Genomic DNA, 144,179 nt, shown 5'->3' on the forward strand with positions numbered 1-144,179 from the left:
CTGTCTGGGGTAGCAGTCAGGAGCAGCTCACAGGCTGGTTTCATAGGGAGCACCCATTCTGGCTGCTCTTCAGAACAGCCTTCCTCAGATTCATCTCGTTACACACAGATCTCAGGATTAGAGATCTGTTCGGATGTTCACAGAGCTCAAATATGAGTTCCCTTCCCTGACTCCTCTGTAGGATCAGCCTCTCTCCTGTGCACACATAGTTTTTGTGGTATTGTATGGATAACTAGCTAGTACCTCAGCCCCTTGACAGAACTTTGTTGAAATGACCTGAGAACACAAAGGAAGACGGCTGTGGTCTCGCTCTATTAAAGTAACCTGATGAATGACTATGAATATGTATGGATAGACAGGTGAAAGTGAATACATTAATACAAAGTTCTGGTGTATTGAGTTCTTTCTTTTTACCCAACCTGATTCCATTGTGCTTAGTAAATTCTCTTTCTTTGTTGACTGATACACACGTAAATCTCCTTTTCAAGAATGTGGCTGAATCCAGTCCTGGACCCATCTCAGTGGGATTCATGATAGGTTACTACTAGTTCCTTGTTCTTCTTATAAGGAGGTGTGCGATTTCTCTTCATTCCAAATCCGACTCCCACGAGGCAGCCATCACAGGAGACAGTGTGGATAACTCTGAAAACTGTCGCCCCTCCCTTTCCTTTCATTCTGTTTCTCCCCTCTCCCCCTAACCACTCCTGCTCCTGAGATGCATGATAGCACATTCTTAATTAATCTAAGATATATCTGTGTCCCAGATACCTTCATTTTACACACACATGCGCGCGCCCCCGAGTTCTATCACCCTGTAGTCCTTCACTGTGACCCTGGACCAGCTAGAAATTAATCTGAATCCTCTTCTGCCTCCCTCCCTCCTTGCCCTCTCTTCTCAGGGTTCACTCCTACTCCTGCCTCCAACCATTTCCCAGGCCTTTCCTCCCCCCACCTCCTTCCCTGGATCAGCCTTTTTCTGCCACTTGAGTAACTGCCTCCCGTCCTAGGGGCATCCCTTCTCTGAGTCACCAAATTTGTTCTGCTGTCAGCATACAATGTTCAGTCTTGGGTGGGGCCCTTTCAGGTCACCTCCTTATTGCTTCAGAGATGAAGTCAGAAACTGTCCGCTTTTTTTTTTTTTTTTACTTTAAAAAATGTAGAAAATGGCATACAAAATGCTGAAGAGTTTTCTACGGATCCGAGGGTCTACATTGTACCTCCCCTGAAGTCAGACAGTGAAGCCCTCGCCCTGAAGGTAAAGGTCTTCAGAAACGAGTGCTTTGAGAAATTATATTAAGATGGCATGAGATTCTGAAAGTGTGGGTCCATGAGAATAACTCTTCTGTGAGAATGAATCACTAGCATTCAAAGACAGCAATCCACGTTCCTTGAGCTCTTGCTGTGCTAGGCACCCAGCAGTTCTCCTGAGCTCCGTGTCTCAGTGCACACTACCCTGTAGCCTGGCACTGGTCTACATAGGTGAGCATTCTGAGCCACATATGAAAATCAGAGCTTCGTTGGGGTGGTTGTGAGTAGAGTAAAGGGAACTTTGGTCTCCTATCCTTACTAAAGGATCTCTACTGAGTTCCATGGTTACAAAGAACAGGGTTGATAACTGCTGGGTAAACGGCTGTGGTGAGTGCTGGTAAAATGGCCACCTTGTTGGCTCACTTCACCTCCTTCATCCCCGCAACCTCGGCAGGAAGTGTGTGCCCTACACGTTCCTGTTTTCTGCCTACGTCAACATGCTTACCTTGAGGAAGCATACTCTCTCACATGGATAGTGCCACACTGGATTGCATACGTGTGTACCTATGCACATATACATATGCTCATATATGCACAAACACATTTTTGAACTAAAGGCTAAAGCGTTTATCGCAACCATCAACTTCAAAGGCTTGGAGTCCAGAACGAGAGCTCTTAGGGAGCCATCAACCTCAGGGAAGTTCAACTTGTTTTCTTGGAGGCAATTATCTTTGGTAGTAGAGGCTTACATCAATGGGTAACTCTTACTTATCCTAATTATCAAATGCATCAGAAGCTGGGCGTAACGCCATTGGGAGAGCACTTGCCCGGCATACAGAAAATCCTGGGTTAATCCCTAACACCTGGATGTGTTATTACCTATAATCTGAGAAATCCAAAGGCTAAAAGAAGGAGGGTTAGGAGGTCAAGATCATCTTCAGCTATATTGAGAATTCAAGGCTTGCCCGGGTTACATGGGACCCTGTTTCAAAAGAAAAATTACACTTTGGTAAAAAGAGATTTGTAGTAGCTCCAAGGCCCAATAAAATCAATCTACTTAATACTTTCTGTTTCCTGCTCTTCCCTTTTTTAACATCAGTTTTGAAAGGCCAGTAGTTCATACACATAAAACGCTGCCAAGGCCTGCCGTTTCACTGCTTCCTCTGACGTCACCTCCTGTCTGTTCATACTTCCTTCACCAGCTTTCGCTTGTTACCTCAGCACAGGGGAGATAGCAAGTAAGCTCGTGTCTACTTACCTAGGCAAGTTCCAACCCTGGCAAATATCACAAAATGAACAGCATTTTCCATGAAAAGTAAGAGGTCTAAGACCAGATTTTTCCTTCATTGGCATTTTTACTTTTACGTGAAGCCTACTACTAATTTGCTTGTGTTTGGGGAGGAAAGAGTAGGACTTGCCATGTGGGCCTCAATCTAAGAAGACCTGGATTCTTTGAATGAAACCCAGTTGTTTAACCCTTGAACACTTAGGGAGCTTTACCTTACAACCAGTCAGAAGCTTTCAAGCTAAGGCATTCTCCTTCGAATCCTAAAGGATGCTCTACCTGGCTACTCATCAAACTTCAGTTACACCAATTACAACTGATTCCATACAGTGATTTCACTGGGCTTCGTGAAAGACTGACCAAAAGGCACCCAATGATATGGGTTATGGAAGAAATCTGAAATAAGTTTTCATAAGATAGTGGAAAATTAAGATCCAGGGCTAGGGATTCTCAAAGAATTCTCATCCCATTCTAACACATCTATTGAGAAGACCCTAGCATAGCAACAAGGAAGACTGAGAAAAATATCATTTTGCTCCAGGTCAATGTTGGTTAGATTATAGAGCAAGGCCTATTTATTATTGAAACAAGCCTGGTCCTACAAAGCAACAGAAATAGCAGGTGATTACTAAGGTCACCGCATGATACGGGTTATCCCTGCCCAACTTTGATCAACGTCTTTACTATCTTGCAATTACATTCTCCATGTATTTGTCTATAACATTGTTCTTGCATATTTGCTCACAAAATGCTAAGGTCCCAGACCAACAACAAAAAACATGCTTTCCTTACAATTTCTACCTTGCCTGATTAGTAAATACTCATAGAATTGTTCTGACGGATACTCACTGATAGAAATTTGGAGGACTGATGCTGAAAAGCTCAAACTCTCTCCACGCCATGCACCAGGTAAGAAGACAGTCCTGTATACGAGGTAACCACAGAACTTACTCTGTGATATATGGCTGAGAATCAGAGGGAATCAGAGAAGTTCTTTCTTCATTCTACTTGCATAAAAAAGTAGAATTCAGGAAGTGCCTAACTCACTGTGTGAAATCTGAAGTCCGGTGCTGTGCAGGCCTCCCCAGGCCCTCTCCTCGCTCAGTTCTTTTGTAGTTTTGTGCTTTGTTTATTTTGTTTGAGACAGGGTTTCATGTGTCCCAAGTTGACCTCAACCTCACAATCATTCTAAGGACAATCTTGAGCTTTCAATCCCCCTGCCTCCACCTTTGAAATGCTGGTGTTGCAGGCATGCACCACCATGCCCAGTTTTATTGTCTAGGAATTAAACCCAAGGATTTCAGCATGGGAGGAAAGACACACACACACACACACACACACACACACACACACACACACACACAATATACACTAGGCTACCTATCTTCTCAATTCTTTCTCTCGGTTCTGATTGCCCCACACCATCTCTCCACCCAGGCACTCTATATCAACTCTGGTTGGCCCATCAGTCTAACTTTCAAATTCTTCTTTGTCTGGAGCCTATTTCCATATCATTGCTATGACTGCTCTATTAAAGAGGAAACTCCCACTACAAACATGAGGCTGTCGGTACTTATCATTTCAATAGTCTCTGATCTGCCCATAGAGAATCCATGCTACATTACCTGGGTAGGAACTAGTATAAACAGCTAGGCCAATAAAGCTACCACATGACCGGAGTGCTTACAGGAAGCCGAGAGAAGAAATCTAAGTCTTGGACTTGAGCTGCAAATCTGAGGTACGCTGTGGAGGAAGGGTTTGCTCCCATCACCGTAGAAATCTGCAACAGGAAAAGCCTTCGGCAGATGTGTACAGGTGTGGAGCATAAGCAGCTGTTCCCAAGGACTGACACAGAGGTCACTCGTTACCGCGGAGCCATACACAAACATACAAACAAAAGATGACAAAGCATCAGACTTCATAGGATGAATATAATTGACATTTTGGAAAGAATTTGAGGCACACCACGGAGGTTTTTGAACCGTAACATGGATGGAAGATAAGGCTGGAGAAGTCCTTCTCAGGTGGTTGAAAACAAAGTTGCTATTTATGATGTAGCCTTCTTGTGTAAGTCAGCAAACTCTGGCTGACTCATTGCGAGGCAGAGGGCCTGTCCTACGTCACAGGGCAGCATGAAAAGAACGATCAGAAACAGACTTATCTGTCGGAAGAAAAAAAAAAAAACAAAGCAAACAAAACAATGACCAATATAAAGCAAGAAGGGATAAATATGAAGGGGAAAAAGAACAGGAGGAAGGGATGAGGAGAGGAGAGGCTCACCGGGAAGTGGCATCCCATTTTCTACAGAGAAGCAGAGGAGGAGACCGCTGCCTAGGGGCTGGGGACAGATGGGGCAGATTGTATGATGACGTTGATGTAGGAAGCAAGGGAAAAGTGTTAAAGGCACAGAAAGTGGGCCAACATCTGGAACACAGTGATGGAGGCCAGTGATGCAGAGACAACCAAGAGGGCAGGAAATGGTCATAGAGGACAAAGGTAGCCACCCACTGTCAGGAGTTCAGATTTTATTGCAAAACCAAAGATGCGTCCTTATAAGGGTATGCGAACGACATGGCGGTCGCTGAATGGTCAAACAGAAGGGAGATTGGCTTTAAGAGCATTGGTCAGTCCTATTTCAAGATGGTGATGAGTTTAATGAGGTGGGTGCATTGGGACATGTCCTGGAGGCAGAGCAGAGGACTGGAGATGGCACGAGGGAAAGGAAAGAATTAAATACATACAGCCTGTAGGCATTGCTCTGACGAGTTGAGCAAACTGTCTTTGGGAGAGACTGGTGACTGGGCAGCTTTGCTGGGTAGTGAAGCCCAACTCCTCCCTTAGTCACGGTCACTTTTAGGTGCTGCTTACGCACAGTAATGGATGTGTAAAGTTGGCGATTGCTGCTTGGTGGATAAGTAGGCTAAAGACGCACGACAATGATGTCATTTCCCTGCACCTAAGACAGCGATGCTTATCAGTGCCTTCTGTAGCTCCCCAGGCAAAGACGTTTGCAGTCAGAAGTTGGTGATGAGTCCAAAGACCATGGGCTAGGATGCTGACTAAGTGGGTAGGCATGGGTGAGAAGGTCTAGACGCAAGCCCAAGACTTCCTCGAGCTCTTTCGCTAACTCTAAGTCATATTGAGTTATATAGAGACACCGCAATGAGCAGACACAAGTAATCACTCAGCGGATAGTGAGCGGGTTCATAAGCATTTCACGATAGAGGTGTTTGCTTACACTGCTGGAAAAGGATGGCCGTGAGCAAACACTAGGCAGGTGGGTAGTTTTATCAAGAAAAGAGAGAGGGAGAGCCTCATGGTCACTCGTACATGATCTTTCTTGCACCATGTCAGGAAATTGGAGTACAGGATCCAAATCTTGTTCTGCGGCATGCTGGGAGACAGCTATATCGATGAAAGCATTTAACACATATTTTTTTCTTTTTAAGAAAAAACAAAAGTCATTTCTAATCCTAATTGAGCCCACAAAAGCAGAGTGTCTCTAGACACTGTACCTGTTCCTAGACACTACTCTTCAAAAGGAGTAATTACAACAGGTGAGTCCCTCTGCTAGAGTATCCATGGAGTCTTCATCAACACTATACTCACATATCAACATATCAACATACTCATATATCAACTCTATATCACGACTGCAGAATTCTCGGTATTTATCTGACACCACAGCTCAGAGGACTTGACACCCAGTTCACCCCTCTACACCTCAGCGTTCTATAGCAGTGGCTCTTCAGGGGTCTTTAAAAGACAGAAGATAACCTCAAGGGCCTTTGAGAAGTTGAGAGAGAGAGAGAGAGAGAGAGAGAGAGAGAGAGAGAGAGAGAGAGAGACAGAGAGAGAGAGAGAGAGATGGAGAGAGAGACAGAGAGAGAGACAGAGAGAGAGACAGACAGAGACAGAGACAGAGAGACAGAGAGAGAGAGAGCAAGAGAGACAGAGAATGATTTTCCTAACAATTCTAGTGTCTTTGTTTATAATGTCTTGACACTTACACAGACAAAAGCAACCATGAAGAAAGTGCTAGTCTCTTTGCATGAATCAAATGACTACATTTTGAACCACTAAATGTCTCATTAAAGAAGATCCAGGTTCATTGGAAGAAACTGATTTTGTACATTTGTACAAATGTGTTCTCGTGTATACCTTCTTTGGGTTTTGTTTGTTTGTTTGGTTTGGTTGTTGTTGTTGTTGTTGTTTTCTTTTCTTTTTTCTTTTCTTTTTTTCGGAGCTGAGGACCCAGGGCCTTGCACTTGCTAGGCAAGCTCTCTACCACTGAGCTAAATACCCAACCCCTTGTTTTTGTTTTCTTAAAACAGAGTCTCTCTATGTAGCTATGGCTATACTGGGACACACAGAAATCCTGCCTCTGCCTCTGGAGTGCCAGAATTAAAGGCATGGGTCACCAAATTCAGGTTTGCATACACATTTTTAGTGTCTGTCGAACATATAATTGCAACAGTTGCCATGAAGAAAACATTTGCATTGCTGAGTGTAATATTCCCCTTGAGGTGTCTTCACCCATAGAATCACTTTTATTGGAAAATCAGCTGGCAAGCTATGGTTATCAGATGCAACACTTGTCAGACATTAGGTGTGACTCGTTGACAATAAATTTTGAGCTTCCAAATAAAAAATTAATAACTTGGATTGTTGATGTTTAACATTGTGAACTAGACATTCATCAATGCTTTAAGTTTTTTTCATTCATATCGAAATATTTATTATTCTGTAATAATAATTTATTATTATAATAAATATTTATTATTCTGAGATTTTTATGTTATGTATGAAAGGGTGATGCAGTGATAGAATATCTTGGTCATTGAGAGCCAGGGAATACTACAAAAATCACATCACAAAACTTACCTCACGCAAGTGATTTATTGGGGGAGGGGCACAAAATGTCTGCCTCTGAGTAGAGATGGAGAAAGTGACAGGCCAGCCTGTGATGGCCAGCTTTATAGGGGCTATGGAGCACAAACATGGGGGGAGTATGGCAACCATGGAAATGTGTCACATTAGTTGCTAACGGGTGATGGTGGGCCATTGGCCCTGAGTCATTGAAGGTGGAGTTGAGGGGTAGGGGGTTGGCAGATGGGGGTAAGGGGAATAGGTGTAGAGGTAGAGAATAGAGATAGGGGGACGTCTTGTTCCAGAATGTGATCAAAGGAATGTTGGCCGGCCTCATTATGCCCAATAACAAACTTAGTGGGTTCGCATTCAAAAGTTCCATGAAGGAACAAATCAGAAATTTCCAAGCAGCCAATGCATGGCATTATGAAATCACATGTGCATACCACAGTGCAAGCAAGGCCAACAGATTTATATGTGAGACTACGGTGACACTTTGCTGATGTGTTCTCCGATTCCATGTTACTGCAAATGATGTTTAAGAAACAGCCAGATGTCAGGTTTTGATGTAGCTTCAAAGACGACTAACTCAACTTTATGAAATGAGAACCAAAAGCCACTCAAGTGTCCCATCCCTCCCTATCTGCCTGTCTATGGGAAGCTGAGTGGTCACTTGCTTCAAGATAACATTTGCCACACACTTAGCCAGATGCAAATGGCTGTGGAAAAGCCAGGCTTTAAAGAGACCCACAGGACTGCCACCCCTTACCCTAGGGATTGTGTGTGTGTGTGAAGTTATTAATAATTATTTTATAAAAACATGTTACTTGCGTGCACAAATCATGAGACTTTTTTATTATAATTTTTAAGATTCCGTGTCATATATTTATGTATTTTAACTTGAAATACAGTAAATATTGATACATGTATCTCTCATAGACACAAATTCTTTGGTGTTTTAATAACTTTTAAAATATACTTTATTTAAAAAAAAAACTCTTTGTTGGAGCTGGAGAAATGTCTCAGCAGTTAAAAGCACTGGCTGCCCTTCCAGAGGACAGGTGTTAATTCCCAGTACACATATGTGGCTCACAACCATCTCCAGTTCCAGGAGACTGATGATTTCTTCTGGTCCCTGTGGGCACTGTACAAATGTAGTACACAGACATGCATGCAGGTAACACACACATACACATAAAAACTTTTTAAAGTGTTCGTTCCTGTTGTGATTATACACACACATTGCCACACCATACATGAAGAAGTGAAAGATATCGCGTGTTGGTCCTCTCCATACACCATGTTTGAGACAGGGCCTTCCTCGTTGTTTGTGGCAGCATATGCCACCTGTCTAGCTGGCCCTTGAGCTCCTGTCTGTCTCCCATCTTGCTAAAGGAGCACAGGGATTATAACTTTGCATTGCAGTATCTAGCTTTACATGGGTTCTGAATCCAAGCTTCCAACCTTACACTTACATGTCAAGTTCTTCAGCCTCCCAAACTCCCTTTTTAATGTCTTACATATATTAATCACACACAACAATCGGTTGCAATATAGTATCTTTATTGCATATATAAAGCATTCTCAGTAACTTTTAAATGTCTAGAGCAGCGGTTCCCCACCTGTGGGTTGCGACCCCCACTGAGTATTGAACAATTTTTTCCATCCCTGTGAAAGAATCTCATTGGAGACCGCAGATATTCATATTACGATTCATAAGAGCAGCAAAATTCAAGTTATGAAGCAGCGACAAAAATAATTTTATGGTTACCACACGTGAGGAACTGTATTAAAGGGTCACAGCCTCAGGAGGCCTGGGAGCCAATGGTCTACAGAGTCACACATAATTTTTTCTCTTCTGGAAAGAAAGGAGCCAGTGTGGAGGGTGAGAGCTGAGGGGGAAGGGGGAGATTAAGCCGTGAAGTGAGAGCTGTCCCCTCTGCCATAGTTTCCCAATTTTTGGGTTGCAGCAGTGTGGCCACCACAAGGCAGTGCTTCATGAGTCATGGTCGTAGCAATTCTACTGAATGTCTTTCCTGGGTTCTCTTTCAATGTGCCTTTTTCTGTAAATGCAAGTGGACAAAGGCTGGATGTTTGACCCACAAAAACATGCTCCAGGAACCAGGAACCAGAAACCCAAAGCTACCTGTGTCCTCTTGAAGGACAGGATTGTGTCATCCAGCCCTCAGCCCTCATCTTCCATGGGACTGTCTGCTGTGGGTTAATTGTTTTCTAGAGATGCAAACCCTGATTCTTCAGAGGCAGATGGCAACATGGCCAGGTACAGTTTTGCCCCCGGAAGCTGCCAGGTAGTGATAGAGGGGGAGGGGAGTGGTTAACGTGGTCTTCCAGTAGGCTCTTGCTCAGGCCATCAACTGAGAGGATGGGGGTTACGGTTAATCTTTTTTTTTTTTTCTGCTTTTTCTACTTTAGAACAACTGCTCGCCATGTTCTCACATTCTCCAAAAATGGGAAGTTGCTCAAATTACCTGGTTCACCAAATCCTAATTATCTTCAGAAAGAGAAGAGAGTATTCAGAGTTCAACAAAGCATAGGACCAGTAAGATGACTCAGTGACTAAAGTAGATTGCAATGCAAGACTAGGGGCCTGGATTTGATCCCTGGAATCCTGAATGAAAGTGAAAGAAGAGAACAAATGTGTTGTCCTCTGATCTCTATACAGGTATGTGCCTGGGCACGGGCGCACACACACACACACACACACACACACACACACACACACACACACACACACAGGGCTAAACAGTTAAGGGCTCTTGAGTTCAGCTCCCAGCATCCACATGATGGCTCACGACATCCTTGACTCCAGATCCCAAGGAGTGCAGGTCATGGATTCACAGTAAAAAAATAAATCTCCAAAAAAAAAAAACCCTAAAAATAAAATATATATTTTTATCAGCAGGAGCTTTTAAATCTTATTTATTTCCCTTGATAACAGAAACATATGGTTTAATGAAAAAATTAAATGTGGGAATACATATATACCAATTTTATTACATTTTTATGGGCAGAGGTGTATATATACGTGTGTGTACACATGTGTATACACATGTGTGTGTATGTGTGTCCATGTGTGCACGTGGACCTTCATGCACCATAGCACACATGTAGAGACCAGAGAAAATCTTATGGGGCTGTTTTCTCCTTCCACCTTGTAGGTCCTGGGGATCTGAACTCAGTTCATCAAGCATTCCAGGAAGTGCCTGCCACTGATCTGTCTGCCCCAAAGTGCCTGTCAGCTATTTCAATGTAGCCACAGGATGCTTAACTAACACAGAAAGCCAGTATCAGTAAGGGGGGCTGTGAGGAGAGAAGACGAGTCTCAGCCTAGAAACAGAGATGGTAGCTCCTTATCATCTGCAATCCAACCAATTTTATCTTATTCTATTTCCTGTTCATCCCTTTGCTGGCGAAACAGAAAGAAAAAAAAATGTACCCTAGGGGTTCCTAGCCTGAACACCTTACCCACACCACCAAACATTTAGGAACGTGGAGGAGAGGGGCTTCTGGCCACTCATGGAGTGGCTGTTCACTGTGTGCTTTCTGAGACACCTTACTTCCTCCATCCAACCCCTGGGTCCCCATAGCAACCCATGTCCACACCCTACTCCACCAGGGTTCATTTCACGGTGAGTGGAAGAAGTATGTTGTCTCCCTTGCCTCTCCCACAGCGAACTCTTTCCTTCTCTCTTCTTCCCACACACTCAAGGCCTCGGCTTTGGGGGACCCCTTCGAGCAGGAAGTAACTCATCTGGCAGATAGGCAGCTCCTAGTCTCTCCTGAACCGGAACTCCCTCTAGACAACAAAAACAGGCTGTCATCTACTTGAATGAAGAAGGCACTTGTATACTAATATTGTAAAGAGGAACATGAAGGGAGGTGAGTCTGGGGGTGAACAACCCACCTCCAGGGTAGTCTGGGATCTTCTCTCTTCGTAGCTATAGGTCTTTATAAGTATAATACATTCCCTAGGCACAGTCCTGGCCCCATCCCTACCTATCCAGCAATAGACGTAAGACCCAACTCTGTTTCTCTCCCAAATGGGACTGGGTTGGAGCCCTCTTCCCTAGGTCGTTTCCCTAGCCTCCACTCCCACCCAAAGGGAAGGAGCTGGGGTCCTTCTTGATTATGTTACCTCCTGGAGATTCTCCCACCTTTTGCTCTGACTCGACGCTATGCATGGCTCAGGCAAAGGCTTGCTGAACGCTTCCAACAGTACTGTGATCAAAGGAGAGTGGAGCGATTCCTTGCTGAGTCCGGTAAGGTCTCTCCTGTCTGTTTTTCCTGTCTGTATTCCCTATTCACTAGACAGCAATCATATTGACCGTCTTTCTTCCTCTTAGCCCCACCATGCCCCCCCCTTCCCTAGGTCACTCCCCAGGGTCTTTCTGCAGAAGGGTTGTCCTTGACCATGAACCACCACTACGGCCCATGCCTTTCATTTCCTTTGTGGCGTGCATTAAAAATATCCAGTGACCTTGATTGGGCTTCTCTGTTAGTCTTCTTGATAATTCAGTCACAATTTGAACATGAACTTGAGGGAGGCCAGGACTCCGTGCTGTGTCTATTCTGGATTCTTCTCAGCCTCCGGCAACACCGGCACTCACCAGGTGCTTGGTAAATAGCTGTGAGTGAACGAGTGATAAACAAACACTTTGGCAGAACTTCTCCACTCACACCATTCATTTCCGAGGACAAGACAACCCTGTTTTTTATCTGGAGGAAAACCCCTCATTCCCATCTGAAAACTCGGGGAAATGGCCAGGTTTAGAAATCACAGACAAGGAGCACACAGGCCACATCTCCTTCTCACCTACAGAAAACTCCACGGAAGAAAGGGGTATGGTTATTTTATTGAGAGTAGAATAGAAGGCTGGTTTGGGAGTAGGTACAGAATGGAGAAATCGAAAGGGAAAATGGCAAACTCAGAGCCAGAAGAGCAGGTTGGGGGTTTTGCTGTTGTTCTTTGATTGTTTTGTTTTTTTATTAAAAGGTTTTCACGTACACCTGGATAAAAAGTGTTGCCCTGACCGCTGCCGGCCCTGCTGGTGTTTGGCGAGGAAAGTTGCCTTTCACACACAAGAGCTGGCGTCAGCTCAATTAGCAGGCCAGCCTGGTTGCTGCTCTTGGACTCTTGTCTAAACAGGACCTGGCCTTCAGGCAACCACAGGGGCGGGGGCGTCTACGGATGGCAGCCCAATCCTACCAGACCAGCCATGGGGGAGGACTCTGCTCCTTCTTAAGATCCAGCCTGTCAAGCCAGGGCTAGAAAGCCAGTCAGCCAGCCGCCCCTTGCAGTCTCCACCTGTCTTTACAGAGCTGGGGAGAGGAGCCCAGCCCACAGTTAGTGCTTGGAAGCATAGACCAGACTGACCACATCTGCCACATCACCCGAGATCTGCTAGCATGGCCAACCAGCTGACTGAGGAGCAAATCGCCGAGTTCAAGGAGGCTTTCTCTCTGTTTGACAAGGATGGGGATGGCTGCATCACCACCCAAGAACTGGGCACTGTCATGAGGTCCCTGGGTCAGAACCCCACAGAGGCTGAGCTCCAAGACATGGTGAACGAAATCGACAAGGATGGAAACGGCACCGTGGACTTCCCCGAGTTCCTGACCATGATGTCCAGGAAGATGAAAGACACCGACAGCGAGGAGGAGATCCGGGAGGCCTTCCGGGTGTTTGACAAGGACGGCAACGGCTTCGTCAGCGCAGCTGAGCTGAGGCACGTGATGACCAGGCTTGGGGAGAAGCTGAGCGACGAGGAGGTAGATGAAATGATACAGGCGGCGGATACAGACGGCGATGGGCAAGTGAACTATGAGGAATTTGTTCACATGCTAGTGTCCAAGTGAGGCTGCGCCAGAAACTGGTACAGCCAGGTGCCCACGAGGCTCCTGGGCTCCAAGCTTAGCTGGGTAATAGCTACCCTCACTGTGGCGGGAATCTTACCCAGGCCTTAGATGTCTTTCCCTGTTTCCCAGCTTCCCCTGGGCTCTATGGACTGCACCCACAAGTCTGCCTTTCACTTTCTGCATCTTATTCTGCCAACTTCCTACCAGCTCGTTCCCCTTGACTGAGAAGGCCTCCGGCTGAGACAGGCATCAACTCCTAGCCGGCAAGAGCTGAAGCAGAAAGTCCCATCTCTGTATGGATAATGAGCCGAAGGACCCACACTCCTATTTGTTTGCTTGCTTGTTTGTTTTTTCCTTTTCTTCTTTTTCCCCGTTTCCAACAGAAATGATCTGTCACCACCACCCAACGCATCAAGGTGGCCTGTGGCCATCAGTTCACACGTCATAGTTCTTGTACATCTTTGGCTGAAGACTGCATCTGTTGAATTTGGAAAGGATCTGAGGATTGGGACGAAGGGCAATGGTGGAGGTTTTAATGACTGAGGTTAGACTGTGTGGAAAATATCCCTTCCCTTCTGTGCAGACTTGCTTGCTCCTTCCTGTCTCAATCAAATCCTGGTTTGTTTGTTTTTTGTTTTTTGTTTTTTTTTGTATGTTTGTTTTTGGGTTGGTTTTTGTTTGCTTGCTCTTGTTTTTGTTTTTCTTTGTTTGGCTTTTGAGCTGAGAGTAAAGCTGGGGGGGTCATTGTAGCATGTTTGTATCCATCTAGAAGGAAAGAAATTTAAATACAAGAGAGAGGGAAGCTTCAGGGGAATAAATGAGTAAATGACACCCATGCTCCTACTCCTTCTGCTTCTAACTAAAACACTGTTTCTTGTCTAGGAGATAAACCAGTCAGCAACTTCCGTTTCGTTTTGTTTTGTTTTAATGTGTGTGTGGTTTTTTTTTTTTTTTTTTTTTTTTTGTAAATGCAATAAATTCCTAGATTGGTGTGTATAGAAAATCTGGATACAATATATCTTTCATGTAATGACTAAGTCAGTAGCAAAGAACAATTAGACATCTCAGTAAATTAGGGCGGGATGTAGAAAGGTCACTGATAGCCTAGCAAGCATAAAGCGCTGGGTTCTTAATAATCAACCCACAAACTGTGTGTGGGGTTGCATATCTGTGATATCAGCATTCATGGGATAGAGGGGGCAGGATCAGAACTTCAAGGTTGTCCTTAGGAGTTAGTGGCCAACCGGTGCTGCAAACCCCAGTTTTAGAAAAGGGAAGAAAGAGAAAGAAATATCAGCTGCTACAATGCCGGAGTCAACTACAGTAGACAGGATCTCAGGGGTTTCATCCTGCTACAGTACAGTCTCTCCGGCCTTGTCAAGTACCCAGTACTTAGAAGGTTGTGGAGAGTTAGAAAGTCTAACTTTGAGATGGTACCACACAGGTACAATAGCAATTCAGAGTAGTTCTGTCTACACTAGCCATACACAGAGGTTGGTCCAGAGACTGGGGGGCCCCTTCACTCATTCTTTGAGTGGCAAGAGGGGTGGAAGCAAAATGCTTTGTAATACGAACCCTAGAGTGGGGCTCATCAAAAAGAAACGCTGACCTTCCTTAGCTCCACCTTCCTGCTATCTCCGTATTTCCTCCTTTGTAAAGTGGCGAGGGTGGGCTGGCTCTGCAGTGACTGGAACAGCCTGTGGTTGCAACCCTGCCCTTCTACTATCTCTATGGTTGTGTCCCTTCGTGATATCAGGACCTGCACACCGTCCTTGCTAAGTGAGAGGTACTCGGTGTACATTGGCACTCGCTACCATCCTATAGGGCATTCTTTGTTTCCTATCTGACAACTGAGGAGTCTGAGTGCCTGTCCTAGGCTTGATCTTCCTATTGGCTGAGCCCAACCCCTTTGCCTTCCCTATGACGGTAATAGTGGCCTTGCTCCACATTGGCGAGGATTATAACAATGGTATTTTTTCTTTCTTCTTTCAATACTGGTGATTGAACCCAGGGCCTTATACACACCAAGGAAGCACTCTACCACTGAGCCACATTCTCAGGCAATAATTAATATTTTTAATTTTTATTTAGTATTCTGCATGCGTGGTGTGTATAGGAGAATGCATGTGTCATGGTGCATGCATATGTGGAGGTCAGATGACAACCTTGTGGGGTCGTTTCTCTCATTCACCCTATGTGGCTTCTAGGAATGGAACTCAAGTTGTCAGGGTTACACAGCAAGCACGTTACTTATTGAGCCCTCTCATTGGCCCAAGAATAATATTCTCAATACACTTATCATAGAGTAGGCCCTTAAGTAGGCATGGATGTTCCTTGGTAAATGAAACATAGCTAAGAATTCCTTGTGGCACCAATAGTCAACAAGGCTTGCCACCCTCAAAGGAGCCCAAGGATCAAGGGCAGAAAGGAGGCAACAAAAGGCTCTCTGTGCCGTCTTGCAGAATCTCAGGTAAGACCTGGCTCTGATACAAGGTCACCGTCAAGCCTCCCATCAGAAGAGCAGGAGCAAATTTCAGACTGAGCTAACTAACCTCCGGCTTTGCTAAGAGTCAGAGTTGGCTGGGCATTTCCACGTAGGGATTTGGGGTTGAGTGTCAGAAGCCTTAGGGACATAGCATGCACAGATGACTGGATAGCAGCTCCCTGGAGTCACTGGAACAGAAGAGCCGAGACTGTGGTATGGACATGGGTCACAGAGCCATCTGCCAGAAGAGAGCAACATCCCCTTGTGTGCAAACATAACCCAGTTCTCCACCTACATTGTCAGTTATCTCCTAAGTTTTGCAGGCAAGTGCAAAAGAAGTGGAAGTCCCCAGAGTCCCTCTGGTCCTGGAGATAACATGGCTGGAGTGATGATATTGACTCTTAAAGTCCTAAGTTGTAAGTTATGTGACAGACTTACAAACACTAGGACCTACTCACACTGCTAAGAGTTTAGCGGGGTGGGGGGACTCGGGGGTTGGGAGGTTAGGGGATTGGTGTACTTTTTTTTATTTCCCTGCCTGTTCCTGGCAATGTGTCAAAAGCAGCCCTGATGTTCTATTTGTGATCCACACATCGCCTTACATTCTACTCATACTTATATTTTTCAAACTTCAGAGCCTTTTGTGCTGAACTCTTCTGCCAGGGCAGGAACTGGCAGGTAAGATGGAAAAACCCCCTGCTTGCTCTCAGCCAAGAACTGACAGGCCCTGAGCTTCCCTCGGCAGGCAGATCTGTGAGAAGCAGAGTGGTAATTAAAACTGGTATGGGGGAGGGGGGCGCGCTCGGAGGTGCTTCCTCCTCTCCTGGAAGCTCTGAGGCATCAAGACCAAAGCCAGCTAGCCCAGTGACAAGCTGATTGTACCTGGTCCTGCTCCACTGGTCTTCACTTCCCCAAACACTATTTATTAAAACTGTTAGTGCAGCCTCCTGTCCTGAAGACTCGGGGGTATCTAGCAATAAGCACCTGCTGCTTCGGCCCATGGCTGGCCCTTCTTTCCAGCCTGTTGGGTTTTTCAGTGAGGGATATTGTTGCATCCCTATGTTTCCTAGGGGAAATATAACCAAAGTCTATTCACCCCAGGCAAAGCACCAAGGACAGACCAATTCACAACTTCACCCAAGTCTGGCTTGGTGACCTAATGAGGTTACTGAGCTTAGAGGTTAGAGGTTAGAAGTCACTGGTGTGGGAGCATGAGGATAGAGAACTTTTTAGGCACATCTCTGAGAAGTCCCATCCCAACATAGAGAACCATGTCCCCATAGCCTCACAGATGGAGACCCTCCTTCTTCTATATAACCTAGTACCTCCTAGGACTATACATGGGGGGTGAGTGTAGGGGGGAGGCAAAATTACATACAGCTAGGAAGAGATGTGGGAAGTAGTTGCTAAGACTTCAGATAAGGGTCTATACACACACACACACACACACACACACACACACACACACCACACGAACACATGAACACATGAACACATGTAACTACACACTTTAATGAGAGAACACCCCCAGATCCAGTCTTGAAAGGTTCTTGTAGGTAGCAACAGCTACTGTGTTCACGATAGCGATGCTGTTATCCTCGGCGGACAGAATTCCACCACAGAGATAACTCCCAGGCTGCTCCTCTGATCTGCCCCTCACTGAGAGAGATTTGATATCTCGAGACTCCCTTGAACTGGCGGATGAGTGCCAAGCCTCTTTCCAGGGCTGGTAATGCCAGTCTCTATAGATAGGCATCAGCTAGTCAGACTCAGTTTACCCAGGACAATGTACCCCATTACACAGAAACGGTAACACCTAAAGTACTCAAGGCACATCATTGTCCCCCTCAACTTCATTTCCTCTCCCATCCCCTTTCTCTTTACTATGGCTAGAATCTCCAAGGAGTCAGCCCTATCCAATCGAATATAGTAATGGAGGAAATACTGTTTGTTGGTTTGTCTAAGGAAAGAAGACAACACCAATAGTTTTATTTATTTTGCTAAAATGTAATCACCATAATTGAGAGTGGGATTTTGCCCACTGAGTAAAGGCAAAAGGGACTGTGTCTGGATAGCAGGAAGGATCCACCAAATAGTCTATAGTGTGTGGGGAGCAAGAGAGGACTCTGTTCTGTTTTCTTCTTTGACAGACTCTGGAGCAGGTATCCTATCTCTATCATATCCCCCTTCCTTTCAGACACCTAATAAACAGATTTAAACAAGCTCCCCTCCACCCCCTCCCAAAAAGGTGCTATCTGACTCCAGCTCGGCAGAACATTCCATCTATCTTTGGAGGAAAGAATTTATAAATATTACCTCGACTTTCATGTGCTTTCACTGAGCTCTGTCATAAATCAGGACTCAAAGGCTCCCACACTCCCAGATATATAAAGCTCGCCTCTGACTCCTGGGTTTCCAATTTTAAATCAAACACAGGCCAGCCTCACTGGCTCCTGTTTATCCTTACAGATTCCAGAGGCCAGTTCAAAGACTCTAAGAGCCAACTGGCTAAAAATGGCCCATCGTTCCTGTTGGAGAAATGTAATATGAAAAGTCACATACTGAATTAAAGTGTCTTATGTAGAATGAAGAAATGGGTGAAAACAATGGTTGGTTAGTTGATTGGTTGGTTGGTTGGTTGGTTGGTTGGTTGGTTGGTTGGCTCGTTGGTTGGTTTTAAGGAAAGGAGGGAGAGGTGAAAAGTGGAGAGAGAGAAGTAGATGGGGGAAGGAGGTGGAAGAGGGAAGGAAACATGGAGGAAGAAAAGGAGGGAAGGAAGATAGAAAGGAGATGGAAAGGGCAAAATAAAATAATACAAAATCTAAGCCGATCTCTGAGAAGGTCAACCTCTCTATCATCCTGCTTCCACAATCACCGGTTCTTAGCTAGAACTCTGAACTAGACCAGGGAATGGAAGGTGGTTGATCACGGAGTCACTCCAGAAAGACTCTCCTAACACTCCCATGATGAAGTACAAGTGTGGTTGACCGGTGCTGGGTGTGGGATAGGCTAGCTCAGCTTCCTGCTTGGAAGGAAGGGCATTGAAGTGGTCCTAGGAGATATAATATGGAAACAGTGTCACCTACACACCTTCTCTGGGTCCTTTACTTCTTCCTAGAGCACTTAGCACTACCCAGGAGGGCAAAGGAGCCAAGTGTTATGCACATGTGACTGAAAACTCAAAATCAGATAGGCCCAGGCTATCTTACATCCTACGAGGGCTGCCAGGCTACACCAGAGGGGAGGACTGTCTAACAATGGACCCCAGAAGTCCAACCACAGGAGACACTCACCTCCTGTAGTTACCAACCTAGCTGGTTTCATTTACAACCCACAAAAAGCCCGAAAGACTCTAGTCTACAGTCTCCCATGATAGAAGTAGAGCTTTCACTGGACCACATTGACCCAAAGCATCATTACCAAGTCCTCAAAATAAGTTGATATGGTAGCGATTTCAACTCACTCATTTTAAAGAAGACTGAGACTTCAAGACTTTAAATAAGTTTCATCAATGTCTCATAGATTAGGTTGGAGTTTGATCCCGCGTCAGACTGACTCCTATGGTCATATCCTAGGCATTGTGCCAAAAAGAAGCCATGAGAACAATCAGCCTGCGAGCAAGTGTATTGGATCTAAGCAAGGCTATGAGCTCAAATAAGAGGACTACAGAGGAGATCTCCACGGTAAGAGGAGATCAGGGAGCTAGAGAAAAATATAAGCCACCACAGTCATGTTGTCAAGTAACTGCGAGGTGCCTTGACCTCTCGGCTTCCAGAGAAGGAATTGGATTCCCACAAACATACACATCCTGAGGGTTCAGATGATCAGCCTGTTCCCATTTCAAGGGAGCTGTTTCCAAAACATTGCATGTTGGAGTTCTAATAACAACACTCAACTCTATACAAAGTGAGTACATTTAGAGGTAGGGCCTGTGCAGAAGTAACCAAGTAGAAATGAAGTCAACAGAACTAAGTCCTAATCCAGTGTTTACAGTGTCCTTATAAGCCAGAGAAATTTAGACAAATAGGTGCATTCAGAGAAGACATTGTAAAGATGCGAGAAGTTGGCCATCTCTAAGCCTAAGAGAAAAGCTTAGAATAGATTCTCCCATGTAGACCTCAGAAGAAAGCCACCCACCCCACCCAAGAAATCCTGGACATCCAGGCCCTAGAACTGTAAAAAATACATTTCCTTTTCCTTTCTTTCCTTTTTTTTTTTTAAAAGAAGAAGCCCAACCTGTAGCACTTTGATACAGCAGCCTCAGAAAAGTAACATATTTCTCTGAAAAGAGTTGGGAGGAATTCACAGTCTATTTTTCTTTATTCTCAGGCCCACAAGGGTGGCTGGAGACTTGTTTTAAAGCTCTCTTCTTTGTCTCTTCTTCTGTGTCAGGCTCTGACTTCATATGAATAATGCAGAGATTCACAACTTCTAGGATCTAAAGATTATTCAAAGTGAAGGGAAGAAAGACTTATCCTATTATGCAGGAAAAAAAAAAAACTTGGGATAAGCTCTAATGAAATTGCCCAGGCTGTAGATTTCAGACACTATCCAAAGAATAACACTGCTGAGGACCCATTTAGTAACTATGAGAAAACTTGAGCTCCCTCTTCGCCTGCCCTTCTGAGGAAGTGCCAGGGTATTCGTGTCTGCTTAGCACAGAGTGCTTGGCGGTTTGGAATGTTCTCCTTCCTTCCCCACATAAACAGGCAACTTGGCATTAGGATCACGGGGCCTGAAAAGCAGGTTGAGCTTTAAAATTCAGGTTTATAGAGTCTTAGATTTGTACATTATAAAGGTCATCTGGTTCAGTGTCTCACTGTAGACAAAAAGCTTAAGAGACACAATATCCTTGAGAGATGATTCATCTAACCATGGTAGAGAGTTCGATGAGGTCATATCCAGCCCAGTGATGAATAATTCTTATCCTTTAAAAGCTTTTTCTTTGATTGTCCTGAAATATGCCTTTATGTGCCTTTACTTTAGTGAGTTTAGCCAACTTTTCTTGCGTGCCATAGACTAGATAGAACTTAGAGCATACGAAGAGAGGAGAACCCCTTAGCCCTGGGTTAGTATCTCTATGTTATAGATGATGCTATACTTCCTACTTTATTTTCTCCAGGCTGGAGAGCATTCACTCAGTTCAAGATTGTCTTATACAATGCATTCTCTGCACCCCTTGCTAAACTAGTTGCAGCAAAACTTAACCAATATCCATGGTGAAAGAACTTCTCCCCCTTGTTCTGAACATGGCGCTTTAAGGAATAAAGCTACTCGTCCAACACAGGTTTGTGCTCTAATGATATAACATTTACTCAGCAAATGTTGTTGAGCACCGTATGTACACGTGCAAGGTTTTGGAAAGTGTGAAGATAGTGTTCTAATAGCAGTTTTCTCTCTGATATCTCGGAGTACGCAGCAAAGTAATGCAAAGAACGATGTTGGCTCACGGTTCCAGGGGATCTCAGTCCATCATGGTGGGAAAGGCCTGGTGAGAAGGCTTAGTAGCAGCAAAGCATGGGACAGAGATTGTTCACTTCTCAGCTGTAGACCTGGATACAGAAAATGTGATTAGCAGCACAGCCCAGCCATTACCCTCAAAGACTTGCTCCCAGTGATCCACCTCTGACAGCCAGCCCTACCTAAAGATTCTGCAGAGCAGTGCCACTCCAGGTATTGACCAGGTATTCAAACACAAAGGCCTGTGGTGGGGTAGTTCATATTCAAGCAATAAGAAATATACAGGCTGCAATGCTAAGAAAGAGGGGTGTACATTGGAAGCAGAGAGGAAGATGTGTCAGCCCACAAAATGAGAAGGAAGGTGCCTGGAAAACTCCAGATGATTCGTAAACTATTTTTAAGGCAGACAAGCAGATGAGGTAGGCAGGGATGCCCTAAACAAGGCAAAACATGAAAATTCAGAGGCACAGAGCTGCCTACTTGGCTGGTTACTTCCTCCAAATCCTTTTGCATTTAATTCTGATGTTGGGAGCACTAAGAAACTTCCCTTGACTTTCCAATGGCTCCAACTTCAGCCCTGGGCTGAAGTAGAGCCTCTCACTCTGCATATTCATCCTTTTTATAGACTCAACACTCTATCCCATTACTGTGATGTGTGTTTGACATCTTCCTCTCCATGATTCCTTTGCTTCTCTGGTCATCTTCACAGCCAAATAAGGAGCAAAGAACTCAACTTAGAGTTGTTATTAGAAATAAGCCAGTTGATTGGGACAAATAGAGCAGTTGAGTATGGTCTGTTTAGAGATGTTAGTGGCGACGATGGTAAGGTGGCCATGTGCAAGGTTAGCAAGAGATTGCCCTCCCTTTTGTGGGACTTTGAGGTCCATACTGGGGACAATGGAGAGTCTTGGATTGATTGATTGATTTAGGAGAATGGTAGCTACCGGGAGATTAAGGGTAGAGGTTGGGGAAGACAGGAGTCTAGATAGAATGCCTGGGAAGTAACCCAAGTAAAAGGCAGAGCCCAGTAGGTTTGGAGCAAGGATGTAGCAATAGGTGAGTAATGACAGAAAGAGAGACAGAATCCAAACATATCAAAAGCTAGGATGTCATCAAGAATTCAGGGAGAGAAGAGGCAAGAAAGATTCAAGCAAATGTCTTGATAGTGTCAATTTCTCGGAGCAAAAACTGAGAAAGGGACGAGTGTCTTAATGGTTGGAGACTTGGAAGGAAGGACAAGATGACAAATCTCTTTTTTCGTCTTCTTGGTTTTCAGGTGCTAGCACTTATAGGTAGAAGTACAAGGTGAAGACCAATGATCTGGGGAGACATCGATGTATGCAAAACTGCATGAACATATGAGGCTTGCCAGGGATGGTGTCAAGGGAGCAAAAGTTGAACTGTAATGAGTTCTGCCTTGTTTACATGCAGCTGCACAGAGTGCATTTGCAGAAAAAGCCCATGGTTTGCTAAGCTCTCCTGCTATTACTCAAACCATGAATGGTACCTGCAGTTACTCTTTGCACTGGACTGAATGTGATATGAAACCATGCCTGCTCACTGTTGTGGCCATAGCTCTAGAAAGAACTTCCGTGAAGATGTCATGCAACACTAAATGTCTCCATTACAGTTCTCCATTCTCCATGACCTTAGCCGGTGGGCCAGTTTTTATATCCACCCATCATGTGGATACAACTTCAGCCTTTTCCTTTCTTTACCCAGAAAGCATTGACACACCACACTCAGAATAAGGAGGACAGGCGACTATTCACATCACCTGGGAACGTAAGAGAATCCAAATAGCAGGCCATACTCCCCAATACCTACAGGACTGGTTGAACAGATTAGACTCAGCTGGTCTTCAGGGTGTCCCCATCCATATCAGGCTGGGAATCACGTACTTTGCCCTAGACTACTATAGACAAGAAGATGGCTATGGCTGGGAACAAAGTTCTAAGAACCCAGACTGTGAAATCATCCTGGCCAGAGACTGTAAAGCCTCCCCTAGAGGGATATGGACTGCACTTTCTATATCCACCACCACCACCAAGAAAGGGAGAAGCAGACAGGAGCTCAGATTAAAGGATAGCGGTTAAGTTACTTAAGAAATATGGTGTTACTAGAGTTGTTAGTGTCAGCATCTAAGTCCGGGTAGCATTGACAGCCTAGTCTGGGCCACCTGTCCTTCATAAGCCAATTAGAGAGACGAGTGGTACTGAAATGCAGAAAAGGAGTTATTGTCGGTGCAGCCATATTGGAAAGAGGAACATAGAGGTCCATTGACCCTTACTCCAAGTCCAAGTCCTTTAGGATACTGGCATAAGGTTGATATTTAAATAGACAGCAAGACTGTCCTGGAGACGTGGTTCAGAGATTACATGAGTAACTTCCACACCAAGTGGCAACCCCTTGTAACTCCAGTTCTAGGGAACAGAACACTCTGTGGCTTCTTGTGGCATATGCACTTATAAACACACACACACACACACACACACACACACACACACACACACACAGAGAGAGAGAGAGAGAGAGAGAGAGACAGAGACAGAGAGACAGAGACAGAGACAGAGACAGAGATCAGAGACAGAGACTGAGGGAGAGAAGAGAGAGAGCGAGAGCGAGAGCGAGAGCGAGAGAGAGAGAGAGAGAGAGAGAGAGAGAGAGAGAGAGACCTAATACATTGGCACATGCCTTTAAACCCAGAACTCAGGAGACAGAGTCAGGCAGATCTCCACTTGAGGTCAGTCTGATCTACATAGCAAGTTTCAGGCCATCCAGAGCTACCCAGTGAGACCATTTCTCAATTAAAAAAAAAAAAACAAAACAAAAACCTAATACATAACTCCTTAAGTAAAGAGCAAGAGGTATGCATAACTAAGCAGTCCTGGCTAGGGTGTGGTCTTGCCCTGCTTTGATCCATTGTTGTCTGAGTCTAGTCTGCCTGCCAAGTGGCCTGACAAGCTGTCAATCACCTTCTGAGAGGGAAGTGTCCTTCCTGATGGGTACCAGGTGCCCTCACACCTTTTTCTTTCTCCCAGCATGAGAGAATTACTGGATAATTCCAGTTTCTTGGAGCCATTGTTTCCACAGTCAGATAGACAGATGAAAGGAGACAGCACAACTGTCTCTCCTTAAACCCTCTTCATCCTTATCGCTTCTCAGCCTTTTGGCCAAGGTCGAGTACAAGACGCCTTGACTTCTTCCCGGACAGTTACAAAAAAAATACTTCATAGTAATTAGATTAAGGTCTTTGAATTCAGAAAGAGAGATTGGGTTGAAGGTGAGGAATATTCTTCTTTCTCAAAAAGTACTAAATGGTCTTAAACAAACAAACAAACAAACAAAAACCAGTTGTCTGAAACAGGCGAAATTTAGATTAGACACACAGAGAGGAATTTCACAATAGCTCGGATTTGGAGACAGCTATTGGGGAAACCAAACCGGAGCAAATTTCCCAGCACAGGGGCCTTGGCTGGATGGAATAAAAGCACCTTTGTGCTTCCTGAAGTCCCGCCGTAGCACTTTGCATGGAGAGCCCTTTCCAGCCAGGCTTCCAGGAGAGTTATACAAGCAAGCTGTTTTAGAGTGGAAATGGTCCCAAGAGATACCAGCTGCATTTCCAAGAACTAGACTATCCAAATAAAAATCCTGGGTCAAGCTCCTTTACCTAAATCTAAAAGGAAATCGTTGGGTTTTTCAGTAGGGCGTCTCGGTAGCCTTGTGCAAGTCCCAATTCAGCACAGCGACAACATTTAAAAGACAAAATGAGGCAAGGATTCCCAAAGGAGTCTCGAGGGAACAGAGTAAGCCTTTATGTGTAATCTGAAGCCTGTGAGGAAACCTCAGCTCTGCCGACGCAGTGAAGTTTCCACTCAAAAGGAACAAAAACATGCAGAGAGATTTGGCAATGACCAGGCCACAAATTTTTAAAAAAAAAGAAAAAAGAAAAAAGAAAAACAGCTTTGGGACAGATTTCTCCAAACTAGAACATAGGGATCTACAAGGTTGATAGAATGTGACGTTCGTACCTTTCACATTGCGTAGGGGGAAAAATGTGTGTCTCCGGAGCAACGCTGTCTTTGCTGTTACAGATTAGGTGAAGACAATTCTCTACACTGGTGGCGTCTAGAAAATGAGCAATGGGCTATTTGTTTCAATGTGTATTTCATTCATTCCCTCACTCAGTCATTCATTCAGACCTCACAGTTATTTGTTGAATACCTGATACGTATCAGGCAGCAAAGACAGAGAGTCCTGCTTTCAGGTAGCTAAAGTCCCAATGTTTACTCCATATAAACACGCACACAGACGGATCCGCACACATCCCAGAACTCAAATATCTCCAGCACAGGGCTGGAGTGGTAGCGCAGTCAGCAAAGTGCTTACCTCAGACTGAGTTAGAACCCCTAGAGCTCATGTCCAAAAAGTCAGGCATAACGATGCGTGCTTATAATCCCAGGAATGGGGAGGTAGACAGGGGTGGATCACTGTGTTACCGGTAGTCATGGCCTATTTGGCAAGCTCCAGCCCATTGGAAGACCTTATCTCAACCAAAACGAAACAAACAAACCCCTTGGGCTGGTGAGTTAAACCAAGCCTGACCACCTGAGTGCCTCCATTCTCAACTCCCCATGATGGACGTACAGAACTGGCTCCCATAAATTTTCATCTGACCTCCACACATGTTCATGAGACAAGTACATACACATGCACACACACACACACACACACACACACACACACACGTGCCATTAAAAATAGGGATAAAAATAAATAGATAAATAGATAAATAGATAAATAGATAAATAAATAAATAAATAAATAAATAAATAAATAAATAAATAAATAAAAGATGTAAAACACACTTGAAGAATGATAGCTAGAGTTGCCCCTTGGCCTCCACATGTGCAGTCAAATCCACGTCCATGTACTAACACACACACACACACATACACACACACACACACACACACACATCTGTACATGCATGAACACATGCACACATGCATGAAAGAGAAAAGAAGGGAAGGAAGAGAGGAAAGGAAGGAAGGGGAGGGAGGAAATCACTAGTACTGACTGTAAAATTCAAAAGAGGATGAAAATGACATATGACACATTTGTAATTCATTGTATAAGCCTCGGTATCATATACGTTACTGTTAGGCAAGAGCCACATTTGTCACCGGGCCTTCTCAGGAAGGAAATTCTCCATGATGTTATACATCTGATGATTGTCTTTCCTACAGGCCAGCTTCTGGCTCTGTACACTGCAAACATCTATTTTGTTCTTTCATCCCTCTGAAGCCAGAACCATGGGAAACATCCACAGGACAACAAGACACAGAACTCTGAATTCTCAAGTAACAAGCCAGACCATAGTTAATGCAATTCAGGAGGAAGCCATGTCTACCTTAGGACAACTGAAGTAAGCGACTAAAACCACCTCAGAGAGAGAAGGGAACAGCAGTCCTTCAGGATGATAGCAGCTAAGTGGATCAGTTTGCCAGAATAATTTTAAAAATACAGGAGTGAACATACACACCTTGAAGCCCTCCCGTGGCCTTGGGAGACTCCATTCTGCCTCAGCCTCCCTGGATGAGCTCTTACCCTGCTCAACACAGACCTGAGAAAGGCAGAATGCTGTGACCCCCTCAACCTTTGCATAGCCTTGACCCACATTTGTCCCTTCCTGTTGCCTAATCCCAAGCTCTCGAGGCTGGAGTAGGTTTATGTCCAAAACTCATAAATGCAAACTTAAGTCTGGGTTCTTCAGAAGTTCCAGTAAAATATGCTAAGATGATAAATCCTCTCTTCTGTTTTCAGACCCGCCCTCCTTTGTCTGATTCTCGTATCTTAAATTAAATCTTCCTAGTGCTTTCTGTCCACGCTTTTCTTTCTTTGTGGTTCCCTTCTCCCATCACCCTCTCCTTCCTCTCCCTCATCCTCCTCATCCATAGTCTTTCTCACCATCCTTTCCCTCATCTCTCTTCTCTTTCCTCTCTCTCATCAGAATCTCTGCCTCCCTCTCTCACTTTCTCTCCTCTCCCCTTCCCTCTTCCTCCCCTCCCCTTCCCTTTACCCTCCCCTCCTCTCTGTCTCTCTGTCTCTGTCTCTGTCTCTGTCTGTCTGTCTGTCTGTCTCTGTGTGTGTGTGTGTGTGTGTGTGTACTTGTTTACCTTTCCTCTGATTCTCCCTCTGATTATCTGTCTATTCCCAGTACCTTCCATATAAAAAGCTTTTGTGGACCCTTTCCCTTCATGCTGCTGACCAGGGCACAAGGCCAGAGCCATGGGAACTTGTCCAAGACTACCAGGTCACACACAGGTAGTGCTCTTAAGTGGTGGGTCCTTTGGTTCAGTCTGTGCCTTAGACACAAGGGATGCACAGGTCAGATGTCTGGGAGGGCCCTCCTAAATGGGATTTTTTTTTCTTTAGTTGTTTCTGTCTTTCTGCATAAATGTATAACTGTATATTTATTACGATGTTAATGACTTCCACATAACTTGGATTTACTCTTGACGAATAAAACAAAGAACTCGTCCTCAAATAAACTCTTTCTCAAGGGTTTATGGACATAAAGCCATCATTGCAGATAAAAAGATCACATGCAAGTAATAAAACAGCTGGTGTTTACTATGATGAATATATCAGATCAGAGGAAGGAGAGCCTAGGGCCGTTGAATTCTTTGTCAATGGAGGGAGAGTGGACTTTACAGAACCAGAAGAGAAAGAAGACATCAAGAATAACAAGTGGAGGGGTTGGGGATTTAGCTCAGTGGTAGAGCGCTTGCCTAGGAAGCGCAAGGCCCTGGGTTCGGTCCCCAGCTCTGGAAAAAAAAAAAGAACCAAAAAAAAAAGAATAACAAGTGGAGCAAAGACGGAATCCTGAGGACAAAAGAACCTGAGGACAGTGAGGAGAACACTTGATCCAGACAGTGGTATTCAGCTAGGACAGGAAGGTAGTGGGGGAATTCACATGAAGTGAAAGGCATCAGGTCTGTTTCATTATGCACAAGTTGCCATATGGAATACCACAAAGCAAACAGTTTAAACAGTAGACAAGCATTCTCACAATTCCGGCACTTGACACATCCAAGGTTAAGGTACCAGGGGAGTTGGGCTCTAGTCAAAACTATCTTGCTGGCTTGCAGGCCACTGTTGTTTGACCTTGCTTTTGCGGGGCAGAGAGAAAGCAGAGTCTCCTTTGTATCCTCTAATAGCTTCATTAACCTTTTTAGATTGGAGTCCCATTCTTATAATCCTCCATGAACTTTAATTACCTCAATAAAGGCATTATATACAATTAAGATAGAGTTAGGACTAAAATATGTAAATTTGGGGGAACATACACAGTCAATTCATAGCAGAGACCCATCCATTCGCAAAGATAAGGAGTCGACTGGGACGGGGGGGGGGGGGGGGACAGTTCAGACTATAAGGTGCTTGCTAAGGAAGTACAAGAGCTTCAGTTTGACTTCAAGAGACTGTATGAAAAAGGCACGTACGTGGCTGTACACTGGTAATCCCTGCTCTAACCATCACTGATCATTTAGCCTAGTCAAAGTGCTGAATTCCAAACCAAGCGTGAGACCCCTAATTCAGAAATCAAGATAGATGAATTCCAAACCAAGCATGAGACCCCTAATTCAGAAATCAAGATAGATGCCTCAGGCTGACCTCTGCCCTCTGCCCTCTGGCCTCCTCCTCGCAAGTGTATCCACACCTGGATGAGCAAACCACTGAGCAAACCACATCTACGCACTCATGGACGCCATCCCCCACACCTGCTGGGGACACTCAGATCTCACCTCTGGCCAATACCCAAGAGGAAGGGAAGCTGACAAAGCTTTCCCACTGCTTGGGATTTCCTTGAGTCTCTTTAAGTTAACAACGCAGGTACTCCACACCCTACATGGCTGAAGTCCCCTGGTCTAGTTGAAGAAACCCTGAAGTGTGCAACCCAGCCTCTGCTAAGGCCCTTAGAAGCCATCTCTCTGGAGATACAGGACTCAGCCGATTGTGAATTTCTGCCCTTCAGAGGAGTGAAGTGAATTACATCCAAACTTTCAGACTTACACTCAGAAAACCCAAAGTGTAGTCACACAGAATTGTAAATGAAATCACACCGGCCAAAAGAATTCCTTCTCAGGTTTTCATGTTTGTTCTAAGTTTTAGAACTTTATTTGCCTGGAGAGATTTCAGCCTACAATTAATTGCTGACTTCGGGTCTTCTCAAGGGTAGCTACCAGAGAAAACATGGGAAAAAAAGTCCATGTTTTATGGATCTTGGATATACATGAGATATATAGGAGATTGGAGGTGATAAGAAAAAGGAGAAATTAAGCCAGAAGGACACTGGAAATCTAGTGTCTATTTTCCACTTCCATAGTAAGATAATTTATTTGACTCATGATTCTGGTGATCAGAAAGAATGAGAACATGGTGTCTGGTGAGGCCCTTTGTGCTATGTCATGGACAGGTCAACAAAGAAGGTAGTATGCACCAAGATAAAGGGAATCAAAACAGAGTCATCCTTTTAATGAGGATTTTATCAGGAGCTTGCCACTTGTGCAGTGACTAACTTTGTTTCACTTTAATGACTTTAGTCCTCTCAGGAATGCGGTAACTCCAAGACCTACCTGCCTTCCAACACTGGGCCTCTTACTCTTTACATGTAGTTAAATTTCAACATGTGCTTTAGAGAACGCATTGCAAGCATGGCACTAAGAAAACTGTCTTTTAAGAAGCAATAACCTTTGACAACTCTTACAAACTAAAGACGGAGACTAAGCCACTGGACTTGGACTCATGACAGCTGTTGATGTCCTTGACCAGGGAGGATCCAATGGATTAGGAAGCTAAGGTATGTGATAGACAGCTTCCACAGTGCTCTCCTGTGAGCTCAGCCTGGTTTCAAACCCTTCTGTAGCCCTTTCCCAGAGTTTATCTATGTGGCCAACAGAATGTGGCAGTACTGATATGTAACTTCTGAGATTAGGTTATAAAGAATATGGCTTCTCTTTTGTGCTCTTTCTCTTGGATTATTTGCTTTGGGGAAAGCCACACTAATGAGAATTTCCATCGAACTCTAAAGAGGTCATTTAGTCAGCAGCAGAGGTCACTGACCAACAGCCAGTAGTAGCACACACCTGTGAGCAATCGCGTAAGGGAGCCTGAAGTGCCTGTCATGTGACATTAGCTCTTGATAATAACTTTAATGAAAACTAGTAAGAGACCTCGAGTTACCTAAGCCTCTCTCAAGATTCTAACTCATACATGATTACTTCCAAGTGGAAGGCATCCATGATGGAAGATAGCCCCTACTCTTGGTATTCAGTGCCCTGACTTGACTGTTCTAAGATAGATATTAAATGTTTAGGGTCCTGTGCCTCATCTGTCGGAATAAGCTTTCTGGACTCGCTTTTTTTTTTAAATTTATTTAATACTTAATAATAATTCTTTGGTTTCCGGGCAAACATCCCCCTCCCCCCTCCCCTTCCTTATGGGTGTTCCCCTCCCAACCCTCCCCCCATTGCCGCCCTCCCCCCACCAGTCTAGTTCACTGGGGGTTCAGTCTTAGCAGGACCCAGGGCTTCCCCTTCCACTGGTGCTCTTACTAGGGTATTCATTGCTACCTATGGGGTCAGAGTCCAGGGTCAGTCCATGTATAGTCTTTAGGTAGTGGCTTAGTCCCTGGAAGCTCTGGTTGCTTGGCATTGTTGTTCATATGGGGTCTCGAGCCCCTTCAAGCTCTTCCAGTTCTTTCTCTGATTCCTTCAACGGGGGTCCTATTCTCAGTTCAGTGGTTTGCTGCTGGCATTCGCCTCTGTATTTGCTGTATTCTGGCTGTGTCTCTCAGGAGCGATCTACATCCGGCTCCTGTTGGTCTGCACTTCTTTGCTTCATCCATCTTGTCTAATTGGGTGGCTGTATATGTATGGGCCACATGTGGGGCAGGCTCTGAATGGGTGTTCCTTCTGTCTCTGTTTTAATCTTTGCCTCTCTATTCCGTGCCAAGGGTATTCTTGTTCCCCTTTTAGAGAAGGAGTGAAGCATTCACATTTTGATCATCCGTCTTGAGTTTCATTTGTTCTAGGCATCTAGGGTAATTCAAGCATTTGGGCTAATAGCCACTTATCAATGAGTGCATACCATGTATGTCTTTCTGTGATTGGGTTAGCTCACTCAGGATGATATTTTCCAGTTCCAACCATTTGCCTACGAATTTCATAAAGCCGTTGTTTTTGATAGCTGAGTAATATTCCATTGTGTAGATGTACCACATTTTCTGTATCCATTCCTCTGTTGAAGGGCATCTGGGTTCTTTCCAGCTTCTGGCTATTATAAATAAGGCTGCGATGAACATAGTGGAGCACGTGTCTTTTTTATATGTTGGGGCATCTTTTGGGTATATGCCCAAGAGAGGTATAGCTGGATCCTCAGGCAGTTCAATGTCCAATTTTCTGAGGAACCTCCAGACTGATTTCCAGAATGGTTGTACCAGTCTGCAACCCCACCAACAATGGAGGAGTGTTCCTCTTTCTCTGCATCCTCGCCAGCATCTGCTGTCACCTGAGTTTTTGATCTTAGCCATTCTCACTGGTGTGAGGTGAAATCTCAGGGTTGTTTTGATTTGCATTTCCCTTATGACTAAAGATGTTGAACATTTCTTTAGGTGTTTCTCAGCCATTCAGCATTCCTCAGCTGTGAATTCTTTGTTTAGCTCTGAACCCCATTTTTTAATAGGGTTATTTGTCTCCCTTCGGTCTAACTTCTTGAGTTCTTTGTATATTTTGGATATAAGGCCTCTATCTGTTGTAGGATTGGTAAAGATCTTTTCCCAATCTGTTGGTTGCCGATTTGTCCTAACCACAGTTGGACTCGCTTTTGAGAAGATCCGAGCATCGCATTTCGTTGCTCTATTCACCATAATTGAAACCATGACTTCAAAGAGCTTCAAAAATGTTTTATATAAGAAGGTCATTCCTATCACCCTTTGCTAAGTTGTGGGCACTCTCATGGAAAAGAACCCACTACCTTAGCTTATATTTCATTCACGCGACTATACATATTACCAGAATGAAATTGATTTAATCAGAATTGATGTCATAGATTGTAGAATTTTGTAGTCCAGGAAAAAGAGATCACCTCAGAATGAAAATTGAGGTATTTCTTTAAAAAAAAACTAACATTTTCTGAGATATAGTTATACATCTTTATGATGATTTGACATATGCAAGTCGTATGTGACAATCAGATCAAGATAATAAGCATTTTTAATGCATTTAAACATTGTTTTTAGGCAGGGGGAAATTAATATCTTCCTAGACATTCTGAAATATATTCAAGAATGTTTTAATTAGCTGTAAACCTACTGTGATATACAAAAAAACATAATTTCTCCTTTCTTTCTTCCTCTTAATTGAATTTTCTCTTCGTTTTCCCTTCAATCCCATGCCCTTCCCAGTCTCCGATGACCACTGTTCCAGCCCATTCTTCGAGATCAGCATACTAAGATGCACAAATGACTAGGAGTATGTGATACTTACCATTGTCTCCACTTACTGTGTTTTACTAATGACCTCTAGTTCTCACAGTGTTCATGCAAAAGACAGAATTTCATTCTCAAGCATAGTTTAACCCAAGAACTTTAAAGTAAACTTTAACATCTAATCCCCTGGTTGTTTTAGTTGTAAAAGTGTTTGTGTTTCTTCAAAATGTCAAGAAAGTTGATAGGAACAAGACCAATGCCTTGCATAACTCCAAGGGCATCTTAACACTGTGTCCTCCCTAGGTTTAGGCAAGGCAATGGTTCTCAAATACAAGGAAGTTATATAGGCCAACACGACTGTCATTTACTGTGTAGAGTTTTCCTGTGTAGGGAGGACGGGAAACTTCAGAAATGAATGCTTGATGATGTGATGGTTACACAAATGGAGGACATACTTAAACCCCCAGATACCCCCTACTCCTACAGAGAAAGGAGCAACCAGGTTATACCCAGTGCTAATTTGTTAGCAAATGCTGCATATGGAATAAATAGGAAACCCTGAGGAAAATGGAATTACAGAGTCCTTAGCTGTGACCAAGAGTTCATTGAGAGACCCTGGGATCTCTGGAATTACCTCAGGACCTTGCCTTTCCTGGCCAAGATGACACTATCCACAGAGGAGAGGATAGTTTTTGGAAGAGAATATCACACAGAGGGAGAGCAGGCCACTCCCCAAAACCGTGGGTGTTACTGGTGAAAGAAGAGCAGACCAACCATGATGGACTGGGGAGGCTGCCCAGCTCCTGGAAGCAATAGATAAGAGTCACAAGCCAGGAAAGAAAACGACTCTCATGTAATACGGGTGGAGACACAGTCACTTGGAAACCCCTTACCCTGACAACACTTCACAGACTCAGGCGCAACTCAATTCTTACAATGGAGAACTTGGGATTATAAAATGGATGGCCTACTTCTTAGGAAAACAATTATAATTACTTGCTTTGAGCATAACCATGGGCCTAACAGGAAGGGGAGAGTTTCTGTTGGGGCACCAGGCTTGGGATATAGCTTTTTGGTATGGCATTTCCTTAGCATGTATGAGGTGTTAGGTCTAATCTCCAACATAAGTGTGGTGGTAACACATTCCTATAGTCTCAGTGCACAGGAAGTAGAGGCAGGGGGATTAGAAACACATGGTCATCGTTGGCTACCTACAGAGATAAAGGCCACCAAAGGGAAGGTGGAGCTCATCCTGCTGCCCCTGTTTAGTTATCCTTGCATGTCAGCATAGCATTGTCCTCTCTAGAGACTGTTATAATGTAAACACAGACCAGACAGACATAGGTCTTGTCCAAAGAACTCCCTTTTGGAGAAGCACTGCTGATTTATCTATCGAGCATCACCATTTGGGGTGACCTCATTCTGCCACCAGGGGTTGATTCGGATTTAATTACAGTCATAGAACTTAAGACCAAATATGAATAAATGAATGAATGAATAAATAAATAATAACCCTACATTTTTCTAATATGAGTTTGACTGTACTGCATGATTTTGGTGTTATTACCAAACAACCACCCCGTCTGTCTGTCTGTCTTTTTCTGTCTTTCTCTCTTCTCCATCAGTGGCCAAATAGCAGGGTGTCAGGGGGTCGGGGAGAGGGCACCGCAAGTGCACACTTCAGTGAAGGTTTTGCTCCTGACAATGGGGGAGGTTCTCCATCTCATGGGAATGGAACAGACCTTTCTAGATTCAGTTGCCTGCCCTGCAGTCAGGCAGACAGCCCCATAAAAAGATGAGTTTTCTTTCTCTGTTCTTGGGGGAGGGTTCCTGGCTCCATAGCCAAAGTAGGCAGAGAAGTTGTAACTCTTTTGCCTTAGAAGTTGGGACTACAGGCTTGTGCCACCACGGTGGGTCCAAGATTCCTACTTGAAGATTCTTTTTCATAAGCCAAAGATTGTCTTTTGTGGCCCAGGGGACAGTGGGTACTGCTCCTCTGCCTGGCCAGGAGAGCCTTCATGCTATGCCTGAGAGGAACAATATCTGCTCCTGGCACAGCATACCAGTATCTAGAAAATTACCCAGTTATTTGTGGGTGAACGTGACTAGCTTTAGGATGGCGTGAACAAACAGATTTACTGGGACGATAAATAAACTGGGGCCTTGAATTGGGGGCATGGGCTTGCTTTAGTCAAGTGAGTATCTGGCCCTTGGCCTGGAAAGGAAGGAGGCTCCATCAGAGGAAGATGGCTTATGGAACAAGGTCGTGAGGCTGCTAGACATATGTGGCTAGCCACATGTTCTCTGTGTCCTCAGTAAGATATGGTGTTCACAGAAGAAGCCTAGATTCTACTCCCCTTCTTTCACCAGACCCAGAAGGCTCCTTTGAAAGATGGTGATATTAAACTAAGTTGGACTGGCCATCAGGTGAAGAGACTTCCTATATTTCCAAACTGAATATTTATCGTAAATCTCATGGCAACCTTCCCGGTACACTTTGTAACCATGCTACAGATAAAGAACTGAGGGAGCTGGAGAGACGGCTCAGTGGTTAGGAGTGTTCACTGATAATCAAGAGGGCTGGCTGGACCTTGGTTCACAGTGTCCATATAACAAGCTGGGTGTGTTGGGTGCATCCCTATAACTCCAGTTCTGGGTGTAGAGACAGAATGGCTGCTGGGGCTTGCTGGCAGCCAAGCTAGTCAAGAAAACACAATAACCAGGTTCAGGGAGAAATCCTGTTCCAAACGAGTAAGTGGACAGTGAGAAAGAAAGGCATCTTCTTTTCTCTGTGCACATGCATCTAGAGACATGTTTGCATATGTTATACACAGAAACACACACACACATACGTATTTTTAAAAGAAAGGGGAAAAAGGAGATTCAGCCATGTTAAGAAAGTTGCCTGAGCCATAAAACCAAAACTCAAATTGAATATATTACGTATCCATCACTGAATAAGTAAAGTATGACCTACCCATAGGTAGCATATCATGTGATGATGAAAAGAAACAGTTATTAATAGATGCTACAGCATGAATAGTGCTTTAAGAAACTAGGCTAAGAGAAAGAAACCAGTCATAAAGACTACATATCAGGTGGATCCGTGTGTTTAAAATACACAGATAAGGCAAAGTAATGAGATCTGGCCAGTACTGAAGGCTACAGTTGTCTTCATGATGACATCAGTGGCCTGGAATCTTACACTGAAGTCCATGTAAGTACTAAGGCAAGGAAGAGGAGGAGGAGGAGGAGAAGGAGGGGGAGAAGGAGGAGGAGGAAGAGGAGGAGGAGAAGGAGGAGGGGGAGGGGGAGGGGGGAGAAGGAGGAGGAAAGGGAGGGGGAGGAGGGGGAGGGGGAGGAGACAGAAGAAGAGAAGAGGAGGAGGAGGAAGAAGTAAAAGAGGAAGAAGGGGAAGAAGAGGAACTAAAGGGAGGAGGAAGAAAGGAAGGAAGAAAAGAAAAGAGAAAAGAAAGAAAAGTATGCTTCTGGACCAAGAGAGCGCCCTGCTAAGCTCTGTGCCCAAGGCACGAGCTCTAATGGCCACAATAGGAAAGAGGCAAGTACTGCTTCATGAGCCAATGACCTAGGAAAAGTCCCTCCCCCAGGTCATTTGGATCATTCTGTGCTTATTCTGGCCCCTCTCCTCCACAGTTGCACTACAAAGGCCTTTGTGTGAGAGGGTTTTCCCTCCTAGTTCAACTTCAAGAACGATGTCAGTGGTGAGGGCCTGTGGGGATCTCTCTGGGTATTTGTTTTTGTTGACGGGAAGAAATAGTTATGAGTCATTCCCCACAAAGTATCGCCAGGGGTCCACTCTGCAGATCTGGTGGCTTTGAAGGTCATCCCAGGCAAGTATGGCAACTCTGGGGTCACCAGCCAGAACCTTGACAGGAAGATCTAGCCCGTGTGGGCTGAATTACTCTTTTTGTGTGGGACTGGAAGGTTAGTTCCCAGAGAAGGAGGCTCAAGTTAGAGCAGAAGCTGAACAAAAATGTGTGATACAGGCCTGGAACAGGTCACCGAAGTCTCATTCCTTGAAGGCAAATGTAGCATAGCCAAAAGACCCTGCCTAATGGCCAGTGCAGGAGAATAGCCAGAGCCCAGGGCAAGAGACAGACGACCAGCAAAGCTACTCATGGGCTGAGCCTCAGGGCCTTTCTTCAAGGCTGGAAAAGTCAAGCAACTTTACCTCTGAGCATTCTTGGAGTATACTTGGAGGCCTATCCAAAACTTAGGATGACAGAGCTGTGTATATCCCCATTGAGTGTTCTTTGTCCACGGCGTACATCATTTCAACCCCTCTCTCATGCAATGCACCATGCACCAAGTTACCATGAGGAACAAAGAAAATCCATCCTCAAAGGGCTTATGGGAGTCCCTGACACCAAATTACACAGCAGAACTATGTGATGCCTCGGTGGGCCCCAGCTCCTGACTTCTTCCCCTAGATCTCCTTTCAAGCCAGGGACCGGCTGGAGTCCCAGACATGTCTCCAAAAGGCTCTGGATCCTGATCTTGCCTCTCACTTTAATTCAGAGGCCCAGGTCAGCTCTTTGAATGACTAGGCAAGTCTGTGAACTCACTGTACCTGGTTATCAAAGATTGAGGTGGTCACATGAGCTGGGACTGTGGAACCCACAAAACTTGAACTTCAACCTGAGATTGGCCATGACCAGTGTTGGGGTAGAAATCTTGGCTTGCGTCCGGAAAAAACCACACTAACCCAACATGATTCCATGTGGAAAGGTTTAATGAGAGAAGAAGAGTAGAAGAGGTTGTTGCCAGGTAACTTGGGGGTGGAGCTTAGCTAGAATGCTAACAACCAGTAGTTTTCTTCAGGCTATGCCATCTTCCTGTCCGGGACAGACTCCTAGTGCCTAGACACGGGCTACATCGGCTCACAATAAGCATTGAGAGGCTTCTTAGACCTGCCTTTTTTATTTCTCATATTTAAAAATATCTAGGCTGGTGCTCGAGAGAGGGCTCAGCAGTAAGGAGCACTCACTGCTCTTGCAGAAGACCTGGGCTCAGTTCCTAGCCCTGACACGGTGCCTCATACTTTTCCGTAACTCAAGTTTCAAAGGTTAACCTGACTTCTTCTGGCCTGTTCAGGCATGCATACTGTGAATGTGCGTGCATACAGGCAGACATTCATATACGCAGAATAGAAATAAATAATTTTAAAAGATGTCTAGGCTAGGGGTATAACCTACTTGGTAGACTAACATGCATGAAGCCCCTGAACCCTAAACTCATCACCATATCAAACCAGGTATGGTAGGACATGGCTATAATTGAACATTCCAGGTCATCCTCAGTTACACAGTAAGTTTGAATCTAACTTGGCCTGCGTGAGACTCTGTACCAAAACAAAGAGACAAGAGCAACATCTCAGACCTCACAATCTGAAGACTGGAACTATCTTTATTTACTTTTATTTTTCTATATTGGAGGGAGGCAGTTGGGTGTTGCTGCTGTTGCTGCTGCTGTCTGAGGCAGGGTCTTGCTGTATAGCATGATCTAGTCTCCTCTTCCCTGCGCGGCGTGTCCTCCCGCCTCCAGAGTTACCTTTTCTGATTTCTGAAATGATCTTAGTACACAGCTCAAACTGGCCAGAAACATGTGGTCCTTAAGTTTCCATCACCCTAGAGCTTGAAGAAAAAAAAAATCTTCAAGGTAACATCAGCCCATGGTTGACTGGGTACGGGAGTTGGAGAAGGAGGAAGAAAGGGAGCAAAGAGAGTGAGGGATCTCGGGGTGGTGGTGCCGTTCATTGTCACATGCCCTGTGATGGTTTCCAGTGTGCTTTCGAGTGTGGAAACTTACCAGACTATCCACTTTTATGAGACTGACTCATTGCCTTCTTGGCTGAAGAGGTACCTGAGTTGTCAACTCTTAATTCAAACTATTTAAAGGTAAATGTTGTCAACTGGACAGGATCTATAGCCACTTAGGAGAAAAGCCTCTATGAGAACATGTGATAAGAAGACTTACCCTAAATGTGGGTGATGTCATCCTACAGACTGAGGTTCTAATCTGAATAAAGAAGGAAAACAAACGCTCATCTCTCTCTGATTCCTAACTACAGATACAGTGTCGCCAGCTTCCTCAGACTTCTGTGAGAACCAGAATAAACCCTTCGTTCCTTCCTTAGGGGGTTTGTTGGGCATTTTGCCATAGCATTGAGAAAAATAACTGGTATAGGTCATTTATTATAAGCTAATTCAACAGAGTGATTTACAAGAGGGAGGGAGGGAGGGTAGGAGAAAGGGAGGGATGAAGGGAGGAAGGAAGAAAAGGTTTTAGCTCTGGGATTTCTAATCCCAAAGGAAAAGTCATGATCAATCATAATCAATAACATAGCTTCAAAAGAATGCTATGTGTAGAGTGCCCAGGGTGGTAACATGCCTTTGGTGGTGGAGGCCAGAGCGAGCCTCTTTCTTCATTTTGTCTCACTTCAACTGTGCTTACCAAAGAGTCTGGGCATCGTGCCACGGTTCGGTCTTGACATCACACAATGCCCACAGAGATATTTCACAATCATTCTGTTCCTTTTTGTTCTATCTGTCCTTATAAGCAGGTACAGGCTGGGCCTGCTTGGCCTGTTTTTTTTTTTTTTTAACAGTTAAGGAAATAGAACCAGAGAGAAAGGCTGGTGAGCTTTCACTACGCCACCGCTGAGTCAAGGCAGAAACATGTAACTGACGTTTCTCCTCCTCTAGCAGCCTAAGGTCTAGGCCTGGCCTGTTGGGTAATGTTGCATCCATGGAGCCTCCCCATGGCTTGTGTGAGGACCTTGTCCCCTGCTCATGGGCCCACAGGCATCAGCCCATCTCCACAACAACACACCCCCATGACAACACATGCCAGTACCATGTCTAGCTCTTTGGTTTTGCTCTCTGCTTTGTTTGGTTTGGTCCCTGCTCTCTGGATTCAGTTAGACACGATTATTGGCACCAATTTTGGGGTCAGTTCTCTCCTTCTGTTCCAGAGATCAAACTCAGATCATTAGTTTTGACAGCAAGTGTCTTTATCCTTGGAGCTTTCTTACCAGCCCAGGACCACCAAGTTTGGAAGTAGAGACATAATTCCTCCCTTGGGGCCACCATTTCATCATTCTTCCTGGAGGAATGAATCAATGAGACTAGGTTAACCCTGAAAACAAGGTTGTCATGCTCCGTGTCACAAATTTCACGGTCCCAGTCCCACAGAGATCTCTGCTTAAAGAGTCACTGTGACCTTAATGATTTCATAGGAGAAACAGGCCTTCACAGAAGTCTTTCTACATTATAGATGACTCGAAAGAAACAAACAGACTTATCTGCAGCCAGTGCCAGAGATGACAGTGTGTGACAACCAGTCCAAACTTGACCTGAGAAGCAAGTGACCTAGTTCTAGGTCTAGTTCAGCCAATAACTAGCTCTTTGGCCTTTGACCAGATCCTGAGTTATACCTTCCCAACATCATATATCAAGCACATAGCTAGAAGTACTTCTGAGAATTAAGTAATATGAATCAATATTTTACTGTATTTGGAGTGTGTGCGTGTGTATGTTCACATAGACACACATGTAGACATGTGTGAATGTGCCCCAATTCCAGAAGACAGCCCTGTTAGTCAAACCCCAAGTACCATTCACTTTGTTTTTGAGTCAGGGTCTCTCACTGGCCTGAAACTCAATAGCTCACTGGGCTAGGCTGGCTGAGCAGGCAACCCCAGAGACCGTTCCATCTTCTCCTTCCCAGCACAAGGATCCCAAGACCACGGGACCACACCCAAGTTCTTGGGTGAGCACTGGAGATTCAAACTGGGTCCTTGGGCCTCCATAGCAAGAGCTTCATGGACTGACTCATCTCCCTGACCTAATACATCACTGTTTTAGAAACTGAGAATTGCTAGAGTCAAGGGCCACAGAAGAAGTCCCCTAGCTGGGCATTCCCCGGGTCTCTGGTTTAAAGGTTAGGACTGTGCCTGGCAGCTGATGTAGTGCTGGGGGTGGGAAAGCAACTGCAGGTTGAGCAATCCTCACTCAGACACTTTCAGAACAGGGAAGCCCTCTGCTGCTTCTGGGTTTTGCTTTTGGGTTTGTTTGTTTGCTTGCTTGCTTGCTTTTTGTTTTTTGTTTTTGTTTTTGTTTTGTTTTTGTTTTTGTTTTTGTTTTTGTTTTTGTTTTACTTTTCATTCTGTATCAGGCCAGAAGAAAAAGCTTTTGCGAGTTTACTGGGATGTGACTTACTGAACTTAGTCCATTTTTCTGTGTCCTTCTATATAAGAAGAAAGATGTGTGTGTGTGTGTGTGTGTGTGTGTGTGTGTGTGTGTGTGTGTGTGTGTGTGAGAGAGAGAGAGAGAGAGAGAGAGAGAGAGAGAGAGGTGGGGGAGAAGGAGAGACAGACAGACAGAGACAGAGACAGAGAGAGTTTTCTGTCCAGGGTTGTCATGTTGCATTTTAAGGGTCATAGCCTTGGTTTGATCAAATAAGAACCTGGCTGGCACCACCCTGGTAAATTAGCTTTCTAAAGACACTCCCCCATGTCTGTCCTATATGCAGGAAGAGGAGGAGCAGGAAGAGGAGAGACATGTAGAACAGGAAAGGAAGGAGAACAGGTGTGCCAAGGCCACACCCAGCACTCACGTGGCATTTGCTGTAGTTGATCATCCTAGGTGTCAGGGAGGCTCCAGTCCCTGTTAGAGCCCTTTACTCTCTTGGCTTATTAAGTTCACTCACAATCCTCTGCCCAAGGGGAAAAAGACTCTGCCCCTTTCCAGGATGAGAAAACAGAGAGTGCCTGAGATAGAGGACCATGTCTGAGCACACAGACAGGGGAGTGACTGCAAGCCATTGCCCTTCTAGCTTCCTCTACCACCTCCCAACCTCCATGTTTCCTTTCCCTGTCCCCCAGAATCAAGACCTGTCAAGTAGGCAGTTGAATAGCCAGGTCTGAGTCCCCACCCAATTCAACCACCCTAGGCAGACTGACGTTTCCAACTAACACATCAGATCTATGACCTCAAGTCATGCCTCCTCTCCAAGCTCTAGGATTCACTCCAAGAGGCTGAAAGGAGACCACAACCTCTTCCTCTTTTTCCTTAGTCTACACAGGAATGTACATGCATACATTACTACACAGACACACTCATGCGGACACACATGCTTGCCTCATTGTGTGAGGGAGCTAAAGCCAACACGATCACCTCCCAGGAGCCAACGAGTTCTATCTTAGGGTGACATCTGGCCAGTACACAACTCCCAGTTCATTCAGGGTGACTAATGATGGTTGTAAACTCTGAGGGTGAATGGGGGTGTTAGGGCGGAGGCATGAAGTCAGTTTTAATTTGATTTCCTATCAGTGGGTTACCTAGAAGTAAGGAGGAGGAAGGAAAGTATTTTAAATAAGAAGGAGGGAAAAACTAATTTTTTCTAGGTTTATTGATATTGTTTTATGAGCATAAGTGTATTACTGACATGTGTGTATATATCATATAATCATATACTTGACTGGTGCCCACAAAGATCAGAAGACCTGGAACTGTAGTTATAGTCTGTTATGAGCCTCCAAGTGGGTGCTGGAAGCTGAACCCAGGTCCTCTGAAAGAGCAGCAAGTGTTCCTAACCACTGAGCCATCTCTCCATCCCAGGAAAGATGGCCTTCATTACCATGTTTGATGCAGTGTTTTGTGACTTTTCCTTGGCTTTTGCTGTTAGCTGAACCAACTTCCATCAGACCCACCAATTTCATAGCCACACCACACCATAGTCACACATCCTGAAGAGACAGACCACGGGGACACCACCATCATGGCAACCAGAGCACCTAATGTCACACTAACATCTTTCCCCTGCAAAACAGAAATTTCTACTTAACTTTCACAACCCAATAAGGTAGTGCCTGCTAACAATAAAAACTGTAGAATTCAGTTTAACAGAGTTCAAGTTGAGCAAAGACAGATGGTTGATTCAGACAGCACAGAACCAGAAAAGGCTCTGCTGGACCAATATGGGCAGGAGATAGGAAGTGGGAGAGGAGCTGAAGCAGAAGGAAGACACAGGAGCAGCTTGATTGGTTCTAACTCCATATTTGCCCTATTTGGACATAGCTGGGTCAGTTGCCTGTTGTGTGTGGTTGACGCTCTGCGGTGATTGGCTGCGACTCAGCTACTCATTACCAAAGGAAACTCCACAAAGCTAGGCTTCGATTGCCTTACTACCAAGTTTGGTTGCAGCTCCTTATGGGGGGGCTCAGAGTACACACACATGGGTCTTTGAGTTCAATTATGTTTAGGGTAGAGTACCATCACCCCCATTTTCCAGTCGAGAAAAGCAAAGCTCAGATTGCCATGTTTCCAAAGCAAACTGGGATCCAAACCCCAGCAGCTCTCTCCTTTGCCATAACGCCAAGCAAGCCCTTTGACCATGTCCACTGTGCCTCCCCTTATGCTTAGAAGTTAATGCTTTCAACTTGTATGGGCTCAAGCTGGGACCCACTCCTGCCCCTTTCCCATCTCCCTCTCCTCCTGCACAGGTTAATGTTGGCAGTACGCCAGTTGAGTTGGGAAGGAATGAGGCCAGGGTAGGAAGCAGAAGCCATCCTTATCTCTTACCTGGCCTCTCATTCCCCAAGCAGTGTGTAGGGATCTGCAAGGTATGTGCATCAGTGGGTAGAGAGGGAGTGTGGTTGACGTCATCCCCCAGATCTGGAAGAATGTGTCTTTCCAGGACTAAAGAAACCAAGGATGTAATTACAGGAAGGCTCTTAAGATATGAACATGACCCTGGATTACTGTGGATCCTCATAAGTTGTGGGTACAGGGATCTGAGTTGTAAGGCAGGGATGAGTGGAGAGAGGAGAAACTTGAAGGAAAGATTGTAGCCAAGGAAGTAAGTAGTTTATAGAGTTGGACAAGAATGGTCACCTCTGAAGCCACCAAAGACTGTATCTCCACATACAGCCCTGCCCATACCTTGATATGAGCCTTCTTATATTAAACTGATTATTGCTGTTATTAAACTGATTATATTGTTATTGTATTATCATCATCATCATCGTCATTGTATGTGTGTGTGAGTGATGTTTGAGTGTTGGGGGTACACATGCCACAGTGCACATGTGCATATCAGAGAACAGCATGGACTCAGTTCTCTCCTTCCTCCTTTACACAGGTTCCGGGAATTAAACCCGTATAGCCAGGCTTGCTTGACAAGTAGCTTTAACCACTAACATCCTGCTACTCCCCTTGATTTGGTACTTCTGACCTGCAGACTACAGAAGGATACATTTGTTAAGGCAATAATTATAGAGTCGAGCGAATCAGAAGAACAGGATTCAAATCAGGCAGAGAAGGCATTAGGGGCAGTGTTCATCATCTAGGTCAGCCGTAGCAAATTAGCCTAGACTGGGCGCCTTAAACAGCAAAAGTTTCTTGTTTCAGAGTTGTGGACGTTGGCTGTCCTAGATCCAGAGCTGACAGGGTGATGGCCCTGTATCATTTCCCTGCTTGGTTTGCAGACAGGCTATCTTGATTCCCCCCACCCCCCACATGGCTATTGCTCTACACAGCTGCAATGTGGGCTGTCCTAACCCCTGAAGAAGACACTGGTCAGAGTGCACTAGGGTCCATTCATCTGCCCTCACTTTAACTTAATTACCTCTATAAGGAACCTGTGCCCTATACAGTCATGTTCCAAGGTTCGGTGGATTAGGACTTCCGACTTCTCATCAACTGAGGAAGGGAGTGTGCTTCCTTGGTGAGCCTGGCTGCAGCCCAACATGCAATCCTAAGCTTCTTAAAACATCAAAAATGAATGGACATGAGTGTGTGTGAGGGGGTAATTTTTGTAACTCAATTGCTAGGTTCTCCAGAGTGAACTTCACAGATGATAACATCATTTTGCAATATCAAAAGGTCCGTGAAACCCATGACTGTAAGCCTTTTAACCAGAAGGTTCTGGCTTTTCCAGAAACTTCTAGACTTTCTGCTGGGGAGTAGGGACAGGGATTATGGCTTAAGCCTAAGCACCCCACAGCCCAGTAGAAGTGTGGGCTCACCTCATGAGTCAACCGGGGGAAAGTTCACTTGTGGAAGACTCAGGACCCCTGCAAGAGGACTCACCCTAAAGGCAGAAGGACACAGATAGTGAGGAAATCTGCCGGGCCTGGGATAAGTCACCCTAAGTCCTCCTCAAGAGAAACAAACAATAGTGGGGCCTCACAACAAAGGGGGCGCATATCCTGTAATAAACAGCCTAGGACTCTAAATGCTGGAGAGATGACTCTTTCAGGGGCTTTAGCAAGGCAAGTTGGAGCCAGAGCAACAAGAATGTACCCGCACAGAAGCATCCTCCAGGACACCACAGTCCTAGAAGACTCCTCTCTGGGACTCCTCTGCCCACACTCTCTGTTGTGTTCTTGGCTCCAGGTCAAACTCCCAAGGCAGCAAGTGACTCAGTTATTCTCAGAGTCCCTTCCCAACTCCCACACATACCCCTCCTCATTGGCTCTTCTCTGATAGTCACTTCCTCCTGTTTCCACATGCTAACCCCCTAATCAATTTTATCTATCTATTATCTATCTGTCTGTCTGTCTGTCTATTGGTCTATCTATATATCTATCTATCAGTCTATCTATCTATCTATCTATCTATCTATCTATCTATCTATCAGCCTGTCTATTGATCTATCAGTCTATCTATCTATCTATCTATCTATCTATCTATCTATCTATCAGCCTATCTGTCTATCAGTCTATCAGTCTGTCTATTGATCTATCAGTCAATCAATCTATCTATCTATCTATCTACCTATCTACCTATCTAATCATCTACCTCTATCTATCTCTATCTCTATTTCTCTGTCTATTGTCTGTCTCTCTGTCTCTCTGTCTCTTGGTATCTGTCTTTCTCTGTGTCTCTGTCTCTCTGTCCCTCTGTCTCTGTCTCTCTCTGCTTCCCTGTCTCTCAGTCTCTCTGTCTCTGTCTCCCTCTGTGTCTCTGTGTCTCTGTCTCTCTGTCTCTCTCTGTCTCTCTCTGTCTCTCTCTGTCTCTCTGTCTCTCTCTGTCTCTGTCTCTCTCTGTCTCTGTCTCTGTCTCTCTCTGTTTCTGTCTTTGTCTCTCTGTCCTACCCCATCTCGGGAAAAGAAAGGAGAAAGCAGAGGAGAGGAGTGAAATAGTCCAGATAGAAGACAATGACACCTCCATTGACCCAAAGAGTTTTCATATAAATCTTCCTGTGGATAGAAAACCGATGCTTGTAATTGAATAGATTAAAAATAAAAACAAAATTACCCTAAGACTGAGAGAGTTAATAGAAGATGCTACGAATATTAGAATTAGAAAATACTGAGTTGGAGAGATGGCCCGGTAGGCACAAATGTTTGTCTTGGAAGCATAAAGACCTGAGCTCAACTCACAGAATCCATATGAAGAAGCCACAATGGCACACTTGTCATCCCAAGGTTGGGCAAGCAGCTGTACGCCCATCCCTGGGGTTTTCTGGCAAGCCCAGGAGCCTAACCAAGGTCCAGGACAATAAAAGACTGTCTCAGAAAACAAACCGGGGGCTGAATAGATGGCTCAGTAGTTCAGCCTTTGTATGGAAAGCCTGAGGACTGGAGTTGGGGCTCTCTAACACCTATAGAAAATCCAAGCAGGCATAATGACCCATCAGCAATCCTAGGACTCGGGAGGCAGAGACTAAGCTGGCTAGCTGGATTAGCCAAATCATTGAGCTCTGGGTTCAAGTGAGAGATCATGCCTCAATATGTAAGGTAGAGGGTGATGGAGAATGACACCTGAGGTCAACCAAGGGCCTCTAGATACATGCACAGGTATGTGCACACAATTCACACCCACACGCAAGCTCACATACATTCAAACGTGTTTACACAAATGCATGGATACCATACACAGAAGAGGAGAAAGGAGAGGGGGAAGAGGGAGAGGATGAGAAAGAGGAGGGAGAGGAGGAGGAAGGAGAGGAGGAGGGAGAGGAGGAGGAGCAAGAAGAGGAGTGGAGAGGCAGAGGAGGAAGAAGAGGAGGAGGAGGGAGAGGAGGAAGAAGAGGAGGGGGAGGGAGAGGAGGAGGAGTGGAGAGGGAGAGGAGGAGGAGAGAGAAGAGAAGAGAAGAGAAGAGAAGAGAAGGAGGAGGAAAAAGGGGGAAAAGAAGAAAAAATAAAAAGAAGGTATATAGAAGGCACCTAAGGAATGGCACCCAAGGTTGTCCTCTGGCCTCATACACGCACAAACACACATGAGCACATGTACCACCAGCATACATCACCTACATAAACACAACAAAACCAAATTTAATTTAGAAGGTGGGAGCCAAGCCCTCAGCTTAGAAGAAAGGAAGCTCAGCTGCTGGTGTCTGAAGTAAGGCGTCACACAATTGCCTTTATGTTCTGGAACAGTTGCCCCATGGATTCAGACCCTGCTGCCAGAGTGAGAGAGTATGGCAAGCAAGTGTCTTCAGGAGTGGAGGAAAGAACACTTAACATCTGGACTGGTCTTGGGATGGGTGTGACTCCTCCAGAGAAGCTGTCCTGGGTCAGCTCCAAAGAGACCCTATGCAGCCCTGAACTGACTCAGCCAGCGCGGTTCCCAGCCCCAACCCTGCCCCCTGAGCGTCTCTGTGTGGGCCATGTCCTCATTCCTATGATTATATATGATCAGTTTCTCTCAGACATCTATTTACCTAGGACCTCTGTCCAGGAAGACAAAAAACAAGCAGAGTTCGTCCTTCACTGGAGCAACCCCCCTGACCCTCTTGGTTTGCACACACATCCTATGTTATGGGCTCCTCCAGAAAAAGCACAACATGGATTCACACTGAGGGGAAAGCCATCCCTCCTCGGTTCTTGACCTTGGATCCTCACTAATCCTGGAAAGAATGGAAAGTAGTTCCTTCTAAGGAGACCCAGCACCAGCCTTTGGCCTTGCTCTCACTCTTTCAGGAATTGCTGATCATCTGCAGGGTCCTTCTGTCTGATGCACACCCTACCTATACCTGGGAGTGGGACGTGGTAGGTAGGGATTTGTAACAGAATGAATCTCTGAGGGCCTGAGACAGAAGCTGCACCCAGTTCCCAGCATTTAGTGAATCCAGGAAGACAAAAAACTCTTTTTCCTCCCCTTCCCTTCCCTCTCCTCCCCTCCTCTCCCATTCCTCTCCCCTCCCTTTCCCTCCCCTCTCCTCTCCTCCTTTCCCCTCCCTCCCCCTTCTCTCCCCTCCCTTTCCTTCCCCATTCTCTCCCCTCACTCTTCCCTTTCTTCCCCATCCCCTCCTCTCCTCCTCTCTTCCTTTCTTTTCCCTCCTTTTTATTCCTTCTGCCCCCTGACTTCCACACCCTCTTCCCTCCCCTTTCTTCTTCCCTCCTTCTCTCCCTATCCTTCTCCCCTCTTCCTCCTGTTCTCCCCTCCCTCTCTCTCCTGTTTTCCTTTTTGAGGTACTGGGACTTGAACCTAGGGCCTTGTCCTACACTAACCAAGCAATCTTCCACTAAGATAAACCCAGCCCTCTTTTCATTTTATTTTTGAGACAGGGTCTCTCTAAGTTGCCCCAAGCTAACCTAGAAATTGTGGTCCTCCTGGCTAGGTCTCCTGAGTCATTGAGACAGACAGATGTGTATCACCATACCATGTTGGTGGCTTCCATTCTGACCCAAGCCTCTATGAGCATCAGATCAGTTAGTATTTCTTACGAGATCAGTAATCCTAACTACAGCTCATCTCAGCCCTGGGACCAAACTGGCAAGAAGTCCTCAGTACTAGAGGCATTTGTACTCTCAGACTTTCTTCTAGTTCCCCATCAAACATTTGTTCTTTAGCATATATCTTTGGGGAGCTCTGTTCTCAGAAAATAAAACTGTTGAAACTTTACAGAGAAGTCAGAAAGGCTGTTTCTGCTTTGTTGATCAAGTGCCCAATGGGAGACAATGCCAAGATTTCTTGGGGTAATGCTAAATGGGACAGTTAAAGTGTGAGACAGGGTGCAGGGAAAGCAGAAGCATCTCTTGACCCAACCCATATTGAATTCAGAGACCAAAAGGAATGCAGGTAAGGAGTGGTCCACACTTGTGGAAGGGAAAGGGAGATGGGAACTTCCAGGTAAGAAAGGGAACAGGTTGACATTGGCACCTCACACCCTCTCTTCCCAGCACAACCCTGCCCCCCCATGGGCTTTTCCAAACACAGCCAGAGTGTGTAGGGCCTACTCCAATGTCCAGGTTACTGAAGAAGGGAGGAAAGTGGACAACATGGGGGCTGACAGGAAGGCTCTCAGGATACCTGGGGCAGCTCCCAGCCAGCCACAAAAGTACCCACATTTTCACAAGAGAAGTCCCTAGGAAAGTGGGAATTCTACCTTCAAAGCACCCCAAGAAGCTCTACCATAAAGGCCTGAGTAGACCTAGGTGCAGCACAGGAGTCCTGAGAGGAATCCCGGGGTACTAGCTAGTTTTACAAGGCTAGGAGTAGATATGGCTATTGCTAAAGCTCTAACTATTCCCAGAGCAAGGCTAGGCTGGGAATGAGGCAGGGTTGCTTTAGGCTCATCCACCCCCTCTCTGAACCTTCTTGGCTTATCCTTGACGTTTTCATGTGTCATTCTGATTTTTAGTCAAATCTGAGGTGTTTCCCTGAGACCATCTACCCTTCTCACTCTGTTTTGCTATCACACTAGTGACTCCTTCTCTAAAATTCCCAAAGAACCCATCTCCTATAAGACAGCCAGAGACAAAAGTCACACAGCCCCATTTATAGGGTTCAGCACTCCTATAAGTTATGCTCCTTTTTCCCAAGATTCCCACCCACAATGTAACATGTCTACACACTCATGAGAAACCACCCATCATGGCAGAACTAAATCCTCATGGCACTGTGGGGAGCAGACACTAGCCCACCCTTCTATTTCCCCCATGTGTGCCCAGCACTACCTGTCAGGAAAACATCTCACATCTGAGCAGAGCCAAGCTTCTCCATACCCCAGGGTACAAGGCACAGAGCCTAACGCCACTACTCAATTCAAAACCAAACACAGTCCTGAAGGAAAATTCATCAGCCTTGGCAGTGGGCCAGGCAGTTAAACATGGATTCGGATCACAGATCATTTCTGCTAATTAAACAAATATTTTTCCAGAGCTGTCTTGGTTTCCGCTGTTGCAGTTGGCCCAAGTTGCTGGCACGCGCAGGAGAGGAGCCATCCCCTGAATGTCTGTGTGGATCAGAGGGCAACAGACTGAGTTTTTGAAGTAACAGCAAAGCAGGTCTTCAAAGTGGAGACACTTTGTCCAAACAGAAAGAAAGAAAAGGGAACAAAACACCAGTCAGCTCTAATAGCCACAATCCTCTGCACTTAGTGACTCCTGCTCACGCACAAGTATGTGCACACACAACACTCTTAGAGAATGCACAGTCTTTCTCCCTCCTCCTACAAATCACACACACACACACACACACACACACACACACACACACATGATCTCTCTCTCTCTCTCTCTTTCTCTTTTTCTCTCTCTCTCTCTCTCACACACACACATAATCAAGAAATAGAATAAAATATTTTAAATTTCGAGACATGAGTAGAGTTTTTGTTCCTGCCCCCAAAGGAAGTAGAAGCCAATCCCACGACGTTACTTAAGGGGCCAGACAGGTCACAAGGTCTCTATATGATGAAATTCACCACAGTCCTTCATTCTTAGAAAAATGTATTGTTTATAAAATCTCTTTCACTAGACCCTGGGCTTAGGGCAACACCCATGCACTGCATGTGTTGGATTAAGTTCAAGAAGTTTGTGGGTTCCCTGAAGCCTGCTGAGAAACACCCACAGGTCCCAGCCTAAGGAAGACTGTCATGGAGAAGTCAAGGTGTTGCCAGGCTCAGCTCTGTGTGCAGAGTTGTTAGGGCTGGGGAGATACCTCAGCAGGTAAGAACATGACTTCATCAGTGTGAGGGCATGAATTCAAACTCCCATGTAAAGAGCCAGGCACAGCCACTCAACCAACTCTAACCCCACCAATGTGGGGACAGGGCAGAGGCAGGAGGATCACTAGGCATGTGAGCTACCAACTTAGCTCCAGGTTCAGGGAGAGGCCTTGTTCCAAGAGAACATGGATAGAACAGCACACACGATATAGTTCTTTGACCTGTGATTGTGAGCACAACGCCCCCCTCCACACACACAGTGAGAGAGAATTTTTAAGCTCACAAAGTTTATTCTAGAGTGTCAGCACTATAGAATATTACTTAACACTCAGCACCCAAGACCTACCCTTCCATGCCTCATCTTACCCTCCAAATGCACCTTTAAGTTTGGGCCCCCTGGATCTTTCCCAGAAAATGCTCTACCTCTCATGGTCTCCTCAAGTTGCACTCGAGAGCAGCAGCTACCTCAACATCCACAAAAAGACTGTCAATCAATTCTCTACACATTTCTAGCCAAGAGGGGCAGCTAACAGGGAAAGCAAGAAAGAAGGTCACATGCCTTAACTCCAGACTGCTCAACCTTCAGGTTCCTTTAGTGACAAAGAGCTCCCAACCTTGTGTTGTGACACTTGATAATTAAGCAATATTTCCTTGACATCCTACCTGCTGTGCACACCCATGGCTTTCTCAGGCTGCCCAGGTGTGGCAGTGTGCAGTGGAAGCTCAGAGGTTCCCTGAGTCCACCCTTGTGCCTTTGCAGTGCTCCAATAAAAAAACTAACATCAAAGAAGCTTTACGAGTTACTTGGCGTCTTTCCGGAGGGCCATTTTCTCTCTAATGACCAGGACTTCCCTTGGAACTCGGCAGTTCTGAGGATTTCATCTCCCTAGCATGTCCTGTTTTCTGACCAAGGGAAGCCTGTGGGCACACCAGATCTGAGAGTTGTGGAACAGCTGCCAAACAATAGATCAAAGGCAGTTTCTTCTCCAAGTAGAGAGTGCCTTGTTATGATTCAGGAGCAAAGTCAACCTAATATGTCAGAAGGAACTCCAAGCTTGAAGGGAACTCTCCCTCCCTGAGCTCCTGGGTGGCTTAATGCATTGTCTATTTGACCCATCAATCACTGGGATAGACAGTTCATCTTCTTAGAGGTGTTCAGAGCATGTCTTCTCTTTTGCCATCAAGAAGTTCCTTCCCTACAGTCACCTTCTAGCTAAGGAAGAGGACTGTAGGACATCCGATTGAGAAGTCTAGCTGGGGGGAGACCATCCTGTGCTCACAGCTGCATGCAAGGCAATTGGACACCTCCCTGGGAGCTGTGTCTGGGAAAGAAGGCTGAAAAGACTAGGGTGACCCAAAAGACCCAGGGAGCATCAGTCTAATGGCACATCTGACTTTCAGCTGATTGTGGTGACCCAAGAGTCCCATGAGCTGACTCTGAACACTGCTACCAAGAGTAGGCATATCCAGAAAGGAAGCAGCTCAAAGGTAGGTATGGTGGCACACCCCTGGAACCCAAACACACTGGAGGTAGGCGCAAGAGGAGGATCAGTCTGAGAAGATGGTTCAGGGAATAAAGCGCTGACTATGCAAGCATGAAGACCTAACTCTGATTCCCATACAAAGTTCAGGCATGGGGGTGCACTTGAAATGCCAGCACTGGGAAGGCAGACATAGGCATGTATCTGGAGTCACTGACTAGCCAGTTTCGTCTACTTGGCAAGCCCTGGGAAAGACTTTGTCTCAAAGAGGAGGGCTCCAGAGGTATGACACTTGAGGTTGAACTCTGACCTCTGCAAGAATGCATAGACACACACACACGCACACGCACACGCACATACACGCACACGCACATACACGCACATGCACATGCACGCACACAGAGTCACAGACACACAAATATAAGAGTTTTAAGCTCATCCTTGGCTTCAGAGTGAGATTGAAGCCAGCTTGAGGTATATATGACTGTATCTCATAACTAACAAGAACAGAAAAAAAAAACAAAAAACAAATGTAGGAAAGAAGGAAATAGGAAAGGAAAGGAAAGGGAAGGAAAGGAAAGGAAGTTAATTAAGTGGCCATGACTCGGGGCAGGGGTTATAGGCAGAGCAGAGAAGTGGTGGAGAGTGTATTTATTGATAACGGAGTCTTATAAAACTACAGTGGCCCCGTGGGGAGGGCAGTCTTGCCATGAAGCCTGCCAGCACATTAAAGTACTCCCTATAGAAATACAACACACCCTAGAACCTACAACACCACTGCTTCTTGCAAACCCTCCCCTTTGCCCCTGATCCCAAAAGGGACTATGTTAAGATGGGGCTCTCCAACCTAGAAGCTGAGAAGACAGCTGGGAGGGCTGGACAGATTTGGATGACAGCAACTCCCAATCGCCTTCTGAAACAATCACACACACAGACACACACACACACACACACACACACACACGTGCACACACACACGTGCACACCCAGGTGCCACTGCCTAAAGGAAGCACAAAGACCCCTCCTTTGTAGAAGTAAGATGCTGTCTCGGCCAGCTACTTGGAAAAAGCAGCTAGTTCGATATGAAGAGCTAAGCTTCTTTCTGGCAGGGCCAGGGAAGGAAATGGTCTCCACATTCTCACCTTTCCACGGGCCCCAGAGAATGTGTGCACCTGTCCTGTAGCTACTCCTGAAGGCCCCTTTCCTCAAAGAGTCTCCATATCCTCCTCGGAGAGACCACATCCTGTCTCAACCTCTCACAGTAACTACACTGCTCCTGAGGAATTCAGATTCAGAGATTTGGGTCTTGTTCATTAAATTCCCAAGTTACCTAGATGGAGAAACTAATCAGATCGTGGGGAAAATGCTCCTTCAGTGGGGTTTGAAAGTAGGATCTCACTCTCTGGAAATGGATGCGATATTTTCGGCATGGCTGAAGCAACAGCTGTCTGTTTATTTTGCAGTTTACAAATGATGAAGGCATTCTGTCTGGTGTCTCTGTCTTGGGCCTGGAGGAGACAGTGGAGGACACCCACTGTTCCAGCCAATGAATGTTGCTTGTTTGCATGCTGTAGGTAAATCATAAATAATACGTGCTATAATGCTCGTCCCGAGGTTCATTGTCAAGGAGACCTAGCTTCATAGCCACAACTCAGCTTTACATTAAAACATACTTTTAAAAAAATGGGGTTCATGTAACCCAGACTGACCTTAAACTCTTGATCCTCCTGCCCCTCTGTCCCAAGTACTGGGATGCCAGGTATGCAACACTGTGCCCTAGAGGTACTTTAAAGTGCATAAACCTTTTGGCCGACCTCTCTCCACAGAGAATGCCTCAGTAAATGCTTTATAAACTGAGGTAATATGTTACGAATATTTCCGCACACTGACCTTTGATGTACCGATTGCTGAATCTTTGCCTTTGATCAAACGGTTTGGGATATTTTTATTCTTCCTCAAATGAATGATGCCTTGGAGAGCATCAACAATCTGGGGAGATGAGGGTAACCTGGATCATATAAATATTTAATCAAACTGGACTATGTGGGAATTTCAAGTACGAATGAGGCAATCGCTCTCATAACAAAAATCTATTATTACCTGATCTTGAAGTTAATCCTCCCTCCCCCAAGTCCCCACGTTCTGCTTTTTCTTACCACACAGGCTGTCTGGAGGGAGAGCCAAGAGCCCTCCTCGGGAGGAGAGTGTGAAGAAACTGAATGTCTAAATAAAGGCAGTCCTCTCTGCGCACCTTGCATCGCATAAACACCCTCCTGCTCTATGTAAAGCTCACCTTCCCTGCCTGCTCAGAAAAACAGTCCCAGCCCAGTCAGCCATCATCAGTAAATACACACACATAAATAACCTGGCATTTGAGCCAGTTTCTAATTTAACTGTGATCCCTTGTTGGGGGTGGAAGGAGCAAAGAATATTTGGACAATGACACAAAACCAAAAACAAACGTATTGGGTAGCCATGTTGTGTGTGTTTCCCATCCTTACTGAAACTGAATTCAGCACTTTTTGCAGAACTGTGACTCAATTGCTTTGGGCTCTTGTCTGGAGTAGACTGATCTGGGTGTCTGACTTCTCTTGCTGGCTTTGGTTTCATCTCCAGTCCTCAGATGGCAGGGAAAAGGCCATGGAGGGAGGGGACGGTGGCACTAGGGAACCAAGAGTTGATGTTCAGAAATTGGAAAGCTCTAAGGCTTGAAAGCAACAAAGTGTGGTTTGTTTAAAGAAATCTTGAGGACCAAAGGAATCAATCAATGGCTATTGGTTGGGAATAGCAGAAAAACTGAGTCACAATTGCATCCTTGTAGACCTTACAACAGGGTTTCTCAAGATGAGGAAGCTAAAGCACTAGTTTATGACTAATGGGAATTCAAGACCTGGTTCTACACCCTGCTACCGGTTGGATAACATTGAGCAACTTATTACCTCCTAAAGGCATTTTTTATTTGTTTGTGGGGGGAAAGGTATGTATACCACATGAATACAGGGCCTGGAGAAGGCCAGCCAGGGATAGATTCCCTGAAACTCGAGTTGCAGACAGTTGTGAGCCTCCTGGTGTGGGTGTTGGGGACTGTTTCCTTTAGAAGAAAAGTTGGTGTTCTTAACCACCTAGGCATCTGTGGGATGATGTCACAGGTGAGGCAGGTACAAGATAGAATGAGGCCTGTCATAGGACAAGAAGGAAGGATGGGCGGGAGAAAAGTTTGAGGGAAGAGGAGGAGACCAGAACAAAAAAGTAGAGGAGATGGATAAGGGGGAAGACACGGTGGAGAGAACATGGAGGCTGACGTTAAGATTCTACTCTGTGTATTTACAGGTTGTTATGAATGTTCCTGAGGGATGGATGTGTATTGGGCTTTGTATGTCTAGGTGGGCAATTATATCTTATCAACTGGATCAGAGGTTATTGTGTTGTGTGTTCTTTGTTGTAGCGATTTAAGTGTAAGAGAGTGGGAGGCGGCTGGGACACAGAGCCTCCATGGAATTAGGATGTGTATTTCTGCCATGGTGCCGGATCTAGTGGGGGATAAAAGACAGTTTTTATTTTTTATATTTTTACAACAGACATCACTACAACCCTCCGGTTTTTGTTTCCTCATCTGGGACATGGGTGTAAGAACAGCTCTTGCCTCAGAATTATTTGGCCTTCACGTATTGTGTGAAGATTAAATAAGATTTATAAAGACTAATGTGCAGGTATTCATTCTACTCGGTAGTATCAGAACTCTCCCTTTAAATGGTCACTACTATTGCCTACACAACATCACCCCCGAGAAACATGTAACATGACAAAGTTGTACTATCTTAGCTGATTTCTCAATCCGGACGTGTGGATTTACTTGTGTATTCCTCATTCATATTCCCAACACAGTAGACTCTAGAACAGGAAGATGTGTTCATTCAAGAGAAGGTGAAGTTACACTGAAGGTGTGTTGTGCAAACTCCAATACAGAAGATGGCTTCCAAAAAATCCCCACAGGAAGTGAATCCAGGAGACCAGTGAGATGGCTCAGTGGGTAAAGCCTCTAACCATCACCTTTAATGAGAAGCAAAAAAGGGGCAATCAAAAGCCAGGTGTAGTGGTTCACTCTTGTAGTCTCAACACTTGGAAAAATGAGAAGGAAAAATTGCCATGAATCCAAGGCCAGCTTGAGCCCTTAAGGACTCCCAGGCCAAGTTAGGTTACAGAGTGAGACCCTGCCCTTTAATGTAAATAGAGTTGGCTATGATACTGTTGGGCAATGATGGTAGAAAGTGATGTACATAGGAGCTTCTTACCATAGTCTGCTTTCTTTCATGAATGTATGAGAATGTATAAGAAACAACAGAAGACAGGGCTGAGGGCGTGGCTTGGTTGGTCGGACGCATGCCTAGCATGCAAGAGGATTCAGTGTGCTGCTGGGTTCAATCTCCATCATCATATAAACTGAGTATGGTGGTGCACACCTATAATCCCAGCTCAGTGAGGGAGAAGCTAGAGGATCACATGATTCAATATCAACCTTAGCTACTTCGTGAAGTCAAGACCAGATTGGGCTACAATAGACCTTGCGTCAAAAATGGAGGTGGGGGGGGGGGTTCCACCTTAGAACCATGACGCTATTTTTGCTTCTTGTTATTTTTGTATTATTCATTTCTCCACACTTTCTTTAGCACCCAATTAACAAAGAATAAAGATGCTTGCCTGACTGTATGTTCCTAGTTCAACAAATCCAGACCATCAGAGTTGAAGTTGACTAGGTTATTCACAGGACATTCTAGCCAGGACTGTCCCAAGGACCTGATTTCAGCATTGCCTTTGTCAAAGTCACTGTCCTGGATCTAGACGCAGGTTGAAGTATCATGGCCCCAGGTACCTCTGAGTCAATAAAACACTGTGGCCAACAATGAGGTCTGCTATGCAGCTCAGAGGGGGTACCCTGCCAAGTAGAGATGCCAGAAATGTCAGAATGCTTTAGGGTGTTAAGATGGGATGCCGAAGAAACACCGTCACAGGAATTCTCTCCTGGGCCTTGAAAGCATCAACCCTGCAAGTGATGAGCCCAAAGGGATATCCAGGGCTTAGCTCTGAAGGAATCACAGGCCCCCCAATGAAGCAAAAGCCTCACAATGCTGTAACTTGTCATAAGTCTGGCAGGCTCTGCTGGCCTTGAGGCAAACTCGGGAGTGGATAAAGATTGTTTAACTCTGGGGATCAAGTGTTCATAGTCCACATGGTGTAGGCAGGTGGTTTGAGGGGCTCTTCCTTCTTTCTTTCAGCACCATTCATTAGACCATCTTTGAGAAGCTCGGCTCTCTAGAGAGTTCCAGATCTGCACTACAAAGTACCCAGAGCCAAAGCTCACTGCCTTCCTTCTTTCTGTTGCAGTGATAAAATGCTTTCCTGAAAGAAACAACTTTAGGAGGAAAGGGCTTGCCGTAGCTCACGGTTCAAGGGTACAGCCTAACAAGGCAGGGGAGTCAAGGTGGTGGGAGTTTGAAGCAACTGGTTTTGTGACATCCACAATAGAGAAGCAGAGAGCAATGCACACTTCTGCTCGGCTCCCTTTCTCTACTTGTACAGTTCAGGATCCCTACAAGGGAATGTGCCACCCATGGCGGCTCATCTTTCCACCTCAATTAATTCAATCAGGATAGCCTGCCCTCTATTGCTGCTGGCATGACCCCAAGGGCCCATGTCCCAGGTGATCTGAGATTCTGTTAAGTTGACAATTAACATTAGCCATGGCACTCACCTTCCATAGATGAGCCCACCTTTCTTCCTAATGATTGCATCAAGCCTTTGCTTTGTCGAGAAGCTTCAGAAACACAGCTTCACTTCTGCAATGACGTGTGCACAAGAGGAAGAACCCCAGCTATCCTCCTCCATCCCACAGAGGTTGGAAGATATGGAAAGGGTTGAGGAGAACAGCCTGAAGCAAGCCCATGCCCTACTGGTGCTGTGAAGTGTTATCTTAGCAGGGATATCAGTGCAGCAATTCTAGCCGCCTCCTTTTGTCTCCTTTCCCACCCCGCTTTGATCTAAAGGCCATGATCAATGGAGCAGCCTGTGATGGTTAATCTCGACTGTTGATGTGACTATATCTGGGAGTCAACTAGGAGACATGTCACTGGGCAGGTGTGTGAGGTCACAGCTAGGAAGGATTAACTGAGGGAAGATGACCCTCCCCTGGAGTAGCTGGCATCTTCCAGAGGTAACCCAGATAAATGAGGTACAAGGAATAAAGCAGTGTTGCTTGCCTTCCATCCCTACTGGTTAGTGCATCAACCCTGTGCCTATCACTTGGGCTGCCATCCTTTGATGATAATGCAGCCCAGTCTCCTAGCCTTCCAGGCCTCTGGTGACAGATCAGGACCACTGAGGCAGCCAACTTCATCAGCTGAGCAGTGACCACACTCTTGGCCTCTTGGGCACACTGAAGGCCATGGTTGAACTACTCAGTTCTTATCATTCCACCAACGGAACAGATCCATTCTGTCTGCTCTGTTCCTCTAGAGAACTCTTATGCTAACAACAGCCTCTAATTGGTCTCTGAGCCTTGACACCTCCATTCACAAAGCAGACACAGTCAGTGGTCCTAAAATATAAATCAGGTCACACCATCCTTTGCTACGAACCTTGGGAGGTCATCTGCCATGTTCATTGTCCTAACCTAGTGTGGTAGCCTATCATCCCATTCCCCACGCCCATCTCTCTTCATCCTCCCTGGCACACCCTTTGCTTCCCAGCCTGAGTCATGGGTCCTGAGATGTTTCTATGAACCACGCAGTCAGTATTTACCAAACACCAAAGCCTGGCTCTGTGGGAGATTTGAAGGTAACTCGTTCAACATTCATCATACCATGCCGCAATTGCTAGCTTCCTTCCCTGATCACCCCAACTGAACTTAAAGGGCCTGAGCTGTGTGTGCTTCCTAGCACTGTGTCTACCACACAGAAAGTACTCGAACCCAGAAGGCAACATTCAACATACTCCTGCTCAGTCAAGAAAGCCTGCCCCCAAATGGGTTTTCATCATGCTTGAGACCTTCTTCCTTATAAATAGTTGAGTAGTTACAAACAGCCTCTACCCTCTTCCTACCTCCATTACTGTCTTCAGACAGCCTCTCTACTGGATGTTTTATAAAAGAGTAAGATTGCCCAAAGATAGAATACAAGCATTGGGCAATATAAAAGCCAGTGTGATAGTTAGCTTTAATTTTTAACTTGGCACAACCTAAAGTTATTTGGGCAGATAGTCTCATTGAGAGATTGTCTACATTGTGTTGGCCTGTTGGTAGAAGACCAAGCCTACTGTGGGCAGCACCATTCCCTAGACAAAGGGTCCTGAACTGTGTTAAGTATTAAAAGAGCAAGCTGAGTAGTGGATGTGTATGCATTTATTCTCTGTACTCTCAAATGTGATATGTCTAGCTGTCTTGAATTCCTACCTTGACTTCCTCACGATGATGGACTATTATAACCCAAAATTACAAATCAAGCAAATCCTTTTCTCCTTTCTGTAGCTTTTTATCAGAATGTTTTACTGCAACAACAGAAATGATATGTTGGACCTAGACAAAAATCCAGTTTGTATAGTAGTATCCCCCATTGGATAGAAAGGAAATAATTAAAAAATATCTAAAATCATAACTTAGAGTTTCTAAAACTGTATGAACTTTGAAATGTGAAAGGTTTTTGTTTAAGCGCTGTCTTTACCTCCTACTCCCACCCCCACCCATATGTGGAATGGCTATAACTAGTACACTCCACCGTCACTGCTAGAACAAACAAACTCAACGAAGGCAAGCACTTACTTTTCCACAGTCCGATTGCCTGGGCTTCTCTAAAGCCACCATGAACACTTTAATCAGCCATGGTTCTAATGGGCCCCACAACTGTGCAGTGCCCCATCTTCTCTTGTTACTACAACAGTCAACAGGTGAAGCGGGAAGGGGTAGGTAGAGGATTGCTCAGGAAGGAGTGGGAACTGCCTGCATGTTTCAGCCTACATCTAGACACACACACACACACACACACACACACACACACACACACACACACACACCACTCACAGTATAGCTGATTGGTGTGCTCTTCTCTGGGAAAAGCTATCCCTCCCACTCTCCACATTTCATAGTTGCCCCTTGAGTCTTTCCCTGTCCACTTTCTCATGTCTGGCAGTGTCATCTTTCTTCATCTTTTTTTTTTTTTAAGACACTTACTGATAAAACTTTTGAGGCACGTGAAAGTAGTCAGAATCAAAAGTGGGGACATTGAGGTCATAGCTTAGCTGCTGAAGCCCTTGCTCACAAGTGTGAAGATCTTCGTTCTCATCACTAACATCCACGTAAAAACTCAGCATGAGCACACACCTGAATCCTAGTGATCAGGAAGTAGAGAGAAGAGGATCACTGGGGGCTCGATGGTTAGGCAGTCTATAGGAATCAGTGAGACCCTGTCTTAAAAATTAAGGGAGAGGGTAATGAGGAGCATACCCAATGTCAAACTATATCCTCCACACATACGCATATCTGCACACACACCCATGAACACACATGTACACATACACACAGAAAGAGCTCGAGAGAAAAAATGCAGTTGCTTGTGTCAAATTCTAGCAAAGGCCACAGCTATTTACACAAAGCATAGTCTTCAAGGGCATCTGTGTAGAGACTGCCTGTCTGACGCCAGCCTTGTTCTTGGTCCCAATCGCTAAGGACGATTACTCAGAACCGATCATTTGCTCTTTCTCAAGTCCCCTTGCATTGCTACTTCAGGCAGGACTCTGCTCTCTCCATTTATTGCTTAGGATATAAGGGTATGAGATGCTGCTTAATCACCAGAGAACCAAGGAAGTCCAAGAAGTCACCTTGGTTAGCCAGAACATTTGCAAACTTGTATGCTAGACGTGAGGACCAGAAATGTCCCCCAAACGCCACGATCATGGGTACCAGTCCACACACACATCCCACCATGTCTGGAAGCAGAGTGGTTTGGAATGCCTGGAATTTGGGATTTCCTGTTTGCAAATTAAGGAGGTCTGAGGAGTCTTCCTGCGGGCATGGAATGACTTCTCTGAGGAGACATGATTCAAGAGGAAGTCAGCTTTTCAGACAGGCTTTCTGAGACAGGTGGGATGAGACACCTGGGAGGGAACAGGTATGAGGCCCGGGCATACTTCAGCATACAGAGCATTGTGAGAATTGGGACAGAGGATGGAGTCACACTCAGGCTCCAGAATGTAAATTAAGTATAACATTTGTTTACAGATGAGAAGCACCAAGAGGAAGCCCAGAGACACTGTAGGACACACTTGTGGGAACCACAGCCTTACCATGTCTTGCTTAGTATTTAGTTTGCCTCAGTGGTGATGGGCCTCTCTGTGAGAATCATAGGTTCGTGGTCTGACTATCCATTCATCCCTGATATCCTCGTATTTTGATTTTAGAGATCCTCTTGTTACCTGAGACCAGTTGCCGCTTGCCAACTGGCCCTCCAAGTAGTCAACCTCTTTCCCTCAGCAGCAAGCTCATGAGACACAGCACTCCCCTTCCTGCCCCCCAGATTTCCCAGTGGCCTACATCCATTGGCTTCCTGACACCTTGGCTGGGTGCTTCTCGAGTCTGCTTCTCACTCCCCAGTTCCTCTGGAGAGGAATAGAAGAGGAAGCCAAACCAGGCCAGAAGATTGTCTTCAGTATGAGAATGCTTACGATAGTCTTGTCTCTCGAGATTTGGAAGACACAGAGGCCCAGTCAAACCCTCCTCTGATAAGGATCTAGGAAGAGATAAACCATTGTTTATCATCTCTCCAGAAAAGCCACAAACTGACGAGGCGAAAATGAACACACACACACACACACACACACACACACACACACACACACACACACACACACACACATTGAAACTCAGCCTGACAAAATTTGCTGAGATCCCTAATACATATTCAGGGAACATGCCAACTAATGTCTCATCTAGTTGGGGAACTCATCTGACTTTATTCACTTCTGAAAGTCACAGCATCTGGCTGTCATTTCTGACTGACAACTAGTCATTTAAAAGGTCAAATTTCTAAAATCTGACCTCTAGGCTCTCAAAGCCTAGAGACTCTTTTCCTTTATCAGTTCCCCCTCCTTTTGAATATTCGTTTTTAACTAAATTTCACTTTTTTTTCCTCCTTCGTTTTGTTGACCAGTCATCACCATGATAACCATGTACATCTCAACCACCCTCTTAGTAATGGGCCCACATGCAAGGGCTTGCCCTAATCCTGTATTAGTCAAAGAGGTGAAGAGTGTACCCTCTCCTCCAGGCTATTGCCGTGCAATCCTGACTTGTTGCTTTGTAGCTGGGGTAACTCTGTGACTACTGAGTTGTGGGTAGGGGAAGAATCCTTCCCTAAGAGAAGGAGGAAATGGGTTGCCTGCATTTAGAAACAGACATTTTGTCAATGGATAAAACAGGGGAGCTGCTCAAAGGTCCTTTCGCAGCCAACAGTTCATAATGCAAAACCAAAACTGTCTTTTTGTAACTTTATATACTGTCTATAGCGCACAAACACACACACACACACACACACACACACACACACACACACACACACGCACACGCACATGCACACACACACCACTACTAAGTGTAGTACACACTTGTAATACTAGCACTTAAAAAACTCTACAACAAAAGGCTTGCAAGTTCAATGCCAGCCTGCACTACATAGTAAACCTGTTTCAAAAGAAACAAACAAGAAAGGAAGGAAGGAAAGGAGAGAGGGAAGGAGGGAGGGTGGGATGGAGGGAGGGAGGGAGGGGTCCAAAGAGATGATTCAAGGGTTAAGAGCACTTGTTTATTAGCTAAGATCCCAGCACCTACATGGAGCCTCCCAACTAGCTATAATTCTAGTTCTGGAGCTGCAGTGCCCTCTTCTGGCCTCCATAGGCACTGCATACAAGTAGTGCACACAGGAAAGCAAAACACTCATACACATACAAAATTAAACTAGTCTCTTAAAAGGAGCAGGGGCGATGAGACGGTTCATTGGATAAAGGATTTCACCAAGCCTGACGATGCGAATTTGATTCCTGGAAACCACGTGGTGGAAGGAGGGAATACTTGATGTTTTATTTGTGAGTTCATTACAATATAGTAACTGTATTATAATACAAATAAATGTAATAGCTTTTCCCAAAAACCATTTTCAAAAAGCAAACGCTTGTTTTAAATGTTTTTCTTTTCACATTCTTTTCAAATTCACATAAAATTTTCCTTGGCAGGTGATTTTTGGCTCAGAAGGAGTGCTAGCTGAAAACCGACTGAACAGGACAAGCCTAGATGAAAATCGTCTTGCAACGACTGGTTGTGTCTTGGGGAAAACATTTATACTAGGCACATTTGATTCCTAGAGATATAATATTGGTGAGCAAAAGCAGTATTCAGAACACATTGACTTGAAATGCGTTGGGGCGACTGTCCATGAATATCTTTATCAGTGATAAAAGAGGGCACAGCCTTGTTCAAAACTGGATTCCATAGTAATTTAAACTTTTAAATGATCAGCTAATTTGCTAGTGATAATATTGTTTTTCACCATGGTGGGCCTCAGTGGTGATGGGCCTCTCTGTGAGAATCATAGGTTCGTGGTCTGACTATCCATTCATCCCTGATATCCTCGTATTTTGATTTTAGAGATCCTCTTAAGTAGTTATAACCCTACTTTTTTCTATATGTGTACAGGTTTTAAAATTGAATGTCATTGTGTATATTTTATTCCTATATGGCTATGGTTTTGTTTGTTTTTTATTGTTTTATTGTTTTTTGTTTTTTGGGGTTTTTTTGTTTTTTTGGTTTTTTTGGTTTTTTTGGGTTTTTTTTGTTTGTTTGTTTGTTTTTGAAATAGGGTCTCCTTCAGGAGCCTAAGTAATCTGGGAGCTCAGTCTGACTTCAGACTCACAGTAAATCTACTGTAGAGGTCTTTTAAGAGCTAGGATTACAGGTGCGAGCTACCACGCCCAGCTCAGTAATATGGTCATAATAATGAGAATAAATAGAAAAACTGCATTCTGGGACACGACAATGGTAGTGGAATCCTGACTTTGAATCAACATATACAGCCCTGGGTTCAATTTCGAACACTGGGGTTATAAAAGCCATACCAGGGCTATGGGTGTAGATGGTCGGAGCTCTCATAAGCATGTGGTCATTGATCATTCACCAGGGGTAATAAGGTGTGGCTCAAACCCGAAATGATTGTGAGATCCTCTAATCCTTGGTCTATATGGCGGATGGATACGTACATAAAGACTCATCAGACTCTATGGATTATTATATATTGCTATATTGTGATATATACCTGTTTAAATAGAATAATATTACTGAAGTAAGCATCAGGGCAGATCTCGGTTTCTCTTGGTTTTGACCACAGGAGGATCAAAATACCTCCCAAATTGTGGCAAGTGGGAGGATAATAGAAGCTCAGGCAAGACATCTGTGAACGTTCACCACCCATTTAAAGACTAAGCCGCAAAGTAACAGGAGATGTTCGTTTATCTGTCGTTGGCCTTGCAAATTAATTTTGTACTTTTTAAATTAGCTATACTTATAACCCCCCTTGTTGCCATTTGGTATTAAATAAAGTACAGTTGATTCTTGGTTATTCACAGTTGATTCTTGTTATGTTCTTTAAAGTTGCCAAGAACACTGAATTAGCAAATGCTAAGCCATTACTCCTGAGGGGAAAAAATATAAACTTGGGTTCTTGTGAACCTCTGGGCACATTTTTACCATCCAGTTAATATACAGCTTTGTTTATGCAGTACTAATTTAATAAATATATTTTTGATTGGTCGACATTGAGTTCTGTGTACCATAACTCAAAACTGAACTAAGATTATATAACTTGTGCTTTGGATTTCTTTTTCCTGCACCACACGTCATAGCACCCTGGGCTCAGAACTCTTTATCCCCATGACTGGGAGCCAGTTTTAAACAGTAAAACCAACATATTTTGTTTTTAATATGACACTGAATAGACCATGATGAAGAACATTGTTTACAGTGTGGGAGTTGAAACCAGAAGGCAGAGTGTGGCCATGTTCAACCTCAGCTGGGAACATGCACCTCCCGTGACTCAAAATTGGTGCCACTTTGCTCCCATCTGCGAGTGAGTTTGGAGGTGTTGCAGGCACTGATTTTGAACAAACTTTAGTAAGCAGGTGAAACGGAAAACCTAGAATCCATGATTACTGAGAATTAGCTGTATTTTGAAATTTTCAGCTTAGTGTACCCATAGTCGTAGGAGGCAGGGGAGGAGTTGTTGTCTGTGTTCATAGGTATCAAATGTTACCATGAAGGGAATCTTCTGGAGACCTTCGTAAACCCTAATGGCCTAAACTTTACCCCAGAGCAATTGAAGTAAGGATTTCTGGAGGAGTGGGGCATCTGTGTGCTGTTGCAATCATTGTTCTTATTTAAAGTTCCACCATGTTGAAAGTCAATGGTCTTGGCTTTGACCAACAAGTGAGTGAATGTGGTCCGCCCTGAGGCTTGGGATGTTGTCCACAGCATTGGTTGGAAGGAGAAACCCCGACAGGTCTCCAGGTGTGTTAGCTATAGGCTCTCCACAATACCAACTGCTTCAGGGATTCTGTGAGTTAGCAATGCAGGTATGGCCCAGCAAGGCCTTCTAGCCCAGTATCTGTGGTAAAGTTAAAAAGGAAAACCTAAGTGATCAAATGCCTGGCACAAGTCAAACACAAAGAAGAAAGGGTTTGCTTTAGTTCACAGCTGGAGGAACACACCGTCATTCAGGGGGATGCAGAGTGGCAAGAAGACGGTGGTTGGTCACATTTCATCCATGGTCATGAAACAGAGCGGGATGAATGGTGTGCCCTGCTCACTATCTTCCTTGATATTCAATCCAGAACCCAAGGCCGTTGAATGGCACCAACCACTTTTAGGATGAGATTTCCCACCGCGATTAACCAAATCAAGAAAACCTCTCACAGGCTTGGCCGGAAGCTAACTCAACCCAGACAGCCCCTCACAGGCATGTTCTAGAGGATTCTAGATCCTGTCAGTACTTACCTTCACCGGGACAGGTAAGACAGTGGTCCTAGCTGGAGACACAGCCATGAGGATCTGACTCTAAGCTCAGATCAATAGTTACGGACAATGTGCAGTTCCTTGTTGGCCAGGAACCCTGGAACCCCGGCTCCTCATGGGCTGTTGTCTAGAAGCTGCCCTCAGTTCTTTGCCAAGTAGGTCACTTTTGGAGCCTATAAGATGGCAACTGGCATTTATTAATGTGACCAATTGAGAAAACAAGAGCAAATGTCCATGAGCTATGGAGGTTTCTGTAATTTAGTAGGTGACTACTACATGTGTCCTTAATGTATAATCTGTCCTATTATTTTAATTACTTCTAGAATGTCCTTTTCTTCTATTATTTCCTTCTCATCCCTCCCCCAACCCATATAGTCCAGTCACATAAGCGTCATGGCTGATTGTATCAAGATATTTATTACATTCCTCTGTGGGTTTGATTTGAGGGTGGATGATCCACTTCCAATCAATAATCTTCCTGTCCCTTTTGCTCGATTCTGTTACTCAGAGTCAAGTCTTTAGGCCCAGTTTACCTTTAAAGGGAAGTACTTGTCCTATACTGGTCTGAATATAGATAAACTATTGGAAGAGGGGGAGTGTGTGTGTGTGTGTGTGTGTGTGTGTGTGTGTGTGTGTGGTGTGTTACTGAGGATCAAACCCAGGCCTTGTATAAGATAGCAGAGTGCTCTACCACTGTGATAGTTTGTATATGTTTGGCCCAAGGAGTGGCACTATTAGAAGGTGTGGCCCTGTTGGAGTAGGTGTGTCTCTCTGGGCATGGGCTTTAAGACCCTCATCCTTGGGCCGGAGAGATGGCTCGGTGGTTAAGAGCACTGACTGCTCTTCCAGAGGTCCTGAGTTCAATTCCCAGCAACCATATGGTGGTGCCTCACAACCATCTGTAACGGGATCCAGTGCCTCTTTCTGGTGTGTCTGAGAACAGCTATAGTGAACTCATATACCTAAAATAAATAAATAATTCTTTAAAAAAGAAAAAAGACCCTCACCCTTGCTGCCTGGAAGTCAGTATTCTGCCAGCAGCCTTCAGATGAAGATGTAGAACTCTCAGCTCCTCCTGCACCATGCCTGCCTGGATGCTGCCATGTTCCTGCCTTGACGATAATGGACTGAACCTCTGCACCTGTAAGCCAGTCCCACTTAAATGTTGTCCTTATAAGAGTTGCCTTGGTCACGGTGTCTCTTCACAGCAGTAAACCCTAAGTAAAATAACCACCACCACCAAGCTTCATGCTCAGCCCTTGCTTTTTTGTTGTTTTTGGATTTGATTATTTTTTTTGTTCTGATATATTGTTCACATAATAACACATGAAAGACTAAGAATAAATCTTTCATATTGAGTAAAAAAAAAAATCATGAATTTCTAGGCCCAAGGAATATAATGGTAAACATCCAAAGTCAGGCACGACTTCAGAGTTGCTTGAGTGTCCTGGTGGCTGGTATCTCTCAGAGAACAACATGGAATCTGCTTCCTTTAGGAGCCACTGAAAATGGGTGAGCCCTCCTCAGTGTGGAGGATGCTGAGACAGGAGATAAGGAATGAGCGTGGAGCCCTGTGGGAAGCTACCTCCACACCATGGACATTATTCTGAATGGCGTGAGCAGAGCGCCATCAGTGGGCTTGAGCAAGAGGGGTATGTTCTGACCTTTTTGTTTAATTTTTGATTTTTGAGGGGTTGGGGAGGAGGGAGGGAGATAGAGAGAGAATTATATGCGGATGGGTGTATAAGTGTTAATGAGCTCACCCAGACCAGTGTATGTTAAAGTCAAGATGTCTTCCTTGATAACTTTTCAATAATAAATTATAATTATTATTATTATAATTATTATTATATTTTAGACAGATCTCTCACTGAACCTGGGGCTCACCATTCACACTAAACTGGCTAGCGAACATCCCCCAGGATGCTCCTGTTTTCATACCCACAGCACTGAAGTGACAGGCACACTTTGTCTGTATAGGTGCTGGGTTCTAAACTATGGTCCTTGTGCTCAAACCACCAGCACTTTTACTTACTGAAGCAGGGCCTAATTTCCATCTTAAGAGGATCCCCTTGGCTGCCATGAAGAGAAGGGACAAAAGTGGAAGGAGGGGGATCTATTGGGTGGCTCTGACTGTGGCTCACACAATGACGATGGCAGAGGTGAAAACAAGCAACTAGAATCAGAATGTACTCTGAAGATAAAGGTAGATACTTGGTTCAAAGACTTCACGGTAGGGAGGGAAGTTAAGAAGTGTAAACTTTCTACCTGGAGTAACCAGAAGAGAGACTCATAAATTTCCCTGAAGTCTAGTGGGAGAGCAAATTGCCAAAGGTGGCCTAGAGTTTGAGTCCAGTATGGCAGCTGTCAGGTCCAAATGAAACTCCAGTGCCCCAAACTCCAAAAGGTGTTCCAATGAGCTCAACCTGGACTCTAGGAGGACTTCTGGCAGTTAGATAAAAGCCAGCATTCCTCAGGAACTTATGACACTGATTTCCATCTACTAAAAGGAGCCGTTTCCCATACCTCTGGCAGAAGTGACACAAGGCTAGCTATCATGCCTATTAGCATATCATGTTGCCCTCCAGGCTCCCTCAGGATCACAAGTATCCACCCATTACCCATTTCAAAGTCCATGCTAGCACATCTCACTTCTTCCCCAACCCTACACTCCCTCTAGCTTATAGGCTTCCCTTCCCCTCAGCTGTTCACCTCCCTTATAACTCTGCTATTGTTGCTATGTTCTCTCTGATCTGCTTCTGCTTCACTCAGCTTTCTGTATTCTCTCTCCTGTCTCTTGCAGTTAGCCCTGGCCCTCTCCCAGTCTGCCAGCCATACTCAGTCTACCTTCTTCCTTTGCTCTGGACTCTTCCAGATGCCTGTGGTTGTTCTCTCTCTCTCTCTCTCTCTCTCTCTCTCTCTCTCTCTCTCTCTCTCTCTCTCTCTCTCTCTCTCTCTCTCTCTCTCTCTCTCTCTCTCTCTCTCTCTCTCACACACACACATACACATCTACAAAAAACCCTTCCCTTAACTATACCCTGGAGCCATCATGTCATTGGCTGTTTACACAGTAAATTTGATGTACTTAATCATCTTTGAAATCAAGTGGGATTATACAGAAAAGCCCACATGTTCTTGTTTTGCCTCTCTCTCCTCAAGCAAACTCTCAGCCCTTGCACAGTGTGGCCCATTCCACCACCTCTGAGACTCTCAGAGGGTTTCTTAGGATATGTTGATATAAACACCAGCCAAGTACAGTGGCTAGTTTTATGTGTCAACTTGACACAAGTTGTTTGTATTTTGTCTAGGCTCCGCCCCACAGTTACCTGGCAACAGCCAGGTATGCCTGATTCACTATAAAAGGGACTGCTTGCCCCCTCCACTCTTTCTTGTTTTTTCTTTCCTGCTCCTGCTTTCCCCTCACCCCTTCCCCCTCCCCTTTCCATTCCCCCCTCTCTTCACATGCTCATGTCCAGCCTCTACTCCTCTACTTACTCTCTCTGCCTTTCTCTGCCTCTACTACCCTTTTAACTCCCCTCTCCGTGCCCTAAATAAACTCTATTCTATCCTATACCATTTATAGCTGGTCCCTGGGGGGAGGATGCCTCAGCATGAGCCTGTTGAGGCACCCCCTTCCCCACACTTCCACCAAAACATATTCCTCCTCTTTATCTTTTTTAAGATTTATTTATTTAATGTATATAAGTACACTGTCTCTGTCTTCAGACACACCAAAAGAGGGCATCAGATCCCATTACAGATGGTTGTGAGCCATCATGTGGCTGCTGGGAATTGAACTCAGGACCTCTGAAAGAGCAGTTAGTGCCCTTAACCACTGAGCCACCTCTCCAGCCCTCTTTTTATAAAACACATCACAAGTTAGAGTCATCAGAGAGTAAGGAGCCTCAGTTGAGAAAAGACCTCCATGAGATCCAGCCGTAAGGTGTTCTCTCAATTAGTGATCAATGGGGGAGGGCCCAGCCCATGATGGATGTTGGTCCTGGGTCCTATACGAAAGCAGGCTGAGCAAGCCATGGGAAGCAAGTCAGTAAGTAGCACCCCTCAGTAAACAACACCAGGGCAACCCACAACATCCCTCCTTGGCTTCTGCATCACCTCCTGCCCCCAGAATTCAGCCCCGCTTGAATTCCTGCCCTGACTTCCTTTGGTGATGAACAACGTTGTGGAACTGTAAGCTGAATAAACCCTTTTCTCCCCAACTTGCTCTTTGGTCATGGTGTTTCGTCAGAGCAATAGAAAGTCTAAGATACTAAGTTTGAACAGAAAAGCTCCAGTGGGTGAAAATGAGTCCGGGAACATAGTTCACTCCGTGAACTGTTTGCCTAGCATTCAGGACCCCTAGGCCTGATCCCCATCACCCCATATACCCAGCACAGTGGGTGGCACACACCTGTAATCTCAACCCTTGAGATTCGAGCAGAAGGATCAGGAGTTCAAGGTTATCCTCATAGCAAACTGGGGACCAATCTGAGCGACACATGAACCTTTGTTAAAGAGGAAGAGGGAGGGTCAGGGGAGAAGGGGAGAGAAACCATAAAAATGCAAAATTTCAGAAAGGAAGGGGCTAAAGAAAGAATGAAGGGTGATTATGCTTCATGGTGGTTGCCCTTTTCCCCCAACTTTCTTCATCCGAACTTCCTTGAGTTTCCTTCAAGAGCTCTCGGGAAGTGCAGGCCCGTGCTCACTCCTGCCTGGGCAGGTCTCCCTGGCCACCTTGGGTTGTAGCAAAGGCAAGATAAGGAGACCCATTACCCTCTTGGTTTTGTTCTTGCTACCCAGTGTGAAGTAAACAAGAACGTTCTTAATCTTGGTTGTGCAGAGGAGGAAATGAGAGCCCTGAGGGGTCAAATGCATTGCTCAGGTCACTCAGCAAGTGAGTGGCTGCTGCCAGGATCTGGCCAGGGTCCCAGGCTTGTGGCCTCAGTCTCTGGCAGTGACCTCAACCGCAAATGTGTTTTTCTCCACAGAGCCCTGTGTTCTGAACTCCACAACTTGACCACCAGTACAAATGGTCCCAAAATCCTTATAATTCCACATACTTGGGACAACAATCTAATCATAACAGTGTCTGACCTTTCCTGGGCCTTGAGTACACACGGGTCCTTTTCTGAGCATTTTATATTTATTATCTTCTTTAACCCTGGTAACGATCTCCCATAAGGAAACATGTCAAGGTTAATAGCTTTACACACACACACACACACACACACACACACACACACACACAGACACACACATACACAAACACACACAGACACACACACACACACACACACACACACACACACACACACACACACAGGCTCATGAAGCCTGCATTCAAATACAAATTAGGACTGGGTATGTAGTTCATTTGGTAGAGTGCCTGCCTGGAGTGTAGGAAGCCTGGGTTTTGGTCCTCAGGACTGCATAGACTGGGTATAGTGGCACACTCATGTAATCTTAGCATTCAGGTGGTCAAGGCAGGGTGACCAAAAATTCCAGGTCATTCTTTGCTGTGTAGAGAACTCCAGGCCACCCAAGACACCTGGTTTTTAAAAAAGAAATTCTCACCAGAGAAAGTACAGTCCTACAAAAGAGATCTAGGATCCCAGGATAGAGTTGTCCTGAACAGTGCTGTGTTCAGGCCTGGATCGTTGCAGAAATCTCCAGAGAAACCTTCAGTCAAACAGGCTTCCAGGCCTCATCCTGAACCTTCATTCGAATGTGAGCAGAAGCAGGTGTTTTGAAGAGGCCCACATATTACACACATCTGAAGAAGAGCCAAGTGTGGAATCTCAGTCAAGAGCCCCGGGGAGGTGAAGGCTGGAGGCTGGAAAGGATCCTATGACCAACAGAACCCTTGTCTGGGAGCCACAGTAAGAAGAAAGGTTCCAAGGAGAGATATGGCACATCGGAGGTCAAGCTTTACAGGAGAAGGGCCACTGTTGGGAGAGGCTGTTCCCTACCATGAACACAGAGGGCCAAGGGAAAGGAGGCCACATTGTTCCGACAGGGAGCTCAGACCTGGCGTGCCCCGTGCCAGGTCACCTGGTAGCACCACAGGGCTGGCTGGGCTTGGAGGGAAGGGTGCATCCCCACTTTGAAGCCACTGGGGCGTACTTCCTCCCACCACAGCTGAGTGCCCTGGACTGGCCACAGGGACACGAGACAGAGTTTGGCTCACCTCGATTGTGCGCATCCCATACAGCAGAGCCCGGAGCACAGGTTAGAAAGGGCCCAGAGCTGTGGGTGGCCTTTTAGGGTCTGCCCACAACAGGTCACAGGGAGGCCTAGAGAGCCGTGTTAGCATTCCAAGCTGGGACAAAGATCTAACCAGGCCTAGTGCTAGGCCCCCAGTACAAAAAACGTGAGCCCTGTACATCTAAGGGCCAACCTTTGTTCTCAGGACACAGGAGGAGACAGATTATTAACACTCCTAGATGGTAGAGTTGGACAGAGGATTCTGGGAGATAGATACATCCCATAAATACCATAAGTATAAATAAGCCAAATGTTATAGTATTTTATTATTTGAGTAAATTAATATTTAATACTAACTCACTTTGAGTTTTGCAAAAACAGAGAAGGGGGCCCTCTACTGGCCGTGGCTGGGATGCCTGTTCTGAAAGCCTGGTAGGGTCTAGGTGCAAACTAGAGTCGTCTTCCCAGGCATCTACCCGGTGCAGGCCACCTTTGATTCCTTACTTTAAGACCTCTGTGGGAAATGCGTGACAGAGGTGAGGGGTCTTGCAGATGTACTAGGCATGGGGGCACAGGCCTGAAATGTCAACATTTGAGAAGTTGATTCCCATGACTCATGGATGAAGACCAGCTTGGGCTATACAGCAAGCTCTAGGCCTGCCAGAGTTACGTAGTAAATTCCTGTCTCAAAAATTAGCAAGAGTCTTACAGATCTGGACCGCTGAAGCCTGAACAGTCAGTTTGGGCAGGGAGGGGGAGGGGCTGAATGTGACTTTTTTTTTTTTTTTCCCCCCCGGAGCTGGGGACCGAACCCAGGGCCTTGCGCTTCCTAGGTATGCGCTCTACCACTGAGCTAAATCCCCAGCCCCTGAATGTGACTCTTGAGATGGGGTTCTATTGGTGGGTCTTCTAGCTTTAAGTTGTAAACTTGCTGAGGGCCAGCCAGTGGGGCAGGGGAAGCTATATGATAAATACTGTCCTTTTGTCCAGTTAAGGTTTGGGTGGTTTTATTCCTCCTTGGGATCAGAGAACCCAAACTCCATCCCCTGAGTCAATCCTATACTTCCTGAAATGTGACTTTAACAGTGAAGGAAGGGGTTCTCCATGTACATCCAGCCCCGCAGGCTTCACGAGCTGAAATCAGGGAGGAAAACCTGACAGTGAGGATCTTCTTACTGGAAAGTGCTTAATGGAAACCCAGTCAAGGTTTCCAGTGACAAAGATCTCGAGTCAGGCATTCCGGGTCGCTCCAGCCCTCCACAGAACAGACTTGAGGGGGTGTCTGTTCTCCTCAGAGATCCATCAGCTGGCTCGTCTCTGCTTGTGTCTTCGTTGGTCTCGGCACCCACACAAACAGTTCTCCAGACTAGGATATTCCCAGACTCAAAGCCGCAACTCCTCACAGCCCTGATGTTCGAAAGAGTCCCTCTTTGCTTTGTTGATTGGTGCCCCTGGGCTAGGATACATTCTTCTTAATTCCATTCAGTCCCTCTAAGGACAAGCCCCAAAATGCTTCCTTATGTCTTTGCTTGGAACAAGCTCAGGAAGCATTTACACACGCGGCTTTGGATGCCCGCAGCGTCTGGGGCTGATTACTGTTATGCCTGCCTGAGTTACAGAGTAAGGAATCTAAAGTTCAGAGAGATTAAACGCATTGCCGAGGACAAACACAATGACAGGCCACTGAGTCACTCAGTCTGCCCCATAAAAGTTATTTAAGCCACATAGAACCAAGATCCTGGCAGAAATTAAACACAAGAGAAACCGTGCAACAAGCCAGGAAAATGAAGCGAAGAAATACAGAGATTCACCAAGCCTTCTGGAGAAGTGGGAATAGTCTCTCCATTCGAGAAGTTTATGCTGTTTGGTTGGGATTTTCTAGAATGAGTGTAGCAACTGAACCATCAGGGAAAGAGGGACTTGTAGGCCATTCGACAGGTAAAAATATCTATCAGCAAGGTCAGCTCTGCCTAGCTAGAAAGATGAGGAGATTAGGGTATTTGATAGCTCATCCATAAAAAAGCTGATGTATGACAATGAAGAGGACTCAGTCCATAAAATGCTTGCTTTATAAGCATAAGGACCTGAGTTAGAGCTCCCGAAGCCATATTTTTTTAAAATCTGGGTATGGTGGCATACACTTAATTCCAGTGCTGGAGAAGCAGGGACAGGCAGATCTCTAGGGCTCAAAGGCCAATCAGCCTAGCCTGCTTGGTGAGTTCAAAGCAGTGAGGAAGCCTATGTTGAGAGAGAGGGGGGGGGGGGGGAGAAGAAGAAGGAGGAGGAGGAGGAGAAAAGGAAGAGGAAGAAGAGGAAGAAGAAAAGAGGCAAAGCCTAGGGAATGACAATTGACAATCAAGGTACTTTCTGGCTTCATATGTGTGACAGTTCATATGTGTGACAGTTCATATGTGTGACAGTTCATATGTGTGAGCTTCTACACATACATATGTGTGAACACTCAGACACATGGACATACACACAAATATTGAGAACTTCCCATGTGTTGAAACCTGAGTTCAGAGCACTGCATGAAGAATCTCATAAAGTCTTTACAAGAGCTCTACTGTATGGACATTGCTGTTAGAAGGCCTTGGTACCTCTGGTGACTCATCCATCAGGGCCAATTACATTGCTCATTACAGCAAGTCCAACCTCCGTCATACCTTAGACTCCCATCGCTAACCCAGATGCTCACTCTGCGGCTGTCATCCACCACATCCAGGAATAGCATCCTGACTCCCTTAGTACTTCCCTTGATGTACACTTGATGATTGGTCACTGTCAATCTACAGAGGCTGGGGACAACACATAGTTGCTCCCCAAGGCATTTAGTAATGTGATGGGAAGACATTCCCAGGCTGCCCACACCTTCGGCACAAAGAGACAATAAGAAAGAATGACTCTGTGTGGTTTGGGAAACTGGGAGACCTTCCCGTTAACTTAACCTCCCTCCAGCGCCAGAAAGTATCATATCTCTATACCCATCAGTCTCAGCATAAAGGCTCGAGGAAGACACAGGGAAAGAGTAGAGTGTGGAGAAGTTACTCAAGGGGACACCCAGATAGATGAGAGTCAGAGCCCAGCTACCTCTGACCCTTGTCACGATAGCACTCAGCCATACCACCCAGAACATGTGGGACACACACTGCATGCCTATTAACACATTCCATCCCGACAGCCACTTGTGTGGCCTCGTCACAAATGGGAAACTAATGTGATAGACTGGATGGTGAATGTCTCCAAAGGCCAAGTATAGATGGTTCCGTAAGCAGCCTCCAGTGCTGCGAGGAAAGAGTGAAACCCTTAGGGGGTGGGGCTTCGTGAGAGGAAGTTAAGTCATTGGGAAATGGATTTGAACCAAGTATTGGACCCCAACCCCTTCTCTCTCTCTCTCTCTCTCTCTCTCTCTCTCTCTCTCTCTCTCTCTCTCTCTCTCTCTCTCTCTCTCTCTCTCCTTCCCAGGTACCAAAAGCATGGTCCCAAAACCCCAGAACCCTTTGTGGTTTATGACTGTTCATAAAATAGTAGGCTAGACAAAGCTGAAAGCTGAAAGCTTCCTTAAGAGACCCCATCCCGAGGCAGGAAGGAGACAGTAGAGGAATATTGATTCATCCCCAGCTCCCACATGTGCACACACAGAAGAGCGCACGCACACACACACACACACACACACACACACACACCACACACACACACACACACACACACACTTGCATGCACCATGATGTCTTCCTCTACCATACACACCCAAAGCAGTCATGGACTAAAGCCATGAGCCAAAACGAATCTTTCCTCCTAATAACAGAGTCGATTACCTCCGGCATTTTGCCACAGTCAGTGGAAGCTGAGAATTCACTGAGTCACAGAGAGGGTGATCCTCCCAGGATGACATCAGCTATTTGGCCCTTATTCTGCTCTGGCCTGTTCCTGAAAATATTCTATCTTCCCAGGCCCTAGTTAATGATTGAGCACACACATCCCATAAGATCGAAAGGGCAGAGGGACATGTACCCAGCCACTGGATCACCAGGCACCTGCTATTTTGTGAATAGTCATAAATGAGCCCCAACCGCAAGTCCACAGATAAACCGTCCAACCCATACAGACACTCCCTCCTCGTATCCAAGCTTCTCAACGTGTGGGAGCACCTGTGCAGCTTCCAAACGGCATTCACGTGTACAGGACCAAAGATGCTCTCCTCTGTCCTCACTTCTCCAGAAAGCTCTTCTGATCGCCCCCAACCCCTCCAGGGTCCCCCCACACACACACACAGAAGGACATGCTGGGCCATGGTGGCATTGTGACTTGACTCAAATCTGGTTTACTAACCACACAACTATAGTTAGGTGCTTCAGTGCTCTGTGCCTCGGTTTCCCCATTCCTGAAGTCCTATAAGCATAGGAAATGAGCGTGAGTAAAGCATACAGCAGCCCAGGGTGACTTCCTCAGTTCTGTTTAAGGTAGTCCCTGGCCTTATGTAGCACAGCCATGGTCAGGACGCCCAGGGGACAGAGCCAGGTCATCTGTCTGCCCAGTACCCAGCACAGAGTAGGGGCACGGTAAGTGGTGTCTCTTTGGTCAAGGGACTGACTACCCCTGATTGTTCATACTTAGGGAGGAAAACCTAAACGATCAATCCAAAATAAAACACGTTTCTCCTCAATGACAAGATCTCAAACATCAGTCTCACTCAGAAAGCCTGACAGAGTATGGGCTGCATTCCACCCCTAAAGACAGATGGGTCTCCAGTTTCTTCTGCTGTGAGTTTATCCTTAGAAGACGGCTTTTACTCAGTCCCCCTTGTAAACATGTGGGCCAGATGATTCATGCATTGATTCTGCACATAATTCCTTAAAGGGGAAACCACCTTGCTTTCTTTCCCTTTGTTCGTCTAACTGAGCCATGAATTTAACTGGAACCATTTCTCACTGTAGTGAACCAGAGCAGAGGGGCGGGATGTAAAGAGTCTGCATCCCCAGGAAGCCCCCACAGGAACTACACCAGAGGCCCCATGAGGGAGGCTACCTGCCAGTCCATCATGTCTCCACCCTCAATAGACCAGGTGGCTGATCCATGAGCCTCTTCTGAGGGGACAGGGTTTGCCTGCCTACTTGGTGTTGGGCTAGTTAGAAGGGCAGTTCTCCCAGTCACTTGCCTCCAGACCAAGGCCTCTCATGCCTGTGTTTCACCAACCACCCAGAGGATGGGACCAACATGGGTGGGTGGTTCTGTCTCAGCAATGAGTACAGGAGCCGCTCCCAGCAGAATCCAGTCACTTCTGATCCTAGCCTTGCTACCTGCTGTGTCCTTCCCCTGTCTCTGACCCCAGCCCTTAATATCTCTCTCTCTCTCTCTCTCTCTCTCTCTCTCTCTCTCTCTCTCTCTCTCTCTCTCTCTCTCTCTCTCTCTCTCCTGTCTGTCCTCTGCCCCACTTCTCTCCTCTCAGCCTCCGTCACATTTCTACCTCTTTATCTTTTCCTGTGTGCCTTCCTTTGCTTATCTCCATCTCATCTCTGGTACTTCTATCCCTCCTTCTCTTTCTCCTCTAAAGAGGCCATAGCAGCTTGTTCTCTTTCTCTCTCTCTCTCTCTCTCTCTCTCTCTCTCTCTCTCTCTCTCTCTCTCTCCCCACCTCTGCTTTTGGCCTCCTGCCAGACATTTGTTTCCACTTCCCTTCAATGAGGACAAGGAGGAGCAATCAGAGACATAAGGGGAAATGGGGGGTGGGGGAGCACTCAGTGTGTGAACGTGCACACTTGAAACGTGCGCATTCCTAGTGGGGGTTCCTTGGACCTTTGCCAAGAGCTAGTCTCCCATCTTCTCAGAGCCCAGGCCCTGAGCCTGTCCGTCAGGCTTTTAACTGAGGAGAACAGAAAGCTAACCAATGTCCTCTTCATCTCTCAAGCAAGCCCCCATGTAAACACACACGCACACTCAGACATACCTCTGAGTATGTATGAACACACACTTAGGAGCCAATATACTCACAGCACTCAGAAACACTCATACCCAGATGCTCATACCCACATGCATCTGATAGTATAGACACACACACACTCAAAGACATGTGCTGATACATACAAAAGACACACAGTCACACATATACATGAGTGCTGATGGGCTACACACAATCTCACATGTACACATTCATAGGCATGTACTGAGACATTTGCAACACACACATTCACATTCTTACACACGCAGACATGCTTCCAAGTGTTCACACAGTCACATATGCACATATGCATATATATCATAGGCATGTGCTGACACATATGCCACACACTCAGATACGTTCTCACACAAGCATACAGGCATACTGAGAAGGTTCACATGCTCAGATAAATATCCAAGTATTGTTTCATATCTAGGAAAAAGTGACACACTCAGATATACATGTAAGTGTGTGTTCACACTCACACATGCGTACAATTCACAGGCATTTCCTGACCCATACAACAGGGTCACACATATTCATACAATCATTAACATGATGGACATGCCTTTCAGGATCATACAGTTAGACATTTTTCCAAGTGTGCTTACATTCACACACGCACACGTAAATGGGCATGTGCCAAGGTACTCACATGTTCAGAAACACATCTAAGTGAGAAACACTCACACATGCATAAAACTCACAAGTATGAACTGGCACATATGTTCAGACACATTTACACATACATATAAGCATGTGCTGACACACAACACTCTCAGACACGTTCACATGTTCACACATGTATACACTACTGTGTATTTCGTGCTTTAGCATTTCCATAGTTACAGATAAACATGACCCAGTCGAACCAACATAAATAAAGTACATAGAGTGAAATATGCAATGTAATGTAAAAACCAGAAATTGGACCTAGCCTAAATAGTTAGGTCAGAGGCCTTAGCATGGCCTTGGTCACCCTGTCACTCTGTAGTACCTCTGACCTCTGCTTCTAAGCACACCCTTGATTTTAAAGCTTGTGTGCCCTCATAGGGATTTACTCATTTACCATCACTACCACCAGGCCCTCCTTTGATAGTAGAACAGCCTGAATGAGACACTCTGCAGGGTTGAGGACTTAGATAAGGGTCCGGAGACAGACATGAAGGCCAATCGTTAGGGACCCGTCAGAAAGTTCCATCTTCCCAAGTCTCCAGAGCCTTCCCTCCTCAAGACCCATCCACTCTTGTTCGAATCAGTCAGAGCCTGTTCAGATTAAGAGACTGTCAACCCAACTCCCCACTGGTGGCGCATGAAGGAACTTGAGGCCATTTTAAACTGTGACAATGAGTAAGGAGTCATGAATACTAGATGCAATGAATGAAGTTAGGTTGGGTCTTGGACCAAGCTAAAATAAATCTAAGAGACATTATTGGATCAGTTAAAGAAATGTGAGCATGGGCTAGAGATTAGATAGCATTGTGTGTGTGTGTGTGTGTGAGAGAGAGAGAGAGAGAGAGAGAGAGAGAGAGAGAGAGAGAGAGAGAGCTCATCCTCATGCTGTGGGGTCTTCCAGGTCCTCTCAGTGGACAGAAACAAGAATGTGCACTCCTCCATGTGTATTTTTTTCCTGTCTGTAAGAATGCTCACATCCGGGCCTACTTAAAAACAGAGATAAAGAACCAGGAGTTCGACCCGTTATGTCAAAGCTGCACCTACCTACTTTTCTCCACCGTGGGAAAATGGGTCCTCGTCAGCATTTGCTCGGACCCAGGTAAACAGAAACTATTTATACACTTGCTAATTCATAGTGCCAAGATATGAAAATTCATTAGATTCCATACCTTTATAGAGTTTTAAAAATTATTAGATACATTTTAATCATATAGTTCAGGGAATTTTGATAGGAAAACAATTTAGTGTAACAAAGTTTTCGTTTACTCCAAAATAGAATATTTCTATCAGTAAGGTTCCTTTGTACTCCTCAAATCCTCACCTAAAGGCAACCATAGATACATTCCTTTAACTGTAGATCATTTCTGTCTGAACTGGGGCTTCATATTAATGAAATCTTTCTTCTTCTTCTTCTTCTTCTTCTTCTTCTTCTTCTTCTTCTTCTTCTTCTTCTTCTTCTTCTTCTTCTCTCTCTCATGCATGCACATGCATGCACACACAAGTACTTTTTGCGTCTAGACTCTTTTGCTCTGAGTGATGCCAATAAAAACTTTCCATGGCATTGCTCACATCAGTAGATTAATTCCTTTTATTGTAGTACTTTTCCATTTATAAGTACAGCAAAATGTATCCTCCTTCTGGTTTTTATTCTTATTACATTTGTTTGTCTGTTTACTTATTTGTGTGGGTGAGTGTGTGATATACATGTTTGTGGCACATATGTAGAGGTCAGAGGACAACTTGTAGGAATCAGTTCTTGCCTTCCACCGTGTGGGTCCCAGGAATGAAATCCAGGCTTCGTGGGGAAAACTTTTACTTGCTGAATATCTTATAGACCTTCTATTCTCTTTTGGATGAATATCTGTGTTGCTTCCAGAATTTGCCAGAATCATCCTGTTGTGAATAATCCTGTTGTAAACATTATTGTTTGCATAGTCTTATGTTATCACGTCCTCTTGGTGGATATCTAAGAGCGGGATCTTGATTTGGTCACAACCGTGATCATAGCCATGGTGTTCTGCTTTGATCTTAGCTGTTCCCAAAGCCCATCTATGCCCACTGGAAGGTGGTAGAAGCAGTGGGAGGTGGAGCCTCACTGAAGAGGGAAACTATTGTTCAGGTGCCCTTGAAGCGTGTGTGGGGAGCTCTGCCCTTTTCACTGTGTCTCTTCGCTCAGTGAACACCAGGAGATGGACACCTTCTTGCCACCAAGATACTCAGAGATGCAGGGCAAACTAAACAAAAACCCCCCAGATAAATCTTCTTTTCCATGTGTTCCCTTGTGTATTTAGTCATAGCCGGGTTTCGGGGAAAATATTTGTTAACTTTATAACCAATCACTAAATTTTTTCCATAGTGACTACACTGTAGTCACTACCTCCAAACATCCACAGAGACGACTCCTGATGCCCCAAGTCTTTGTCCCATACAGTGTCTTGTTTTCATTTTAGCCAGCCTAGTAAATGAAACAGTCTTCATGATGGTCTGAAACTCAGTATATTGTCCTAACGGGCCATGGCTCGATTACTTCTGAAATGTATTTATTGGCTGATGATTATACTATTTTGGAGTTATCAAAATGTTTTTCTCGTTTTAACATTGGATAGGTTTTCCTTTTCTTCCATTGTAAGCAATTCTTTATGTATTCTTACTACAAGAACTTCGTCAGACATACTCTGTGAGAACATATTTCCCAGCATGTTCCAGGTCTCCCTTTGATGAGAAATTTTTAGTTTGTGTAATACACAATTCATTGTTTATTCTTTTAATATATCATTTTCTGTAACCTAAAAAAACAGATCTTTCTCTCCTGGGTAAAGGATATTTAGTCCACTCTTCTCCTAAAAGGTTGCTTTCACGTCTGTGCTTGTGACAATAAACCTTGAGTTGATTTTTGCGGGGATGCACCATAGTCAACAGTTCTTTTTCCCTAATTGATGTATGCGTTTGAGTCTCAGCACCATTTGTTAGAAAAGCTATTCTTAGAGAGACATCATGGCCCATTCCTATAACCCCAACACTCAAGAAATGACAAGAGAGGATTATGACGAATTTAAGGCCAGCCTGGTTTACATAGTGAGCCAGAGGCCCCCTTGGACTACAGAATAGCAAACAAACAAACAAACAAACAGAGACATTTTTGCCCATCAAACTACTTTGATGATCTTGCCAATATTTCATTGTCCAAGTAAATGTGGGTCCTCTATTTTGTTCCATTGTTCTATCATTGGACATGATAGCTTGTTATCAGTAAATCTTGATACCAAATATTGTCAACCCTTTGACTTTTAGTCTTTTCTACAGATTGTTTCAGTTCCTCTAGGTCTCTAAATCTTCCAACTTTAAAGTCCACTGTGTTTCCATTTTTAAAGGTAAAATTGTTGGGACCATTATTTTGGTTGTGTTGAAACCATATATTGATTTGGGGGGAACGTTGACAACTTCCTGCTGGGACTTTTAATTCATAAGCACAGTAAATCTGCATTTGTATGCAATATTTAACATTTCTCAGCAGTGTTTTGGGTTCCATTTCCAGTATTTGAGCAATATTTGTTCTCTCTTCCATTAAATGCATTTTAAAGTATTTTATGTATTAACAGTGTTGCAGTGAAATTGGGTTTTAGTTTATTTCTCTCTGCTTCTTTTAAGCTTAGATTTTTAAAAAGTTTTTCACAATTACATATTGTAAGTCAAGCATATCCACCATGCCTGCTACCCTCCCTTTTCTCGACCTTCCCCTTTCTCTCTCTAAAGATTATACTTCTACTTTCATATCGTGCTCTCTCTCTCTCTCTCTCTCTCTCTCTCTCACACACACACACACACACACACACACACACACACAGAGAGAGAGAGAGAGAAAGAGACAGAGACAGAGAAACAGAGACAGAGACAGAGAAAGAGACAGAGACAGTGAGAGAGACAGAGAGAGACAGAGACACAGAGAGAGAGAGAGATGCATGCACAGACACACACACACACACACACACACACATCTATGGTTCTATATAAAAACTAGGAACTACAAATAAGAGAAAATGTATATTTGTCATTAAGGGAGTAGATAATTTGCTTAATATGACTGCCTCTAGTCGCACCTATTTTCCTGCAAATGATGTAACTTCGTTGTTTATGGCTAAAAAAAATCCATCATGTATATTTACAACATTTTCTTTACCCATGGAATTGGTTTTTAAAATGCCAGTTTCCAACTGTCTGTTATATATATAGTGAATATTTGCATCTAGACCTTTATTGAGAAGTGCTTTAATGGACCAGAAAGAATGAGCTGAGAGAGAGTAGGCTTAGGAGCCAGCCTATGTCTGAGCCACAAAGGAGAGAATGAAGAGAAACAGAGCCTACATGGGTGGCACTTGCTCCCTGCACAGGTCTCAGTGGGACATTTCCCACACTTACCTCCTACAGCGTTCATGAAGTTCTTCATAGTCCCTGCTTTCCAGACAAGGAATTATGCAAAACCCCATGTAACAAGTGACCGCCAGCTTCCACTCAGAACCCTTGAGCTCTAAACACACGGCCTCTTCCCAGTTCCTTGAGCTTCTTCTGCAAGGCATTGGAGAATCACGTGATAAGAATTTCGAAGAGCAGCCATCTGGAGAAAGGGTTAAACGTGTTACTTCTGGCCTAGCCTAGCAGTCAGGAGATGTGAGGTGTCTGCTAGGTCGCCCAAGGACAGAAGCTTTCTCGCCTATGCCTCCTGAGGCTCAAGTTCAGTTAGCCCTTAGTATTGCAGGGTACTATGCAATACTAAGGTACCTGTGGAAGGGTACCAGGCTCTCAGTGCCTTGGGGAAGGGACAAAGTAGAGCCCGTGGAATCAGCCTGAGTCCAGTCGTGGGGTCCCTGAGACCTCTGTAGCTGAGGAAGTTCATGAGCAGGTTGATAAAGCTCTGAGAGCCAGTCTACACCACAGGTGATGAGTGCTGGTCTTGAGGCCAGATAGAAAGATGAGAACTTAAACAGGAGACAGGAAGGTACCCCTTATACCAGCTGCCCTATATATACTCACTGCTTCCAGCAGCTCTTCCAAGTCAGAGCCCAATCCGCTCGGTTTTATCCAGTGTCTTCTAAACGCAGGTTTCTAAGTCATCTCCTAATTTAATAACATTTAGGGAACTAAAGAGTTGGGGGAGGGGTGGTATTGTTACTTTAACAGAGGTTTGAAACAAGCTTACAGCTTGGGTAGGAACAAGACAGACTGCTTCTAAGAAGGTGTGCCTTAAGCTCCCGCCAGGAGAGAGAATCTAAAGGAAGAAAGAACGTCCCCTTGGAGAGGAGTAGCAAGGGTCAGGCACTGTGGCTGGCTTCTTGAGCTGCTAGGTGGAGTTCGAATAAAGCAACATGGGGAAAAAGATAGAGGTTGGCTGGGAATTTCAACATCTTTGAAAGAAATGAATCCTCGCTCTGATTCGCCAGAATCGCTAATGTCAGATCATAGGTCTTGGCCACCCAAACAAGCTAGTTCATCCACCTATCTTCAATAGGACAGTTAATCAGACAACAAGGAGAGACGTGAATGGTATCTCAAGTCCACCTTTGGGACCCTGAGATGAGGCTTAGGTTTAAATGGAGGGTAAGAAGGCTACATAAGCAGTCCTGGTCTGTTTGTGATCTCATCTCTCACTGACCCATCAGTGTGTCCACTACAGGCTTGCCCTCGGGATAGTTCGTCAAGTTCTTGGGAACAAGTCAAATCTGTTTCTGAGAGACAAGCTCCTCTTCTTGTTGGTACCAGGCTTCCACCTTTCCTTCTCTTACCACGAGATCTCAGGGGAGATTCTAGTTTCTCAGGGACTACTGTTTCAGACGTCTGCCAGTCCTTCTACAGAATATCTTGACACCTGTCAGGAAAGTTACAGTGGCTGCAAAAGTTACCCAGTGAATCACTATGGTGGTCAGGAGAGGACAAACCCTGCCTTTGCTTCCTAAGTGATAGATCTGCCATCAAAACTACCTCAGGCTTTATTCTCCTTATACTGTGTTTTATTGAACCCTTGGACACGAATGTTCTCACATGTGGGAAAGGACAAGAAAAGAAATTCCAATAGAGGATGACAGGAGAAAGGGGTGAGCGATGGAAATACAATCATCAGTTAACAGACTGTCAGTACAGAACACACTAAATAGAAAGGGCTTTGCAGGACCAACGGGACCCCTGGCAATGGAGACACACAGAGGCTCAAGCTGGTGGTCCACAGCAGGGGCGCTATGCTGGGGAGCTGCCAGGCCTTGAGGGTTGCAGGTCTGATTCTCAGCTGACATTTGGAACAATCCCTGCTGAATAGCCACCTTTGCACACAACAATCTGTGGCCCGCCCTCCCCTCAACTCCTTGACTCTTAAAGGCCGGGTCAAGAGCCTCTAGGCTTTTTTGTGACCTTCTTCTGCAATGTTGGTTGCCCTGGAAACCACTGCAGCTGGCTCTTGGCCTCCCAGAGCAGGCACTGTAATGAGAATCTCAGGCAGGTTTGTTCTGCTCTGCCAGTTCTGAGGACAATGGATGGAATGCTGGCCAAACAGCTCTGGTTTCAGGACCTGTCCTGAGGACACTCCCCACAGCTCCACGAAAGATGGGGGAGGGACAAGATCTGGGAGGCGAGGTGGGGAGGGGGACCCAGAAGCTGATGGCAGCGTGACTCAGTATGGAAGTTCTCCATCACAACCTTCCTGGAAAAGATTGATGGTGCTGTGTTTGTGGGATTACATACAAAGACAAAATGCTTTTGGCCATCCCTTTCCTTACTGCACCACGTGTGTGTGTGTGTGGTGTGTGAGTGTGTGTGTCTGTGTCTGTGTCTGTGTCTGTGTGTCTATATGTATCTGTATGTGCCTGTGTATCTGTGTTTGTGTGTATTTCTATATGTGTCTGTGTGTGTGTGCATCTGTATGAGGATGTGTGTGTGTGTGTGTTTATGTGTGCATGTCCATGCATGTGCCTGTGTCTGTTCATGTGTCTATCTGTGTATCTGTCTGTATGTGTGTGTATGTCTCTGTGTGAGTCTGTGTATTTCTGTGTGTGTGGCTATGTGTGTCTGTGTATGTTTGTGTGTGTGTACTTCTGTGTGTGTGCCTATGTGTGTCTGTTTATGTGTGTCTGTACAATTCTGTGCGTGTGCCTGTGTATGTGTCTATCTGTGTATGTCTGTGTGTGTGTCTGTATGTGGCTGTGTATGTGTCTGTCTGTGTATGTCTGTGTGTGTTTGTGTATGTCTGTGTGTGTTTGTGTGTGTGTGTGTCTGTATGTGGCTGTGTATGTGTCTGTCTGTGTATGTCTGTGTGTGTTTGTGTATGTCTGTGTGTGTTTGTGTGTGTGTGGTGTGTGTGTGTATGTCTGTGTATTTCTATGTGTGCCTGTGTGTCTCTGTATGTATGTGCACCTTCATGTACACACACATGTGAACAGAGGTCAACATTCCTATCTTCCTCAATTCCTTTCCACCTGAACACAGGATTCACTGAGTTAGCTAGGCTAGGGATAACCAACAAGCTCCAGAGAACCTCTTGTCTCTGCCTCCTAAGTGCTGGGGTTACGGGACATGCGCCGCTCCTGGCTTTTCTGTGAATACTGGTGATCTGAGCTTGGCCTCTTCACTGACATGGCCAGTGCTTTGCTAAGTCACCTACCTTCCCAGGTCCAGAGCTCACCATTTAGTCACAACATTCTTTCACTGCTTTCAAACAGTGACTTGAATGAAAACACACTGATCAGATCTATAGAGGACCCCAGCTATAGATGACCCCACCTGTAGATGACCCCACCTGTAGATGACCCCATCTGTAGATGATGACCCCACCTGTAGATGATGACCCCACCTGTAGATGATGACCCCACCTGTAGATGACCTCAGCTGTAGATGACCTCGGCTGTAGATGACCCCATCCAGAGATGACCCTATCTAGAGATGACCTAAAGGGAGAGCAAATCTATTTCAGGCAACTCAACCAATATTTAAGAAACAAAAACCCCACCTTATCTACGTAGAAGAATGGACTGAGGCTACCTGAGGAGAACCTGGCTGAGTGGAAATTGTCTTAAGTGGATTTAAGTTAAAAGGGGTCTCATGGCTTAGGAAGCAGATACAATGTAATACAATGTAATACCATGTTCTTGGTGGGTAGCTATTATCTCTCTTTTTTTTTTTTTTTTTTTTGGTTCTTTTTTTTTTTTTCAGAGCTGAGGACCGAACCCAGGGCCTTGTGCTTCCTAGGTAAGCGCTCTACCACTGAGCTAAATCCCCAGCCCCTAGGGTAGCTATTATCTGTGCCCTTCATGTTCTGCCTAGGAGCTGGGAAGCCCCAAGTGTCTGTGTCTTGAAAGTCAAACTGGTCCACGCGATTTGAGCTGGGTTCAAATGCTGTGTTTAAAACACCTACAGATGTGTCTCAGAACCTCATCAGTGCCACTAAGATGAATTCTGAAGCCAAGCAACCTAGGTTTGAAGGGTAGCTCGAGTGGTTCTGTGTGTCCTTGGAGAAGTTGCTAAACCTGTCTGTGGGTGTCAGTTCCTTCACCGATACCATGAAGTAAGCAAGGCTACCTCCCTTCTAGTGTTTTGGTTAGAACCAAGTGGGTTAAGTTTCTCAAGCCTGACCAGAGGAGATTAATGCTTACGGATGTCACTAGTATTTGCCTGCGTGCTTTCCAAAATGGTGAAACATTCTGCCTAGAGGGTTCTGAGCAACCTCAGTACACTCAGGACTCAATTCTGAGTTGACCTCTAGCCCAGGTTAGCCAGGAATTCATTATATTGCCTAGGCTGGCCTTGAACTCTCCATCTCCTACATTGAGTGCTGGCATAGTAACCACCCTGTCAGGAATAAAGATCTTCTAAAGAGTCACGTGTGTCCTCCCTTTGGCTAGGAGACCATTAAGACAACGAACTGTCCCCAGGATGTCATTCTGGAAGAAGGAAACGTCTGAAATCTTGTGCCAGTTTTACAGTGAGCTTTCCTCCTGGAAGGAGATTTCACTCCATTTTTGCAGCTTACCAGAGCATCTCGAAGGAGACACTGAGTTTGTAACAATGAGGGCCGATGAGCACAGATGCCTCGAGTGCCTCTTACCATCTCATTAAACCTAACCCTTAGGTAACTATCCCAAAGATGGACATGAAGGCCATCGCCACTCTTTGTTCCTCTTTCCAATGTGACCACAAAACTCTCATGTCGGGCGTGAGGAGCTAGTCACCCCTTCCCCGGGATGGCCTGGACTACAAGCTGTTTATGTGCTTTTGTGGCCTGAAGGGACCTAATGAGAGATCTGTCTCCATCCTAGCTAGTCAGAGGCTGTCTTCTAAGAACCTGAGGCCACTAGAAGAACACACCTTTCATCTTGGGCTCCACACCTATATCGTCCTGGAGCCATGAGAGTGTAGCTTTCTTCTCCTTCCCAATGGGTTTGGGGAGGAGCAGAAGCCCTGTGAGGATGGAATGTCTATTTTTCCAGAGGAGAAAAACCTTGCTTTGATTCAAACCGTCAGTTTTGTATTGGTAGCCCAATATATCGTCATGCTCAGGTCTCACCCAAGATCATGTCTCCTCATGAGCACAGTGGTTTTGATGCCAGGAAAGCCAAAAATCTGCACCATCCATCCCCCACCGCCACCCCCACCCCTTCCCCGCCCCACCCCACCCCACAAGATGACAAGAAAGTCTCATGTCACTCTTTGTAAGATCAAAGTCACTGTCTAGGAAATAAGCTCCCCATACGAGATGGAGTCTTTAAAGGCTTTGAAAAGGGGGCTGGGGAGAGGGACACTGTTCGTTAGTAAAGCTCTGACAAGCAGAAAGAACTTCAGCTCAACTCCCCAAACCTAGAACAGGCAAAGGAAGTCTGTTTCTGCACTTCCTCAATCCTGTGTGCCTACAGCCTCAGGGACAATGAGAGAGGAAGTGGAGACAAGCAAAGCCCTGGAAGTTTGATGGCAAGTTAGCCTGGCCTTTTTGGTGAAGTTCCAGACCAAAGACCCTGTCTCAAACAAAAGGCGGAAGGATTGGAGGGACGATACCTGAGGTTGTCCTCTTACCTCCACAAACATGAACACGTGTAAAGAAACACACTGGCACACACATGTGCACCTGTAACACCACCGCACACATAGACTCATACAGATGCACTCACACACACACATACACATGCACTCACACACACACATACACACACATTCACATATAACACACATATACATACACACACACATACACACATTCACATATAACACACACACTAACACACAACTTTGTAGTGTTTTTTAAATTTCAAAATCACGTCCTTTCCCACTTGCTTTTCTCACAAAACAAATTTGGAGCAACAAGCCAACACACACACACACACACACACACACACACACATACACACACACACACACACACACACACACAGAATTGAAACACACACTAGAAAACTGCCAGACCTGATTGATGCCAAGACCTGAATGTGCTTTCTTCCCATTTGCCCTGACGTCTTCAGTTCTACAGAAAGGCATCATGCAAACACCATAGTGTGGAACACTAGAGGCTGCCCTAATGTCTTTGTTAATGATGCCTCATTTAAGGTTAACAACAGCTCGGTAAGTGCATCATGTTATAATCTTTCCATCGTCAGGAGGGGAAACTGAGGCACAAGGGCATAGCCAGTAAGTAGTCACATTGGGATGGAGACGGCAATAACCAAAGGGTGTAGTGTGAACCCACGGTGCTGCCTTTTACTCTGCTGTGCCCATTGGTGTTTTCTGGGCAGAACAGAACTTCTAGAGAGCAGAGATAACTTCTCCGTGCAACATTTTAAGATGGGTACTGAAGGAAGTCAACAAATGCCTCGCGGTGTTGCTAGCTGGTCACAGCGGCAGTGTTCAAAATCGCATTTACCTTAAGTCACTGGGGAGGAGGAGGAGCTAGACCTCTCCTTGAGTGCTCAGTTGAAACAGGGGCCCTCCCAGCACCCTGGCAGGAGCCCTCACAGTCTCAGGATGCCTGCTCTCTGCTGGGGGAGGGGGCGGCCTCCTTGCAACAGCGTGGGTGACCTTCCCCGACCTGTATACCACGCCCTTTTCAGTTTCCCAGACTGCAAAACACCATCTTCTCCCTCATTGTTCTCGGAGGAAACTTGGCAGCAAGCACAGAACATGTTTCTTCCAGCCCCCAGCTCTGCACATGAAAGGCAGGCTGCTGTCTGCTAGGCCCCCAGTTTGCCCCTGTGATCCTTGCCAGAGCTTGCCGCTTAGGGAGTGGCCCTGTCTCTTTCTGTCAGTGTCCTGACCCGGGAGGCTGAGCTGGAGGGGAACAATAGCTGGCTGACACGGGGCTGGCGGGCTCCACGTTACTGTCTTTGCAATTTGGTCTGACCCTCGCCTCCACCCATGCTGGAGAACAGACAGAAGGGTGGCCAGGAGTAACCCCCCAAGAGGCTCCAGCCGCAAGACAGCAAGAGGGCTCAGCTCTCCACCCAGGCCACTCTATTCACTCCTCACTCTCACCGGGAGACCAGGCCTTAGGATCTACACTGCAGTTTTGCATTGAGAGGTTCTCTGTGTTAGCTGGAACAAGGTCCTCTATGAAGACTATGACAGCTGGAGACCCTATAACTGGAAATGCCTCAGGTCCCCCTCCAAGGCCGGCAGGTGAGGTTGAGGTCTGTCTGCCCCCGGAAATGAGGAGGTTTTAATACAACGGAGGAGGCCTAGCAGGCTGTTTCTTTCTGGTTGGACTGTCTCTATCTAAATCCTTCTGTAGAAACAGGCGTGCATTTCAAAGGTGGAGAAAACACGCCCGCATTGTTTGAGTCGGGTTCCATCACTGGCGCTGATGCTCTGGGTATGCGATGTCTCCCATACCTTCGTGTGTTCGAACCCTTGGTCCCCAACAGAGAGCACTGTTCCGGCAGGTCGGAGAACCTTTACAATTAGCCTTGATTGGCACGTCTGCTTCTGGCCTACACCCTCTGCTTCCTCATCCCCTGCCATCGCAGACTAAGCTCAACCTGCTTCCATGTCCTTCCCCTTCCCCATGAACTACATCCCTTGAAGCATGGGTTGGGATGGTCTAACCTTCTTAAGTTGCCTGGGTCAGGCACTCTGTCATCTGCGTTCTGTCAGGTTAACGCGAACAAGAATGGATGTCATACAGTCGATCACTTCTCTGGTTCTCAGTTTTGTGTCTGTAAAATGGGCATAATAAGCCCCTGTAGTGGGTTAGTCTGATGTTGCCTGTGTTCTAATGCACGGAGAAGCTAGCTAAGTGGCCCCGCCCCCAGTTATCTGTGATTGGTTAAATAAAGGTGCCAACAACCAATAGCTGGGCAAAGGGGACATGGTTGGGGTTTGGGTTTCACCAGCAAGGCTTTTGGGAAAGGAGGAGGAGGAGGAGAAACCCCTAAGGGTTAAGGGTCAAGAGAGCATGGCCCCGAGGACTGGCCAATTGGAGTTAAGGGCAGCCTAGATGGAACATAGTAAATATTAAGTAATAACTCGGGGTTATCGATAGGGAAGTAGATTCTAGCAGCATGGAGGGTAGGCAGCTGCCCAGCTCTTGGTTGCTTACGTTTATTGTAAATATGAAGGTTAGGAGTGTGTTTTTATCTCAGAACCCAATAACCAAAGGCGGGGTAGAAACCTCGGGCTGGGATTTAAATAATAACTACTGCAGGCCTCCACCTTATATTGGTTACTTCTCTCCCACAGAAGGTATGTGATGTTCTGCACCTCTTAGAATTGGGAGCTCAGTGGCAAGCATTTGCTCAGTACACACAGGCCCTGAGTTTTATCTCTACTTTAGAAGGAAGGAAGGAAGTGGCGGGGGAGGGGGGTGCTGAGAACAAGAAAGAGAGATGAATAGGAAGAGCAGCGCACACCTGTAATCCCAGCATTTAGAAGCTGAGGCAGGAGAACTACTAATTAAAAGCTAGCCTAGGGTATAGAGAGAGACCCTATCTCAAAAAATCCACAAGAAAGGCAGTATCCAGGAAGGAAGGGAGGGAGGAAAGGAGGGAGGGAGGGAAGGAGGGAAGAGAGAAAGAAAGAAAGAAAGGAAGGAAGGAAGAAAGAAAGAAAGAAAGAAAGAAGGAAAGAGAGAAAGAAAGAAAGAAAGAAGGGAAAGAAAGAAGGACTGGCTTCTCCTGGGGTCTAGGAAGTGAACTGAGGCACTCAGGGAGGTGGCTACCCTGGATGAGGGGCCACCTAAAAATAAGCGTGTGCTTTAAGCCACTGTGTGACAGACAGCCTCTTCCTGGACACAGCTGGGTCAGTGCAGCAAAGTACTGGAAAGCAGGAGCCAAGGAGACTGAGTGTCCCCAGGGGGGTTAAGCAAAGCTATTTTGAAGCTGGTTTATTGGGCAGCCACAAAGATTCCCACATGCTTTCCTGGTGACCATCAGAAGCACTTTGTCCGGGGAGCTGACAGAAACAGTAGACTCAAGGCAAAACCGACTTAGCTAGAGGTACGAACACAAGGTCTGGAAGCAGTGCAGACAAGCAGATGGCTGAACAGGTGGAATTTCACGGGAGGCCTTTAGCCAGAGCAGAAGGCCTCTGTCTGGAAGCTTCCTTGGCTCTAAAGTGCCCAAGCACACTCCAGTCACTTGAGGGGTGTCTAGAGAGAGGTAGCTGAGGAGTGGCTTCCTGGAAGCAGCAGTGTCTAGGTAGACGGTTTCTACCATCCAGATGGGACTGGTTGTCCAGAAGAATCTGTCCACTCACTTCCGTAGTACTGGTGGGTGGAATCCTCCCATCGGCTGACTCTGTGGTAATGGCAACTACCCAGCCCTTGGGGAATTACCAAGGTTCCTTTCCTATGTTCTATGGAAACCACCTAGGTTCAAAGGTTCTATCTTCTGCAATCTACCTCCTGCTGCTGCCCAACCCCCACGCCCAGAGATCCTATCTGTAGCTCCAGGTGAGTCAGTGGCCAAGACTTCTGTCTGTCCCCAATTCATTTGGCACAATTCCACACCCTGAGACTGGAGGTTACTTTCAAAGCCCTCTTTACCAGTAAATTCAGATGACTTCCTGTTGTCTCTGTGTCCCCAGAACCTCCTATAACCAAAGAGAAGATACCCACCAAGGCTTCTGTGGCCTGTGTTCCAACCCTTGAGTAGCTGTTTGTAGAAGTGATCCAGACCCAGCTTACATCTGCTGAGAAACCCCTGTGCGCACGCCCAGAGCATGGCGTGTGTAACGTCACCTCTGACCAAAATGGACGCTCTTGTTGGATCATTAGCCTATGGTAGCTGGCTTACAATTCTTCCTTCTTTTATTTTTTAAATAAAAGGATGTGGGTTTTTTTTTTTGTAAAATAGTAGTAGTAGTAGTAGTAGTAATGATCAAATCTAACTAAAAATATTATTTTAAATTTTTTATAGTTTTTTTCATTTTTATTCATGTGTGTGCATGTGTGCGTGTGTGTGCACACACCCACATGCATGTACATTTCTGTGAGTGTCCACCAAAGCCAAAAGAGAGCACCGGATCCCCCAAAGCTGGAGTTACACGAAACCCTGAGTTTCCAGATGTGACTGCTGGGAACAGAACTCAGATCTCAGCAGGAACAGCATGCTGCACTCAGGCTTTATTATTGATAGATATATTACCAATTTAATGGTAGACAGTTAAAATAAAATTATGCCGATACAGATTCCTGCAAAGAGCATCTCGGAAACATATGAGCACTTGGATAGATTAGAAAATATTTCCATGCCTCTATTTTGTCATGCAGACTTGACATGGAGTTTGGAATTATACACAGCTTACGAGCCAGAATAGGTAAGAATCAGTATTGAGTACCAGTCATTTTTATTTGCTATATGGTTTTTCGGTTTTATGGTGGGGTAAGGGTCATGCTCAATGGAAACTATACTTCTGTTCTTGAATTTTAATCATTTCCTAAGCTGGCTCGGTGGGGTCTGTTACTCTCCAGCAAACCACAATAGGCAGTCGGTCCCACAATGAAGTGGTATGTAACTTATATGCACTATACTATGTTGCTAAACTGTGGTGGTCAAGGGATTAGAAATATCTCAGTGCATCTTGAAAGCAAAAATAAAATTAAAAACTGTCGCTTCCAAATTTCTTGTCGCTTCCAACCCCGACCAGCAGGAAAGGAGCGACACCACAATGTTCTTCTCAAAGCAGTTTATTCAGGAACCTTTTAGCATGCAAGCAGCAACAATCTCTCTCCAGCCCCCGAGCGCACTCCCTTATAACCTCCCTCAACTCCGCCTCAACCGTCCAGTCTGCGTAACCTCCATTCATAGGTCCACGTCACATGGCCTGATCTATCATCATGGTGCGCCTGTGCAGCTCTCACAATGGGGGCGTGGCTTACTTTCAGGTGCTAGTCGTAAGACTCGGCAGCAGTCCCGGGCGCCATCTTGGGATTGCCACTACACCCGCTCCCCACAAAAAATAAAACTATCATATGTCCCAGCTCTGTACATATTCCCGAGCATACCACAGAGACACCTGCACACCCATGATCACTGCTGCTCTATTTGTGGTAGCAAGGAAATAGAAGCAGCCTAGAGCTCCACCATCAGAAGGGTGGATGATAAGAGCACGTTGCATGTGCATAGGAGAATTCTATTCGTCTGTAAAATATGCTGAAACCGTGAGCTGGGCAGGAAGACGGATGATCTGAAAAGCATGATACTAAGGGAAGCGATGCCATCTCAGAGAGTCAACCCATCCCATCACACTCCCCCTCAGATGTGGGTTCTACCCTGCTAAAGCGTTCATGTGTATCCATGTGTACGTCTCATAGGGTGATTGGCGTAAAACCTAAAACCTGGAAAGAAAGCAAAATCAAATGGTAGAGAAGGATGAAGGCTAGGCAGAAAAACCGATGAGACTTAAGAGAAGACGAGAACCAGGGATGAGGGAGTCCATGAAAAGGGGCGGGGGCGGGGTAGCAAGCTAGAGAGAATGAAGGGGAAAAAGAATTCACTAAAGCACACTTTGTGCCCTAGCTTAGATGCTAGAGCAGTGAGGCGGGAGTGGTGAGTGGGTGGAGGAGCACCCTCAGAGAGGGAAGGGGGAGGGAGAATGGGATGAGATGGGGGCTTTGCAGAGGGGAGATTGGGAAGGGAGACAACATTTAAGATGTAAATAAATAAAATAGCCAATTAAAAATAAATAGGATGTATAATACCTAATACCTTGATGATCTCTTTTAATCTTAAAAAATTAAATAAATTAGAAATAGAAGTTTAGGGATGGCTTAGTCAATAAGAGCCCTTGTTTTGTGAGCATGGGAGCCTGAGTTCAAATCCTCATCACTTACGTGAAAGCTGGGCGCACCTGTGGATGTCTAAAACTCCAGTACTGGGAGGGAAAAAGCAAGAAGAGAGATCTTAGGAGCTCACTGGCCGGCCAGCCCGGATGAAATGAAGAGCTTTTGGTTCTGTGAGAAACCCTGTTTCGAGGGAATAAGGCTGAGCGTGACAGAGGAACATAGCCAACATCTTGCTCTGGTTTTTACATGGGCACACACGGGCACATGAACCCACCCGCTCACTTGCACATCACACACACACACGCGCGCGCAATTTCGACTTAATAAAACTTTCACTCTGCAGTGAGTTCATTGCTGAGTAAACCCGTCATAAGTCAAGAAGCATCCGTATGCAAGTAAAAGCCTCAGAGGCAGGGGAATGGAACAAAGAAGGAGCAGTGTGCTTGGCTACAGGCTCAGCAGCTACAAGGATTCCAGGAAGAACATCACAGCTGCCAAGCTTGTTCCAAGAAGGGTCCGTACAAGATCTGACGCATGCGCAGAGGGAGCATCACTTGACTGGGCTGTCGAGCATGCAAAGTAAGGAAGACCACACATGCAGTGGGATGTCTCTAAGGTGGGTGTTGAAGCAATCACAAGGTGGGGGGATAAATTGGAGATCGGTAGAAAGGTCTGCTAAGAATTCAAGCTACATGCCGAGGGTTAGTGAGTGCTGTCTGAGGCGTGGGATAGGGCTGAGAACAGAATGGAATTTTCCATGTTGGTGTAGATACCCTATAAGACAGACTTCGGTGGAAAGACCAAATATGAAGAAGTCACCTGTAGAGCCCTGCCCTAGAAAATCTGGTCACCAGAACTGGCTAATGACTTGCTTTATGTTGTCAGCAACCTGGTGGAGTGGCCTGTTCTGAAGAGGTTCCGTGAAGATCGGAACAGGTCCCAGGCATTCGGACACTGACAAAGCAGAGGTCTGGGGCACATTGTCCTCTACCTACCTTCTCTTCCTAGGACACAGCTGGAGTACTGCCATCTGCACAGAAGATACTCCTAGGGAATGGGAACAAAAACCTTCACTTCCTGGGAGCAGGATCGAGTCCCCAGGTATTCACCGAGCGTGAGACTCCCCAGTGTCCTGCTTTTAGAGAGTCCTACCTGTATCCTGTGTCCCCACCCATAGGCAAAGCCTACTACCCTTCTATTATACCAACCCCAGGCATTTACGTAGGAGTGACAGTTTGTATTTAACCTCTGAGACCATACTCAAATGAATCCCCCCTACCCCCACCCCCGTCCCTGGTTTCCTAGAATTTCCTTTTCCCCACAAGATCTGGAGTCATAATCCCTCCATAACTGTACCACCGTCTCCAAAATGCTCGCCAGTTCCTGACTCCACCATAGTTTGCCAACAGCCTGTAACTTTTTGTCCTCCCCTTCGTACCTCTTTCTTCTCTTCCCCCTAAAGCAATAAAGTAACAAAGAAGATAGGAGATCAAGTATCAATCTTCCTGGGCTGGAGAGATGGCTCAGCAGTTAAGAGCACTGACTGCTCTTCCAGGGGTCCTGAGTTCAATTCCCAGCAACCACATGGTGGCTCACAACTATCTGTAATGGGATCTGATGCCCTCTCCTGGTGTGTCTGAAGACAGCTACAGTGTACTCACATACATGAGATTAAAACACACACACACACAAAACAAAACAAAACAAAACAAAACAAAAGGATCTTCCCTCTCATAGAGAGCCAAAATAGGTCTTCTCTTGAGGCTACTAGGGCAAGGCCAGACTCCTCACTGGGGCTTTAAAGGAAAGGAGTATCTGTCTAGAGCTAGAGCTATTCATGTAAAAAGTAAAAAGCCAAGCACAGGGACCATGCCCCAGAACTGGAGAGGAAGAAAGGAAGTTCCCTTTGGTAACTAGATTGGGTAGCTGGACAGTCAGTTTAGATGGCTTGGCAAGCTCCAGGCCAGAGAGAAACACTGACTCGTAAAATAAGGGAGAAAACAATAGAAGAAGACAACCGATATTAACCACTGGCCTCCACGTGCACAGAGGTGTGAGCCAGTACACGCGCGCGCGACACACACACACACACACACACACACACACACACACACACACGGCAGGAGGCATGTCCAGTTTATCTGCACATCCTATTTATTTCTCCCTGCCTATTTGCCTGCACAAATTTGTGGGCAGTGTTTAAGCCTTTCTCTTGCTCTATCACTTCAGGGATACCTAACATACATGTTTGTCCTCGGAGTCTCAGAAACTAGACTTCATGCTACCCTCGGCAATTTAAATACAACTAGAGATAACATTTACTTTTCTTATTTTAATATCCACGAAGCAGCAATCGCATCAGAAAGAGTTTGAAAGGAAGATGGCATGGTCAGCACTCTCCAGGGCTAGGGAAGAGATTCGGAAGATGCGGTTGATACAGTCAGTGCTCCGAGCTGTGTGACAAGAAGGCTTGTGCCTGGAGAGGAAATGCACTCTTCTGACCCTGCAACTTTCCGGACCCCAGGCTAATCTTCCAGGGGGTCGGGAACACCTGTCCCTGTGTATCAGGAAGCTCTTCCAGGGATCTAATGTCTACTTTCCAGGCACAGGCTCAGCGGACCATCAGGGCTGGGTGCAGGAAAATGGCTTTCCCAGCCCACTTACTCCGAGAGTTGGCCTCCCACCGTGATTCGCTCTAAGCTGGGAGGTCCGCTCCGCCCGCAGACGAGAGTGGGGGATGGGGGATAGGGGGGAGCATAGCTAAAGGCTTCCTGGGAACAGGCTTCCTGCTTTCACCTGTTGTTCTCCGCTTCGCCCCCCCCCTCAAGCCCCCAACAGCTGTAGAAGATGAATGAGCCCCGCTGGGGCCAGCAGCTAAGGAGAGGCTAGCACCCAGCCCCAGCTCAACCCTCAACCCGTGTGTGGCCCCTGTGCTCCTGTGCGCGCACGCGCGCACACACACACACACACACACACACACACACACACACACATGTCTTTATTACATGACAAAGACTCAGACTTGGCTGAGTACAAGGATTAATTCAGCTCTCTTCTGAACCCCAGTGTCGCTCCCACTAGGAGCTTGTGTGAGGGAAACTTAATCGGATGATCACAGGATCTTGAGTCATAGACTCACTGGCCATACTTTATGAACCATCTTGTACTGTCTTCTCTCCTTGAATGTCAAAGGATAAAGGAACCTAGTTTGTGCAGAGGAAGCAGCGAAGCTGGCATCAGAACCAGTTCTGGGAGCCACCTCTGCAACAACTGTTCCTCAGCCACCCAGGAGCAAATACAGACAGGTGGCCCATGACCAGGTGACCCATGAAGCCTTGATTTCATGCCGGTCCTTCTCATATTTGCCCATTCAAAGCAGTTTTATCCCTGGTGTTCATACATCACATTTGGCAAATTGCTCTTCCGTTCGCTTTGGGACCGTTAGAGATTTTCAGTTCAAATACAACTGAATGTCGTATCTAGTTCTCAAAGTTAAATGTTCCCAAAACACAAGAGTAGACTGTTAGAAACGTTTTGGGTAGAAAACGAACTTGAATGGCATCTTTAGGGGTTCCGTGTCTCATAGGTCTTATAGGGACTTTTTTTTATTTTTTAGCTAATTTTTTTATTTGTTTTTTCTTTTTACCCTATAAGTCCTTTGCATATATTTTTGTGGCCCTGTTACTTCCCCAGAAAGTTATGTAAAATTGGTATCATCTTCACATTAAATTCTCTTCCTTCTCTTTCCTTCTCCCCTCCCCCCTCCTTCTTCTCCCCCTCCTCCTCCTCCTCCTCCCCTCCTCCTCCTCCTCTCCCCTCCCCTCCTCCTCCTCCTCTCCCCTCCCCTCCTCCTCCTTCTCCTCTTCCTCTTCTTCCTTCTCCTCCTCCTCCCCTCCTCCTTTTCCTCCTCCTCCTCCTGGATCACCCCACCCTGCCCCACCCCCAGGTCTTATTGGTATCTAACCTGGGAGATCAAAACCAACCTATGAGCAAGGCCCTCAGAGCAACTCCCCATTCTAATATCTCTAATCTGCTGGTTAAATGTGATCAGCATATTTTTCCTTGTCTGAAAGTAATTCCTTACTGTTCACAACAGGGCATTTGGGAAGTGCAAATAAAAGAAGAAAATGTAACCCAGTCTTCTCACCCAGTGGCCCTTGGTTCTTCCACTTTTTCCACTACTTAGGATCTTTTTGTTGTTAAATTGTAGCTTTTAGAATGGTAGGGTTGGTTTGAGGCAAACTTAGGATTCTGTATTTGCTATGCATGTTCAATGTCGGCTCAATGAAGAATGACACATTGTTAAACTTATAGGAACCATGACTGAATCACTTGAATCTTTACCTCTTGGATTCATCATTAGTCCAGACGTCTTTGTATAAAGAAAGCCAAGGCTCATTCTTACTTGTCGCTCAGCCCCCAACATCATCTTCTACCTTACAGCAGAGCTTCTAAGAATTTCTGTTGTTACTGTTTTAGGATTTTGTTTTGTTTCCAGTGCTGGGAATTGAACCCAAGCCCTTACGTGTGTTGGGCAGGCTCTCCATTGAGCTCCCTCTCCAGACTCTCAAGAACCTAAACATTACGATTTCACCCTCTTGCTTTCCAGTGCTGTGTGTCTGTGACGTACACTGGATGATGGTACTCAGGTGCACATGTCAGCTATTCCTTAGAACTCTAATCGCTTTCACAGCAGTCTGCTCACACAGGCAGTAAATTATATAAACGTCCATGCGTCCAGAACTGGTCCAGGACACAAGATACAGTTGCTTGTAGGCAACACTGATTAGAAATAATTACATAACATATCGGCCCGTGTGTTCACAGGCTTTTACAGAACTAGAAGGGAATTTAAAGACAAGGAAACACCTTCTCTCCACTATGACACCCTTCACTTTACAGAGGGGAAGTGGCTTCAGACTCAGCCTGAGACAAAGGCCTCTTTCAGAGACCCACATGTTTGTTCTGGAGTGATTTCTTAGTGATCTTTGTACCTAACATTTGGACACATACCTGGAAGTTGTCATTGAGTTAACATTAAATCTTTTTATTTTTTTTTTTTTGGAGACTATCTTTTTTCAGGGCGTGGAGGGGTGAAAATGTGACATGGACACTCTTGTGCAGCCCTGGCTATCCCAGAGCTCACTGTGTAGACCAAGCTAACCTCGAACACACAAAGATCCAAATGGCTCTGCCTCCAGAGTGCTGGGACTAAAAGTGTGTACATGACTATGCTTGGCTACAAGTAGTATTTTTCTGTAGCCCAGGCTAGCCTCAAACTTGTGACCAAGGATGATCTTGAATTTCTACCTTCTCTTCCTCCTGAATGCTGGGGTTATAGGCACACAACACCACACTCAATTTCATGCTGGAGTTGGAATACAGATCTCTGTGCATGCAAGGCAAGCACTCTGCCAATTGAGCTATGGCTCAAGCCCCACAGTAAATCACTGTGCTTACACTACCTTCCTTCAAAAGTAAAACGATGACCAAGAGAAAGTGACAGGACTTAGAAACTTTACCAGCCCAGCCCCAAAGAGTTAAGAGGGGGCTGGTGATGTCAGGGTGAACCCATTGCTGCCTGGACAGGAAAAGAACTGAGGGCTGTTTTTCTTCTCTGAAAACCAATCCCAGTGGAGTCTCTTGGGCTCTTTAAACCAAATGCCTTTACAGCTTGAAATGAATAACTCCATGACCTCAGTCTTCACGCACGCAGGCCCCGCTGTTATACCTGGAGCCTGGCTGTTCTCGGGGCATCCCGTAAATAACCCTGGTCTGTACAACACATGTTAGTCGGAGACGAGCTGCCTTCAGAAATGGTTTCAGCTGGAAAGGCAGAGCCTGTCTCTGTGGAGAGTACAGTCATCTGGGATCGATTTTCCCCCCTCTCATTAAGCCCAGACACTGGCTCCATTTGCATCGCTGCAGACCATCCTAAGGAATTCATTTTTAATGCTTGGATGCTGGTCTCTCTCCCACATCAATTACAGTCCCCCGTGTTACCATTGGACGAGTGTGAAATGAGACGATGACAGTCTTGTCTCCAGGAATCAGTTCACTGACTGAATGGAGATGGAATATTGTGTTCATTGTGAGACTAAAGGAAGAAAAGAAAATCTAACTGTGGGCTTTAGAGAGACAAACCAACCTCTTCAGAACACAAATACTCAAACAAAATCAGTAAATCACCTAAATGAACTTTTGGCTGCATTCAAACCTACCTTTGTATACTTTGGACAAGTGAGTACTTGAATTCAATCATAAAGAACAATTTACACACTTATAGAAATTAATATAATAATGTTTTTTATCAGCAATATCACATGAAATATTGAGTGGCTCTTAGTTAATCTCTCAGAGACTTGGAAAAAGTTATTTTCATGAAATATATTTTGATAATGTTTTTCCCTTCCCCCAGTTTCCCAAGGACTTCCCTGTGTTCCTTCATACACACAGACACACACAGAGACAGACAGACACACACACAAATAGAGCCACACACAGAGAGAGACACACAGACAGACAAACACACACACAGACACACACATACATACATACACACATAGTCAAACACACAGACCCCACACACACAGAGACACACAGACACACACACAGACACACACACAGACACACACAGACAGACAAACACACACACAGACACACACACATACATACACACATAGACAAACACACAGACCCCACACAGACAGACAAACAGACACACACACATACACACAGACACACAGACCCATAAACACACAGAGACACACAGACAGACAAACACACACACACAGACACACACACACACGGCCAGTAAGACTCTATTGTAGAAAACTGATTTTTCCTTTACCAGCATATGTTAAGTGCAGATAGTTTCTTGGTTGGGATGGGACCCCAGGTCCTTTGTCTCTCTCAGTGCCGGCCACCGTTTGGCTTGCACTTGTTCAGGTCTTGTGCATGTACAGCCTCTGTGAGTTCGTATGTGTGTCAATCCTGCTATTTCTGGAACACATTATTTCCTTGACTCTTGAGATCTTTTTCTCCTCATCCACATAGACCCCACAGGCTTCAAGAAAGGGGCTTGATTTTAAAAAAAAATTCTATGTAGAACCGAGGGCTCCAAATTCTCTCTCTGCACATTATCTGGTTGTGGGTCTCTGTATTAATTCCCATTTTCTGCAAAAGAAGTTTCTTTGATGTGGTTTTAGCAAGGCACCAATCTATGGGTGTAATGGTACATCATTAGAAGTCATTGTATCACTGTGGTCCTTTAGCAGAATAATAAATAACATTTTCCCCTAGGCCTGTGGCCTATCTAGTCTTAGATTCTTGGCCACTTAAGTAGTGCCATGAGTTCCATTTCATGGCGAAAGCCTTAAACCCAATCAGAAAGTAGATGATTAATCCCGTAACATTAGGAATCCTACTATACTAGTAGACTATCTTAGTCAGGGTTTCTATTCCGCCATAAAAAATGACCAAGAAGCAAGTTGGGGAGGAAAGGGTTTATTCAGCTCACACTTCCACATTGCTGTTCATCACCAAATGAAGTCAGGACTGGAACTCAAGTAGGTCAGGAAGCAGGAGCTGATGCAGAGGCCATGGAGGGATGCTACTTACTGGCTTGCTTCCCCTGGCTTGCTCAGCTTACTTTCTTAGAGAACCCAGGACCACCAGCCCAGAGATGGCACCACCCACAATGCCCCTACCCACCTTGATCACTAATTGAGAAAATGCCTTGCAGCTGGATCTCGTGGAGGCATTTCCTCCTTTCTCTGTGATAACTCCAGCTTGTGTCAGGTTGACACACAAAAACAGCCAGGACATATATCTTGCAGGCTGGTCTCTGTTGGCAGTTAGCAGGGTTTGTAGCTGGGAGACATTGATGCTTGCCTTTCTCTTCCAGTTGCATTGAGAGTGGCACTAATGCTAGTCACTAGTGGGTAAAACTTCTAGTTAGGCATCAGCTCAACATCCCTGTATCCGATGGCATGCATTGCCTTCAGAACTAAGGCCTTACCATTAGATTTTAGAGAGTGATTGACAGCCTTGGCAACAGCCTTCTATGTCTGTTGGTCCATTTAGCCAACATCTCAAGATGTAACTCATTTCTGACACGGGAGATTTTAACTGATGGCTTAGGTGTCTAGTGGAGACATTGTTTCATCTATTACTGAATGACACTACTTAGATTCCCTTTGTCTGTGTGTATATTTTCAGAAGCAACTACAGTTGTAGGATTCCATGTGGTTTTTCACATGGCCTTTAGTATTAGTTGTCTCTCCCCATATTCCCTCCTTTACTCTTCACTCCCTTCTCTCTCCTCATTTATTTCTCCTACTCTTGTCTCTCCAGAACACTCTGTTCTATTTCCACCTTCCTCGGGAAATTGTCTACCCATCTCATGCCCACCCTTAGTCCCTAGGGTGCCCAACCTCTATGATTACTTGGCTTACAGCACACATATCTAGAGCTTAAGTATAACATCCACACAGCTACAGTAAGAGCCCGACAGCAGTGGAACAAGGCAGACAGATGGATCACTGGGTTCAAGGTCAGCCTAGTCTACAGAGTGAGTTCTAGGAGAGTTAGGGCTACACAGAGAAATTCTGTCTCAAAAAGCCAAAATAGATATGGGGAGAGGAAGGGTAATGGGAAAAAGAGAAAGATAGAGAGAACATATGATATTTGTGATTTGGGGTCTGGGTTACGTCACTCGGGATAATTTTTTTCTAGTCCCATCCATGTACCAACCAATTTTATAATTTCAAATATTCTTAACAGATGAATAATATGCCAGATTTTCATTATCTATTCATCATTGATGGACATCTAGACTGCTTCCAAATTCTAGCTGTTACGAATAAAGCAGCAATGAACAAGTATCTCTTGGATGAGGAACTATATCTGTAGCAGAATGTAGAGTCCTGTGAATGTACACACAAGACTAGTATAGCTGGATCTTAAGGTAGATCCATTCCCAGATTCCCGAAAAATCACCCATGTTGAATTCCATAGTGGCCAAACAAGTTTGCACTCCCACAAGCAGTGAATAAGTGCTCCCCTCTCCCTGTGTCCTCACCATGTGTTGTAATTTTTTTTCAATGTTGGCCATTCTGATTGGTGTAACATGAAATCTCAAAGTAGTATTACTTTGCATTTCCTGGTGACTAAGGATGTTGAGCATGTCTTAAAGCATTTCTCAGCCACTTGTCTTTCAGCTTTTGCAAACTCTCTGCTTAGTACTACACTACCATTTTAATTGGGGCATTTGCTTCCTTGATGTTCAGAGTTTTTCCACTTTGTTTTGTTTTCTTTTGTTTCTTTGTTTTTGTTGTTTGTTGTTGTTGTTTTAGTTCCTTATATATTTTAGGTCCTAACCCTTTGTCAGACATATAACTGACTAAGATCTTTCCCTCCCATTCTATAGGATCTGTAGGATGCCATTTTACCTGAATGATGCTGACCTTTGCCATACAGAAGTCCAATTTTTGATTGTTGTTTTTAGTACTTGTGCTAACAGTGTCCTGTTCATAAAGTCTTCCTGCACCAATGAGTTCAAGACTGTTCTCCATTTTCTCTTCTACCAGATTCAGGGTATCTATCTGGTCTTAGGTTGAGATCCTCGGTCTCTTTGGAGTTGAGTTTCGTGGAGTATCATAAGTATCATAAATATAAATCTATTTGCATCCTTATACATGCAAACATCAGGTTTGCCTAGCACCATTTGAAGATGCTGTCTTTTCTCCAGGCTGTAATTTTCTACTTGATTGTCAAAAATCAGGTGTCTGCAGTTCTGTGGTCTTATGTCTAGGTCTTCTCAATCTCTTCCATCAATGTGTTTGTTTTGTAACAATATCACTCTGTTTTTACTACTGTAGCTCTTTAATAAAACATGACATCAGGAATGGTGTGCCTCCAACAGTTTTTTTTTATTATGCAAGATTGATTTAGCTATCCTGGAGAGAGAAGAGAGAGACAGACAGAGAGACAGAGAGACAGAGAGACAGAGAGAGAGAGAGAGAGAGAGAGAGAGAGAGAGAGAGAGAGAGAGTATTTCCACATGAAGTTAAAGATTGTTTTTCAATTTCTGTGAAGAATTGGGCTGAATTTTGATGAGAATTGCATTGAATCTGTAGATTGACTTTGGTAAGATAGCCATTTTCAGAATATTAATCCTACCAACCCATGAACTTGGGAGATCTTGCCATCTTCTTGTGTCTTCTTCAATTTCTTTTTTCATGGTCTTAAAGTTTTTATAAATCTTTTACTTGCTTAGTTAGAGTCATTTCAAGATTTTTTTTTTGAGGCTCTTATGAAAGGTACTGTTTCCTTGATTTTTCCCCCTCAGTCCAGTTGTCATTTGTATACAGGAAGGCTTCTTATTCTTGTGTGTTAATTTTGTGTCTTGCTACTGTGCTGAAAGTGTTTAATGGCTATAGAAGTTCTCTGGTGCAGTCCGTCGAGAGCTTTATGTATAAAATCATATCATCTGTAAATAAAGATACCTTTTATTTCTTTCTTTCCTAATTGTTTCTCCTTGATCTCCTTCTTACTACTCTAGCTATAAGACTTCAAGTACTATATCAAATAGTTATGAAGAAAGTGGGCATCCTTTTCTCCTTGTTTATCTTACTAGAAATTCTTTAAGTCTCTTTCTAAGTTGAGGTTAGCTATGTGTTTGCTGTAATTTTCTTTTAATGTGTTGAAATATGTCCTCTTATCCCTAGTCTCTCTAGGACTTTTGGATGTTGAATTTTGTCAAAGGCCCTTTCTGTATTTAGTGCGATGATCATGTGGGTTTTGTCTTTTACTCTGTTTATGTGGTGGATTACGTTCATTGATTTATATATGTTGCATCATCTCTGAATCTATGGAATGAAGCCAACCTGATCATGGTAGATAATGTTTTTGGTGTACTCTTGGATTTGGTTTCCAAATATTTTATTGAGAATTTTTACATCTATGTTCATAAGGAAATGGGTCTATAATTTTATAATTTTTGCTGGGTCTTTGTGTGGTGTGGTATCAGGGTAATATTGGCTTCATAAGAAGAACTAGAAAAGTTCTTCTGTTTCTACTTTGCAGAATAATTAGAAGATTATAGGCTTCAATTTTTCTTCAAAAGTCAATTAGCATTCTGTATTGAATCCATGGCCCTTGGTTATTTTGTGGGTAGGGAATTGGAGGGAAAAAATATTGATTCTCTTTTTCTAAAGGTTATGGCATTGCATATGAGCTCTTTATTTAACTTCGTGGATTGTATATATGAAGGAATTCATCCATGTCTTTTTGGTTTTCCAGTTGTGAAGTACAGAATTTTAGAGTATGTTCCTTATGACTCTCTGACTTTCCTCTGTGTCTGTTGTAATGTCCCCTTTTCCTCTTTAGTTTTATTAATTTGCATAGTTTCTCTTCATTTTTTAAATTAATTTGGGTCAGAGTTCGTTAGTCTTGTCTCATTGACTCTTTGAATTTGTTTCTATTACATTGGTTTCGGGCCTGAGTTTGGCTGTCTCTCGCCATCTACTCTTTCCAGGTTTTTTATGTAGTCAGGCACTTTGTGCTATGAACTCACCTCTTAATCCAGTGCATGCATGTGAGAGTGTATACATGCCATAGCATGTGTGTGAAGTTTAGAAGGCGATCTTGGTGTGAGACAATACCCTTTGCTCTTTGTTGCCTCTTTCCCAATAATTCTCTCTGGAGCCATGTAGGGGTTGTGTGAGTACATTGTGTGTTGATTTCATTCAGTTTTAAAGCATTTTAATTTCCTTCTGAATTTCTTTCTTAACCCATTTTTAACTCAGTGGTGACATGTTGAACTTCTATGGGTTTGTATAATTTACTTCTGTGGATGTGTGGATGTGGGTTGTTTTTATTCGTTGGTTGAGTTTTTTTTTATTGGGGTTTGGTTTTTTCTTTGTTTTTGTTTGGTTTTTGGTGTTGTTTAGATTTGTTTTCAATTTTCTGATATCTGTAGACTTTGCTTTGTATCCTACTATGTGGTCAGTTTTGGAGAAAGTTCCATGAGCTACTGAGAAGAAAGTCTACATATTTTAGTGTTTGGATGGAGAGATCTGTAGATGTCTGCTTGGTCTATGTGATGCATGATATTATTTAGCTCCCATATTTCTCTGTTTAGCTTTTGTAAGGATGACCTATCTATTGGTGAGAGTGGAGTACTAAAGTCCCCCACTATGAAGGTTAGTCTGTGATTTTAGCTGTAGTATTGTTTCTCTTATAAACTAGAGTGCCCTTGTGTTTGGTGCATAAATCCTTAGAATTGCAATATTCTCTTAGTGGATTTTTCCTTTAATAAATACATAATGTCCTTCCCTATCTCTTATGATTAGTTTTAGTTTAAAGTCTATGTTAGATGTTAAAATGGGTACATACCTGCTTGCCACTTAGGTCCACTTGGTTGGAATACCTTTTCATCCTTATTCCCTGAGTTAATGACTATCTTTAGTTGCAGCAGGAAGATAATCCTGTTTTCTAATCCAATCCGTTAATCTATTAACAATCTAATCCAATCAGTGTCTTTTTATTGGGTAACTGAGACCATCAATATTGGGAGTCATCAGTGAGCCATATTTATTGATTCTTGTTATTTTTGTTGCTATGGTGTGGGTTTCCCCCACTCTTTTGATTTAGTGTCCTTTAGGATTATTCATTCTTTGTGATTTCTTGGGTGTGGTCAACCTCTTCAAACTGAAGTTTTCTTTCTAGCACCTTCTCTAAAGTTGAGCCAATAGACATAAATTGCTTAAATCTGGTGTCACCATTGAATTTTTTCTTTCTCTTTTGATTGTGATTATTTTGCTGATTTTATTAGTCTGGTCTGGTATCCATGGTCTCTCAGAATTTGTAGAATATCAATCCAGACCCTTCTGGCTTTCAAAGCCTGCACTGAGAAGTCAGGTGTAATTCTATTAGGCCTGCCTTTATATGTTGTAATTTTCCCTGCATCTTTTAATACTCTTTCTTTGTTCTGTACATTTAATATTTTGATTAGTATATGTCAAGGAGACTTTGTTTTCTGGTCCTATTTGGTGTTTGTATGCTTCTTGTACCTTGGTATGAACTTCCTTAATTAAATTGGGGAAATTTTCTTTTATAATTTTATGAAAAATATTTTCTGTACCATTACACTAGGTTTCTTCTCCTTCCTTTATCCCTATTATTCATAGGTTTGGTCTTCTTGTGGTATCCCAGATTTTCTGGATACTTTGTGCCTGAAGTTTTCTTAGATTTAACATTTTCTTTGACTGGACTATCCATTTCTTCTACCTTGTCTTCAAGATCTGAAATTTTTTTCTTCCATGTCTTGTAATTCATTGGTGACGCTTACTTCTGAGATTTTCGTTTGACATTCGACATTTCTCATTTCCAGTTTTATTTGTTTGGGTTTCTTTTTTAAGTGATTCTACTTATATTTTTGTGTCTTGAATTATTTCATCTGTTTGGGTCTGCAGTCTTCATCGGGGAGTTTATTCATAGCATCTTAAATGTCCTTGAACATATTCATAAATTATCATTTCGAAGTCTTGTGCTTCCGCTGAATTTTATTTCTCTGGGCTGATTGCAAGAGGGTTATTGGCTTCTGGAGGAGGCATATTGTCTTAGCTACTCACAGAAAGGTCTATACAAAACACTGGACCACCCAAGCAGGGTTTTATATTGATTCTTCCCTGAATTGCTTCTGTGCTCTTAAATGTTAATCCATATTCACCCTCGGCCTCTCCTCCTGTCAGGTCAGGGTTTATCTGAATTCCTGTCACTCTCTAACTCTGGGGATCCTTAGCACTTTTATGAAGTGTAGAGATAGAATCATCAGAATATAAAGTTTGGGCACAGTAGTGCCTGCCAGTTGAGGCTCAGTCCTCACCATCACATAAAATGGCTGTGAGTAGTGTGCAGTTATAACCAAACACTCAGGAGGTGGAAGCAGGAGAACAGAGGTTCAGGGTCACTTTCGGCTACATAGTTAGTGACTTGGAGGCCAGTCTGGGCTGCGAGAGACCTTCTATCCAAAGAAGAAGAAGGGGAAGAGGACAAGAAAGAGGAAGCCATGATGTGTGACTTGTGGAAATCATTTTACCTGCATAGTAGAGGGTGCTGTATAGCCCCAAGACTCTAGTTAGAAAGGGCTGGGTCTTCCCAGAATTTAAGATCAGTGATAACCATAAATGAGCTCACAAGCACCGTTGGGAAAAGGACTAAATTTAGGTTCCAAACCACTTCGTGAAGGCATTACAGAAGCAATTTAATGGTGCTGTAAGCACTCCACCCTGTCCATGCAAAATCAGTCTCCATGACAGACCCCTCCAGAAGAAAAGACTTAACTGGTGATACTGCAGAACAGGGGACCCTAACAGCACATGAGTCACAGACTTCAGTGCTGCATGAAGCTCCCGAACCTTACAGGATGAGTTACCAACAGACAAGTACATTTGAGCCTCCTGGAGGTAGCTCGCAAGCCATGAGAGTTCCGTGGAACCTGTAGAGAAGAGAAAGTCGCTACGGGGACTTTGCAAAGCCCCGTCTTGCTCTTTGGTTTTCTGCAAATGATTGACAGACTCGCTTGCCAGGAAATTACCCAGATAAGTTACTTCCTCCCTGACACACCTCCTACTCACCTCCTGAGTCTACTCCTGAGCAGACAATTCAGGGGTTGCTTTGGTTTTTCTGAGCTGTAACGTACCATGGCTTTCTTGACTCACAAGTAGTGTGGCTTTTGCAGCAAGCCCAGGCTGGGGCTGAGTCCTAATCCTGTTCTCTACAACAAATACATCTAGCTCCAATTTGGCTTCAGAGGAACTGGAGGATTGCACTACCCAGCCTCACCCGAGTTCAGTGTCTAGCTGTAGGGTGCAGTGGAAGCCAATTGTACTTCCGATCACCGACACAAGAAAACATCAGCAAGGTACACAGTGCACAAGCGGCTTTATCCAGACAACACAGTCGGTCATAACATCACACATTAAAAAATGTATATTATATAATATATACATGTGTATTATATATGTTATATATTATATATGTGTGAGTATATATACATATATGGGTATGTGTGTATGTATATATATGTGTGTATGTATATGTATATATATATATATGTATATGGAGAGAGAGAGAATGGCACAGAGTGTGCTTGCCACTGAAAAAACATAAGTGTTCAGATACTGTGTGTCTTCTAGACTTACTTCTCAGAGGCCTTATAGCCTTAAAGAAGAGAGAGAAGAATCTTCCACACTGTGCCTTTCTGTCTATGGAATTCATGTTTATAGAGGGCCGTGGATGTACACACGAACACACACACATGCACACACGCATGTGCAACCATACAGTCTGCAAGCAGCTATTTCATACACATCATTCCACGTCTGCCAGTCCACAAGGTGTGCCTGTCATGTTCTGTGTGTCCCACAGAAATGGCTGAGAGCTCCCAAGAGAGAACCAAGATCTAGATAAGGAAGGACATATACTACGTAACACCACTGAAAACTCTTGGAGCAAAGGAGTTTGTCACTGGAGGAGAAATCACAGGAGCTAAGGGAAGGAAGCCTATGTGCCCATCCCAGAGGAAAGGGAGTCTGAGCAAAGGCTGAACAACTTAAATCAGGCCAAGAACCTTAAACTCAAGGACTCCTCTTCCAAAGACACTCTACACACTGAGACTCTACAAGGAATCTACCAACCTCTTATGCAACCTCAGAGCTCCTAAGGAGGAGGTAGGTGTAGGACACTTCTGTCCACTTCCCAGGTGTGCTGACAGACAGCTTCAGACAGGCACTGAAAGGGCCTCGATATCCTTGATTAGAAGTAGCCGGGATATGAAGAGCAGTACTTTCCAGGGTACTTTGGTGTTTGTCAGGCACATTCATCATCAACTCACTCAATCCCAAGGGAGGCATCAAGGGGAAATAGTGTCCACATTTTCCTAGCCTTTGATATCTAATGCCAAGAACACTTGGGAGACATAGGGAGGTAGAGCAGGGGCGAACAAGAGCGTATGACATGAACAAGCTTGACAGGGGAAGGACGTGTCCCTGAGGAAAAGATTCCTCTGAGGATGGCCTAAAGGAAGAGAACAGGGGACAATAGGAGTGTGGGAGCTGGAGAGGTGGCTCAGCTGAGGGAGCTTGCTACTCAAGCGTAACATTCGAGTTCAGATGCCAGCAGCCACATACCAAGGTGGCAAGGGGCTGGGCACGATCCCATGCTCGGAGGACCATGGAGACAAGAGCCTCCTCACTCGGGCTGGTTTAGCTGCCGCTTTATCTGAAAACGTCCAGCCAGAGACCCCACCTCAAAAAAAAACCAAGTAAACTAAAGTAACAAAGTGATAGAGGAAGGCAGATGATACACTCCTTTCTCCGTCCACCACACATGTGTACATGCCACACACACATACACACATTTTAAACTTTCTAAAGGGCGGTGGTGGTCCTGGAGATAATGCTTCAGTGGTTCCAAGTGCATGCTGCTCTGGCAAAGGACCGGAGTTAAGTTCCCAGTACCTATGTGGGGCAGATTACAACAGTCGGTAAATACAGTTCCAGGGGAATCCAATTCCTCTGACCTCTGCAGGTACCTGACATCATGTGTTCTTACCCACACATACACACACACACACACACACACATACCCACACACACACACACGAACACACAAACACACACATACACACAAAAACATATGTATACATATAGAAACATGCATGCATACACACATATACACACACACATGCATACAGATACATGCATATGGGGTTGGAGATTTGGCTCAGTGATAGAGCGCTTGCCTAGCAAGCGCAAGGCCCTGGGTTCGGTCCCCAGCTCTGGAAAAAAAAAAAAGCTACAGATACATGCATACACATACACAAACACACACATACACATACAAATGCACATTCATACCATGCATGCAAACACACACATATACACATAAACACACACATACACATACAAATGCACATTCATACCATGCATGCAAACACACACATATACACATAAACATACATACATGCATACACACACAAACATCCATGTCTGCATACACACACAAACACCCATGTATGCACACACACACACACACAAACACACACACATACACACAGAAATACACATGCATGCATATACACACATGCATGCACAAATAAAAATAAAATCATCTATGGGCAGAGGAAGGCACCCAGAGGCCAGCTAGCCCACTGTTACCTGCCTACAGTGGGAGTCACTGCAGTGAGCAGGCATGGATGGACAGATGGACAAGAAAGAGAAGCAGAACAGTTGAACAGTATGAAGAGAGATGGAGCCAGAGACCTGGGGCAGGTGGAGTGAGAGAACAGCCTCTCGTGAGTAGTCTACCCTGCCACCTGAGGCCATGGTCAAGTCCCAGCCTGTGACATTGCTGAGGGCCATGTTTGAGTCCGTGTCTATGCAGTAGCAGGGATCTGTATTGATGTCCATGGCTCGTGTTAGCACTAATGACCATGTGGATACCTCTGGTCTGGCCAGCCATCTGGGGCTGTATAGATAGCCAAGGGCTGTGCAGAATTGGCCCCACCTTTAACTGGCTGCCACACTCAGGAGAGCTAGCCCTGCCCGTCACCTGGGCAGCACAGTCGCGCTGGCCCAGGTAGATGGAGAATGGGTGAGTCGACCCTGAGGGCACAAGAGCAGGAGAGCTGAACCTGCCCCCTGCCAGCTGCAGCACTGGGTGAGCTAGCTGTGGCTTGTCTTGGCAGTGTGGGTGTGGAAGAGCTGTCAGGCTGACCAATTTACCTACTGCCCAGATCCAGGGCTTTGAGTTGGCCCACCCCAACATCTACTTCATCTATGAACTGCTGGAGCATTTGAAAGGGCCGGCCCTGAAGATCCAAAGCTGGAGGATCTCTGTGACACAGGGCAACAGCAGGATATCTGAGGGGAGTCCCGGTGAGGATCCAATATGGAGGGTATAGTAGAAGCCGGAGGTCTTTAATCAGACCCATGAAGCATTGCAATGAACATTTGCAAGTAAAGATGTGTGGACAAAAGAGTAAACTGTGGGACACCCTAGGCTTCCGAGATGAAATGTTTCCTATGCTATTTTTGTTTATTTTGTTTTGTTTTTATGGGGGGGGGGTTGCAAGGACAGAGGAAATATAAGAAGGGACAGGGAGATGAGTGCACGATATGAAACTCATGAAGAGTCAATAAAAAGGTTTCTTTTAATTAAAAATAAAAATAGACACCCGCGGATCCCGGCCCGCAGCAGCTCTCTGCTCCCAGACCCGGTGAGAGAGAGACCCAACCGCCTGGTCAGGTGGGCACTCCTGAGGCTGCAGAGCGGAAGAGACCACCAACACTGCTCACCCCTGCCCACATCCCTGGCCCAAGAGGAAACTGTATAAGGCCTCTGGGCTCCCGTGGGGGAGGGCCCAGGAGCGGCAGGACCCCTGCCAGAGACACCGCCGGACCCTGAAGGAAACAGACCGGATAAACAGTTCTCTGCACCCAAATCCCGTGGGAGGGAGAGCTAAACCTTCAGAGAGGCAGACAGGCCTGGGAAACCAGAAGAGACTGCTCCCTGCACACACATCTCGGACGCCAGAGGAAAAAGCCAAAGACCATCTGGAACCCTGGTGCACTGAAGCTCCCGGAAGGGGCGGCACAGGTCTTCCTGGTTGCTGCCGCTGCAGAGAGCCCCTGGACAGCACCCCACGAGCAAACCTGAGCCTCGGGACCACAGGTAAGACCAACTTTTCTGCTGCAAGAAACCTGCCTGGTGAACTCAAGACACAGGCCCACAGGAACAGCTGAAGACCTGTAGAGAGGAAAAACTACACGCCCGAAAGCAGAACACTCTGTCCCCATAACTGACTGAAAGAGAGGAAAACAGGTCTACAGCACTCCTGACACACAGGCTTATAGGACAGTCTAGCCACTGTCAGAAATAGCAGAACAAAGTAACACTAGAGATAATCTGATGGCGAGAGGCAAGCGCAGGAGCCCAAGCAACAGAAACCAAGACTACATGCCATCATCGGAGCCCAATTCTCCCACCAAAACAAACATGGAATATCCAAACACACCAGAAAAGCAAGATCTAGTTTCAAAATCATATTTGATCATGATGCTGGAGGACTTCAAGAAAGACCTGAACACACTTAGGGAAGCACAGGAAAACATTAATAAACAAGTAAAAGCCTACAGAGAGGAATCGCAAAAATCCCTGAAAGAATTCCAGGAAAACACAATCAAACAGTTGAAGGAATTAAAAATGGAAATAGAAGCAATCAAGAAAGAACACATGGAAACAACCCTGGATATAGAAAACCAAAAGAAGAGACAAGGAGCTGTAGATACAAGCTTCACCAACAGAATACAAGAGATGGAAGAGAGAATCTCAGGAGCAGAAGATTCCATAGAAATCATTGACTCAACTGTCAAAGATAATGTAAAGCGGAAAAAGCTACTGGTCCAAAACATACAGGAAATCCAGGACTCAATGAGAAGATCAAACCTAAGGATAATAGGTATAGAAGAGAGTGAAGACTCCCAGCTCAAAGGACCAGTAAATATCTTCAACAAAATCATAGAAGAAAACTTCCCTAACCTAAAAAAAGAGATACCCATAGACATACAAGAAGCCTACAGAACTCCAAATAGATTGGACCAGAAAAGAAACACCTCCCGTCACATAATTGTCAAAACACCAAACGCACAAAATAAAGAAAGAATATTAAAAGCAGTAAGGGAAAAAGGTCAAGTAACATATAAAGGGAGACCTATCAGAATCACACCAGACTTCTCGCCAGAAACTATGAAGGCCAGAAGATCCTGGACTGATGTTATACAGACCCTAAGAGAACACAAATGCCAGCCCAGATTACTGTATCCAGCAAAACTCTCAATTAACATTGATGGAGAAACCAAGATATTCCATGACAAAACCAAATTTACACAATATCTTTCTACAAATCCAGCACTACAAAGGATAATAAATGGTAAAGCCCAACATAAGGAGGCAAGCTATACCCTAGAAGAAGCAAGAAACTAATCATCTTGGCAACAAAACAAAGAGAATGAAAGCACACAAACATAACCTCACATCCAAATATGAATATAACGGGAAGCAATAATCACTATTCCTTAATATCTCTCAATATCAATGGCCTCAACTCCCCAATAAAAAGACATAGATTAACAAACTGGATACACAACGAGGACCCTACATTCTGCTGCCTACAGGAAACACACCTCAGAGACAAAGACAGACACTACCTCAGAGTGAAAGGCTGGAAAACAACTTTCCAAGCAAATGGTCAGAAGAAGCAAGCTGGAGTAGCCATTCTAATATCAAATAAAATCAATTTCCAACTAAAAGTCATCAAAAAAGATAAGGAAGGACACTTCATATTCATCAAAGGAAAAATCAACCAAGATGAACTCTCAATCCTAAATATCTATGCCCCAAATACAAGGGCACCTACATACGTAAAAGAAACCTTACTAAAGCTCAAAACACACATTGCACCTCACACAATAATAGTGGGAGATTTCAACACCCCACTCTCATCAATGGACAGATCATGGAAACAGAAATTAAACAGTGATGTCGACAGACTAAGAGAAGTCATGAGCCAAATGGACTTAACGGATATTTATAGAACATTCTATCCTAAAGCAAAAGGATATACCTTCTTCTCAGCTCCTCATGGTACTTTCTCCAAAATTGACCATATAATTGGTCAAAAAACGGGCCTCAACAGGTACAGAAAGATAGAAATAATCCCATGCGTGCTATCGGACCACCACGGCCTAAAACTGGTCTTCAATAACAATAAGGGAAGAATGCCCACATATACGTGGAAATTGAACAATGCTCTACTCAATGATAACCTGGTCAAGGAAGAAATAAAGAAAGAAATTAAAAACTTTTTAGAATTTAATGAAAATGAAGATACAACATACTCAAACTTATGGGACACAATGAAAGCTGTGCTAAGAGGAAAACTCATAGCGCTGAGTGCCTGCAGAAAGAAACAGGAAAGAGCATATGTCAGCAGCTTGACAGCACACCTAAAAGCTCTAGAACAAAAAGAAGAAAATACACCCAGGAGGAGTAGAAGGCAGGAAATAATCAAACTCAGAGCTGAAATCAACCAAGTAGAAACAAAAAGGACCATAGAAAGAATCAACAGAACCAAAAGTTGGTTCTTTGAGAAAATCAACAAGATAGATAAACCCTTAGCCAGACTAACGAGAGGACACAGAGAGTGTGTCCAAATTAACAAAATCAGAAATGAAAAGGGAGACATAACTACAGATTCGGAGGAAATTCAAAAATCATCAGATCTTACTATAAAAACCTATATTCAACAAAATTTGAAAATCTTCAGGAAATGGACAATTTCCTAGACAGATACCAGGTATCGAAGTTAAATCAGGAACAGATAAACCAGTTAAACAACCCCATAACTCCTAAGGAAATAGAAGCAGTCATTAAAGGTCTCCCAACCAAAAAGAGCCCAGGTCCAGACGGGTTTAGTGCAGAATTCTATCAAACCTTCATAGAAGACCTCATACCAATATTATCCAAACTATTCCACAAAATTGAAACAGATGGAGCCCTACCGAATTCCTTCTACGAAGCCACAATTACTCTTATACCTAAACCACACAAAGACACAACAAAGAAAGAGAACTTCAGACCAATTTCCCTTATGAATATCGACGCAAAAATACTCAATAAAATTCTGGCAAACCGAATTCAAGAGCACATCAAAACAATCATCCACCATGATCAAGTAGGCTTCATCCCAGGCATGCAGGGATGGTTTAATATACGGAAAACCATCAACGTGATCCATTATATAAACAAACTGAAAGAACAGAACCACATGATCATTTCATTAGATGCTGAGAAAGCATTTGACAAAATTCAACACCCCTTCATGATAAAAGTCCTGGAAAGAATAGGAATTCAAGGCCCATACCTAAACATAGTAAAAGCCATATACAGCAAACCAGTTGCTAACATTAAACTAAATGGAGAGAAACTTGAAGCAATCCCACTAAAATCAGGGACTAGACAAGGCTGCCCACTCTCTCCCTACTTATTCAATATAGTTCTTGAAGTTCTAGCCAGAGCAATCAGACAACAAAAGGAGATCAAAGGGATACAGATCGGAAAAGAAGAGGTCAAAATATCACTATTTGCAGATGACATGATAGTATATTTAAGTGATCCCAAAAGTTCCACCAGAGAACTACTAAAGCTGATAAACAACTTCAGCAAAGTGGCTGGGTATAAAATTAACTCAAATAAATCAGTTGCCTTCCTCTATACAAAAGAGAAACAAGCCGAGAAAGAAATTAGGGAAACGACACCCTTCATAATAGACCCAAATAATATAAAGTACCTCGGTGTGACTTTAACCAAGCAAGTAAAAGATCTGTACAATAAGAACTTCAAGACACTGAGGAAAGAAATTGAAGAAGACCTCAGAAGATGGAAAGATCTCCCATGCTCATGGATTGGCAGGATTAATATGGTAAAAATGGCCATTTTACCAAAAGCAATCTACAGATTCAATGCAATCCCCATCAAAATACCAATCCAATTCTTCAAAGAGTTAGACAGAACAATTTGCAAATTCATCTGGAATAACAAAAAACCCAGGATAGCTAAAGCTATCCTCAACAATAAAAGGACTTCAGGGGGAATCACTATCCCTGAACTCAAGCAGTATTACAGAGCAATAGTGATAAAAACTGCATGGTATTGGTACAGAGACAGACAGATAGACCAATGGAATAGAATTGAAGACCCAGAAATGAACCCACACACCTATGGTCACTTGATTTTTGACAAAGGAGCCAAAACCATCCAATGGAAAAAAGATAGCATTTTCAGCAAATGGTGCTGGTTCAACTGGAGGGCAACATGTAGAAGAATGCAGATCGATCCATCCTTATCACCCTGTACAAAGCTTAAGTCCAAGTGGATCAAGGACCTCCACATCAAACCAGACACACTCAAACTAATAGAAGAAAAACTAGGGAAGCATCTGGAACACATGGGCACTGGAAAAAATTTCCTGAACAAAACACCAATGGCTTATGCTCTAAGATCAAGAATCGACAAATGGGATCTCATAAAACTGCAAAGCTTCTGTAAGGCAAAGGACACTGTGGTTAGGACAAAACGGCAACCAACAGATTGGGAAAAGATCTTTACCAATCCTACAACAGATAGAGGCCTTATTTCCAAAATATACAAAGAACTCAAGAAGTTAGACCGCAGGGAAACAAATAACCCTATTAAAAAATGGGGTTCAGAGCTAAACAAAGAATTCACAGCTGAGGAATGCCGAATGGCGGAGAAACACCTAAAGAAATGTTCAACATCTTTAGTCATAAGGGAAATGCAAATCAAAACAACCCTGAGATTTCACCTCACACCAGTGCGATTGGCTAAGATCAAAAACTCAGGTGACAGCAGATGCTGGCGAGGATGTGGAGAAAGAGGAACACTCCTCCATTGTTGGTGGGATTGCAGACTGGTAAAACCATTCTGGAAATCAGTGTGGAGGTTCCTCAGAAAATTGGACATTGAACTGCCTGAGGATCCAGCTATACCTCTCTTGGGCATATACCCAAAAGATGCCTCAACATATAAAAGAGACACGTGCTCCACTATGTTCATCGCAGCCTTATTTATAATAGCCAGAAAATGGAAAGAACCCAGATGCCCTTCAACAGAGGAATGGATACAGAAAATGTGGTACATCTACACAATGGAATATTACTCAGCTATCAAAAACAACGAGTTTATGAAATTCGTAGGCAAATGGTTGGAACTGGAAAATATCATCCTGAGTGAGCTAACCCAATCACAGAAAGACATACATGGTATGCACTCATTGATAAGTGGCTATTAGCCCAAATGCTTGAATTACCCTAGATCCCTAGAACAAACAAAACTCAAGACGGATGATCAAAATGTGAATGCTTCACTCCTTCTTTAAATGAGGAAAAAGAATACCCTTGGCAGGGAAGGGAGAGGCAAAGATTAAAACAGAGACTGAAGGAACACCCATTCAGATCCTGCCCCACATGTGGCCCATACATATACAGCCACCCAATTAGACAAGATGGATGAAGCAAAGAAGTGCAGACCGACAGGAGCCGGATGTAGATCGCTCCTGAGAGACACAGCCAGAATACAGCAAATATAGAGGCGAATGCCAGCAGCAAACCACTGAACTGAGAATAGGTCCCCTATTGAAGGAATCAGAGAAAGAACTGGAAGAGCTTGAAGGGGCTCGAGACCCCAAAAGTACAACAATGCCAAGCAACCAGAGCTTCCAGGGACTAAGCCACTACCTAAAGACTATACATGGACTGACCCTGGACTCTGACCCCATAGGTAGCAATGAATATCCTAGTAAGAGCACCAGTGGAAGGGGAAGCCCTGGGTCCTGCTAAGACTGAACCCCCAGTGAACTAGTCTATGGGGGGAGGGCGGCAATGGGGGGAGGGTTGGGAGGGGAACACCCATAAGGAAGGGGAGGGGGGAGGGGGATGTTTGCCCGGAAACCGGGAAAGGGAATAACACTCGAAATGTATATAAGAAATACTCAAGTTAATAAAAAAAAAAAATCAAAAAAAAAAGACAAAATAAATTGATCAAAATAGAAAAAAAATAAATCTTAAAGAGTAAAAGTGTATAAAATGAGAGGAGGGTGAGTACTGGGGAGGTGGCTCAGTGGCTAAGTAAGCATTCAAATATGAGGACCAAAGTTGAGATGTCCCAGATCCTACATAAAAATGCCCAGTGGTGGGGTTGGGGACTTAGCTCAGTGGTAGAGCGCTTGCCTAGCAAGCACAAGGCCCTGGGTTCGGTCCCCAGCTCCGAAAAAAGGGGGAAAAAATGCCCAGTGGAAAGGGCAGGCTACCTGTAATCCCAGCCACAGAAGGTGGAGTCAGGGAATCTCTAAAGCAAACTGGCTAGGAGACTAGCTACATAAGGAAGCTCTGAGTCTGAGTGAGAAACAATGTTTCAATGAACAATGTGGAAGAACAATAGAGGATTATTACACACACACACACACACACACACACACACACACACACACACTCACTAAAACAGAAAAGGAAGAGGAGTATAGCTTCTCAATTGGAAGTCCACATTCTTAGCACTCAAGGAGAAAGATCAGGATCCTGAATGAGGTTGAAGGACACAGGACCAAAGTCCCACCTTGAGCCAGCCATAGCTCCTTAGAGTGGAAGGGCCATCAGATACAACCACAGCCATCTTGTCTCTACTTTGTAGCTAGCAGAGCATACAGGGCCACAGGAATATATAAGAGTCTCTCGAAAGTTTTGCCTTCAGTAAGTCCCTAAGATTTCACCACATTCTTTGGGTGGGTCGAGGAAGTCGGCGAAGGAACATCAGGATCGTGTTTCCCGCAGTCTGGAAGAGGTCGGGTTTGAAATCAGACATCTGATTACATTAGGAAAACCAAGTTCTATTTCTTTCGCAACTGAGTTTCGGGATGAAAGTTTACATATGCTATTTGTCTTTAAATTCCCAACTTAACACCTAGTGGTAGGTTTCCAATGAATGTTTATTGAATGGAAGCCTGATCCAGGGTGAAAAAGACAAGAGATGGGCTCTGTACAGATACTTAAGGAGAGAGCAGAGAATCAGGAGACACACGGATCGGATTATAAAAACCCTATAACATTAAAATGCATCCTGTCCTCATCCTCGTCTTATACTGCAGTTTCCAGCAACTGTGTGACATGAGATTTTGCAACTGAAGAAAAAGAGAGATATGAAATCTCTGTTCCCCCTCCAGTAATCCAATTGTTGAAAAGATTTGCAAAAATAATTTTATATAATAATAATAATAATAATTTTAAATAAATTTAAAATAACCCAACTCTTTTCATTGCTTTGGTTTGTGGTCCTGAGAGGTCCACATAACCACCAACTATGAAATGCAACCATTAACCCAGCTACAGATTCTGCAATCGACAATGATGACCTGCTTGAGTGATTTGCTGGAGCAATCATACACAAACAATATGGGAGTAACCAACCACTCTCTGACTGGATTTAAGGCCCACTCCAAGAGATGGAACCCATGCCTCACACTGCTCAGGTGACCAAGAACCTGAGACCAGTTAGGATATGGACCCAAGGGAAAACCAAATGCTACTGTTCTGCTAAAGGACCCTAGTAGTAAAATGACTTCTAATAACATTCTGCCTCATTCAGGGTACATCACCCAACCACCATTAGAGTAGTACCTCCTACAGTAGATGGGAACGCATACCAAGATCCCTAACTGGATGGTGTGCAGACAATGGGAGACCTTGGAACACTTAGTCCTAAATAGGATGCCTTCATCAAATCCAGCCCCTGGGAACTTGATGAGTGAGGCAGACTAGGAAAGCACAAATGGACTCACAGAGACTGTGACAGCATGCACAGGGCTTGTACTGATCCAAGCCAGATGAGGTCACAGTGCTGAGAGAGGTAAGTGGGCATGGGCTCCCATCTCTAAGCACGCTCCCTCCAATTGACCACTGCTGGCAAAGGAAAATTAGTTTCCTCTAATGGAGTCTCCCTAGGTATACTAACCACACTTAAGGGCAGGCCCTGCACCCCATAGTAGAAGGCCAACACACGGACAAACTAATGGTATTTCGGGGTATTTTTTGTCTCGTATTGCTTCGTTTGGCCTTTTTTTTTTTTAAATCTTATTAGTCTTTCCCTTGTATATGATGATTTCTGATTCTGTGTTCTTATGGGTTTTGTGTGTGTGTGTGTCTGTGTGTGTGTGTTCTCATAATTTTTCTTTTTTCTTTGTTGTTTCCTTGTTTTTTTTTTTTTGTTTGTTTTGTTTTTTTTTTTTTTTTTTTTTGGTTCTTTTTTTCGGAGCTGGGGACCGAACCCAGGGCCTTGCGCTCGCTAGGCAAGCGCTCTTCCGCTGAGCTAAATCCCCAACCCCTGTTGTTTCCTTGTTTAATCCTGTTTTGTTTGATTTTTGGTGTTGTTGGTTTTTTGCTTTTTCTTTTTCATTTTTTGGTTTTTGTTTTGTTTTGTTTGGAGTTTGGGGTTTTTTTGGTTTTTTGTTTTATTTGGTTTGGTTTGGTTTTTTGGGTTTTTTGTTTCATTGTTGGTGTTGTTTTCAGTTTTTTCAGACAGAATTTCTCTGGGTAACATTGGCTGGAACTCAGAAATCCAACTGCCTCTACTTCCTGAGTGCTGGAATTAAAAGCATATATACATGTACATTTATGTGTATATACATATATGAATATGCACACATATATGTATCTATATGTACATATGTAGGTGTATGCACATATATGTATATGTGTGCATGCACACTCATGTGTGTGTGTGTGTGTGTGTGTGTGTGTGTGTATACAAGGGCGCAGAAGTCTTCCTCAGGCTCTCTGGCCATCTACTCTTATCAAATCTGTGAGCTCTGAGATCTGTAAGAGACCCTGTTTTTTAAAATTTAGGTAGAAAGAAGAACATAATGAGGACACTAGTTGACAGGTCAACGTGGATGGGAAGTTCCACATGGTTCCACCCCTAGATAAAGAGTCATAACTGGTTAATGCTGCTGACAGAGAGGGAGAGAGTTAATTCTCTCCTGGGAAAAACTACCATATCGATGTCTAATCCTCAATCCCAAGTGGTCATCCCTGGACACAAATGCACACAAGCAATATTAAATGGACTGAGTAGACTATATATACATACATGTGTATGTACATAAGTATATGTAGCAATAATAATAAAGGAAAGACCTGCACTTTGGAGGGGAACTCTGGAGCAGTCTGAGCAGAAGGTGAGAGAATGGAGGTACAATGTTCTCCAAAAAAGTTAAAATAACCCGGAGAGCCAAGCTAGTGGGAAAATGAGGCCTTTGACTGAAGAAGAGACCCGGGTAATGTTTGAGAAGATTGCGAAATACATTGGAGAGAATCTACAACTCCTGGTGGACAGACTGGACGGCACCTACTGTTTCTGGCTGCACAACGACCGAGTGTACTATGTGAGTGAGATGATCCTGAAGCTGGCTGCCAACATCTCCGGAGATAAGCTAGTGTCCCTGGGGACGTGTTTTGGAAAGTTTACCAAGACCCACAAGTTCCAGTTACACATGACAGCTCTGGATTACCTTGCACCCTACGCCAAGTATAAAGTGTGGATAAGCCTGGAGCAGAGCAGTCCTCCTTGTATGGAAACCATATGTTGAAATCCGGTCTGGGTCGGATCACTGAAAACACGTCTCAGTGCCAGGGAGTAGTGGTTTATTCCATGGCAGATATTCCTTTGGGTTTTGGGGTGGCAGCAAAGTCTACCCAAGACTCCAGGAAAGTGGACCCCATGGCAATTGTGGTGTTCCATCAAGCAGACATTGGGGAGTACGTACGCCATGAAGAGACGTTAACTTAAGATGGTCATCCCAAGAACATTTTGCTGTGTGAGAGGACTTAGCTTTGTTTCCTGTGTGCCGGCCATCATGTTAAATCTGGATAACACTGAGATATGCAGCTTGGGTTTCTTATCAATAGAAATGGCTCAAAAATAGGGTTCCTGGCCCTCTAGAGCCAAATGCAGGTGGATCACAAGGAAAAGGCCAGCTCAGGCTACTTGGCAAGTTCAAGGCTAGCCTGGGCTATCTAGTGAGTCTTGTCTCAGAAATCTAAAACAGACAAACCAGAACCTGTGAGCATTTGTGTGAGCAAATTGAGTGTTTCTATTTTATGTCTGCATCATCGTTGATTGATTCAGAAGCCTTGTTCTGAGTGATGGTTTCTAAGTTACTTCACCAAGGACAGGGATAATCTTACTGTTATCTGTGATAACACTTTTCCAAGCTTATAACAGCACAGTGGACTTTCTAATGTTTGTTAATATTAAAGTTAGAAACAGCCATATAAGGACAGTAGGCCATGCCTGTGGTTTTACATATGGAGTTTAATAAATTGTAATGGTTTTATTTTCAAAAAAAAAAAGTTAAAATAAAAAAAATCAGGTGGATAACAATAGCAGAAGACACACAACAGAGAGAGAAATACACACAGAGGAACATACACACTCAGAGGAATATACACACAGAAGAACACACAGAGGAACACACAGAGAGAAACACACACAGGAACACACACAGAGGAACACACACACACATATCACAAGCATACACACTCATACAGAAAGAATTTTCTAGAATGCAAAGAGTTCCTAAAGGCAACTTCTTTGAGGACCTCTAAGTAAAAGAGACAGAAATCTATAGGGAAGGCTAGGAAGGCAAACCCACAATTGGGTCTTTGGCCTTGAATAAACCATTCAACCCCTCTGGCATCCTCTGCCCTATAAAGATGATGGACCAGATGTTCTCCAAATCCTTCCATCTCCTACCACACCTCATTCTTGATTCTTTCTCGGGCACAGATATGAGCTGCATGCTCAATAAAGTGTAAGGTCCTTCCTGAAACTTGCTTTCCTGAGTACACCAAGGGAGTGCCAGGGGGAGGGTTTGTAGCCTAAAAATAACTGCCAGGAGACCTGGGGGTCAGAGGGTTCCTCTCAGGGCCAGAGGAGGAATGATGTCAGTGCCTGGAACCGTCAGCATTCCCGAGCAGCTCAGGTCTATGGGTGACTGCCAGGAATTTGTGATCCTTTTGTGCCTCCAAAAATGTCAACATTATCTCTGCCTGAGCTCAGAGTGCCTGTGTGTGAGTGATCGCATGTGAGTGTGTGTGAGTGTGTTGTGAGAGAGAGAGACTGTGTTTGTGAGTGTGTATGTGAGGTGTGAGAGAGTGTATGTGAGTGTGTGAGAGAGTATATGAGTGTGTGTGTGAGTGTGTATGTGTGTGAATGTGTGAGTATGTGTATGTGTGTGTGTGCACACACATGCATGAGGGTGCATATGCAAGCATGCTCACACATGCACTTGCCCCTTTGCTCCATCAAATTGGAAGAGTAATCCGATTTAGACTCTGACATCCTTTCCAGGAAGACTTACAGATTGTTTTTCAGTGCACTCCCCTCAGCCCTGCCACTTCAGCTGAGGAACACTAAGGAGAGGGCGGGACTGTAGCTTCTAGCAATGCCTGTATCCCTCCCTGCTCAGGTCCCCTCTCCAGCCTCCTTCACTGTTGCGAGAACCTGTGATCCTTCATGGAGTTACTGGAAACCGACTCTGAAACTGTTATAAATATCCAACGATAAATAAACATGAGTTATTTCTGAAATGTACCCCAGAATAGCCAACTGCCCAAACAGACGGGGCTGTGCTTCAGATCCTGGGAAAAACAGAAGTGTGGGTATGACTTATATTTTCATTGCCCAAAGAAAAGTCACGGGTCAGGTATGTCTAATTTTAGTTTTTCTTTCCACTCTTTTCCTCTTATATTAAGGAAAGGGGGAAGAGAAAGGAAAGAAACACAGGAACGATGAGAGACTCTTAAAAGAGAGAAGGAAGATTCTGTTATTCAATTCCAGTGCTTATAGTGACATTAGAAAAACAAGTCTAGGATTTTGATATTCCCTTGACCATCTAAGTACAAAATTAAAAAGATCCAAAATGGCAGAATGTCCTCAGTTTCCAAGTCCTAAAACCAACAGATAAGAAAGAAAGAAAGAAAGAAAGAAAGAAAGAAAGAGAGGGAGGAAGGAAGGAAGGAAGGAAGAAAGAAGGAAGGAAGGAAGGAAGGAAGGAAGGAAGGAAAGAAAGAAAGAAAGAAAGAAAGAAAGAAAGAAAGAAAGAAAGAAAGAAAATAAATTCAGGTAATAAAGAGAAAAGAGAAAAGTTACAGTGAAGCCCAGAGCTAACCTGAAGCATCAGAGAAAGAGTCTGGAATGAGGAAGAAAGTCTGGCCTTACGACCTGCCTACGTGACTCTCTAAGTCATTAGTTATGGCCTGTTTGACATGTTAGTATAACGCCGAACAGCCCTGATAAACTCTCTCCAAAGCCCTGGCCAATGTTCTCATCTACAGACTCTCCCCAGCACTCCCTCCACTCTTCAGACTCATCAAGTTCAGCAGATTACTGAGTCGTTCGTTGTTCCCTATGCAGGATCAGTGAGCGGATACTGTCAGGGTCGTCCATCTTCTTGGGAAAGCCTGGGGAAACAGAATTAGGCCATGGTTATCTCACAGAGAAACAAGGCTGACATAGCTGACTTTCCCCCTGGTCAGGTACTCCAAGGCCAGGATAACACTAGCCAGACCCTGCACCATCTCTCTGCCCAAGAAGTTGGCCTTGGAACTCTCCAAGGAGTCACAGGATCACATGAACCCCTTATTCATTCTTTTTTTTTGTTGTTGTTCTTTTTTTCGGAGCTGGGAACCGAACCCAGGGCCTTGCGCTTCCTAGGTAAGCGCTCTACCACTGAGCTAAATCCCCAGCCCCCCCCCTTATTCATTCTTAATCTGCTCTCTTTGAACCCTATCTTCGTCCAACTGGGAGCAGTCGCAGTCTACTGGCACTCAGGAAGCCTGCTCACCTTCCAGAGAGCACTAAGCATGTAGTCATAAAATCTTAAGCATTCTGGGAAATAATAAACTCAATGAAGAGAGAGTATTTCATGGTTCACTGAAAGCCTTTCTTCAGAGCTATTCGAGGACTAAGAGAAACCCTTCACCATACTACCCCAGAAAGCTAACTTTCCAGAACTGCAAACAATGGAGCTTCAAGAAAGTTTGGCTTATTGGGTCCAACAGTTTGAAATTTTTGCTGAATATAAATTATGACAAACTTGAATGCCAAAAGAAATCATTGGCCCTTGGTAAAAATGACAGTAGCTGGTAACACTGGCGCACACCTTGAGAGTCTAAAGCCAGAGCTTTAAGAGTTTAGACTACACAAGTCCAAACCCAAGTTTCCTTCCCAGCACCCATGTAAGAAGTCAGGTATACTGTGAACCTGTAATCTCAGCACTGAGGAGGTAGACACAAGAGGATCTCAGGAGTTGCCAGGTTGGCAGTCTAACTGCATTGGCAAGCTCCAGGCTGAGAAAGATCCTGTCTCACAAACAAAGGTGGAAAACCTAGGAAGACATGGCCTTTACACACACATACACACACACACACAAGGTCACAAACACATGCACACACCAACACCCATACTCACATGTACATGCATATACACCATACACAAACATGCATACAGTCACATATACATACACACACAATCACATGTATTAACACACAGTCACATGTACACACATACGCACATACATACACATATACATGGTCACATACACACATGCAAGTGCACACCAACACCCATACTTGCATGTACACACACATACACATACACACATACACACACACACAACCCAATGTACACATAAAGAGATTAGTTACTCAGTCTTCTCTGGCCTCAGTCAAATCATATAACTTCCTAATGTCAGAAAGACCATTCTTAAGGGCTAGAGATGGCTCAGTGGTTAACAGCACTGACTGCTCTTCCAGAGGTCCTAAGTTCAATTCCCAGCAACCACATGGTGGCTCACAACCATCTGAAATGGGATCGATGCCCTCTTCTGGCCTGCAGACAAACATTTAGGAAAAACACTACATAATAAATAAATCTTTAAAAAAAAAAGACTTTTTCCATTTGTCAATGTCACAAGAGTGGGGACGTTGGCTAAAACTAGCATGAGTATTGAGACATTTACCTATTAGTGACAGCAGATATTCAAGACCATCACATACTCTCTCCTCTGATGATTCTTGGATGAAAGTTTTGCAACGAGTCTCAGAGAATTGAGGGACTCATCTGTGGTTATGGAGCGAACTTAAACCAAGTGTCCCAAACGAGTCTCAAAGCCCGATCTTTATCATGAGCCTTGGCAAGTCATATGGAGAATGACTCTAATAACACTTTCTCTTCAGCCTAAACTCAGTGAGTTTGGGTTAGAGAAGCAATATCCATCTAGGGCTTGGTAACATGACCCTGCCTTTTTGTATTAAAGATACTCTGGGAGCTAGCAATTGCTCTCGGTTAGCAGTCGACACTTGCAGAGAACCTAGACTCAGTTTACCCCAACCAAATGGTGTTTCACAACTATAACTGCAGGTCCAGAGGGGCCCAACACCTTTCTCTGGGCTCTGAAGACATCCACATAAATGCAGGATAGGCACACACTAATATATATATATATATATATGTGTATATATATGTGTATGTATGTATTTAAAACTTACTCTGTTTAATATTATCTTCATACTCAACATTTTTCTTACTAGCCATTCTATGGTAGCTGTTCTGTGAATAAAATTAATCAAGTTTTTTTTTTTAGTGTGTTACGTTTTTCCACATTTTTTATCATGTGGCAGTCAGAGGGTAGTTTTCAGGACTTCGTTTCTCTCCTTCTACCTTGTGGGTTCCAAGAATCAGACGCAAGTCGTCAGTCTTGCTAGCGAGTGCTTTTACCCAGTGAGCCATCCCACCTGCTCCAAAATGAAACAATTCTAAAACAAAGGGGCTTCCTCGGGCTATAAAACATAGTTTGCACCATTTTAATACCCTGTAGAGTATTGAGTTTTGGAGAAAACAATAAAATGACCTTAAGCACTGAAATTAGAAAGCCATTCCTATCATCGCTTATGCTAGTTTTCACCTTGGTTAGCCTCTTGATAAAAAGTTCAAAGAGAACTTTAGAGCTATGTGGTGACTGTGGTTGCAGTTTAAACAGGGAAGGCTAAGTTCTAATTGTCAAGAAAGACTAGAAAGCTGTGGGAGCCACAGCTGAGAGAGACGAGAACTGCCTTTGAGCGCTGAGGAACAGTACATTGTCTCTTGACTCTGTGCTACTCTCTGCTACGCTGTTTCAGAACTTTTCTATAAAGCACATGACTTTTCCCAGCCAACTCCAAGACTATGGCAGTCTTTCCCTGCTGAATTACCATGCCTCCAAAGACATGTTTTTTCCCCCTTTCTAAATTACTGGGTCAGGGATTTAGATCGGAACAATAATAATACCAAGGTCTCCAGGGTCCTGTTAATGGTTTCAGTCTGAAATGTCTCCTACAGGCTCGTGGTTTGAATGTTCAATTCGTGGCTCTATTTTGCATGGGACGGAGCCTTTAGGAGGAACAGCCAGCTACTAGGCACAGTCCTTTGAACGTTCTGGCTAAGGTCTTTGCTTTCCCGGCTGCTGCTACATGAATAGCCACTTCACCTTCCTACCCCTGTTCTCCTCACTGTGATGGACTGAAAGGCAGCTGGAACCAGGAGCCAAAGCAAACCTTCTTCCATCAGATATTTTGTCACAGCTGAGGACAAAAATAACCACTACAGGTCTTGGTTTCTGTAACATGAGCTGGTGGTTTATAAACAACAATGATTTCTCTCTCATCGTGGCAAAGTCCTAAATCCCAGGCGTGGTTACCATCATGGTAAGGTCCTGGCAGGGTCTACTTTTCTGGTTGCAAACCTCTTAGGTCTCATTGGGTCCTCACGCCATGGAAAGAGCATGAGAATGCTCTGGAATCCCTTTTAGTGAAAGGCTAACCCCATTCTTGAAAGCTCCATCCATAGGATCTGATCTACCTCCAGACCTGATCACCTCCCCATGTTGTTGCTTTGGGGTGAGGACTTCAATAACATTCAGCCACAGTACCAGGAAAAAGGTGTGTGTGTGTGTGTGTGTGTGTGTGTGTGTGTGTGTGTGTGTGTGTGTCTGTGTGTGTCTGTGTGTGTCTGTGTGTGTGTCTGTGTGTGTGTGTCTGTGTGTGTGTCTGTGTGTCTGTGGGTGTGTCTGTGTGTGTCTATGTGTGTGTGTGTCTGTGTGTGTGTCTGTCTGTGTGTATGTCTGTGTCTGTGTGTGTGTCTGTGTTTGTGTGTATGTATGTCTCTGTGTGTGTGTGTCTCTCTGTGTGTGTGTGTGTGTATTATATAATAGATGGGAACCCTAAAGCTTCATTGCCATTTGATTTCTACCATGGTAACGGGGGCAGAGTTGTTCCCCACAACTGTGCACTAAAGCTTAGGACAGCTTGTCAAAGCTCTGAACCAAACCTGGGAACCTAGCTATGAAGTACTGGTTCCTCTGGCTTTAAACTAAAGCCTTCTCTGGAAACGTTCCCTGTTTCTTTTTCCATGTACTCGTCTGTGGGGTGGGGGTAGGGGTGCCTGCTCCGGTAGATGGCTTTGGCTCTGAATATTTTTCCAGAGTTGGGTAAAAAAATTCACTGAGCAAAAAGGCTCAGCATGCACTCTTCCAGTTAGCTCAAGTCTGAGGACAGGTAAGGATAATCTCACGCTAGAAGTGTGGCTCCCTCGGTGGCAGGAAGCAAGTGAGACCGGGGGGGGGGGGGGGGACTTCTGGAAAACGGGATTTCGAGAGTGTTGTTTAGTTGCATGTTGACCAGCACAATACTGCTTCATGCAGCTTTTCCGGAGTACAGCTGATGAAGTTAAGACCATGTAAAATTCTCTTCAAATGTTGGGGACCCTTACAATCTGGGCTTCTCTTGGTCCCGTAAGGACGGTTTTCTTCCCAGCCTCCCATAATGATGATGGCATTTTACTTCTCAAGTCCCAGAAGTTCTATCCTGATTTAAGGAGAAACAAAGTCTACTAGCTTCTCACGTCTTTATAATCTAGCACCCTACAGAAGCTGTGCAGTAAGGCAGACTCTACACCGTGGAGCAAACGTGTGCCGCATTATCCCCTGTAATTAGCAAATATGGGGCTCTGAGACAAGGAGCTTTCTTTGCAGACATGGAAAACTTGAAAGGACAATACAGGTTCCCCGCCAGGCCCCTCCCCACCCGCCATGAGGCTGCTTCACAGAAAGCTTCTCCTGAGGAAGATCCGGAATGAAAGGTAAAAATGGAGGGACCTGAGGTGGTGTGATCCTCAAAACTCAGGAAAACACCACGGTCAGGAAACTAAGAGCTACCCCATCTAAAACCTAATGAGCACTCCCCCCTGACCCCTGCCACACACCTAAAAAGTAAGTCCCTGTTTCAAAACAAGCCCATGGGGTTACTGCCAGCCCACCTAGGGAGGGAAGTGGAAAGAGTAGGTTCTTGCTATCAAGAACAAAAACAAAAATCCTGCCAGCCAATGAGCATGGACCCAGTAGATCAGCCCTAGGAAAACCACTGCAAGGTACACACACCCTAGCACAACCCGCTGCCAGACAGATGTCAGCAGATCCTTGAGTTCATGATGCCTCTCACCACAAACGCCAACAGAAACCAGAGTCAAACCTTTACACCAGGTTCCGTTCAGAGAATCCATTATCTGAGAAGACCGTGGAGGAACAAAACAGTTCTAGAAAAAGAAATGGCCTTGCATACCATCTCCAGCCAGCAGTCTTCGAGGGGATAGGAGAGAGAGAGAGAGAGAAAGAAAGAGAGAGAGAGAGAGAGAGAGAGAGTAGTTAGTTACTCCAGAGCTCAGTTTTAGTCCCCCCCCCTTCCCCCCAGGAGAGATGGTCAGCCACATTTGTGAGATTAATGGTGTTCACATCATCCTGTGCACTCTAGATAGTGCAAGCTGGTACCAACCTCATACTCCTCCAGGAGCACCTGGGCTCTGAGGTTAACTCAAAACAAACCATTTAAGTGCCATTAGTAACATGTCTGTGCAGAGTCCTTTCTATGATACAAAGCACAGATGTGTTTATCGTGTAGAATATAAAAATGCACTTATCAGCCCCACTGGTTCCGGCATCACTCATGAATAGATATTCTGGGGTTACTGGGTGGAAACGCTGTAAATTCCCATCATAATAACCCTGTGTGTGCCTACAATATCCTGTGAAGTGTACACGCACTCTATAGAGTCCTGAGGAGATTGGGTGATGCAATGAATGAGATGTTTCTGGAAGATCATCTGGCAGCATTATTCAGAAGGTATGGAGAAGCAGAGAGACTAGAGAAATGCGACTGGGAGGCGTGAATCACGATTAGGCCTAAGGAAGTTCTGCCCAAGGAAGGTCTGATGGTGTCAGGCTGAAGAGCAGAGGGGTTAACTGGGAGTCTGATGGTGTCAGGCTGGAGGGCAGAGGGGTTAGCTGGGAGTCTGATGGTTCAGACTGGAGGACAGAGGGGCTAGCTGAGAGTCTGATGGTGTCAGCCTAGAGAGCAGAGGGGTTAGCTGGGAGTCTGATGGTGTCAGGCTGGAGGGCAGAGGGGTTAGCTGGGAGTCTGATCTCACTCATACTGAGCACAGTGAATCTGTGCTATGGTGTGGGGGTTGGGGAGAGGAGCAGGGACATAAGAAACAGGAGTGAGTAGATGGGGGAGAACAGTTGAGAACTATGTGTGCATGAAAAGGCCATCAGGAAACTCCGTACTTCTTCATGTTAACTAAATTAAACTAAATGAGTTACACCGGAGGGCTATGTGTAACCGGAAGACCAGTGTAGCAGACCAGTTCAAGTGAACCAAAACACTTGCACGGCTGAAACTGAGAAAGAATTCTGTTGGTTTCGAAACTATTTACAGTTCTGAGGCAAAGTTTGTTTTTCTTTGGTTCGGTTTGGTTTGGCTGAGTGTGGTACGTCGTCAGAGTGGTAAGTGGAAGAGGACTTACAGGAATAAGAGCATAAGTCAGTTCTCCTCTGTGGACAGAAGTAGGGATGGAAAGAAGAGAAACAAGCACATTCTCTGCTAAAGCCCAGTTGGGTGAGTACAGATACCACCAGTGGCCACACACTGGCAGCACAGCTCAACTCCACCAAGGGTTAGGTTCAAGCAAGAAGATCTTGCCTTCCAGGTATTCAAATATCAGTGAAGCAGAGTCTTTTTGAGACACATTGCTTACTATAAATGAGCTAACATTCATGAGGTGTGGTAGAATGGCCCAAATAGGCTCATATATTTGAATGTTTGGTCCCCAGTTGGAGGAACTCTTTGGGAAGGATTGGGAGGTGTGGCTTTGTTGGAAGAGGTGTGCCACGGTGGGATTGGGGGAGGCTTTGAGGTTTCAAAAGCCCGTACTATTCCCAGTTAGCTCTTTCTGCCTCATGGTTATGGATCAAAATGTGAGCCATTCAACTGTTCCTCCATTCTGCCATCATGGACTCTCACCATCTGAAACCATAAGCCAATTAAACACGTCTTTTATACGTTGCCTTGGGTGTGGTCTTTTTTTGTCACAGCAATAAAAGAAAAAAAGTAACTAAGATGTTGGGTGGGTAAAGGCAATAAAATGTTAATTTTTGACAGGTTAGGAAATGGAGGCCCAGAAAGGACCCTAGTGACATTTCCACCTACCACTAAAGAAGCCTTATTGTCTACCCAACATGACCACCACATTCCAAAAATAAAATAAGTGACAATAAAATCACTTAGTCATACTAAGTTCAGCTCCCTCTGAAAAGAGACTAGAAAAGTGAGGGAACCAAACTACTCTGTTCTTCCAGTCTTTAGCTCTAAGACCCTTGGAGGAAGAACAATTAAGGTCAAAAACATCCCAGGTTCCAAACTCAGACTGCTCCCCTTTTATATTTGCCTTTGATTTGTATGTCTAGGTATCCTTACATCTGAATATCTGTGTCTGAGGGAGTATAGATGCACATATGTACAGGAACATGTGCCCGTAAACATGCAAAGCTACAGAGTGGGCACCCAACGTCTTCCTCTAGCATGCTGAGCTTATGCTTTTGAGACCAAGGCTCATGTTTTCTCAGCTAGGCAGCACTCTCCCAAGAGCTGAATTTACAGAGTTTACAGCTATGTGTAGAATGGCTTGTTACATGGGTGCTGACATCTGAACTCTGGTTCAAGTACTCTTTAACTGCTGACCCATCTCTTCAGTCCCGGTCTCAAAGTTTTCCGCTGACTGCTTTGGGGGCTCAGCTAGAGGCAAGGAAAGGGTCCCTCAATCTCAGTAGGATGCAGTACCTACTGCCAGCTGCTCACAACTTCTCTCCCCTGTGCGATCCATGAGTCCTGGGGCCCTGCATCACCTCTCACATCTGGGTCTTGACAATGCGTCTTGTCATGCATGCTTACACACCTGGAAAGTTCCTCTTCTGTGACATTTGGTTACAGAAGTACTAAAGGAGCCATGTCAGGCTAAGGGGAAGGGCTTCTGTGTTCATCACTATCAATGTACAATTGTTTATTCACCGGGCACTTGAAGATCAATCTCAAAGGCCAAGGCCCAGCGGCTTTCCACTGTGCCCTCCGTCATGATAAGCAAGTACATGGTCAGAAAGCGCCAGGAAAGTCCTCGCTTTTAGTTGAGGAATTCAAAGCCAATGGGTGCAACACAAAGTCCAAGAGAGCTCTTGGCATGGTTGGTGTTTGCATCTCTGAGTGACTCACAGATTAGAGGAAACTGAGTCATAGCTCAGCCTCCTTGTTTCCCAGGAATCTGGGTATGCTGTTATCATATACTTTTGGACTCGTGGATGACATACGGAAAGGCTGGTCCAGCCTGTTGAAAAGAGAAAAGGCCAAGACGCAGAGGAAAACCAGAAGTGAATCAATGACAATGCTAAGTGTAGGGTCCAGCCTCTACTTCTGGATTCCTACCCACTATCCACCTCGGAAGGCGGTGGGGAGTTTCTTGACAACTGTAATAAGTACTGACTGTCACACAGAGCCTCCAACACCTAGGTTGACGTTTAGAGTTATACCTCCTAAACCCATTCAACTTACTTCATTTATAGGCTCACCAGGTGGTTGATGGGTCCTAAAAAAAAACACTGCCAGGATGATTTCTAAGGACTCTTCTGGGATGGCTAATCCTGACAGTCTACTGACAAGAGCCTAGAATGAGCACGGAGACAAACCTTTGGCTCTGTCTCTGAGGATATTCTACACTGAGTTCATTGAACGAATGTTACCGTTCTGTGGACTGGGGGGGGGGGGGGGGGTACCAGAGTTAACAAAACAGAGAAAGCAAGCTGAGTACTGGTGTCCATCACCCTTTCCTGACTGGAAAGAAAGTGTGGCCAGCTGCCTGACATTCCTGTAGAGAGTGGAGGAAGTCCTGAGTGAGTTTCGTAATGACATGACCATGGTTAAATGGCGTCAAAGACACCAGTGCCTCAGACCCATGGCAGTGGCAAAGCCTTCTTCTGGTCTGATTGCCTTTTAGCTAAAAACAATGTGTGCAAAACCTTCCTTCTCCCATGTATGCTCGGCAGAACTGCTTCCTCAAAACAATGGTTCTCAACCTTCCCAGTGTTGCGGCAACCCTTAAATACAGTTCTTTACCCCCAAGACATCTTTCTCCCCCTGTTACATTTTGCTTCTTTGATTTGGTTTAGCTCAGTGGCTCTCAGCCTTCCCAATGCTGAGACCCTTTAATCCAGTTCCTCCTGAGGTGGTGACCCCCCCAACCATAAAATAATCTTATTGCTGCTTCATAACTATAATTTTGCTGTTCTTATGAATAATAATGTAAATATCTGTATGCAGAATTTTTTAAAGATTTATTCATTTATTATATATAAGTACACTGTATCTGTCTTCAGATACACCAGAAGAGGGCATCAGATCTCTTTACAGATGGTTCTGAGCCACCATGTGGTTGCTGGGAATTGAACTCAGGACCTCTGGAAGAGCAGTCAGTGCTCTTAACCACTGAGCCATCTCTCCAGCCCTCAGAATATTTTATATCTGATACGTGACCTCTGTGGGGTCATGACTCAAAGGTGGAGGACCGCTTCACTGTAGAGAGCTCTTACCCAGGTTAGCTAACCCACCTTGTACTTGTTCAGCTGTGTACAATAAACGGGTCTCCTCACTCAGCTGGATACAATAACCCTACCTCCTTGTTCAGTGGTTTATAATAGACATCATGAATTTCCGTGACGTCATTGGTGCGTCTCCAGCAGAGTGCGTGGCCCACCTGGTTGCACCTTCTTGGTGTGTGTGTCAGTGTGTCTGTCCTTTCTCCTCTGTCAGACCATGGACCTTACCACCATGCCTTTCTTGTCATTAGACTGTTCCTCCAAATTGTGAGCCATAATAAGCCTTCCCTCCCTTACGTGACTTCTTGCTCGATATTTGATCGCAACGCCGAGACAGCAAGCGCCACACCTGAGGAGCAAGCAGACTCCTTATAAGGATTTCCTGATGAGTGAATGCACACACATTTTAACATAAAAATCACAATTCAACTTTTTTTTTAGTGGTTTATTCAGAGCCAAGTATGAGTGAACGCAGCTCAGGGTCATGCATTCAAGTTACCCTGAAATGACACGTTCCACATTACATGACGTTGTATGGTCACGGAACAATAGAAACCATGAATCGACACATTTGTCAGCCATGTCGATGGGATCATCGGATAAGCTCCAGAACGGCAGAGCAATCTATCTTACAAGACTCACGTGCTGTCGTATCACCATCCTTACAAGGGTTTCTGAAAGCAGGTCTGCTGGCCTTTGCCGTGTATTCCCAGAGTTATCTAGTAGCCATGAGGAGTCAAGGTAAGATACAGAGGTTGGCAGTAAACGACTATTAAAAGGAGGAACTCTGGTTCTGCCAAGCTTCAGGGAGAGGTGGTGAGTACTGCCTAACTCATCAGCGGTGGATAGCCAGGTTTCCAGGAACGAATATCTGCAGACCCAGTCCGGGCTGTGGAAATGAACAACATAGCTCTAAAAGACAACTGGGGACTGGAAATGGAGTTTGGTTGGTACATGGCTTACCTGATATGCATAAAGCCCTGGTTCCATTCCTAGTACCCCACTAATCCCAGCACTCAGGATGTGGAGGCAGGAGGATTGAGAGTTTAAGGTTATCCTTGGCTACATAGTTCAAGGTCAGCCGAGGGTATCAGAGACCCTCTCTATAAATATGTAAACAAATAAAAACATTTTACCGGTCTTTCGTTTAGAAACCTTGTTTATGATGTGCAAATTCATCAGCCTTAGAACTGTTGTTTCTGAGAGGCAATAAGGAGGAGACTCAGTGTGGTTTTTGTTTTGTTTTATCTTGTTTTTAGTATTGGGATCACTTTGTAGAAGGTCTTTCAGGAAATCCAGATCTGCCAGGAACCAGGAATCCGGGTGTGTTTTGCTGTTCACATTGGCCTAGATATTCATGGAACAGTCCAGAACTCCGTATACCTAACCCACCCTAAAGTCGCTGTTTTGGTTAGGTGTGTTTTGTATCACCTCGTCACTAGCTCTGTGGTTTTCTAAGGCCTCCTCCCTGCTCCTGTTCCACCGGGTTCTTCTTTCCCCAGAGGGGGATATTGCTTAGGGCCAAAACAAATATCAAAACCTGGAACAGAACAGGGCTTTTCCAAGGGAGGGGCTGCAGGATGCTTTTCCTCGCGAGTCTCCATTCCTAACCCCACTTTCATGTTAGCTGCTCGCCCCAGCTGGACTAAGGGCATCTCCCAGAGCTCCTCACTGTGAAGATTTTCGAGTTTCTTTAGATTGGCAGCAAAAAGGAAACATTGTAGCATTGGAAAATACTGTGTCCTTTCATCTACCTCACACCACAGAGCACCATGATCCGGAGAGAAATCAATCCTTCCGCTTGTCCTGCCATCTCAAATGTGAGCCTCTCTGCTCTGCAAGGAGAAAAAAAAAAGGGTAACAAAGACCCCCAAGCTGGACCTGGTTAACCACGCAGGGGTCAATCGAGTGCTCTAATTTCCTCAATCAACTGTGTTTGCTTCAGCACGGTGGAGATAGCCCAGTAAAGTGGTTGTCTTCAAGAACAAGCATGGGAGTGTGATGTCTAGAGCCAAAGCCATACATGGTGATGTACACTTGTAATTCCTGCATAGAACGTCAGAGATATTCCTGAGGGCTCACTGGCCAGCCAAACTTGTCTACTTGGTGAGTTCCGGGCCAGGAAAGGAGCTTACCTCAAAATTTAAAAATGTGGACAGCTCTTGAGGAAAAACACCTGAGGTTGCTCTCTGGCATTCACATGCATGCATATGCATGCATGTGGCACGCATACATGTGTGCGTACACACACTCACACATACATACATACACACATTCACACGCATATATGTATACACATGCACACACACACACACACACACACACATGCATCTTCTGCATGGAAGTATAGATCAACGACAGACAACATGATTATCCTGCATGAAACTCTGGGTTCAATCCATGAACCAAACTAGTTAATTAAGTAGTAATTACATGATCTCTGACACCTATTAGGCATCTCTGTCAACATCATCCTTCCCTTGAGAACATCAATGGCCTGGATCTGACTTACTAAGACGGACAGTAGGACAAACTGTGATGTGGATTACACGATGATGTCTTTAGATGTCTGGCACATACTGGATCCCCAGTAGACGGGCACTAGCTTGTAACCACAGCTCATGAAGCCTTCTCAGACTGCTCATGGCTGTCAAGGTTTCTCTTCTGTCCAAGCTCTGTGATTCTCACTTAGCAACTGTCATGAGTAAAGCTCCAGTAAGATTCCTTGTATTTACCAGGACAGTGTTGTGTCCCAGAAAAGATTAAAAACAACAGCACTGCCCAATTGATCCTGGATGTTCTCTACCCACAACACTGGGTACTCTCAATCCCCTGTCTCTTCTTTCCCCATAACTGACCACAGTGGGTTAGCATCTCAGTGAGCACAAATGCAACCAAAGTGTGGCCAACGGATATGAGTGGATATTTAAGCCTGCAGCAGGTAAGAGGAGCATGGGAATTACTTCCAAAGTACCAAAGTACTATGGGAATTCATTTAGGATGCACTGTAGACTCACATAGGAAAGTATATTAGGAGGGGGTATGTTCCTGAGCATGGTCAGTTCATAGCTGTAGTTTAAGAAGAAAAAGATAATGGATACCCTTCCTAGCATGCTTTGCTTAAGACGATGCATGGGGTATGTGTTTAAAAGACTAAAATGAAGGAATGCCTCTGGAATTGGTCTGTCAGCTTATATCACACAGAGAGTGAACAGGAATGCTCCTGGGGGCATAGCTTTCACCAAAATGAGAGAGAGGGAGAGAGAGAGAGAGAGAGAGAGAGAGAGAGAGAGAGAGAGAGCGCTTTGAAGGTGCAAGAGTTTGTCTCACTGAGTGGCTAGCATCCCCTTTTGCCAAAGCAAGGTAAGATAGGCAACCCTTCAATACAGAATGAAATGATTCTCTTTGGACAGCTGCCCCTCCCCCACCTTCCACAGGCATATTTTTCGCGCACAGGAATTCAAGTGTTTTAGAGTTTGAGGAGACTGCCGTGGTGAGCTGTCATGGGTTGGAGTTGAGAGACTGTCTAATCCCTCTGCTGTCAGGGAAAGAGGCCTTGTTAGGAAAATGAGCTAAGTTTGAGCGCTAGACTGGCCCAGACCCCTGGCTTTCCGTGGCAGGGGGACCATGGGGAGAGTAATGAGATCATGTCTGCGGAGGCCCCCAGCCCCTTGGAAAAGGATCCTTCTATCACTTCATAGAAAAAGCCTTAGCCCTCCAACCATTTCTGCTCACACCATCTCAATTTCCCTGTCTGGCTACAGCCACCAACAGCAGCCTGCTGTATCCTGCCAGATTTCCATTTACTTGGCCTCTGGCCTTTCCGTGCTGTTATGTTTCTCCCCTCAGGACCAGACGCGGGTCTGAGCACACAAGCAGAGTTTTTAAATGTGCGGTCCCTAACCAATCATTTAATCCCTCAGATAACTTCAATAAAGGGTACCTGGGCAACCGAGGCTGCAAGACTAGGTTTGCTTTTCTACCCTTATGCCGTCCCTCCGTCTGTCTGGGAGTAGGGAGCTGAGGAAGGAGAAGACAGTGGGTTTCTTTGTAGGAAATGTGCTACCGGGCGGTGGGGGGTAGAGTAACTCCGGCTTCCCGGATCCTTTGCTGCCCTTTATCTGTGCGTGGTTCCCATTTAGTGGTTTCCCATTGCTCTCAGGTGGCTATAGATGAGGAACCCCATGGGACTCCTTAAACAACACTACCCCAGACACCATGGGACTGAGCTCCCATTCCTCCTCTCACTCGATTCTTCTTGATGATAGAAGATAAATCCTAGTTTCTGGTCTGTGAGATAGCCAGCCCTGTGTGGGAATGGGGAGAGACTTAAGGAGGTCTACCAGCCCGAGAAGCCACTGGAGCCGGAGGATGAGGATGGATATGTAAACCATAGGAGGAACAAAGGGTTACCGATGTCTCGGTTAAATGGAAAAGCCAGCTCCTGGAGGCAGGGTAGAGGGAATGCTGGCTTTCCCATGCATAGATTAGCAGCATTAATTAGGTCCGTTGTGTTATTCGAGACATAAGTTGGGGAGGGATACAGGAGGTGAATGGGGAGGAGTTGGAGGCAGGAGTGAGAGGTGAATACGTTCAAAACACATTGCTACCTGTATGAAACTCTAAGAAATAAGTCAGGATAGATAGCAGTGGAAGGGTGAGGAAACATGGAGATAACCAAGTAAGTCGGGGCCCTCAATACTGCACAAAGACCTTGACATTGCCACTCAAGAGTTCTGAGCAAGATGTCAATGGAGCTTGGGGGAAAAAAAATCAACAGCAGAAATCCCAACACTCTGGAGCAGAGAGAAGTGAGTCTCTGTGAGCTCAAAGCCAACCTGGTCTGCGTGGTAAGTTCCAGGTCAGCCAGGGCGCCATAGTGAGATTCTGTTTTCAAACACACAAACAGGAGGAAGGAGTCACCCTGTGAAGGGCATTCCAGAGACATCGTGTTAAGTAAGAGACACTCAGAACAGTCAAGCAAGTGCCTCAACGTGCAGAAAATACATGACTGTGAGGTGCTCACCCCTAAGAGGAACATCTGTATGGATCGTGGAGGAGAAGGGAGGGGCAGGTTGTAAGACCCAGAAGTTGGGGATGACTAAGAGGAAACAGCGACCTGTAGACTTGACAGAATTGTTGGCGCTCATGAAGTCACAAGAGCTGTGGCTGCTCGTATAAGATCAGCACAAGATGAAGCTTGTCAGCATTCCAAGGTGGAAGGAAACAGACTACCGCCCCTACCTCTAACTGGGTAGTTATTGACAGTTGGTGGTTACCAACGGAGGAAGAGTCCACTTTCTGTGGGAATATGGCCTTTGGTGGGATAACCATGCACCAGTGGATGGACTTCCCACCCATGAATATATGAGCCGCATTAATTAGGTGGGATGGGTTATTTAAAAAAATAACTAGGAGAGGGGTGTGGCAGGGTGAGCGGGGAGGAGTTGGAGGCAGGAGCAGAGGTGAATATGATCAAAAAGCATTGCTACAGGCATGAAACTCTGGAGGCATAGATCAGAATGAAATATTTAAAAACAAAAAGGTATGCCTGAAGGCCACTTAAGAGCAACAGTCCCCGCCCTGCACCCAGACAGCTCATACACCACTGTTTGTCAGCTGTCAGTCTCCATAGCTCATTGCTCAGTGCCGTAGGCAACATCAAGACAGGACTCAGCGCTCTCCTATAAAGAGGAAGCCAGTGGGACACCCCAAAAGGAAGCAGTGGCCTTGGTTGGTTTCCTCCCTGGGAGACGGACTCAGAGGATGATTTAAGTGTGGGTTCTGGAGTCCAATGGCCCAGTGGGAATCCTAGGGGTCTGCCTTAACCAGTGTGTGCCCAGTGGGAATCCTAAGAGTTTGCCTTAACCAATGCGTGCCTGCCATGCATTTCTACACAGCCATGCATTTCTACACTTCTCTGGGACTCTATTCCCTTAGCCGTGATCTGGGGGCAGGATCACAAGAATTTCTAACCCACTGAGAAAATCTTAGGATTTAACATTTTAATCCATGTAAAAGACTTAGAACCACACTTTGCATGTTACAGGGCTCCACTAAAATGAGTTAAGATACTGACTGGTTTGCTTTCAATCAAATAATAATAGCTGTGAAAGAGTTTGGGGGGGGCTAAGGAGATAGCTCGGCAGTTAAGAGCACCGACTGTTCTTCTAGGGGTCCTGAGTTCAATTCCCAGCAACCACATGGTGGCTCACAACCATCTGTAATGGGATCTGATGCCCTCTTCTGGTATGTCTGAAGACAGTGACAGCCTACTCACATATGTGAGACAAATAAATAAATCTCTGAGAGAGAGAGAGAGAGAGAGAGAGAGAGAGAGAGAGAGAGAGAGAGAGAGAGACTATTCTGGAGGTTTGAGCTGATATAGCTCAAACAGCGAAATGTTTGCCACACAATCATAAGAACCCAAATTTGATCCCCAGAATCTACATTAAAAAGCCAAGGCTGGTGGCATATAACATGCAATCCCAATACTGGGGAGGTAGAGACAGGAGGGTCCTTGGGGCTTGCAGGCCAGCCAGCCTAGTCTGATTCCCCAAAACCCAGGTTGCGGTGGGAGAACCTATCTCAGAAAGGAGGTGGAGGAAAAAGAGGAGGAGAAAAAGGAGGGAGAGAAGGAGGAGGAAGAAGAGGAGGGGGAGAAGGTGGACAGCTCCTAAGGAACAAGACCAGTAGTTGACCTCTGTTTTCTATCCACATGCACATGTGTACATGTGAACGCATGTACACATACGTGTACACACGCACACACATACACACACACACACACACACACACAAGAATTTTGGAGACAAAAGTACAACTATCCTCCCAGCTCTTGGCAACTACACAAAAGCTGGGAGGGTTAAAAAACTTGGCCAGGAACTCCCTGTTCTGAAAGACTCTGGTGCCCCATTTCTCATCACAAGTATGGTGAGGAAGAGGCTGGTTTTACATTGACTCTTCTAAAGCAGTCCATGTTCAACAAGGAGAGGAGATAGGAGAGTCATGTGCTTAAAGTCCTGGTAGTGCTCACCTCAGCTCAGGCCCTTGAATATGAAAGGCCCAGGCCTTGGAGGCAGAACTTTGGCTGGTTCCACAAAACCACAAGCTTGTACTTTTTCTCTATAATTTGTGGGCGGCATCAGCATTTCCTCTTTGGAGAAAGGGCAGCCAGCCCTCCGGGGTTGAGGCAGGCATGGTAATCAGTAACAGCTGCAGCCTCTGCTGGCCAAGGGTCAGGCTCCAGACTTGTTCTTTTCCCCATGGTTTTGCAGCCTGGCTGATCTGGAGCTCGGAGCTGCTAGCCATCACAGCCCTAAGCACATACCCCCCATTCTATCTTGAGCCAGCTGTTTGGATTAGCTTACCTGTCAATCCACAGAGAGAGACTAGAATGACATAGGTCCCCATTCAGTGCTGAAAGGATGGATTTGTTGAGTCAATGAATGAATAAATCGACCTCTTTCTTCCCAAAACACAGTCTCAGGAAAGCTATTGCTCAACCTAATGGGCTTCCCAGCACTATGCTGAAAAGGGAGTCAATTAGTTCTATGCCCAGGTCTCACAGGTCAGAGGAGCAGACAGTCTGCTGACCCTCTGCAAGATCATTCCTCCTGCAGGAAGGGCCCACACCCACCATTCCACTGCACAGCCAGTGGCCATGCACTTGAGCAGACGACATCAGAGGAAAGCCATCTCCACCCTCAGCACCAGGCCCCTGGCTGTGGCAGGGCAGGCTGTGGAAGCAAATGGAAAGAAAGAGCAATGAATGAGCCAGGATTTGGGGTGTCCCTGGGCCTTGGCCCAACTCTCCGTGGGGCCTATGAAGAAAGGGCTAAATTAATTAAATAAGCCGGGAGCTCTTCTGCAAAGAGTCGATAGGAAAAGCCACCAGAAGGCCATCTCAAGAGAGGCTGTGGTTGCCTGAAGGCCAAGGAGAAGGAAGAGTGTAGCAGTAGACCTGAGAAGGCTGCCTTTTGATCAGAGCGGCAGAGGGGCCATCTATCTGCCCTGTTCTCCCAGGGGGCCATTTTCTCTCCTCTGTTGGATGGCTCAGAGTGGGAAGCCCTGTCTGAACACTTAAGTTCTCAGCCCTGGTGTGAAGGACTATCCCCTCTCCTGTTGTATCCCCCCCTTTGTGAACTTCCAATACTGACCCTCTCTCTTCAAGGCTGAGGACGACCCCACTGAAACAGAACC

General features: G+C 45.0%; 1 protein-coding gene, 1 long non-coding RNA gene and 1 pseudogene across 2 annotated transcripts; 2 read left to right on the plus strand and 1 right to left on the minus strand.

The window, feature by feature from the left end:
• Positions 1 to 12,737: 12,737 nt before the first annotated feature.
• Positions 12,738 to 14,110, plus strand: Calml3 (calmodulin-like 3). The gene is given in 1 exon segment (NM_001012054.1): positions 12,738 to 14,110. A coding segment is annotated over 1 exon segment (450 nt). The 5' UTR covers positions 12,738 to 12,829; the 3' UTR covers positions 13,280 to 14,110.
• A 6,942-nt stretch (positions 14,111 to 21,052) lies between these two features.
• LOC148000267 (uncharacterized) lies at positions 21,053 to 84,139 on the minus strand. Its single transcript, XR_015641805.1, has 3 exons — positions 84,061 to 84,139; positions 83,449 to 83,644; positions 21,053 to 21,316 (listed from the first exon to the last, which is right to left on the minus strand). It is a non-coding gene; the product is annotated as an uncharacterized LOC148000267 (long non-coding RNA).
• A 39,064-nt stretch (positions 84,140 to 123,203) lies between these two features.
• On the plus strand, positions 123,204 to 123,853 carry Nip7-ps15 (nucleolar pre-rRNA processing protein NIP7, pseudogene 15; annotated as a pseudogene).
• Positions 123,854 to 144,179: the final 20,326 nt, after the last annotated feature.

This window comes from Rattus norvegicus, chromosome 17 (genome assembly GCF_021556685.1).
Source record: "Rattus norvegicus strain SHRSP/BbbUtx chromosome 17, alternate assembly SHRSP_T2T, whole genome shotgun sequence".
Classification (NCBI taxonomy): Eukaryota; Metazoa; Chordata; class Mammalia; order Rodentia; family Muridae; genus Rattus; species Rattus norvegicus.